Below are 125,883 nucleotides of genomic sequence, written 5' to 3'. Positions count from 1 at the left end.
GATTGGGCGACAGTGAGAGGCATGAAACGTGTTCATCACTGTCAGGGCTGCTTTCCCGCACGACTGCATGCACGGTTTTGCGTGTTGAACGACACACACTGGCAAAGTGTCCAGTTTTGTGACAAGCATTACACTGTTTGCCAAGAGCGGGGCAACTGGAGCGTCCCTCACTATGAGGCCATGATTTTCCGCAGTTGTAGCATGTTGCGTCTGTCCTTTGATGGCGCGGAGGCTCGCGAGGCCGTGATGGCGCTTTCCCGTGGTACTTCGGTTGATGAGGTCGCGAGGTGCGCTTGGAGTTCGCTGCAAGTGTAGACGCTGACGCTGAGTTTTCTTGTACTGCTGACGTTCTTGCTCGATCACAGAGATGTTGTGCTTGACCTCTTCAAACAACCTGCCTTGTTTGAGAATTCCTTGCAAGTCGAGGTCATGCTGCATGGCACACCGGCGTAGACGTGTTGACACTGTAGACAGGAGGATTTGATTCTTGATTTCGGTGTCGGCATCGGCGAATGCACAGTGCTTAACTAGCTGTCGTAGTCTGGCGTAGAACGCGTCGAGTGATTCGTTTTCCATTTGCTTGGCTTGACGGAAGCGGTAAATCTCGAAGGTAGTGTTCACTCGGGGTGCAAAATAGCCATCGAGCTTCTTGCGTGCTGCGGTGTAGAGAGGCGTTGCGTTGCTGGAGCCATCGGTGCTTGAAACGGTAGACGCAGTTGCGGCTGCGGGAGAATCAGGTAGCGAACAGTAAATGTCATAAACTTCTTCACCAACGTAGTGTAGTAGTAGGGCCGTCTTCCGGGCGTCGGCTGTGATGCCGCAGGCTACGATGAAGTTTTCGAAGCGTGTCACCCACTTCAACCATTCGGTGCCGACGTTGTTGGCGTCAGTGGCACGCGCGTCGAAGAAAGGAAACGAGGGAAGCAAAAGTAGAAGTTCGGTCGATGTGTGCTGATATCTTCGTTCCGTTTAAAATAGTTGCTTGGCAGCCTTTACGTAGTTCAGACGCATCCTCGTCGCCATTGTAACGTGCCGTAGCTTTAGTAATACGACTGATTACGACCGATTGTGTCGGGAACGCACACGGGTTTATTTGCGCTACATCGCAGCCATCTTGGAAGCTCCCCTGCTCTCTACCAGGGTTGCCTTCCTACATTACAAAAGGTGCTATGCATGGACACTACAGGCCCTTCTCAACATTAAGCGATGCATTTAAGCGCTCCGCGTAAAGCGTGCAATTTATTATAAGGTTTTAAAGATGTGCATCGCTACCGATCGCAGCGGCGCCGCTTTCCTGAGTTGCCAGCCGTCCCCTCCCAAGAAAAAAAAAAAAGTTGTCGCAGTTTCACCTGAAAGGCGAAGCATCAATTGCGATAGCAAATTTGTAGAGAGCTATACGGAGTAATGATAGTAGCTTTATCAGCTGTATAAACTTGGGCATGCAGCAGCACCGGCAACACGCAGAACTGTTGTCGACGCCGTCGGCGTTTTGCCCGCGTTCGCACAAAATGCGTGCGGCGTTCGTGAGTGTTGCCGGAGCCTCTGATATAAATAGGCACTTGGTGCCGCAGCTAAACGTCGCCTCCCTTCCCTCCCCCTCCCCCCCCACGGCCTTTCGTGCGTCAGAAGAAGGCGCGTTTGCTCTACAGATATGGTGATTGTAAAGGAGGAAAGAGACGCCTACTTCTGCAGCCCTTAAGGGAGCACGGCACAGAACGCCCGTTTGTTCTCCGCCATGCGTTCACTTCCCGTGAAAGCGCGCGTCCCTCGCGCCCTTTCACTCGCACATACAGCGTTCGGCGGCGCGCGGCGACGATTTCATCTCCATTGACGTCATACGGAACCTCACGGCAACGGCGACAGCGACGGCGACGCCGACGGCAGAAATCTGCTTTGGAGTGTCCATATAATTGCTATCGCAATAATACAGTTAGCATGGAGGACGAAAAAAGGTAGGAGGGAGCATGGAGGAAAGAAACAAAACAGGAGAGGCCCTGACGGCCCTGACGTCACGTTTTTGAAGCCAGAAGTGCAGCCATGTTGGTGTGCCATCACCACCCTTTGCGTTCTGCAGCTCGCCGGCACTATCGCCGGAGCAGATGGGCGCGAGCTTTGAACACCACCCTTTGCGCCTCCAATCACGGGGTTCTGCAGCACGCCGGAGCAGATGGGCGCGAGCTTTGAACTTGCATTGTTACGAGCCGCCGGAAGTTTCTGCTGCCGACGCGCGTTAAAACAATGCCTACGAAACTTCTGTAGCAGTTTTAGTGAAGCAGACGCGCTCCTGTGTTCTTCCATGGCACGTTGAAGAAGACGACGAAGACCCGCGCCGTGATTGCTTGAGTGTATCTGTTGCTGGCTGACACTCACACTCACAGATCCAAAACACAACTTTCAAGCTTACGCACCGCACTCCAAAGTCAGCTTTTCTCGCGAACAAAAGGTGCTGCGAGAAAGATACCGGCGGAAAAATCTTATCGCACTTTTCAGAGACCGAGAGCAGCAGCGAAACCTTCAGGAGCGCGGTTGTTATGACAATGTTGACATTTGGGGTACCCGTCCCAGTGCTCCTTTGCGAAAAACAGCACGTGACCTCGGCCACACTTTCTCCAACACGTCCGTGCTGGCCAAGGAAGTAAAAAAAAAAAAGCTTCTGTAGTGGCGGCGCCCGCTAATGTTTACCAGAAGGGGTGAAGCCAGCGCTTGCCCTGACTTCACCTCTGAAAGAGTGCCGCGCAGGCTGCAGTCCGCGCACACTTTAAGTGATTTTGTTGTGCGAATGTAAACGCTAGGGTAATTGTAAAATAAAAGGTCGTTGTTTCTAGCTAAAATATTATATTTGGCTAAGTATTGATATCAAGAACTATAAAAAATGCACCACGGCATTCAAGTTTGCTCCTAAAGCCTGTGAAACAAAGGTGTATATTTAATAGGATCTTTACAGCTAAATGAGCCAGCTGAAACATGAAGGAGGTGAAAAGCGGGCGTTTACTATATTCCTCTGTTCCCTGATGTCTCTTCATGCCCTGAGTAAGATGGCGGCGGCCTGGCTTCACTTTCAAAGCAGCATTGCCGCTCCAGAATTTTTTTTCAACCTCCTTGGTGCTGGCCATGGATATAGTGAACTAAACATTCTAGTACACTGTACCATGGTGGAATTTTTTTTCCCTTCCTCCATGGTGCTGGCCGGGGGCGCGACTTTACAGGAGGTACAGCGGGGGCGTGGCACTGCGGGTCACTTGACTTCCGCTTAACACATGTTGTCATGGCAATCGTGGAGCTCCTAGTTGCCTAGGGACATATAGCTCAGGGACTTTTGAGGCACTGGTCTGCACGGCCGCGCGGCGGCTGCTAGTTATTGAGCGTGGCTCTCTTATCTCCGGGACCGGGCGCAGCGACCTTGCCGAGCGCTGCTCCTATATACGTGCGCAAGGAGCGAATAGTTTAGGGCGCGTTGAATGTCAGGCGGTGTCTGGGCCACGCCGGCCGCGCTTTATTATTGCGATAGCAATTATACGGACACTTCGACCGGATTTCTGCCGTCGGCGTCGCCATCGCCGTGAGGTTCCGTATAAAGTCCAAGGGCGATAAAATCGTCGCCGCGCGCCGTATGCGCGAGTGAAAGCGCGCGGGGGACGCGTGCTATCACGGAGAGCGAACGCGACCGTCGCTCGAAAGGCCGTGGGGGTATGGGAGGGAGGGAGGCGGGGCGACGCTGTGCTGCTTCACCAAATGCTTATCTTGCAACCGGGCGCAAGGGGAACTGGCCACTCAATCTCCCACGCAAAAGCAAGAAAGCGGGAAGGCAGCGCGGGAGGGAGGGTGGGGGCAGCTTCTCCTCTGCCAACAACTTCTCCTCTGCACAACTCCTCTGCACTTTGCCCGGCGGTGGCGGTCGCCCGCACCGTCTCTTATCTCCACACGGCTCTGACCTTTGTATGCGCTGTGCATTCGCCGCTCAGTTTCCGTTGAAGCGATAGACCGCGCGAACCTTCGCCCGCTGCGGCGGCTGCTCTCGCTGCCAGCGTTTTGACAGTCGTTGTCTGCGATCATTCAGTGCGATCAGTGCGATAAATGTTTGCTTGTGCGCGCTGACACCACGCTTGTTAATTCAGTTAGTAAGCGAATGTGTCCAAGTTTATGCAGCCGATAAAACTACTATCCCTACTCCGAATAGCTCTCTACTAATTTGCTATCGCAATTGATGCTTCGTCTTTCAGGTGAAACTGCGACATTTTATTGTAGTGTTCTAGTGGCGGAAATCCTTGCAGTAGTGGTGGTGTGGCATGACGGCTTTTGATCTCGGTGAACTGTGGTGGTGTAAACAAGTGGATACTGCTCGCGTGTGTACCCCGGTGCCGCGGCGGAAGCCGCGGTGCTGGGCGCCGACGCGAAGCGGCGGTCGTTGGGGTGTTGCCGAGCGCAGCGTAGCAACACCCCAAATAATAAAATACTGCTCCAGTCAGGTAGATTGCTCCCTCCCTGATAGTGAGATTATATTTGGATCATCAAAACAGTGATGCGTTTATTTAGGAATAGCATCGAGGCCCTTAAGAGCAGCCACATGCAGTTGCGCCTAGTCACCACCAGCCCAGTGTGTTCTTCGCATGGTTCTCCGTTCCAACGGCCGCGGCTAGAAACATGGTACGCGCGAGCGGTCGAGCGCTGGGCTTGGGCGCAAATAGAAACACGCGGCCGGGGCCTCTCCTGCGCTTTCCTTCCTCCATGGGAGGGAGCATCGCGCAACGCGATTGAAGTCAATCGTGTCGGCCCAACACGTGATAGTCACGTAAATCTCGATTCTTGCTCCGTGATCTCGACCCAAGAAGGCACGTGTTGGGCCGACACTGTGCAAAGGGCTGGCTTCGCAGAGCATTCGCTTGCCAAGGCTGGCTGCGTGACGTAATAATGTTCTCTGCTAACCATGGAGTAGAGTGTACTAGACAATGGTCGAGTAGGCCAAACGGCGCTCTCCCGCAGAGGCGCCGCGTGTGGTAAAATTGGAAGGCGCTGCGAGCGAACTGGATTGGGGCGGAGACGCGCTCCGCAGCATATTCAACGTATTTTGCACATTTATGTTCACACCATTTTGCCAAACATATATATTTGAGGCATGGATTATACAACGCGACGTCTTCAATTTTGCTGTCGTTGTCAAGCGCGTCGTCTGCAAGCGAGCGCGCGGACGCGGGCGGACGCCCAGTTTTTCTCGCAGAACGTCTGTGCAGTACATTTTTTAAATGTTTTAGTTGCTTTAGTGGGCCCATGACTCTTGACGGCCGGTACCAAAAGTTGTTGTAGCCAGGTGAACTGTTCTTTTTACCACTGTCTTCTAAAAGTAACTGGTATCTCTGCAACATGAAGCTACGTAAGAAAAGTTTATTATTGATACCGTGTCATTTTACGCGTGCTTCTTGTTGGTGGATATTGATCAAGGACAATGATCGAAGAAAACAATATTAGAGTGAAATAAACCAGGTAATTAACTGCGTGGCGCGATAGATGACCAATTTATTTGTAGGTAATTAAATCAAAGGGTACATGGACATATATATATTCACGATATATATGTAAGGGAAAGAATAACAAATATTTTAAATGCTCTAATTGAAAAAGTGAGAACTCCCGACCGGAATAAGCGCACGTGTTTGCAGTACCAAATACACTATTAGTGAATACTGCACATAAAAATCTCATTGACAGAAATAATATTCATAGCAGGCAAAACGATCTTATATATATATATATATATATATATATATATATATATAATCAACGACAAGCCACGCGCACTGCGTGGATCACCGTATCAGCATCGATAGGAGCAACTGCGTGCAAACCAACGAAGATTTTGCACCGTCAACTTCTGGTGGCCCTGAGCTCCTGGCGACACGTTTTGGTCAGCGCAGCGTGACGTCATCGACAGCCGCTTCTATAAAAGAGCCCCTCTGCTGCTTCAGCTTCAGTGGGCACGGCGGACCCGGCCCTGCAACAATGCTGACCAGGCACCTGCTCTTCGTTGTGCAGATTTTGCTGGGAACCGCCGCTGTATCAACGACAAGCCACGCGCACTGCGTGGATCACCGTATCAGCATCGATAGGAGCAACTGCGTGCAAACCAACGAAGATTTTGCACCGTCAACTTCTGGTGGCCCTGAGCTCCTGGCGACACGTTTTGGTCAGCGCAGCGTGACGTCATCGACAGCCGCTTCTATAAAAGAACCCCTCTGCTGCTTCAGCTTCAGTGGGCACGGCGAACCCGGCCCTGCAACAATGCTGACCAGGCACCTGCTCTTCGTTGTGCAGGTTGGTCCCTCTGTGACATTTAGCAGAATTAGCAGTGACCATCGTTGCATTGTGGTCCTACCGTGCCCCCAACGCTGTATTAGCCTTGCTTATGAGTGTTTACATGTGTGCAAGTTACTTCTTTGTGGTGATATAGAAACAAACCCTGGACCGACACAAAAGGAACTGTATGAACAACTGCTTGAAGGCCAAAAAGCTATCCTTACAGATGTAACTGAAATGAAAGTGCAATTATGCAACATAAACAGTGTACTTGCCAGCTTACAACGTACTCTGGAGGACGTACAAACTAAACTCCCTGATTCTTCTGCAACCCTGGTTCAGGCCGGTCAAGTGGAGACCACGCTGAAATCTTTAGAGAAAGTGATGACTTTTCAGACAAAAAAATTGACTAGTTTGGAGGACCATAGCAGGCGTTCTAATATGATTATTTACGGGATAAAGGAGTTCGCTGACGAAACCGAATCTATGATGAGGGACAAGATTGTCAAGGAAGTATTCCAAGACAAACTGGGCGTGAAATGTGAGTCTATTGGTCGAATACATAGATTAGGAAAAAACAAAGGAAACCGACTGATCATAATTTACCTCCAGGATTACAGTGAAAAGAAGGCAATTTTTGCAAACTGCAAGAAACTCAAAGGGTCTGACATCTACATTCAGAATGATTATTCCCCATCCACACTGAAAAAAAGAAAACTCCCTGGGGGGGGGGGGGGGGGGGGGGGCAGCTGTAAAGAAGACAGGATGCTGAAAAAAAGAGCTTCATTGATCCATGATAAGCTTAAGATTGGCAGGGATACTTTTTATTGGGATGAATGCCTAAACAGACGCGTACAAATTCTCCAAAGCTCCCTGCGGAATCGCACAGCGAACGAACCAAACACTTCCTCAAACTCACAGGATTGACGTGCGCCCCAAGGGCCACATAAACAGCTCAGACTGATTAATGTTAATGCCCGCAGTATTAAACATAAAACTGATGCGTTAGAAATTTTATTACTGAAGCATGATCCTCATATTACTGTCCTAACTGAGACTTGGCTACATGATGAAATAAGCGACGATATATTTCCTCCTTCCTATACAGTGTTTCGAAAAGACAGGCGCACCAGGGGAGGTGGTGTTGCCATCCTGATCAAAAATGGCATTTCTGCCCATCTCTTGGAAGATATCCCTGATATTGAATGTGTGCGCATCAAGATAAGCTCTTGGAGTCACAGCTTTATTGTTTACGCAATATATAGACCACCAGATACTACTCCCGAATACTTACAAAAATTAGAGGACGAAATGATCAGGCACAAACAGAATAAGATTATATTGGCGGGTGACTTTAATTTACCGAGCATCGATTGGGATCGCCTTAATACTGGAAACGCATACAACAAGCACATCAACATTGTCTTCAATATTATGCTACGTTATAACCTAAAGCAGGTGGTATGCGAGCCGACACGCGTGCAGGGCACTTGCAGTTCCATTCTCGACTTGGTATTTCTAAGCCAGGATTTTTCGGAATGTTTTGTTTGTGTTGAAGAGGGACTTTCCGACCACCGCCTGGTGAGCATTAGCTTGCCAGTAGTACAGATGGCGCAAAGTTATTCGTCAGTACTTAGCTACAAAGATTATTCTCATGCCGATGATGTGTCCATCATAGAGCACATGGAAAACTGCCTTGTTGATTGTACCATGACTGATGCCTGCTCCCTGTGGAATCGCTTCAAAGTTATGTGCCACTACTGCATAAACAGATTCATCCCTACTAAAAATAAGAAAGTTCGCAAACATACACCTTGGATGACACGCGATGTTATTCATATTAAACGCAAGGTAAAAAGGTTAAAGAAAAAACATGGGAATCCACTTAAAATAAAAGAGGCGCAAAACTCTCTCGAACAGAAGGTAATTGCTGCAAAGAATTACTATTATAACACCTCACTTCCTAACTTTATCAAAAATGATCCCACTAAATTCTGGAACCATATGAAGGAAAAAAAGAAACCGATTTCACAGATAATAATTGAGGGCACATCAATAACTAATGACGAAGACATAGCACAGCATTTTAATGAGTACTTTCAAAGTGTCTTTGCAGTGTCAGACGTTTGCATTACTATGCTTCCAGTGAAACAGGTATTTGATGAGTATTCTATTTCTTATGCTGGAATTGTCAACATGTTGGTAAACCTGAAAACCAAAGCTTCTTGTGGCCCTGACGAAATCCCAAACGTCTTTTTAAAACGCTATCCTGAACTTATTGCCGGCTTTCTTGTCAAAATTTTTTCTGCTTCTCTGCTGTCGGGACAGCTTCCCGATGAATGGAGGGTGGCCAGAGTTGTCCCAATATTTAAGAAGGGGGATCGATTAAGATTACAAAATTATCGTCCCATTTCTCTGACTTCACAATGTTGCAAGCTCTTGGAGCACATTGTGGCAAACTACATAAAGGAATACTTAGATGAAAACAATGTGCTCACGGAGTTTCAGCACGGCTTCAGGAAGGGTTATTCGACTGTAACCCAATTGGTATCAGTGATTCACTCGTTTGCTTTATCACTCGACAATAATGGTCAAACGGATGCAATATTTTTAGATTTCACAAAAGCCTTCGATAAGGTTCCGCACGACAAATTAATCTTCAAACTTAGAATTATTGGCATACCTGACATTTTCATAAATTGGATTATTGCTTACTTGACAAAACGCACCCAGTACGTTAAAATTGGTGAACATAGCTCGGCCACTCTTCCATTCACGTCAGGGGTGCCCCAAGGTAGTGTCTTGGGGCCCTTACTGTTTCTAGTGTACATAAACGATATCGTTAAAACCATAACTTCCGGTGTGCAAATTAGACTGTTTGCCGATGACTGTATTTTGTACAGTGACATAACTTGTCAGAATGATCAGATTGTCCTCGAAAGGAATTTAGACAACATATTGAAGTGGTGTAATGAATGGGGTATGATTATTAACGCTGATAAATCCGTATTTCTTCGTATTACTCGTAAAAAAAACCACTAACTTTTTCTTATACGCTAGGTTCCTCAGCTTTGCGTGAGACTAACAACTACAAATACTTAGGTGTTACTTTGACTTCCACATTGTCGTGGAACGTGCACATTAATGATATTTGTTCTTCTGCTTTCCGCAAACTCTGTTTCCTAAGACACAAGCTGAAAAACTCCCCTCCTAATGTAAAATTACTCTGTTATTTTTCATTTATTAGACCAAAGTTAGAGTATGCATGTATATCATGGGATCCTTACACTAAGTCAAATATTGCGCGTCTTGAAAAAATACAAAGAAAGGCAGTTAGATTTATATTTCATAAATTCGCAAGACTGGACTCTCCCTCTAAAATTATGACAGAAAATTCCATACCCACTCTTGAATCACGCCGAAAGCAGCTAAGGTTTGAATTCCTTTCCCTCCTTCTTAACAACAGGCTTCAAATGAAACCATCGACCTACATAACGCCTGCAATAACACGACACACAAGACAGCATCATCCGGACTCACTAACACCCTATTATGCTCGAACTGATACGTTCAAATTTTCCTTTTTCCCCAGAACAATATCAGACTGGAACGACAGTTTACAGACACAGTGTGACTAAACATTGTATAATTTCGTACTTGCTTGTTCCTAATTTGTTCTCTTTTTTGTATGTATTCTGTTGCCCCTCTGCTTGGACCGCAAGGTCTGCAGTATGTACTAAATAAATAATAATAATAATAAATAAATTTATATATATTGTGAGTACATTTTGAGCATATCGTCGTCGTCATCTGTACAAACGACTCATCATCTTGTGTGAGCGCTATTTGTGCATATCGTCGTCGTCATCTGTACATACGACTCATCATCATCTTTTGTCTCGCGCGGTGCTTCGTCTCTGCTTCGGGCGGCTGCTCGGAAATGAAGGCATCGCATCGATCGGTCGACGTCTCATAATATATATATATATATATATATATATATATATATATATATATATATATATATAAGGGTGTCCCAATTAAATGTAGCCAACGTTTTAAAAATGAAGGAGTCTGCTAGGAAGCTCAAACAAACTCAGTTGCGTTGAGGTTCGCGTGTCCTAGTCTGTGGTATTTTTTTCGTCTTGAAAACTAAACAAAAATTAGTATAAACTAATTGCCTAACTTCTTAAATATTGCCTTCACTAAGAAGGTGCCAATACGAAAGTTGTAGATCACATTAATAAATGGCCCACTTAAGTGTTTATAACTAAGTACCACTGATGGAGCTTCTTGTAATTGCCTTTAAAGAAGCCCGCGAAATTCAAAAACAAGTGCATGATAGCGCTAAAACCCCTCAATAAAAAAAAGTAGCGACATCTTTTGAAGATTGCCGCTTTCCTCCTCTCCTGCCCGTTCTCTCGGCGCTCGGCGCTCCGATTGGCCGAATGCTGTCACGCGCTCTCGCGCGCTTTTTTTTTTTTCTTGCTTGTTTTTTGCTCCCGCCGCCATCGCGGTGCCAGACGATTGCGAGCGGTGTATGGAGGCACCACGCATCGCGTCTCCTTTGCTCTTTTAAGGCGTAGTGTTCGCGATGCCGTGTTGCTCGGCATTCGGGTGCAGAACACGCGAAACAGACGGCAAGTGACTCTTCCGGATTCCGTCAGCGAAGCGAGACGCGGCGCAGAGGAAGGTCTGGCTTCAAAGAATCAGCCGCGCTGATTTCAACCCAACACAATGGTCCCGGCTGTGTGAGGTAAGCGAGCGATTCTTCAATGATCCCTAATCTCACATGCTGCCACTTGCTGTGTGAGGCTTCGTTAGTTTTTCTCCCTCCTAAGTGCCGCACTGTTCGCGCTGCACGTTCGCGCTGCATTTGCAACTTTCGTGGCCGGATTTCATCTTGTCCTCAAACGCACGTGGTTTTTGTTGACTCTGTTATACAATGCATGGCGTTGTTTGTGTGGCCTGAATGTACGCGAACGGCACGTTTTGAGTGTATCCCAGTATGTTACGAAGCGGTGACGGTACGTAGGAAAAAATGGGCGCTTACCTGCGGAAAGACGATTAGGGCTATTTAGTTATAGTGACTTTGCGCCTTCAGCAAAAACTCAACTCGGTGGTTGGCGAAGATCAATGTTCTTGTCGCTAAAACTTGTCGCTATCGTCCTAGATGCGCGAGGACCGATAGCTATCTCGAAAATGGTAGAAAGTGCTGCGCGTGAAAAGTGTGCTCAGTATTCTAGTCGTGTATCGCGTAGCAGAACAAGAGATAAGGACCTGTGCTGGCGGCGAGCTGAAAAAGAAAAACGGTATACAAGACTTCCCGGCGATATGTAGCAGAACAAGAGATAAGTACCTGTACTGGCGGCGAGCTAAAAAAGGAACACCGTATACAAGACTTCCCGGTGATAATAACTTGTGCCGGGAATGTTGTGTTACGCCTTATACTTGAAGGAGCGAGGTTTTACGGTGACCTTGTTTTCTGATTTCACGTTTGCGCAGGATCACTTCACGGATGATCAATTTGAGCCGGTGATTCTGCAGAGCTGTGGCACAAAAAAATTGAAGCGTCAAGCCATTCCATCGCTCTTCGTTCATCGGAAGCAGCTGAAGCCGAGGAAGCCGCCTGCCAAACGGAAGAATACACCGTGAACTTCAAAGACATTGCTGGAAGCAATGCTATCCACATTGCAATGCCCTTGATTATAGAGTTAACTCATTCCTGCGTGGCTTTGTCAGTGGCCAGGACAAACCTGGATGTTAACTCATCGTTTCTGCTCTGCATTTGATAAGATAGTAGATACAATACGCAGGGTAGAATTTCTCGGACCCGCGCGCAGCACATGCAAGCGGCAATATGATCCGCAAAAGCAGCCTCGCATACACCTGTAAGATGACCGCTGCCGCGCTACTCAAGTGCGCAAAAAAAGAAGAAAAAATGTGTGGAGTAGTGTAAGGCTTCCTGCAAGCGAGCGAAGCCACTAGCCTCATTATCGACGGACCGCTTCCGCCGAATGATCGGTAGCTCACTAGTCAGTGAAACCTGTAAGACAACTGCATATATACAGCTGGTGGATCATTCACTCCCGAAGCGTAGTCATTGTTAGAGGCCCGCTGTGCACGTTAGCCGCTGGCCAACGAGGGACTGGAGCTACTGAAACGCGGCGATGAACCAACGCCGAGGTCGCGCGTGGCATGGCTCAGTTAAAGCCCGACTTAGAGGCTTTAGGCTCACTGTATCACCACTAATAGTATAGCCATCTAAGCGCAACGGCATTTATGCGTCCTCTCGTTGTTTCGGCAGCCAGTCATAACATAACGCGAAAAATTCCGATCAAAATACGAGTTCAAGAGCGCGAGCGACACGTAGCCACAGCGTTTCATTCGGAGAGCGTCTGCTAGTTCGGCACCGCGTAGGGGGAGCCACGGTCGACAGAAGAGAGAGTGAACGCCGGCGCAGGAGGAGGAGAGAGGAGATGGCGCTACTTTTCTTCATTGAGGGGTTTTAGATAGCGCCCTATTTCAGCGCTCCCAGACGACCGATCAAGAAACGAAATCCGCTTATCTCTACAGTGGTTCCTGGACGGGCTTGGCGTTTCCGGGGGCCGCAAAGTACGCGTCAGTAATTCTCGCTAGTAAGATACGATCGGGAACGAATAGAAGAACATGACAATTGCATTTTCCTTCCCGATTACAGTTCTGCGGTCAGCAGTTACTAAAACCCGAGATTTTTTTCTTTTTTTTCCCTTTTTTTTCCTGCGTGTTCGAGCTTCATTCCACAAGTGGAGCGAATGATATGCTTATGCCACGTCACGTTAAAGCGCGACACACCTTCACCACCGACGCTCACTCTGGGGGCCCGCTTGCTTGTCATGACGCGTCAGCAGTTCGTGGCGCATACCTTGCGGCCACTGGAAACGCCGAGCCCGCCCCGGACAGCACTGCAGAGACAAGCGGATTTCGTTTCTTGATCGGTCGTCTGGGAGCGCTGAAATATTAAGGCGCTATCACGCACTTGTTTTTGAATTTCGCGGGCTTTGTTTAAAGGCAGTTACAAGAAGCATCATCAATGGTATTTAGTTGCAAACAATTCAGTGGGCCATTTTGAAATGTGATCTACAACTTTCGTATTGACATTTTCTTAGTGAAGGCAATATTTAAAAAGTTAGGCAATTAGTTTATACTAATTATTTGAGTTTTCAAAACGAAAAAAAAAAATACCACAGACTTGGACACGCGAACCTCAACACCACTGAGTTGGTTTGAGCTTGCGATGACGTTTTGGTGTGGACAACACTACTCCTGCGTGTAGTGTGTGAAAAGTGCACAACCGCGTATTGGACAACGTGTGTAAATAGTAGCTCATTGTGCGATATCATAATCACCTTCCACCTACTTCTCCCTGTATCTCCCACTTCCCCGTACCCCAGTGAGGAGTAGCAGGCTAGAGACATGCTCTCCAGCCCAATCACTCCTCCCTTCTCTTCATTAAAATCTACTCCTCCTCCTTCTAGCACACTCCGTAGTTTTTAAAACATTGGCTACATTTAGCTGGGGCACCCTATATATATATATATATATATATATATATATATATAGGAATAGCCGAAGGACGGGAAAAGGCAGACCACTGTCACCTGCCAGACTTGTAGGCACAACTGTGGCTGCTGTTACGGGATCGATGCTATTCCTAAATAAACGCATCACTGTTTTGATGATCCAAATATAATCTCACTATCAGGGAGGGAGCAGTCGACCTGACTGGAGCAGTATTTTTTATTTGCGGTGTTGCTACGCTGCGCTCCGCAACACCCCAACGACCGCCGCTTCGCCTCAGCGCCCGGCACCACGGCTTCCGCCGTGGCACCGGGGCACAAACAGATCCAAGGCGCCGCCGTGGTTCACGTTCTTGCGTGCGGCGGCGCCACAGTCCGAGGGCCAAGCTGCCCTGGAAAATGAATTGCGCCTCCGGGAACCGCCGCCGTAACGGCAACATGGCGGACACGGCTAGCGCACGGGAGCTAATTTCCCGCGCAAACCGTGTTTCTCCCTCCTCGGGATTGAGTTACCGCGCGAGACCACGTCACCGTGACGCGCCCTGATTGGCCTCCCGACTGGCGGCCCCCGGGCACCCTCTCCACCCGAACTCTCTTCCGCTGAGCGCCTCATCGCCGCGACAGATGCTCACAGGCAGTGATGCCAATTTAGCTATTTTGTAGCTAGATCTAGCTACTTTTGGACTCAACTAGCTACCATAAATTTAATTTAGGTACGAGTACATGTTTTAGCTCTTTTTTTTCAAAATGTAGCTCCTAATCTATTTATTTTAGCTCAGTAAAGTTTTAGTCTATCAACATTTCGGAAATCCTATTCTGGTGTGAAAAAAATACTTGCTATAGTCGGTTACAACTGAAGTCTGCAGTGAAGCCCCGCCCACGCCCTCATAACCGCCAGTCACTCTTCCTCCACGGGGCTGAAAATAGATCGCACTTCATTTCCTTGTTACCCAAATAAGGCGGTAACCACAAAAATAAAATTATAAGCGCGCAGTTTTATACTTTTTCACTCGTCTATTATAGTGAAACGTACAAGTACTACAAGTACAGTCGTATCAAGTACGACGCCGTTTAGAAAAGGTCTCATGACGACGACCTTGTTTGCTTCTGTGATTGGCTGGCGGAATAACACAACCCCACGTGGTCCATGTGCCTTTCTTGCCAACTGCTGTTTTTTTTTAAAAGTTGTATCCTACTATAGCAGGATATCCATAGGCAGCGAGGCCCCGGCCATACGTTTTCAACGTGACCCGAGGAGTTCTTAAGTTTAAAGCAGATCTTCTGTGCACGTCGAATGAGAGATGACACTACGGAGCGCTTGGGGGAAGTAGGGTGCGCAGAATTAAAATTCAAGGATTGTCCATTGTGCGTACATGACTTGAGAGCTGTGTTTAATCTTTTAAGATAACACAGCTGTAAATACATGCGTTATATAGCCAGAATATGTTTAAAAAGCGCTTGAAAGAAATTTGCATTTTTTAAGCTCCTTGCTGGATTTTTAGCTACTTCTAGCTACTTTCACGTTGCCATCTAGCTAATTTTGCTCGCCGACATTTGGCAACACTGCTCACAGGCCCGCAAAGGGTGGGTTACGTGGGACCTTTGCTCTCGCGACTCCTCGTTATCGCGCTTGGTGGACCGCAACCCGGTTAGCCCCAGTGCCCACTGAACACAAGACGTTTTGTAGCCGTCTTGGACCGGCCAAAATGAACTAGAACGTGTACAACTATTCAAGACGGCTACAAAACGTCTTTTTAGGTACGGCTTGAGGACGTCCTGGAAAAGACGCCTAGAGGCGTCTTGTTAAGCTCTTTTAAGCTATCATCCTGCTAAGACGGCTAGAAAAGGTTTTGTAAAAACGTCTTGCAGATATCTGTGCGGTTCCTTATCCAGATATATGTATAAAATATGCATTTCGATTCTTTCCGCTGCTTTATACGGTTGTTAGATATATAGCAGCCATACTGGCCACACAGCCTGTGCTTAAAAAACACGCACATGTACAGCTTTTCCTTTGGTCTGTCATTTTACCATCCTGTAAGGTGTACATTTCCATTTAGCTACATGTGTGTCATTGCGCTGTATGTCCAGGCGTAGCGTCTATACGTATTTCACAAAAGACATGAAGGAAACGTAAAAAATTGTGCTAGATTGAAGTCAGCATACATAACAGACCTAAGGCCTTTAACCACGTTAATTGAGAAAACAGAAAAATTAAAAAATAAATCCAGGGTTGTACACACCATCAACATGGGGCAGGACTCCCAGCCTCAACACGTCCTCTAGTGTAAGCGTCCAAGCAGCTGGATTACAGCAGTTGTACGTGCCTAAACTATGAAGCAGACCGTAGGTGCAGACTCCGGATTAATTTTGACCACCTGGGATCTTTAATTTAAGATACACACCAATTTAAGTACACGATCGTTGTTGCGTTGCGCGCCTATCGTACCTGCGATCTCGAGCTCAGCAGCGTGATGCTATAGCCACTTAGCTACCGTGGCGAGTAACAGAAAACGTGTGCCTACGCTGAGCAGCTGCGTAAATTTAGTGGACGTTAATTTCATATGGATGAATAGGTGAGTCCAATGATATATTCTGTGGCAGAAGATCGCGCGCAGTAACTCGGGTTTCTACTCGTGCGGTTTTCTGCAGGCTGTCACAATTGTCGTTTTTCGCACGGTGCTAGTTCAACCTCCACGCCAGCGCGTTATTTGGCAGTTTTTCGCTCCTACCAAAATCTGCACATTGAGCTGCATCACAGTTGCGCTGTCAGCTCTTCAATCAAGGAGTAAAAAACTATAGTATCGCAAGTTCATCAATTCCTTATAACGCTTTTCACCGTCGCGTACTCCGAAGTTGTGAGACTGAATCGTTCATTTCATCGCTTTTTCAAATTAAATACCTATATACGCTCAAAAGCTATAGCTATAAATAATGATGTGCACTTTGGGGGGAGAGCAGCATATCATGCATTTCATCTAGGCGTGTTCGTCATGCCCATTTATTTATTTATTTATTTATTTATTTATTTATTTATTTATTTATTTATTTATTTATTTATTATTTCATTATTTATTTATTTAGGTTGTCCATATTGTGAGATACAATCTTATAACAAAACAGTGGCATGCGCAAAAATAATTAATCAATAATTATCTGGCTAACATAGCAATTGCATATAGCACGGTGATTTTAGAAGTGCACCACATATTATAGTAAGCGTTTCCAGAAATGTTAATACTGCTACGTTTATTTGCGACGTATTTGAAATGTTTTGAATGACCTTGCTTTGTATATTCACTTGGAATATTTTTCACAATAGAAGCGCGAACGTAACAAACTCGTAACTCTGCACCAAGACCGATATTGCAGTTACCAGCACTGAGCACGGTTGGTCAGCAGCTCAGTACAGCCATATACAGCCGATGCATGACGGGGGGGGGGGGGGGGGGTATTATGCAAGCGTCTACCTAGATTGGAGCGCTTAAAGCAGGCAAATTTGCTTTAGAAATCAGTTTGCAGTCCACGTGCACTTATCGCAACGTTTCCAAGGGCATTGCAAAAAAAAAAAATCACATTCGATAATTAGCGGTATCTTTCAGAGCCGCGTATACTGAATCTATTTTGTCTGCTTTGGATGTGTTATTGGGTACACATGACAAAATTGCGATATCATTTAGTATTGCTATGTCACAGAGCTGTAAACTTCATACTTTGAAAATTTCGAGACTCTTTCGAAAGACAGCGCCGACATTAAATCAACATCTGCTTCTAGCACATACTTGATTTTACATTTTATTTTAAATGCAAAAAACGTCATCTAAATCGGTGTAGTGATTGCCGAGAATGTCGATTTCACCATTCCTATGTATCCGGAACTAACGCTGCAAGCATTGCACATTTCAGTGCGGGCGCTCTACTGGAGCGCGTTTCCGGAGTTTCCTTTCTCCGTGCTAACGAAAGGCCGTGGCTATGCCACACTTCACTAGTTTAGGGTGCGACGACTCGAATGGTAGAAGTTGTTTCTGGGTACGAGGCGCATACATCCAGCAGACGTGACCATTGTCAGAGAAGGTTAGTTTTAAATCTAAAAACCTAATTGTATTGCCTAATGCCAGTTCTTTCGTAAAATTCAGCGCCTTCGTGCACGCTCTGAATGAGGTAAATATATCACTTGAAACCGATTCTAGTTCCAAAGGGTCCTTCAAGTTTAACAAGATCAAAAAATCATCAAGATACCTGAAGACCTTGACTACCCTATCGTCATTTAAAGAGCTGCTCAAAGCATTGCCAAATTTTGAAAGAAAAATGTGACATAAGACGGGTGCCACACTGGACCCTATGCAAATATCATTCTTTTGCACAAACAATTCATCCTGAAATTCAACAATCGTCGACGATAGGTACATGGTTAAAACTTGTTGCTAGCCCCAGCGTGTGTCCGTCTACTTCTCTCCTGATGTTTGCATCTTAAAGGCTGGATTCCATCGTTTCGACAAGTTATGTAACCCGTAAGAATAGCACCCGAGGAAGTGGGTTCGAAACCAACCACAGGACATGTAATTTTTTGTGTTAGATAAATATACCGGGTGTTCAAAATGAAGCTTTACGGAATTTTTAAAAATCGCCTGTGGCAGGTAGCACAATTCTTATCGTTGAGCTGAGTTATTCGAAGAGGCTGACATTAGTAGCACGATAAATCGAAACACATATTCAACTAATTAACAAAATTGTCTAATGAACTTCTTAGTTAATTACTTTACCACATATATTTCAATGTACGAATTGTAGCCGGATTTCAGCCGCCAGAGGCGCCTGCTGCATTCACGGACACCGCGCGCGTTCGGCGCGAACGCGAGGAAACGGGGAAACGCGAACGGCGTCGGCAGCAGCTCTGCGCGTTGCCTCGTTGGTTCTGCTACGATTTCTTTCTCTCTCTCGCTCTCATTTTCTCTTTTCGCTCCCGAGCATAGCGCGCGCCGCGCACATGCTCTCCTTCCCCTTCCTTAACGTTCCATGTAACAACAGTGTACTAGAAGTACTACCCATGTCAAGGTACCATGTGCACGGCACGGAGGGGAGGCGAAGCACACGCCGCTCCGCGAGGTGGTTGCTAGGCAACGCGTAGTGACGTCATCGTTCAGCGAGGTTTTTTCGATCGACGGGTAGAGTTTTACGGATAGCTTAAACAACTTCGCTGTTAAAACGAATCAACTATCATTGCCCTTCTAAAGTTTAAACTTAATAGATCTTGGGTATATCGGTATATCCTTCAAACAAACACAATTGTCCCATCTAACATTGAATCTAGATATACTATGCACTGCAAGATGATCACCTGATAGAAGTATGTTCAGACCTGCAGCATGCTCTAGATCATGAACATATTGGGTACTTGGTGAATAGTTTTTGGTTTGCCTCGAAATTTGGCTGCCGGCGCTCAATTGAAACGTCGCGCTGGCGCCCTCCAGGACATTTCTGTAAGTGCCTTCAGAGTGAAGGACATTGTTCTCTGCCAAATTATTGCTCCTGCGCAAACTGAAACCACAGAGTGCTTTACGGACACGCTCATCACAAAATAAAATGCACGGTTGCCTTGTGCCTGAACCGAACATGAACCGCCGAACCGGCTTCTTGCGCGAAAGAAGTAATCGGCAAGAAAATATACGATGCGAAATATATTCGTGCTGTATGCTGTTTGTACAACCGAAGCCAATGACAATCGAATGCAGCGGTCGCACATATTTGCAGCGAGCATGTACATCAGTGTGCGATCAGCCTTTCTTTCATTCTTTCTTTCTTTTTGACTGAAAGAATGTTTTTTGCAGGATCGCCTGCGAAAGATAAAAGTAGAATAAATGAAAAGGTAGACATTATACTATCACGACAAATAGGAATTTTCACGTAGCTGATCAAGCTTCACTAATAAACTTTTTTTTTAACCGAGAACTATTGAACTTATATCTGCTTAGCAAAAATTCTGAGACTGTAGCATACTTTTAAATATATGTGTCTTCAATATGGGCTAAAATATGCATTGACGCTGCAGTATTATCCCGGTCTCTTAAAGGGAGACATTGAGAAAATTTCAAACATAAACACTAGTATCTTCGTTCCAAATATTAGGAGATGGATAAGCCAAGTGTCGAAAGCCTTAGAATTTCTATAGTGAGCAGACATGACTTTATTGCTGCTCAATTTCACGATTTCAACACGTAATGTTAAGTGAATAATAAAAGGCTTATTAGGTTATCTTTAATTATAGTTAACTGTACATTACTATTTGTCATGTAAATAATATCCTCATCTTCACATAATTTACATCAACGTACTGAGTAGCGCTTTCACAGACGATTAAAAAAAGTGTTCTATTAAAAAAATATGTAAAGCAAGCTGTAGTGAGAAATCGTCGGAATTTGATGTCGTTTGCAAGGCTGCAGGCCGGAAAAACAATGAGAAAAGCGGGAGAATAAGGAGCCGGCATGAGAAAGCACGGTTGTGTCCGGTGTTGTGCTGTTTGCAGCGCATTTTGTTTTCTTCGTGACGAATGCGCGGTATGCGTATGCGTAACGTACGTATTTACAGAGTGCTGGGAGTTTTAGTGACAGCATATGAGCATTTGACAAGCTCATATGTCAAATGCTTCTGGCTGTCTTTCTGCTAAAAAACGGTTTTACTACCACCACTTGAAATAATAGATTCTTCAAGAAATAAAAAGAAAACGTAATGCCCCGAAAACAACAATATTTTTGCTCAATGTATCAATAACTCATAACCTTGACAAAGTGGAATCGAGTACCATAGTCAATATCTTGTATTTTTTCACCGCCATTGTTCTTATCAGCGATATTTGGCAGTTCCCAAGTGAAGCAAAAGTGTTATACCGGCTATGCCAACCAAATGTCATCAAGAATAAAGAAATAATAATGCTGGGCTTTATGCGAACGCCTAATCTACGTTGATGGGCTTTGTTCGTGATAGTCGTAATCATAAGCCTATTTTATGTTCACTGCAGGACGAAGGCCTCCTACCAGCGATCTCCAATTACTCCCGTCTTGCGCCAGGGTGACACCATCCCGCGCATCCAGGTTTCTTAATTTTATCATACTAGGCGAATCACTCTGTCGTCCTCTACTACGCTTCCATTCCCTTGTCACGCGCTCTGTAACCCATAGGCCGCCGGTTACCTGATCTAAGCATTACACGGCCTGCCAATTCAGTTTTTTCGTCATAATCATAATTAACTCATGCCTCATCGAAAAACTGCCCACTAATCAAGAAGGAGAAGAGAAATTTGAGAGAAATGGTGAAGGACGGCTCGTCACGGAAGGAAGCGATAACGATTGTTAAAAGACAACGTTCCCGTGGACGGCGCGCTTCCAAGAAAAAAAAAAAGAGTAATTTTACCTCCAGTGCGTTCCATTATATATACGCCGCCGCCACCGCCACCACCGTCAAGCACCATACGCCTACATGGAGAGAATAATACCGAGGCTCAGAGAAGAGAATCTGACTCTGCTTGGCCTGCACTACCACAGGCACACTTCTCCGCGGAGCGAGAGCATCGACTACTGCCCAAGCGCTACTTCGACAACAGGCAATCAAGCTGCCCAAGATCTCCAGGTCGTTGCTTTACTACAGTTGCTGGTGAGTGTTATCTGCACGCACTCCTGCATAATCTGCAAACACCATTCACTAAATGCGCACTTCAAGTCCTGGACTCCCTTGAACCAGTACTTGCGGGCGTACAGTGACAGTATGGCTTGCCATCCACAACCACCACGGCCTTTCCGGGAGCAAGCGAAGTGCCTTTCCATACTTCAATGAAACGCCAGAGGTCTGCGGTTACGGATATAAGAATTTTGGCACTTTGTTTTTGAGATCAAGTTCCTCATTATCATTTGTGAACCTCATTTTTAAAATATAATTGAACTATCGGGTTGGGAATCACTTGTTTCTCCATGCATTGAACATAGTCCAGTTTTTGTGTGCATCCGCAATGAGCTCACGTATGTTCACCAAGCAGTGCAACCTCACGACGACAATAAATGCCTGTGTCTCCGAGTAAAGAGGAGCAAGGTGTCATCCACACTGATAGGCCCCTACATATCCCCATCACGTATATTTGATCGACAGAGACTAAATAAAAGATATACTCACAGCAACTCCTGGTCCTTGGATAATTATGGGCGACTTGAACGCCCATTGCACACTCTGAGGTAGCTTCTGGACAAATCAAAGAGGCAAGAGCCTAGTCGATCTTGCATCTGAGCACGGACTGAGAGTTTCGAACGATGGCAGCCCGACTTATCTCCGAGGATTGACTTGCAGCAGCTGTTTAGACTTGATAATTAATATAGCAGGGTTAAAGTTTCAAAATTCAATTGTTCACAGATATTGAAGCTCACGGCAGCAACCTTATTCCTACGTACATGACTATCAGAGGCCTTGACAGTTTTTTTCCCTCTGTGCTCTCAAGACATATTGACTGGCAAGCGTACCGAATTTTGATCGAGGGCAAGTGTAGACATGAACCTCCCGAACCCTGTAAAGACATGATCTTACAAGCGATGGAGACTTTTATGCATGCCGATGTTTACAACTACAAGACGCACAAGTTTCGAAAAAGAATTAATGAGGCTTCGGGCAATCCGCCGGGCGAGTCGAGAGCGGCCCAAACAGTCCAGAGCGACCCATGGGAGCGGCCCAACCATCACTTTTTTTTGTGCTCACTAGGGTTTCGACAGGAATTTAGGGCGCCGGCTCCTTTCCCCCGCGTATCTCCCCTGAAGAAAGCCGAGCGCCAGGCCGGGGTACACTTGTGTCCATTTGAATCAGTGGGTGCCCGGCGGCGCACGAAGTTCATTTATGACCTCGGGCAAGCCCGAAGCATTTATAATAAAGTTCTGCCGTAGTTAAAGAAACTTAAGGACCAACGATAGAAGAACTTCTGCGAATCGCTGGACCGTCACAAGCTGATATTAACAGTATGGAGAACTCTTAAGGGTCTTCGCTCATTTCCACAACAACGTCGTCCCTTCACAGAGCTGGCTCTACATCAAAGGCATCCAGAGCTTGAGGTCGCTGGTGATTTTCGTGTGAAGGCTGCTGGCGACGTCGTTCTACTGACCGACCTCTCGCTGCACGATGTTGTTGTCACGCTAGATCAAAATGTGTAAGTGCCCTTTTCTATGGAAAAACTCCAAGCGGCTTTGGCGACGCGCTGTGGGTCGTCATCACCCGGTCCCGACGGGGTGACCTGTGGTGCCTTAAGGCACCTAGGTACAACAGCGCAATGCCCTGTCTTCTGGCTATCTTCAACCAATCTTAACATGACGGCATGGTCCCCGACGATAGGAAGTGTAGCTGGCTGGTGCCTCTACTGAAACCTGAAACGTCTCCGCTGGACCTTACATCTAAACCGATCGATTGCACTTACGAGTTGAATCGGCAACGTCTTGCAGATGATGTTGCTGACACGTATGAATGGTAGCTAGAATATTATAGTATCTACCCTGATGCAATGGCTGGCTTTCGACGAGTACGTTCTACAATTGATAGCGTCATCGATCTTGTGAGCTCCGTGCAGCAACGAAAATCTACGAAGCGTCTCTCTGTGGTACTGTTCTTAAACGTAAAAGGTGCCTATGACAATGTAACCCCCAAAGCTATTCTCAAAGCTCTTGAGGCAGCAGAACTTGGAGGCCACGTCTTTCGATGGATTAGGAGCTATCTCAAGGAAAAAGATGGCCCGACAAATAGGTATTTCTCTAATCGCGGTGTTACACAAGGCGGAGTGTTGAAGTCCGACTCTTCAATATCGTTCTTGTGGAGCTCGCCGATAGGCTGCTACATACAGCTAATGTCTCGTTCAACGCCGATGATATTTGCATCTGGGCGTTTGGCGTGACATGGCCACAAGTGCGCGCAAGAATACAGAAAGCGGCAACCCTGACAGCGGCGTACCTTCGCCACCAAGGTCTGACGATATGCACAGAAAAAAAAAAACAACAACGTATTAATGGTACTTATGCTCAAACCGATGTATTTATACCCGTTGTGCATCAAACGCCAGTCAATTGCGTATAAGAAGACTCGCAGGCTCTTAAGCGTTATTGTGGATCGTGGTCTCACCTGGAGTTCCCACGTCTCCAACCTGAAGAAAAAACTGCTTCGGATTGAGAATATGTTTAATTTCGTAGGTCGAAAATCGCAGGTTCCATCCGTGCGCTCCATGTTACAGGATTTCTGCGATACAGTCTTCCTGTTTTCTCCAACACATACAAGGCTAAGCTCCATGCACTACATAGCGTACAAGCCCAATAACTTCAGACAAGTCTTGGCCTCCCCAGATGTTCTTCGACAACTGTGCAACGCACGCGATCGCCACACATCACCGCGCCGTTGAGACGCTAAGAGCGCACATTTCACTCCTTTTTCGGCTTCCATCCCACCATATAGCCTTTTTGCCAGCGCGAAAAACCGCGGGCTACATTTGCGGCATTGTAACAAGACACCATGACTCAATACTATCTGGCTTCAAGCCTATCAAACGCCCAACATCGGCATTGCGGTTTCTCCGGCAACCGCACATGTATCTCTCAGTTGCTGCTATTGTTAAGAAGACATACTTGTCACCGCTAGTCTTGAAGCAGTTGTCTCTGCTTCACAATCCACAATTACACGGACGGTTCCACGAATTCCAACAGCTTTACCGGAGCGGTGGTTGTTCCATCGGACACCGTCTTTTGCAGCTTAAATTATTTCACATTACGACGGCGATAGCAGCAGAACTAGCATCTCTTCAAGGTGCAATCGTTTACGTGCTCTAGCATCCACCAAAACGTTGAGCCATTTACTGCGATGCGAAAAGCAGCCCCGCAAACTCTGTAATTTGCCCTAAGTCATGTGTTACAGGAGCAGCTAGTGTACGAAATGAGGCACCAAGCGCTCGAGAAAGGACACGACACCCTATTTCAATTGTTGCCGAGTCATTGCGGAATTGTCGACGACAGCACATATGAAGCTGCGCGCTCGGCTCATCAACATCAGGAGGTGCCTATACCATCCTCGAGAACGGATGCTGCGCGGTAACTTCAATACCTTGCTCACGACATCATACTTCTACGATTGAATTCACCGGGTTTCACACACCCACGCTTGTATTCTCTCGATCCCTAACTTGCGACTTCCGACCTACCACCCGAACTCTCCCGTGGCAAAAAAACTTTATTGTGTCGCATGTCGTTCGACGTCGCATTTACGAATGCCTATTCATTCCCAATAGGAATGGTCAAAAATGCGGCGCGCAATATTTGCGGGTGCGACGAGGCACTAGAGCACTTTCTATGCCACTGACCCTTCTTTGATGCTCGACGATGTGCTCTGCAAGCTAGACTCAGCCGACTGTATGACAGACCGCTCTCGGAGGAAAAACATCCTGGTACCATGGCCTAAAAATTAAAAATTAAATTATGGGGTTTTATGTGCCACAACCACAATCTGATTATGAGGCACGCCGTAGTGGGTTGACTTCCGGAAATTTGGTCCACCTGGGGTTCTTTAACGTGCACCTAAATCTAAGTATTCAAGCAGAACTTTTTGTTGGGCTAGTTGGTGCATGTTACTAAATTATTTAAAGCGCCAAACAGACGACACAAGAAGAGACACGGACGAGCGCTCGTCCGTGTCTCTTCTTGTGTCGTCTGTTTGGCGCTTTAAATAATTTAGTAAATCTAAGTACACGGGTGTTTTTGCATTTCGCCCCCATCGAAATGCGGCCGCCGTGGCCGGGATTCGACCCCGCGACCTCGTGCTCAGCAGCTCAACACCATAGCCACTGAGCAACCACGACGGGTAGGGACCATGGCCTATGCAGTCTTGTATGCACAAGGCCACAAAAGCCCTATTGCACTTGTTGAAGGCGACTGGACTGGTCGAACGCTTGTGATAGCTAGCGAACATTCCTTTGCGAGTGCGTTCAGAATGATTGCCTATTTATTCTTTTTTATATATTTGTTTCTTATCTATTGTTCCCCCTTCCCAAGTGAAGGGTAGCCAACCGGGCACGTCCTTGGTTAACCTTCCTACCTTCCCTTCTTCGTTTTTCTCTTTCTCTCTCTCCTAACCTCAACTAGAATATCGGCTACTCCGCTTGCTCTTCAATCCACAACGCTGTCTTCCTGTTTCTTACCGTTCCGCCCATCATCGTTCGTTGCCTGGTATCAACTCCTTCTCAAGCTTTTTAAACCTCCAAGTGTCTGCTCCATATGTTAGTACCGGCGGAATTCAATGACTGTACACTTTTCGTTTCAAGGATAGCGGCAAGCTTCCGGTCAAGGGCTTGGTAATGCGCCTGCCGTACGCGCTCTAACGTAACTTTATTCGGTAGATTTGCCCCTCATGATCCGGATCCCTTGTGACTAAATGGCCTAGATAAACGTACTCTTGCACAGATTCTAGACGATGATTGCCATTAAGGAATTCTTGTTCGTCTTGCTAGGTGATTGTACATTACCATAGACTTCAAACCAACACTTTGGCGTTTTTCAGCTAAGGTCCTCAATCATTTGTTACATGTCATCTTCACCATTGCAGAACACAGAATCATCTACGTACCGCAGATATCTGCCATTTTCCCCGTTCTCAGACTGAGAAGCTGTTAGCTTAATTCTCAGTCTAACAGCTTGAATACATCTAAGCATGCATTGGAGAGTGTCTCTCCTTGCCTTACCCCCTTGCTAATTAGTATTTTTCTGTTTTTTTTTTGTTAAGAATGAGCTATGTAACCTTTATACATATTCGCTAAGATGCATTCACGTGTGCTTCCTCTACAATTTCACTGTATGCCTTGCCTACATTAATGCTGGTATTTCTGCTGCATTGAAAGCCTTTTCGTTAGTCTACGAACGCCATAAATAGGTTGGTTTATACTTCTCTTTTTCTTTTTTGATGAATCCGTACCAACTCGCCCAGCTGTCAACGCTTTTTATGGTTATACCCCGCAGATTTCTTAGCTGTACCTGAATGACATGAATGCGATCCATTGCTTAATATTCCTTCCTAAAGCCAACCTGTTCCCTCATATTCATGACCCGTGGCTATATAATGAATAACGCCATTAAGTATAGTTTTTTTAACCTACACTTGACGTCGGTCGCGTAAAGCCTATCTATCTATGCTATCTATCTATCTATCTATCTATCTATCTATCTATCTATCTATCTATCTATCTATCTATCTATCTATCTATCTATCTATCTATCTATCTATCTATCTATCTATCTATCTATCTATCTATCTATCTATCTATCTATCTATCTATCTATCTATCTATCTATCTATCTATCTATCTATCTATCTATCCGCCTACGACTTTGTGCAGTCATGGTCGTTTCGTTAACTTGGTATGCACCAAAATTGGCATACTATCACAAGAGTATACGACGAACATAAATGATATGTCATGAAATGAATGTCATGACATGCGCGTCGTGTAGGTCATGAAACAGCCGCCTACGTCTTGGTGCTCTCATGGTCGTTTCGTTAACTAGGTAGGTACTAAAATTGGTATACTATGACAGGAGTGCGTGACGAACATAAGTGATAGATCATGACATAAATGTCATGACTTGCGTGTCATGTAGTTCCTTCCTGACAATGACCCAGTGAAAACGATTAACACTCAAAAACCACTGAAATGGGTTCGGACGTGGGTACTATGTGAAGGAAACACCACAGGGTGCTGCTAGAAGCTATAGTCATGAGCATGACCCAGCAAAAATGACAATGACTCAGCGAAAAAAGATTACACTAAAAAACCACTGGAACGGGTTTGGACGTGGACACTAAGTGAAAGAAACACTCAATGATGATGGTAGAAATCATAGTCATGAGCATGACTGAGCAAAAATGACAATGACTGAGCGAAAAAAATATTAACACTCAAAAACGACTGGAATGGGTTCGGATGGGATACTAGGTGAAGGAAAAGGCCAAGATTGTTGGTCGAAGTCATAGTCATGACCGTGAGTGAGCAAAAATGACAGTGACTCAGCGACAAAAGATTGACACTCAAAAACCACTGAAATGGGTTCGGACGTCGGTACTAAGTGAAGGAAACACTAAAGGATGGTGGTAGAAGTCATAGTCATGAATGCGACTCCGAAAAAACGTCAATGACTTAGCAAAAAAATATCAACACTCAAAAACACTGAAATGGGTTCGGACATGGGTACTAAGTGTTAAACACTAAAGGATGGTACAAGTCATAGTCACGAGTATGACTAAGACTTTCGCCTTTAGGTCTCTTAGGTGTAGCTAAAGGGACTCCTGGGGACTCATGACATGAATGTCATGACATGCGTGTCATGTAGGTCATGAAACAGCCGCCTACGTCTTGGTGCTCTCATGGTCGTTTCGTTAACTTGGTAGGCGGGGACACACTGCTTCGCATAACATCGATTCCCACAGGGCGTGGGATCTGCCATATTTGTTTTTTTTTTTCATTTTCGGCGGTATTTAGTTGGAAAAGCCAGCGTAAAAATATGGCCGAGTAAGATACAGATCTACTTTTTTAAATAATAATAATAGTAATAATAATAATAATAATAATAGCGGCAGTATATTTGCTCTAGTATTGACATTTACATTTAATAACTCTTTGACTAATTCCACTTTCTCTCACATGTGGAAAACTGCTCGTGTTTTTCCTGTATTTAAGTCTGGCTGTAAATCCCACGTCTCGAATTATCACCCAATTTCTCTTCTCTATGCCACGTCTAAGATTTTTGAGCTTACTATTCACAACATATTGTCTTTCACTGTTAAGCAGTCGCTCATTCCGAATCAGCATGGATTTCTCACCGGCCGCTCCACTATCACAAATCTCGTAAGTTTCATGACGCAGATCTCCGCGCCGGTAGTTCAAAGGGCGCAACTTGACAACATTTATTGTGACCTCAGCAAGGCTTTTGATGTAGTCAGCCCCTCACTGCTTCTGATCAAGCTTACGCACTTTGATATTGACTCGTCAGTTGTCAATCTCTTGCGCAGTTATCTTCTTGATAGATCGTGTTATGTTAACGTCAATGGCCAAACGCCTTCTTTTTACATGGCAACTAGCGACGTCCCTGAAGGATCAGTATTAGGACCACTCCTTTTAAATTTTTTTATTAATGACGTTCTTTCTGCTATTCGGAACTCTTCTTTCCTTCTATATGCCGATAACATCAATATTTTAAAGAAAATTCACACTGTTGATGACTGTCGCTCCTTGCAGTCTGACCTGTTTTTTTTTCTTTCTAAATGGTGCAAGGATAATAACCTCACCTTGAATGCTGCTAAGACCAAAGTCAAGACTTTCACACGCAAAACAGCAAGTATTTCTTTTTTTATTCTGTAGATTCTGTGCCGTTGTGTAAGGTCTGCGAGATCAATGATCTCGGTGTACTTTTTGATGCAGCCTTACACTTTTCTGCTCACACTAAACGCGTTGCAATGCGGGGTATGCGCTCTCTTGGCTCTGTCCGCAGACTATCGAGAGAATTCGTCTCCTACACCGTTCCGCAAATTGTACACAACCATCTGTCTTCCTCAACTCGAATATGCGTCGGTCGTCTGGAATGGCTCTTCTAGATCCAACAGTGGCATTATAGATCGTGTCCGGAAAAAAGTTTCTAAGCATATATAATCACCGCTTTAAAAACCTGGACATTGCACCCTGTACTAGCACTGTTGGATTGTTGTCATTGCCCTCACTTTGCGACCGACGTAATCGCGCTGACCTTCTCTGTTTGTCTTCAAAGTCCTTCACGGTAACCTCACGTGTCCCGAACTTCTCAGCTGTGTCATGTTTCGTATCCCACGCAAGATCACCAGAGAAAATAGACCTTTCCATGTGCCTGCCTGTCATCACGAACACTCAACTGTCCACAGAATACAGAGTCTTTATAACGCTTACTTTCGTGATCTTGATATCTTTCATAACTCCTTGTCATCGTTCTTTTCCGAGCTTTGCCTTGTGTTATAATTTCATGCATTGTTCAAGTGCCCTTCTCCCCCTTTTTCTTTTGTATTTACTTTGCGCTTTGTTGTCGGTACACTCTCTTCTTTTCACAATTTTTATTTTTATTCGCTTATTCTTTAATCATATTCCCCTGCAGTGTTTTGTTTTTGGTTTGTAATGTATGCGTGCGCCAGCACTCAGACCTTAGGGTTGTTCCTGGGCACGTTCAGTAAACATGATTGATTGATTGATCGATCGATCGATCGATCGATCGATAATCATCATCATCATCATCATCATCATCAGCAGCAGCAGCAGCAGCAGCAGCAGCAGCTGCTGCTGCTGCTGCTGCTGCTGCTTTAGCTTTAGCTGCTGCTTTAGCTTTAGCTGCTGCTTTAGCTGCTGCTTTAGCTTTAGCTGCTTTAGCTTTAGCTTTAGCTGCTTTAGCTTTAGCTTTAGCTTTAGCTGCTGCTTTAGCTTTAGCTTTAGCTGCTTTAGCTTTAGCTGCTTTAGCTTTAGCTGCTGCTTTAGCTGCTTTAGCTGCTGCTTTAGCTTTAGCTGCTGCTTTAGCTTTAGCTGCTGCTTTAGCTTTAGCTGCTGCTTTAGCTGCTTTAGCTGCTGCTTTAGCTTTAGCTGCTGCTTTAGCTGCTTTAGCTGCTGCTTTAGCTTTAGCTGCTGCTTTAGCTTTAGCTGCTGCTTTAGCTTTAGCTGCTGCTTTAGCTTTAGCTGCTGCTTTAGCTTTAGCTGCTTTAGCTTTAGCTGCTTTAGCTTTAGCTGCTTTAGCTTTAGCTGCAGCTTTAGCAGCTGCAGCTTTAGCTTTAGCAGCAGCTTTAGCTTTAGCAGCTTTAGCTTTAGCAGCAGCTTTAGCTTTAGCAGCTTTAGCTTTAGCAGCTTTAGCTTTAGCAGCAGCTTTAGCAGCTGCTTTAGCAGCAGCTGCTTTAGCTGCAGCAGCTTTAGCAGCAGCAGCTTTAGCAGCAGCAGCAGCAGCAGCTTTAGCAGCAGCAGCTTTAGCAGCAGCAGCTGCAGCAGCTTTAGCAGCAGCAGCAGCAGCAGCTTTAGCAGCAGCAGCAGCAGCAGCAGCAGCAGCTTTAGCAGCAGCAGCAGCAGCAGCAGCAGCAGCAGCAGCAGCAGCAGCAGCAGCAGCAGCAGCAGCAGCAGCAGCAGCAGCAGCAGCAGCAGCAGCAGCAGCAGCAGCAGCAGCAGCAGCAGCTTTAGCAGCAGCTTTAGCAGCAGCAGCAGCAGCAGCAGCAGCAGCAGCTTTAGCAGCAGCAGCAGCAGCAGCAGCAGCAGCAGCAGCAGCAGCAGCAGCAGCAGCAGCAGCAGCAGCAGCAGCAGCAGCAGCAGCAGCAGCAGCAGCAGCAGCAGCAGCAGCAGCAGCAGCAGCAGCAGCAGCAGCAGCAGCAGCAGCAGCAGCAGCAGCAGCAGCAGCAGCAGCAGCAGCAGCAGCAGCAGCAGCAGCAGCAGCAGCAGCAGCAGCAGCAGCAGCAGCAGCAGCAGCAGCAGCAGCAGCAGCAGCAGCAGCAGCAGCAGCAGCAGCAGCAGCAGCAGCAGCAGCAGCAAGCAGCAGCAGCAGCAGCAGCAGCAGCAGCAGCAGCAGCAGCAGCAGCAGCAGCAGCAGCAGCAGCAGCAGCAGCAGCAGCAGCAGCAGCAGCAGCAGCAGCAGCAGCAGCAGCAGCAGCAGCAGCAGCAGCAGCAGCAGCAGCAGCAGCAGCAGCGCAGCAGCAGCAGCAGCAGCAGCAGCAGCAGCAGCAGCAGCAGCAGCAGCAGCAGCAGCAGCAGCAGCAGCAGCAGCAGCAGCAGCAGCAGCAGCAGCAGCAGCAGCAGCAGCAGCAGCAGCAGCAGCAGCAGCAGCAGCAGCAGCAGCAGCATCAGCAGCAGCAGCAGCAGCAGCAGCAGCAGCAGCAGCAGCAGCAGCAGCAGCAGCAGCAGCAGCAGCAGCAGCAGCAGCAGCAGCAGCAGCAGCAGCAGCAGCAGCAGCAGCAGCAGCAGCAGCAGCAGCAGCAGCAGCAGCAGCAGCAGCAGCAGCAGCAGCAGCAGCAGCAGCGCAGCAGCAGCAGCAGCAGAAGCAGCAGCAGCAGCAGCGCAGCAGCAGCGCAGCAGCAGCAGCAAGCAGCTAGCAGCCGCAGTAGCGTATTAGTAGTGTAGTAGCAGTAGCAGTAGCGTAGTAGTAGTAGTAGTAGTAGTAGTAGTAGTAGTAGTATAGTAGTAGTAGTGTAGTTACTACACGCCGTTCGTTCCAGAAGTGTAAGCGCCACTGCTCTTGTCGCCGAGGGGTGCCGGTTACTGTATGCCGAAGCTGCAGTCGTCAGCATCTGTTCACTATCAGGCTTGAACTCCATTCTAGCTTCAAACTAGTGCTGTAGTAGAGCAGAACGCCAATTCACAGGCGCCGACGCGTTCTGACGACGTGAGCAGTGATCTTTATGCGGCGGATTGTACCTGCGCATTCCGACGATGCCCAACGATATACGAGTACCTGTGCACATATGCATAGCAGATCGAACTTACCTAGAACACACGGGTGTGTGGCTCACGCTACGCACAGCACCAGACACGGGTACTAGAAGTCACATTCATCGTGGAAGCACTGTGCATGTGCAGAGAGCGAAGAGAATAACGCGACGCACGCTGCCTCATTTATTGCTTAAACAGTAAGCGCGAAAACAAGTTATCTAGTTCGAATTAAAAAATATATATATTCCGCACACTTTTTAGTTTCAATCCTTGTGAAACATATTTCTGGTTAGTCAAGCTTGCTCACGGTGATTGGCCCGCAACGGATAAGTTGCAAGCGCTCTCCTGACGCAGCGTGGATGAACGAATCGAAATCTCTGCACAGCAAGTCGGCGTCTGCGGCACCATAGTGTAGGCGATTTGGCGGAGGAAGCCGACACAGTCGACATGCGATAATTCGGACTAGTCGGGGTGGACTTCAATTTATGCGAAGTACGAATTAAACGATAAGCCCAAAGGGGGGCGTAGCGAAATAAACTTTTTTTACGCACGTTTTCACTGATTGACAAACAAAAATAAAAGTGAGGGCGATACAACCTACAGTTGAAGTCGATCAAAGATAATGTCTTCTTGAGCGAGATTGCGGTGAGAATGGGGCGGAGTCACTGCGCGCGGAACTAGCGCACGGAACTGCTTCGGACTGCTTCAGTTTTTTTTTTTTTTTTTTTTTTACTGCACAATTTTCGAGATCGGCTCACATTTTTAGACTGCATGATCTTCAGTATCGGCCCATGTCTTAAATAATTTTAAATAATTTCTGGGGTTTTACATGCCAAAACTACGATCTCACTCTGAACGTTATGATTATGGGACGTGGGCCCGAATTCACAAAACCTCCTTACGCTAGATTTCTTCGTAAGATAAATTTTCAGCCAATCCTGACGCTGGACGTATCATTATCAAAGGCGGCCGGCCAATGGCAAGGAGCACTTACGAAAGAAAATCCTCGTGGATTCGGCCCCTGATTACGGACAAGAAGCAAGCTGTCAGTGCCGCTGAGTGAGTGTAATACATACTACGTGTACTGCGAGGAGGAATGACACCTCTCTTGTTTTATTTGAGCATACGATGTTGTATAGGGCACGTGCAGATGGCTTAATATACCCAACATCACCGTGGCGATCCGCCGATGAGGCATACATGCTAGAAGTCCTGTAGAAACAGCGGACGACGATACGAGAGGCGCTGCTAGATGTGCATGATGATGAATACGCCACAGATAAAGCACAGATTGCAGACACAGCTGAGCGCCGGGACTAGAATCCAGCAGGAAATCGTTATTTGGCTGCAGTTTTCTTCACCGTTTTTCCACACACTTCTGAGCTCTGGAGCGCTTTGGTGGTCAGGATTACGACGATTCGCCTTAACGCAGCCGTTCTTGTACCCAGATATATGGCGCTTCAAGCAGTAATACGGGGCAACGCGCAGGGAACTTGTGCGGTCACAGGTGGTTCAGTGTATTTATGCGCGGTAGCAAATGAAAACGCTCTCGCAAGGTAGATTATTTTCTTTTTTACGAAGGAGCATCTTGCGCAGTGTTCGCCCAGAAAAGCACGTGCAGAGTATGCATGCTCCCACTGAAGCAGAAAAACAGTGGGGCGCCTGAAGCAGCGCCTCCTTCATGAGCCTTTTTTCCACACGTCCACGACATAAGTCCTTATGTCCAAGACGTGTCATGAATGCGGCGCCAAGCATGTGAACGTACTCCACAATACAGTACAAGGATACCGGGCAATAGTGGCCTCCTTCGTCTTCAGCGATGCAGCAGAAAACATCGTGGTGCAACAGAAGTGACAAAAAGGTCGCGAGAGGTTGATTCGCGGGACGTGTCCGGCAAGAGCGTCTCAAGGCCTATTTTAGGCGAATAGTAGAGGGGGAAGGGGGGGGGGGGGCACCACGTTCGGCCTCATATGATGTCGGCCTGGGAGGCCACGAGGCCGAGGTCCTACATGCTTGTCATTTCGAAGCGATGGCGCGCCTAGAACAGCGCAGAAGGAAGGGGCGTGAGCAGGCCCCGTCCATCATGTCCAAGACTGTCCACTGCCGTTATCAATTGCGGCGGCGGCGGCTCGGGTTCAGGCTGCGTCCGGCCAGCGGCGGGAACTTGACGTAGCAGACGCAGCACGACGGGAAGGGAAAGTTCTCGGCGTACGCCTTCTTCTCGGTCGGGTGCATGGCGAGCATCTTGCGGTAAGCGTAGTTCTGTCGGCACGCGGACGAGTAGCCCGGCGGGAGGCCTCTGGACACGAAGTCACACGCCGACTCCGGGTCCCTGCGAAAAAACAACAACAACAACAAAAACGGTGTGCTCATGTACATGCGTTTCTTAGTGTAAAAAGAGACCTATACACTAGGATACTTGAACACACTCTACTGCGAGATCATTTTCTACAGTTCGAAAGCCAAACTGCGAGATTACAAAAGATAAGAAGATGATATGAGTATGGCGGAAAAGGAAGAAAAGGGTTAAGAATAAAAAAAAAAAAACAGCAGAAGGGAGACATCCATACGGACACATCAAGTAATCAATAAGTGATAAAATGATAATCCAGCGTAAGCACTTATGCTATACTTACGATTTAGCGAACGTGGCTGCCGTGAAAACTTGTCATATGCAGAATGTTTACTATACGAAGACGTGCAGGCGCTGCCGCGTACGGTGATCTTCATAGTATCACTACACTTGTATAAGTATAAGCAACTTTACCACGTTGTCTGAAAATTGTGCCTTCCGAATACCGCATTAAAAATACTGATTGCGCCCCATCCCTGAAGCTGCAGATGTGGAAGCAGGACTCTGAATGCTCTAAATGTATCTGATTTCGAGCGCCGCTACAGGCCGAATCTTAAGCTTAAGAAGTCTTCCAAATACTTCGCAGAGGACCACAAACGACAGCGCACGGCCCTGCGGGTCAGTTCAGAAAAAATATGAGCGCCCCGACGAAATCGCACACCTTCTCCTTTCTTCGGCTCACTGCGTAGTCAATTTGAATGGGTGCTTACACACAGGTCACACTGCCGCGTTCGTGATTATGCGAGTCCAACTGCACCTCGCTCATCAACAAAGCGTCATTGATCTTCAAGTATATAGCTGTGCTTCGTGGCGAAGATCATGAAGTGAAGGAAAAGAAACGAAGCTATGTGCTCCGAGAGGCTATTTAGACCAGTCAATAGTCTCCCTGTGGCTCTCGTGCCTACCAATGGGGGATCAATACAGATGAAGAACCCGAAAGCGATTCAGGTGGAGCTTCCAAAGGCCAATTTCCAATTCTAGAAGATCACCGAGGCCCGTCAATTTGGTCGCGGTGGTACTTTCGCGACCTACAGAACTGTGCAGAGTTTGCATCGAATCCGGTGAGCCCATTTGTTCCAGCGCACCTTGCTTGCTCTAAAGTATTAGTTCGCGGGGTAGACGCGTGCCTGAACCCCTAAAAAGTACTAGACTTGTTTTCAGTTGGAGGTGATTCCACCCCCCCCCCCCCCCCCCACCCCCAATGGCTCCATTTAAGTCAAAAACTGAAAAGTGTGTAAAAGAGAACCTCTCCAAGAAAGACTTTTTGAATGAGCTAGTTTTTGCTACCGTTCTAGCTTCAACATAGGCTCTCTGAAAATTTTAAGTGGAATTACCGTTCGGTGGTCTCTGCTACTACAGATTTATCACACATTTCTTCTCAGTTTTCCCCAGACATAACTGTTTTGCAAGAAACACGGCTTTCAAATGGTCAAACGTTTTTTCCTAAAACATTATCGATTATTTCGTTTGGATCGACCTGCCAAAGGTGGTGGTGTTTCTTTCTTGGTTTCAACTAAATTCAGTCACGAGGCCATGATACGGTGATATGGTATGGTTCCCTTCGATTTCTTTCAGAAGCAAAATTGGCACATTTGTCAATTAGGACAAATTCAAAAGGACTTGAAGTCGACCATGCTTTCACGTATGAATATGCAAAATAATATTAGGTATATGAGCCTCTGTGAAGTTTTAAAACGTTCCTTGAAGAATGAAGCTTTGAATTTAACCTTCCGATACAGGTGGATCTATCAGTTCTTGGTGGAATTAAGAATGCACGAGGGTTCATCAAAAACGAAAAACTGCTTGGAAGCAACTTTTTCGTAATATATATATATATATATATATATATATATATATATAAATTGGAGTGATTACAAATTTGCTGCTCGATCTTATAAGCGTACGGTATCAAAAGCCAACCACGAGTGTGATATGAACAAGCTCAATTATCATTCTAAATGTAGAAAGAAAAAAAGCTCTTTTCAGGTTTTTCTGGACGCTCTCGAAAGATGATTGCGGTTCCAGCAAACATTGATTCTTTTGTGCTTTCGCAACGTGAATTGTCTGAATTATTAGAAAATATTGAAAAGGTACTACAAGACAAATTTCCTACTCCAATCGTTCCACCGTACCTACTGAATCTGCTGCCACTTGAGGAGTTTAGGAAAGCCACATTACCTGAACTGGCGGGTGTTGTTCGCTCTCTGTCTTCTTCAACGCCAGGTCGAAATGGAGTTACCGCAGCCGTGATTGTCCCCGCAAGAAATTTCGAATATGGTCAATTACTCTTTAAAAAATGCCTGGATACCTTTATAACGTAAACTTTCTAAGGTAATTCCGATACTGAAACAACAGGGAGGTGGATATGATTTATATAATATCAGACTAATCTCTCTCACATACAATCTGGTTAAACTTATACAAAGGATTTTGAATTGCCAAATGATGACCCATATTTGTGACAATTTAACACTTAGCCCCAGTCAAAATGGCTTTAGATCTGGATGCTCGATATGGTGTGCACACGTTGAGTTAGAGAGTCGCATACAACTTGCTCGGCGGCGAAGAGAACATTCGGCATTATTGGCTCTAGACCTAGCTAAAACTTATGGTTCTGTGGAGCACAGCATAATAATAACGCAACAAGAAACTTACATGTTTCCAAAATGCATTACGGCATGGGTTGCAAAATTTTCAAGAAAAAAAAAAGAATTATATTTTTTTTCAAAGCGGATGCTCATCGTCTAGGTATAAGCAGTAACGCGGGGTACCACAAGAAACAGATGCTATCTCCTGTTTTATTTAATATATTTTTAAGCTCCATTCCTCTTCACCAGGACATTCATGTACGCGTATACGTTTATGCAGATGAAATCGCTTATGAAATCACTTCTTTCGCGTCGAATAATGATCGACATTCACTTTATCAATCGTTACAAAATTATTCATGTACTTCTGAATCATGGCTCGAGAACATACATACGTGGCTGAACATCAATAAAAGTGCACTTCTCGCCTTTCCTTTAGATTTTCCCGGTTACATTTCACTAATGTACCACCAAGAGTTCATTACCTAGGTGGGATCTCTTAAATACCTGGGAATAACGTATTATGGGACGCTAAACTGGAGAAGCCATATGGAACTAGTCGATTCTAAGGCAACTCATGCTGTGTAACGGTTGCGTAAGAAAATGAACCGATGATATGGATTGCGAAGACATACATTAATTATAATATATAAAATGTTTGTGCGTCCGATCATGAAATTTGGAAGCGTCTTGTTTTCCGGCAGCCCAGCTTATAATATTCAGCCTCTGATACTATTAGCAAGAGAGGCTCGGGGCTTGTGCCTTGGAGTCCCTAAGTTTGTTGCAATCAATGCTCTGCATATGGAATACCGTGTTTAAAAAATAGATTTCGGATTCTCAAAATCCAAACGTACCTAAAGATTTACGATTTTCCTTAAAGACGATCGGTATGTTTTCATTAATTAACCAAGTATAGTTTTTTAAATAATCATTGGTCGCGACTACAAACCCCTCAGATCGTATTTGTACTGGCAGAGCTAACACCATTGAATGTAAAGATTCAACGTATTCACCCAACAAGTCAATCTAATATAAGCCCTCAGATTGAATTTGGCGATATAATCCTCGCCCCCCTCCAAATTTAAACTAATGGCATTCCAATATTTAAATGGCCAATTACAAGATTAATTTTCTCACCTGGAAACGAGACACCTGGAATCAAGCAAGATGCTTCCCTGTCAGGAAGAGAAGGCCGCCAGCCTTCTTTACGCCAGCGGCGTAGGCATTTTCTCTCCTTCTCTTTTCTAGTCCTTTTTTATTCGCTTTCCGGATTACAAGCCTATTTTCATAGCAGAACTATTGGCGATTGTTGTTGGCTACGCAAACTTCCCGCGAATCAATATTCAGCTGTCGTAGAGACAGATTCTTGACAGATGGTATGTTCTTCGCTTTCCACGACAACAAATAAGCTCTCTTAAGTGAGTTCCAAAATTTAGTCGCTACAAATTTACGAAAAATTAATGAACTAAGGGTATCAGGCCACCACGGCTTACACTTAAACGAAATGGCAGATTTATTAGCCAGCATGTCTCTAAGCAGACCGTTGATTTCTATTTTATCGGATACAGCTTACGTCACTGCATCGAGATACAGAAAAGTTTTCTACAAAATGATTTAAACAAGTTATCGCTGGTAACATCTCGAGACTTCCAACATCTCCGTTTCTTGCTGGAATAAGCAGTGTTGTCCCTTCGCCAATTGGAACACCAGATTACCCTGTAGAATCCCACAACTGAATATTTATTTACATAGAGCCATTCTGATGATGTCCCATCAATAAACGACGTCCTTTTGTCCTGCCGACGATATTCAAACCAGAGAAAGATATTACTCGAAGCTTTACTCTGCAAGATTTAGTTAGGATTAAATATTCCGGTAATACTATGATTTAGGGCCTTGACACTAGGATATAGTCGCAAGAATTTTTGTTGCCCAGTGTTTGGTTTTTAACTGAAACGAAAACCATTACCCTGCTAACTGTTGTAGCTATACTATGTTCTAACTATTTCGGTATTTCCTCTTGTTCTTCCTGTTAAAATTTGCGTTTCTTCTCTTCTGATAAAAATTATTTTAAGCTTCCTCCTGCCGCCCGATTCTTGGTCTATCCCCCCTAGTGGGTACGCGCCATAAAAGAGGAAAATCATCATCATCATCATCATCATCATCATCATCACGAACCAGAGTCAGTTGCGCGTAAGCGGTAATATATGGCTGAGAAACCATTCGTCAAGATCTTTACGCCTTATTTGTTGACGCAGCAGCAGCCATTCGTTTTTCATGTGTCTGAAAAAAAAGGAATGCTAGGGAAGGCGCAATATTTTTGGATAAAGATAATGAAAAAGACGACGGAGGAAAAAGGTTACAGAGCGAATGGAAAGAAAGCGGGCCCGTCACTTTCTCGCACCTAAACTCGCGTGACAGCAATAAACAGTAAAACCTAAAGCTCTTCTTCCGCCCGTACAGCGAAGCAGGGTTACGGCCCCGCTAAACCTAAGCGGTTTCCCAGACAACGAGAAAACTCAGGTGATTGGAATGAATGCGTCGTCTTTATGGCCAAGGGCTGAATGCCCTTCGCTGAAAAAAAAAAGTGCTGCTCATGTTCTGGACCGCTAGATGAAATATTAAAGGAAACACAGAGCTCCCACAAATTTTCGCGAAACATTTTGTTTTGTGTGTGTGTTAGTGTGAGCTTGTTCCCCAAAGAAATGAATAATAGGTTCATCCGAGAGAGATGCGCAGTCGTACTCGCCTGGTCATGCCTCGACTCCAAATAATCAAAATAACGAAAGCCAGCTTCTTGAGTCGAGGCACGACCGGCTTTTGTGTGCACAGAGGAATGGTGCTGATTTTGAACAAATACCCATAGCCCCATGTTTAAAACTGAATATAGCTGACATTTTGTTTTCTATATATGCTGGTATCTTTTATCAGTTTTACATTTTAATGGGTAACAAATTTATCGAGGGGTGAATATTTAAACATCTCTTATCCGATGAACTCTGTTAGAAATGATAGACAAAAATTTAAACAAAATTCCGGTTGCGGATTTCTCTATGTAAAACAAATAGGCTGAAATGCGATAGCACTACAGAACAGAAGGCAGCTATGCGGAGTATTAGAAATAGCTACTTGAGGGTAGGCTCTTACTAAAGCTCCTTTATAAGTGCTTTGACGCCCATGTTTTCGCATCTATAATCGTGTGCTAAAAGGAGTCAAGCGGCAACGTTGTTGCGACTTTATATTATCACAGGTATTCGTTCTGTGTTCACAATGAGGTGACTGAGCTGAGCCAACGCCTCCTAGATAGCGTAAGGCCTGTGCACTTCGATCCATGACGTCATGCTACCTCGCCCGACTGCCAAAGAATCTAATGCGAATGCTCCCGAGTAAGCCGCGGTGATTTCGACGTCACCGCTTTCGTCACGCCGGGCTTGACGGTGGAAATTTCGGTGCAAGTAGCATGACGTCATAAAGCAGAGTGCACAGGCCTGCTATCTAGGAGGCGTTGGCTGAGCCCGCTTCATGCGCTTCGCGCAAAATCCAGACATAAACGACAGGGTACCATACATGTCGCCTCTGTGTACGTCGGTGTTCGCACGCACCGTGCTCGTACACTCATGCACCGCTCAAAGGCCACCAGAGCCCCCCCCCTCGACGTTCGATCGTAATGATAATGAGGAATCTTACGACTAGTGCGAAACGTGCGTAGGCCGATTTGGTTGGCGGATCATGGTTGGCGAGATGGAGCATAGTCACAGAATTGGTACTAAGTGGAATTTCCTTTACGACCGAGAAGCTTCGATTCCGCACATGAAACGTATTCGCTGAAATGATTACCTTCAGATGAGTTTGTAGATATTTAGTAAATTCGAGAGGTCATTGGTGATTATCGCACAGTTTGCGATATCCTGCACAGCCATGACTCCACCTCGCCACGGCGGCTCAGTTACTATTGCGCTTGTTCTGCCTAGCACGAGCTATTCGCGCACGAACACCAGCAGGTACTGGAGGCGCCCGTGTGAATTAAGGCCGGCTGCATTCTCATGCGCGGCAGAGGAATGCAAAAGAGCTCGCGCATACCGCCTGTCTGCATTGGGTGCACCTTAAAGAACCCCAGGTGGTCGAAATTAATTACTTTCGACCGTTCCGAAAGAGCTTAAGACCTTGAAAATATACCGCCTTAACACGTTCTTAAAGAAACGAGCTCCTGCTGCAAAGTAGTTATTAATCTGAAGCTGCGCGTCGTTAAGCTGAAACAATAGATGGTACCTGGCTGTCGAAATTACGTATGCGACACAAGGTTCGTTTTCTTTGTTTATGCTTGTCATCAGATACTTTCAAAATTTTTTGTTAGCTTTTCGCTCCGAGGGCCCTCACTCAGTGTACTTCTTGTGGAAGTAAACTTCTGCATAAAATAAATAAATAAATAAATAAATAAATAAATAAATAAATAAATAAATAAATAAATAAATAAATAAATAAATAAATAAATAAATAAACAAAGGCTGTATATCAAGAGCCGATGAAACTCGAAGCCTGATTCACCTGCGATAAATGCAAGCATTGCGGCCCACCATTGTCTTTAGGCTCATCACCGTGACATTCTTTTTCATTTTCTTTTCATTCGTGAACTTGTGCAGCTACACAGTATTTTAACAAAAGTTGGGATAGCATCTGGAACACACGCACGGCGGGGAGAAAAGCTCCTCACGTATATATATATATATATATATATATATATATATATATATATATATATATATATATATATATATATTGTGTACAGCCTCGAATTGTACGTAGGCGCACAAAGCGAGGCTGTACATCATGTGTCGTTAATCTTCTTTTGGCACTTGGTGTGGCACTCGGGACGAACGTGCAACGCACCGGCCTAGAGGCTTGAGCCTGCAACAGGGCGCACACCTAATGCTGTTCGACAGCGAGCGTTAGCCGTCAGCGCTGCGGCGCATTTCAGCGTAAGTGGGACGAAATTTAAAGTACTTTGCTAGGCGTGCGGGTGCATTAGGGCGAACGCCCGCCTCTCTCTCTACTCCGCTATCAATGCTCGATTAACGTCTCTGAGAAGGTCCGAAAAAAGATTACCGGGGAGAAACGTAACCTGGCGCATTCTTCTCAAAAACTTGAACCGCCGTTGGGTGCGGGGTTTTATTCCGGTGGTCGTGAGTGCTGCGCGGCAGAGCTTTTGAGCCTATATCTGATCGCAGTACTTGATTAAACTTGACGGAAAACAAAAGAAAGAGAGAAAAGAAAACCTTTGCGAGCGCCGCAAGCTGCGAGGCGCGAAAAGGTTATCAAAACTTGTAGGTTTTGGCAACCTTTTAGAAGGAAAAGCCAACAAGAAGGAAAAGTACCATATGCATCCCCCTGATCATGCTTCTCTGTAGGGCTGCGAGGCAGTTTGGCAATTTCGTGGCTTCCGTACTTCTAAAGCTTATGCATGCGGTCGTACGTGCATAATCGCCAGGCTTTGCAAGTATAGCAGTATCACTTCGCGCAGTCTTTGTCTTGGTTGTTTGTTTGTTGCCACCTTGAATGGCTACGTATTGACACTCACGCGCAGAGTTCGATGGTGACGGCCTGGGCGTACTCGACGTCGTTGACCACGTACAGCCATTCGTGGTCGGCACTGCGCGCGGTCTTGGGGTAGATGGTCTTGCGCTTGGTCGGGCACACGCGCTGGTCAATGCTGTCCTCGTGGTTCAGGGGCTGCCGCGCCAGGATCTCCTTGTCGCTCAGATCCACATTCAGGCTCTGCAGCACGTTCCGTATGATCTCCCTGCAATGGAGGCGTGCGTCAGTGTGAGAAAGGGCCTTTGGCGTAACGGAGTTGTCCGTGCACGCGGCTCGGCGTTTGTGAGAAGGCAGCGCACACACGAGCCTGCGCAAGCGAGTCAACTTTCTTTCCTTTTAGAGAGGGAACGGGGGGCGGGGGGGTGTTGCCCCATGTGGGAAGATTTCTTAGGCGGATAGTTCCGGGGACGTTTAAACAAAGCCACCTCCCGCTTCCTCCCTCCCCCTTCACTTCTTCACTGTGTCGCGCAATAGACACGTTGTCCTGCAGCGGGATTATCACAACTATATAGCGTGCCAGCCAGCAATAGCGCACGTGATAGACTATCACTAAGCGATCGCCAAAGTACGGAGAGCTGTACTTTGTGCCATAACCTTGCATTCTGCATAGATAAATGTTCTCTGTCTCTCCGGCTGCGAAAATGCAAACACTAATGTGCCCGTATTTACAAGAAAGTACTTACGCTAGAACTTTTCGTAAAAGCGGATGCCAGACAACCGTGGTGAGCGGACGCGGCCGGCCAATGGGAAACAGCACTTACAAGCTAAACGCTTTGTGAATTCGACTCCTGAAGTGCAAGAACTTGACATTCGTAACCGGGTAACTAATGTCGAAAACGTTTCAACAGCGGAGCTGTTTAAGTCGGCCGTTAGTCCGTCCGTCGCGAACAAAAAATGTGGGCCGATCCTGGCGGCAGTGCAGAAAGGGTCCAAGCGCAATGGCACGTACCCCTGCGAACTAGCGAAGTTGAGCCTGGCTAAGTCTAGCTAAGCATGGCTGGGACTACTTAAGCTTACTCAGTCATCGATAGTCAATCTATAGCCAATCAATAGCTAATCGACAATCGATCAATAATAAATAAATTCCGGAAAATGTTAGGGATGACTTGGCAGTGCTTAGCCTAGCCCAAATACGTGGCCAATACCTTGCGATAGCCAATGGATAACCAATCAAAGCTAATAAATAATCGATCAATAATGAATAAATTTCGGAAAATACTGGGGATGACTTGGTAGTGCTTAGCCTAGCCCAAAAGCCAGGACTAGCTAGGTGCCCATCAGCTCCGCTGTCTCTTTAGCATTGCGCCTCCAGTGCAAGCTACGTAATTTTTTTTCCTGGAAGTGACTCTTGTTTACGTCTGATGTAAGGACAGGAGAAGACAAACGGTCGCACCGATTTCTTCATGACTCTATAGCGGCATAGCTCTAGTGACTGTAGTCACGAAGTCCCCATATGCGACTTAGCATATGGTTGCTATTATGGCACAAGAAAAAATCCACAGAAGTGCCCCGTTAGCAGGGGGTCGTCGGGGCGCACATGGACTTGCGATGGCCTCCATGACCACGCGTCTGCAGCGAGCACGAATGATCGAAAGAAAGGGCTGCCCAGACGGTTAGGCGTCAACAGCAAGCAGTCGCCGCTGAAGCCAAACCTTCGAGCAGCCATAGCGAGAAAAGTCAGCAGTCGTGGTTCACAGCATAAAGTTGGGCGCTCGTATCTCGTTCCTCTGTCCAGAGAGACATTTTAGTGGTACACTAGTCGCCCCGTCACGGTTAACGCGAAAGCCAGGCATATGGACCGATGGATACCAAAGACGCCAGAGTAGGGAGCTTTTTATCTCTTCTCTCAGCCACAAGAAATTTATTATATAGGAACTCTGCCTTCAGCGAAGACATATCTACCACCATAACCATAGTCCCTGAAGCATAAGCAATCCAACACCATTGATACGTATACCATCCGCGAAGACACATGCCACAGCAGAACCCATAATGCTACAGCAGCACACCGCCGACTTCATTACAATTCGCACCGATAGCCAAGACACTATCAGAAACTCGGAGAACGCTATACCGACATAAATCAAGCATGACCTTACGTACTACAGGCAGCCCATCCCCATGTTCACGTCTCTTTCGAGTAGCCTCTCCGTGGACACCCATATATTATAATAGAAAATTAAAGGACAAGCCATGGCTCACGAAAATCAGTACCTCAGCGAGGCTGAAACCTAGTGGGTAATGCGCCATCCATTGTAAGGCTCGACGAAAACACCTAAAGGACCAGACTGCTTATCCTGCTGCATTCCCTCACTTCCCACCGACATGACACGCCGCAAAGGAACAACTTCCGTCGCGAACAAATACACCGCATTACACCGCCGTACTAGTAGGACAACTCCTAGCCTCGTCCTTGCGTCTCACAACCTTCATTTCAAACTTCTTCGTACCACAATACCTTCGCTACCCACGATCCCCTTTTTCACGGGGGATCTCGGTCGCCGGACCTTCAGGCCGTCTTCCAGTTGCGCGTCGCGACACACGTCGGCTATGAGTGCGAGCCTGCGTACTAACGGCGTCCTGCGCAACCCGAGGCCGTCAAATTAGCCTCTAAATTTTCACATTCCAGGCGTGGGTTGTGGTAATAAAATGTTTCCCTTACTCACACGCGCAAAAGGCACGCGCGGTCCCCTGCCGTCCGACACACGCTGCGCGACCTCGGCTCTGCTTTCAATCGCCGCTGGTGCAACTCGACGAGTTGAAAGCGTCGTCGTCTGCTCTGAATGTCTGGTGTACGCGGTCGATCAATAATCGTTGTCGGAGTGTCACTGGCGTCAATCAAGCTGGTCATCGATATGCGTGTCCCTAACGAACTTTAACGACGTCGTAATTGTTACGGCTACAGGGCGATTACATGCAAACGCGTATACTTGAAAGGCAGTCTTGCAATATCACCAAACACGCCAACTTCCTTCAGCGCGCCCCCTGTACGGTAATTATACTGCGGGCATGAAACCTGATTGACAATGTGCACGCGGTGCGAAATAGATATCACGCAAGAATGAAGCGAAGAACTAATTGCGCGTCGAACAGCGGCCGCGGCATCAGACGTAACCTTTCCACAACAATCAGTTGAAAACAAAACAGAGAGTGTCCACCTGGCACAAGCGCTCCGACTTCGACGCGCGCGCAGTTTCTTGTAGCGATGGTTACAAATTCTTACATAATCATGATTTGAATATTGCTACCACTTCTTTTAAACATTTACATTATACATTTTTTTTGTGATTTCCTGTCTCAGACCTCATTACAGGTTTACCGTATTTGTTCCCGCAATGCTGATTCGGACGGCTTTATTATTATTATGTAGTTACAGCACATTATACAGTGACCGCGTTTTCCTCCATCCTCTTTGTACGTACACAAACATGTCGCTCTTCCTTTAATGCGAATCATTCTTTGCGTCTCACCATGCACTTTGCGGTGCTTAGGTAAGTAGGTAGGTTTTCCTCTCATCGTTTGGGGCTTGTTCAATAAGAAATTAACTGTCTTATGTCGTATACAATGTCGTATACAATGGATTCCAGGCCATCAACGATTGCGAGGAAATTTAAGGCCACACGAGCTCTCCCGCACAGAACCTGCGGGTCCTTCTATCCTTTGGCCTGTCGAAGACACTTATACAACCCCAGAAAAGAGTGGAAGGTGCAGCGGAACGAAGGCCTACACATTTTTAGTTCCGCAAGGAAGCATCAACACTTCTCAACGCACCATCCTACACGCATTCGAGAGAGGACGCCACAATTGTACGAAAAGCACAAACACACACATTACACACACCGCACCATAATCATTATATAAACAGCGAGTCAGGCTCTCTCCCCACCCCCACCACCACCACTTGCAAACACTAGCTACGTACGCGGCCTATTCCTCAAATAAACACACCTTGTGGGATTGCCCCGCCAGATCGACCTTCGGAAATACAATTTTTTTTTTAAACGACCACCCAACGAGCGTCCCGGCACCTGGCAGGAGCGGACCGCTGCCTCACGAAATTTTGAAAAAAGAATGGTGGTCGCTTTTGGTGCAGCCCGTCAAGAATGTGCTCGGCCACGAGGCATGAGCCTATCAGGAGGCCCGGACTGGGGGCATAGTTCCTTTGGGACTAATTAATGTTATTTCTCTCTCTCTCTCTCTCTTTAATGCGAATAATTCTTTGCCTTTTACCAGGTATTTTGCGGTGGATAGCAAAGTAGGTAGGTAGGTTTCCTCTGATTGTTTGGGGTTTCTTCAATTACAATGTCTATACAATGTCTTATGGTGGTGTCTTCTGTCTTATGATGGGATTGAACCAGGGTCCCCCAGAGCAGCAGCCCGACGCACTAGCAATTAGGGGACAGACGCATGCATGGTACCCGAGAATAACAACGTTAGCACTCTTTTTTCCGTGTGCAAGCTAGCGCTTTGATATCGTTGGCCGCGTGCGTCACGTCACATCACAACAATGTGCTTACATCGTGACATCGCGAGCCAGTTGCATGCCCCCTCCCTTCCCTATTTTCCTTGCGGCAGCCAGCGCATTGAGACGCTGTGACATCACACCGCATTCAGGATCGGCTCAGGTCGTAACGGAACAGGTTGTAACGTTTCTTCGACCAAGTACAATAATTCAGTCGTCATGCCATCGCCATGCCGCCACCTTGCCGTTGTCGTCACACCCGCTCACTGACCTTACAAAGATTTCTTGCGCCTTCTGGTAACGCCCTGCGGAACTCCCCCCCCCCCCCCCCCCCCCCCCCAAGCGATGCTAGATATCAGTTATCAGCAAAATTCCTTGCATAATATTGATTCCCACAGTGCGTCGGATGTGTAATTTCTCTTTAAAATGATCAAATTTTCTCCGCGCTGTAATCGTATGGTTGTTCGCTCGGCGAACTGACGGTGTCTTCACGCTTTTCTACGTGCTTGAGGGTTTTCTAAGCTCACCGCATTAGGCTGCTTCACGTCGCGAAGGGACAATCAACGATTTATAGCTGCAACGACTAGTTGGCATGAGGAAACACGTTCCTGAACAGAAAATAGCAGGTCTAATAGCTCGCTGTCTCCTCGAGTTCCGGCTGTAGAAGACGCTTAATGATGATCGCGCTCGTTCTCTCGGCTGAACGTATACGCAATCCTCGAGGTGCGTTGCAAAAAGTAGTCTGCTGTACACTATCGTACTCCGCAACACTAAATCAGTGGTAAAGCGTTAGCTTCACACCAAACTCACTGAGGACTAAAGTATCCTCTGCTCGCATTCACCGGTGCGCGTTAAGCAAGTCAAGATTAGCACCTTAGTTTTAAACCTATTTCTTCCAAGCTTCGCTTCTTCTCATTATAGATTATAATAAAGTATTCTTTCACGTTGATTCGTTTTAAATATTTTGTATGCGTTTGATACAGCACCAGGAGTCTTCACTAAGAAACAGAGAAAGGAGACAATGTTTGAGTATAGTTCGCTCCAATGCAGACCATGCATGTTGAAGCGGTCTCAAGGTAATACCTTGCCACTGTCCCTTGTTTTTCATCCATAGTTAACAAAACGGATCAGCCAGTGTCGTATGGATGGCTTATGGATGTCTTATGGCTGCGGATGTCGTGTGGATGGCGTGTGGAAAGGGGGGGGGGGGGGGAGTTGACTGCGTTTACGGCGTCCAACGCACATACACGTTGCTGCACGTGAACGACGTCTAGGCAATTTTTAAAAATTTAAGTCATAAAATTACCAACACTAGAGCAACGCGCAAAAGACGGCTTATAACTCGGAGCGAAAGAACTTGAAATGAGCCAATGCGCAATGAGGACTCACAGTCCTAGTTTCTGTGAATAGTTCCTTCCAGCACGGGCCGTCGTAAACGTAACACTTTAAGGGGGTGTGAGCAATTATATATAGTTACTCATGAGACGTCGGCCGATGCGATGTTTCTATTTCAGAGCAGCTGCGCGAGACTGGGCCGAAGAACAAGGCGAAAAAAAGGATTATGATGGGCATATGCAGATTACGACAAATAAGTGTACACATACATCACTCACAATATACCGTATATATATATATATATATATATATATATATATATATATATATATATATATATATATATATATATATATATATATATATATATATATATATATATATGCGTAGGATGGATAACCGGTGGACCATTAGAGTTACAGAAAGGGTACCAAGAGAAGGGAAGCGCAGTCGTGGACGGCAGAAAACTAGGTGGGGTGATGAAGTTAGGAAATTTGCAGGCGCAAGTTGGAATCAGCTAGCGCTGCTGCAGTGGACCTTCGTGCTGCAGTGGACATGAATATAGGCTGCTGACGATGATAATATATGCTTTACTGGGAGTTGCAACAACCTCGTTTTCGGCTCCCACCACCGGAAAATTTGTCATACATGTGTGCGTCGCAGGCACTTTGCTTCATTTGGACCACCGATCACCCTTCACACGCATTCACTTGAGCTCCAGTCGTCAGAGAAAAAATACGCATGTCGACAATAAGTCGGTCCAGTTTCGCGAGCTTTCCTGCTTTGAGTTCCTACGTACCAGTCTCAGCTTGAATACTGTGTGCAGTGATGTTGTGCTTCGGGTACAAAAGAAAGGAATAACTTCCTTGAAGTGGCGAGAAGGCTTACACGCGGTGAAGCTACTGGTCATTGTTGCCGCAAAAAGAGTGCTTTCCTTTTTTCTTTCTTTTGTCGCCGCTTTGATCAACGTGCAGCCCGCCATTTTTACAACATGTCGAGGAACTACTACGTGATGCCACTTTCTATCTCCCTTTTTCCTTTGCCACACTGTGGAGTAGAAAACTGCGCACTCTGTTCGGACTGACCGAACTGCTTTTCCTCATATTTTATGTCTCTGTGTGGATTACTTTCCTCGGATTGAGAGCCCAAAGAAATGAAGAAAGAGTTTATGTTGCATATGTAATAACACGATGGAAGAAAAGTGAAAAAAAAAAAGCAAGCAGACGTCGAGGTTCGTTCACAGCGTGGAGACGCTGGAATGAGTGCTCAAATCCTGCCCCACTGGCGAAACGGGGGTACTATTTGCATCGATTTCGTTCCGCTGTCGAGGTGCCCTCGCAATACTCGCTGGGTATACATCCAGTTGCGATACTAGAGGATCTGTACAGAATAAAATGATTTAGACCCTTAAACGTAAATAAGAAGCTAAATCTGCCTATAACTAACAGTGTTACACGCTTTTATGTGTAAGGGTGTGAGTTATAGATCTATTTGCACCCTTATTAACTTTGAAGGGTGTAAATGTTTTTTAGAGTGTAGAAGCGCTCGCTTTCTGCTTATTGCAGAATCGAAGACACCGGGTGCAAGACATGCAGGTTTGTTGGAAGGCCACACCCCGAGAGACGTAACTACCTTACACATGAAGTTTGTCGTTGCGAAACTTAGTGCCCACATTTTCATCCTACGGCCATCCTCGCAACTAAAGTCTTAAATACGCTCGAAGGAGGTGCATGCGGGCGGGCCAATGCGGTTCAAGAAGATTTAATTTCGCCGCACAGAAGTTGCTGCCCGCAGAGCGCTTTTGCCCTCGTACACATTCGCAGAGGCGCGTGCTTTGTTTGTAAGAAAGAGCATCAAACAAAAATGAAGCAGACTCTTCATGGAAACTTAATCACGCAGTTGAATAACCGTGAGAACCTTGCGACACGCTGAACAGGTAATCAAGGATTCGTGCCAACGAACTCCACATTTCGTGGTCTGCGATAATTTATTTAGACGTGCAGACGAGTGACCTCGTGGGAGCACCTGTGTTCTATCAACCCCTCCTCTACATCTCCCCAAAAGGAGAGAAGGAGACAAATGATGGATAATAGTCCAGAAACACCATGCATGCCACGAAATTCCACCGAACAAAAACAAACGCGCTTTGGTGAAGGCTAAGTAGCCAACCACAGAGAATTAGATGTGAAACTAGAATAGCGCTTGGTCGTTGGTCACTAATGATGACAGATCTCCACATTGTACAAAAAAGATCCACACCGTACTTGCGCATTAAACCGTTGTTCAACACAAAGTCACTGCCGTGTCTGTATACGTTCGAAAATATTTGTCTCTCATGCAACGTTAACAACTTTTGAATCATGTCTGTGCTGCACATGTGACGTATATGAAAGTGAAGAAAATGCAACCTATAGGAATGCTCTTCTAACGATACTTAAAAAAAAAACAATTACGGTTTCCTCTGTATCTTCAGTGACGATATGCTCGACCTTCACTATTATTTTAATTCGGACAGGTTGCCGCGCGATGTGTGAGGACATCTAAATGAAGGAGTGCTTGCTCTTACGTAAAAACTCTAGAAGTTACCTGGGGCATATTTTGCCTGAAGAAGTCAAGACATTATTAAATTAAGCTGTATTAGCAAATTTGCACTTGGCTATACACATATGGGCGTCAAATTTACGGAACGATTGGGCAGAGAGCGCGCAGAAAGGAAGCAGCGAGCAAGTTATTAAATTATTAAAATTGTGCGGTATAAACGCCCTGAAAATGCACAGTGAGTTATGAGGGCTGTCGAAGGGTTCCGGATTAATTTTGACTTTTGAGTGGAACAAACCACACCGAACGAATATAGACAACGAATCCTCCACTTGCTGCGAAAGCCGTGTGCCGGCGACTGTATCTACACAACCACAGGAAGCCAACAGACAATGAAGCCAAGGAAAGCAGAAGGAAAACGAATTATTCTTTAACTGTAGTCCTAATTTTGGATGATGGTTAAATTTGTGATAAGCTTTGTATTCTTCGCCTGCGATTGAGTTGATGTTTCCTATCCATCGCCATTGTCGTAAGTGGCGCTGGTTAACACTGCCAGGACTATAGGGTATAAGTACGTGGGCACAAATAACCCGAGAAAATGGATGGAGGGAATGCCGTCGCCGTAGCTTCGTTCGTATAAAGCACCGCACGCCTCATGCTGAGGTAGTGGGTTCCAACAATGGCAAGTTGTCTTTCCTACCTCCTTTATTTTCATTTTGCTTTATTACAGGAATAAGAACTTCATGGCAAATTTAATCCTCATCAGTAACAAATTCTAAAATTCAAATAGAAACATCTTAATTTCCCCTATGCTTTCCCTGGCGGCTTCATTGTTTGTTCACTTCATATGGCTTTTACTAAAGATCGAGCTGATCGCATCCCATATATTGGTTATCCCTTACTGTGTCTATATACTGAAGACCGAAATCAACGAAAAGAAACGCTGGTTGGAAGTGCTCCTGTACTCGGTTCTTTGCGCCCACCATACATTTGAACAATGCTTTTGGACTAAGGGAGGCACCGGTCGTTGACGGGAAGATAACCTCTGCAGGCATTCCGGCTTGGGGAAAAAAAAAAAAAAGAAAACAGTCGTGAACTTCCTCCGATCTTTACCGCCAAGCGCTCAAGATGCCCCTGCATTTTAGTAAGCCCAGGACCGGAGTGGAGCAGTGACCCAGTAACACCAACTAACAAAGCAATACACACTTTTGAGCTTTTCAACGACCTTTTTCGTTGCAGAAGCTTCATCCGAGGCGGAGGGCGGGCGCCTCTCGCGCACTACTCACGTCGGGTAAGAGGCGTCCTCGACGCAGTATGCGCTCTCGCCCAGCCCGCGGGCGGTGCAGGCCGGCATGCCGTGCGCGTCGAGCCGCGGCCTCAGCTCTCCGGACGTCGGGTAGACGACGGGCCGGCCCGTGGTCGGCGGCGTGCGACCGCCTGGCGGGGGTCCTCGCGCGCTGCGCATCGTCTTGAAGCCGTGCGGTCGCGTCGGCGATGGCCGGGTCGCCCCGCAGCAGCAGAAGCAGCACGCCAGCGCTGTCAGCCACAGAGCCTGCGCAGACAGTCGACCGGGGGGGCATGGTGCATTGTGCCGTGCCCCATGCATCATTTATACCCCGAGCGGTGCGACCAGCGCGACGGCAGACACTTCCATGACGCGTGTCACACCAGTTAAGCATGCGAGTTTGTTATGAGGCGGCGTTCTTCTTAAGCAGGCGTGCCTTCTTTCGGGCTGACCTTTTTTTTGTTTCCTGGGCACCTTGGTTCACAGTACAAAGTAGGATGCACCAGCATACTTAAACGAAGCACAAAATAGAAATGGACAGGACAAAGACTGGACAAACGATTGACGTTTCTTCATCAGTAGAAATCCAGGGAAAACACGGGGAATACGGGAGATGGAAATTCAAGACGACGAGCAACACGAGAACCAGGTGAGAGCTGGAGCCAACGTTTCGACGAGTGGACTTGTCTTCCTCAAGGCTACATGTGCTCTCCTCGGCACAGTATACATAGGTAGGGTTCTTCTAAAGGGGAGAGAAGGTAAGGCGGGTGGGTGAGGTAACGAGCGAGAGTGTGTTGGCCGCGAGGGTGTAGAATTGAAAAGAAAGTTAATGCTTTACTGATAGATCGGTGGAGGAATTTGAGGCAGCGCCGTGTGTTAGCCGGTTGAGGTGTCATTTCAAATTCCTCCACCGACTATCAGTAATGCATTATCTTTCTTTTCAATACTATACACCCTCGCGGCCAACACACTCTCGCTGGTTACCTCACCCACCCGCCTTACCTTCTCTCCCCTTTAGCAGAACCCTACCTATATATACTGTGCCGAGGAGAGCATATGTCGCCTTGAAGAAGACAAGTCCACTTCTCGAAACGTTGGCTCCTGCTCTCACCTTGTTCTCGTGTTACTCTTCATCAGCAGAAGTAACATAACACAGGAGCGCATGACATCAAACACGAGAATCAGCGTTCCCTCTGAACGGTGCTCGTCAATACGCAAAACGGATTCGCACACTGTTGACACCTCCCACCGTTGCAAAAGGGTTAAAGAGGCCGTGTACACGGCTTCGTGAAGTCTTTAAGCTCCATAAAAAAAGAAAAAAAGAAAGAAAGAAACACAAGACAAATTCACGCAGAAACTCCTCTGGGAATTGTCTAAGTATGCGTAAGCATTCTGCTACTTGCTCATCTCCACGCAGCCCGGTGTCGTTATCAATAGAGAGTTTTAGATTAGGGGGACGCAAGCGTAGGGGCCCCCTAGCGCATGCGGCCGCGGTGCTGCGCACGCGCAGGCCGGTCTACGCGTGCGCAGTACCGCGGCCCCAAGTGCTAGCGGGCCCCTACGCTTGCGTCCCCCCCCCCTCCCCCCCTAATCTAAAACTGTCTAATGTTATGAAACTTGAACTGACCAGTATAAAAGACAGCGCTGCGGCGACACGAACTGCTGCGGACGGCGGCGCAAGGTGAATCGGTGACGCATGCAAACTACTGAAGGTGGCGGAGCCATGTGCGCTGATGACGTTCCGATCATTATAAGCCGTTATCGCTCTTTAGCACCTTATCCATCTGTGTAGAACCATTATGAACGGTGATCAATCGTATACTCCGGCGGCGGCAGCGCAGGCCCTATCTTGAAAGCGATCTGCTATGGGGACAGAGTGCACCGAGTGCTGATCATCTTTGTGTGCGCAGTGTTCTCGCCACTTTGTTCGCGCTGAAGCGAGAGGCAGCACGCGAAGGTGAAATCGCTCGCTGCTGCGGGCCCTATCTTGAAAGCGATTGTCTTACATGACGGACGGACGGACGGACGGACGGACGGAAGGGTTTCCTCGTTGGGTAGGCATAGAAATGCTTACGCATTTAAAACCAACCAGACGACTTGAAAATGATTGCAGTCATTGATTCAGTGACCTTAATATTTCCGACGCCGGGGGTGCGTCAGGTAACGGTACGGATCAGCCGACGAGTCGAGCATGCGTATACGGCAGCGCGTTGACGATGTCCAGAAATTAAACTGCGCCGACGCAAAAGCTCCTCCGGCTAGCACCAACACGCCTGAAGTACAGGAGAACATCAAGCGGAGCACCCCTGTAGAAACGGAGAACATCACCTGTTTAACAAAGCTTCGGTGACACTCTGCAACGTATCTCGAGCCACGGTGAACACGCGCCTCCGTGCGCATGTTCACCGTGGCTCGTGTTGGATATGTGCGCGGAAGGCTTACGGCGGAGATTAGCTAGAGAAAAGGTCTTGAACCGTTTCATCGCAAAGAAGGAGGCACGGCGCGGCCGTACAAACAGCGCATATAGCAACTATAGCGCTGCAGCTGCCGGGCGCTTGGCGTGCTTCCGATTTACATTTATATCGAGAAAGTGATCGGCGACTAGATGGCCCTTTCATCGACTTTTCCTTCGTGATAGCCTCGCCAGTTGACGATTCGGCGACACGCCAGGATCTGGCACTTGTATATACCGCTTCACCGTTGTGCGCCGCACGCGAAGGCGGCGCAAAGAGAAGCAACACAATTGGGAAAGAAGGGAGAAAAAAAAAAAAAGAAGGTCGCACGTGCTAGACGGGCTTGCGATAAGTTGCCGCCAAGTCGCGATGCCATCATTTCTCTCATTCTTTTTTTTTTTTCTCTCCCGATCCACGTGCGGAGTGACGACGACGAATGGAAAGACTTCCAGAGGCTGCTGCCCGAGGCACGCTATACCCGGAGGGCGCCGCCCATAAAGGACCTGCCGCGTGTGAGGATGAGTTGAGGAACGCATTCCGTCGCGCACATGGTGGCGTTCTGCAGGAATGCTGCCGTTCGTCAGTATACCCGCACGCGGCTTGCTTCTTTTAGACAGCTTTGCTCCGCCAATGCAGCCGCCGCTGGCACTGCCGGGGCCGATGACACGCGTATCATTTGAAGCGCGCGTGGAGCTCCGCGCCGTTTTTGCGCAGGTTCCTCGAGTAGAAGCGCAAAATGTGGTACGTTTCGCGCACCGAGGCTCACGAAAGAAGGTGTCAACTGGTAGCGAGTGTGTCGCAACCGCGCCCACTTTTTTTTCTTTAATTTTTTTTTTTAAATCGAAGCTTTCTTTGCTATCATTCCATGGTTTGGCCCGAGTCGGTCGGTCGGTGGTAGGGTTCTCGCCGAGTAGATGCGCAACCTCTAGAAAACAGTAAAAAAAATTAAATGAAAAAGATGAATCGCGTCTGGCGGCGGGACTAGAACCTCGGACTCCAGCTCTGCAGGCCGATGCTCTAACCATTCGGCCACAACCTCTTTTTTTCTTCTTCTTTGTTGCCTGCTTTGGCATTCAAACGCAACATTTCACAAGAACGATAAATAACGCAACAGCCACACTTCGGCTATCACGACAGGTTTAAAATTTCTTCAGATTCACCAGCTCCTCATCCGATAAGGTAATCCAGTCGGGTAGGCCTGGAAGAGCCCCATGAGATTCTCTGAGGAGCACCACACCAGGCGCGTAGCCAGGGGGGGGGGGGGGGGGGGGGGCTGATGGGGCTTCAGCTCCCCCCCCCCCCCCCGAAATTTTTTCGTGCTGGCATGCACCGCCGACCAAAACTACCACCGACGACGGCAATCATGCTGGATTTTGTCTACAATGTCCTTTTCACGCTCGAAAGTACATTTTGGCACGAACATTGCGAACTCGGGCTGGATTTCATGGCAACGCCCTTGCACCTGGAGTCACGTAACGCAAGGAGCCCCATCCGAGCACAACCTTTCAACGGCTTTTCGATAGCGAGCGCGCGCGTTGCGGCATCTCGCAGCGGCCGCGGAATAAACGGAGCGCATGGATTTCAATTACGAAAGTTTATGGGTATAAAGTTCTCATAAACTTTTGACGCGAAAGGTGCGCTGACATTTCCAAAGGCATGCTTTAAAAGATTTTCAATTCTAGGACTTTATGGTGTTAATGTTTTTATAAACTTGGGCCAACATGCGCGCACTGGAACGCTCGTGTCCAAGCCGTTCCATAAATGGAAGCGCACGCTCGCAATCTCCCACACACACTAAAATACTAAATATCACCGTGACTGTCAGCTAGCAGCTGATAATTTTCTCCAAACATTTTAAGGAAGCGTGCCCAATGTGATTGATCAGCAGGACCAGGGCAGGCAAAGTAAAATATGAGAAAACAGAAGAAAGTGAACGGCCTATTATTGAGTTTTTTTTTTTTTTTTTTTTTTTTTTGCGGGCGACAAGGTCTGACTCTCCGTAGCCACAGGGACAGGGGCCCTATGGATTTAAGCAATGCCCCTGCTGAAAATACAGGCATTTTCAGAGTGCTTCTTCGCATGCGAGCTGATTGTGGAGATACATATCTGAATAACCACTTGTAAAGTTGCCCCAGTATTGCCTCGTATTTAAGCCCAGACGCACAAAACCAAATTAAAGAAATTTGTGGTGACATTATCAAAGAAAGCTTAGATTCAAAAGCAGGCTGCTTCTCCATACTTCCTGACAAAACGACGGACATCGCTGGAATCGAACAGCCTACTGCTTCTGCAAGGTACCTAAACAAGTATGCCAACGACATTAAGGGAGTGTTTTAGGTTTTAGCACCGGAATAGATGCCCATCTCTCACTGCGACAGCAGGTTCTATGTAAATGTGTAAATACTGCTGCAGCCTCTAGTCACCCTTCCAGTGACCACTGCCAGCAAAGAGAGAATATTTTGTTAACAATAGTTAACTAAAAAACTACTCGCGCTCTACAATGTCTGTGGAACGCATGGTTAGGCTGGCGCTTCTATACACACACAGAGACGTCGGCATCAGCGTGTCCGAAGTGATTGACCGCTTCGCTCAACTTTCCCACCCTGAGAAGTTTGTCCTTTAGATAGCGAAGCAGCAAAAATCAATGCAAGTAAAAAGCACTGTTCCTTCTGGTCCATAACTTCTTAATTATGAAAACGTATGACCGTTCATTAGCTTTTAAAACAGCAGAAATTTTCGCCGTTTATTCTAGACGTTAACATCATGATCACAATTATCACGCGAATACAAAAATTACGATGATACCAATAACCAATTTTGACCGACCTTGCTCATTGAAAGCCCGGCCCACGCGCCGTTCGCCAAAAACACACTCGGATATTGGGTAGTTCAACTTACCGCATCATCTGTGGCCTTCGTTTGTCCTTTTCTTCCCTTTTCAGCTACCTGCTTTTATTTCTTTTTTGAAACGAAGGAATACCCTCCTTTAATTTTGGGTGCAGAATAATTGTTGGCGTTGTGCAGGCAGTTAAATTACACATTTTCGTACTGATTTATGCATTATTCCTCTATTATTCTACCCACATGGCACTGTCGCGACCGCTACATGGCCCGAGTACATATCACGATTTCTGTGATCATAGCTATGTTCTTGCCTAGATCATCTGTCTTTCTGTGCGCAAAGTTTACTATCTGTGACTGAGCAACATGTTTATTTGTCTTATTTGACGCATTATATACACTGACGTTTGCTTAAATACGTAGATTTATTGGAGACTCATACGTATTCTTAAATATCTTATTGCGAGGTTTTGTGTATACAAGCAGTGAACTTTGTTTCCAGCGACTCTTTTTTTGCCCTTTAGCGAGTTGTATCTTCGCATTTGTATATTCCATTCTATCTTCGCGTTTCTAATATATATTTTGCAGAACTCCCACTTTTTATTTGTACTCACTGCTGCGAGTATTATCTCGGTGTAATTACAATACACGACGAATTACAGCTGCTCCTGCGCATTCGACGGCAACGAGGGATAGCATCATATGAGGTTTCTTCCTGGCCGTTGCATATGTAGAAAAATGTAAACAAGGTTCTTGAATGACAAAGATTCATCAAAATATTTGTCCTCAACTTATTCATTTCATGGCCTTTACGTTTTTCATATAAGCTGCATGCAGTGCTTTGCTGGTTTCGAACTGATATTGGCCCTTTTCGCGGCGATCCCGTGGGCGCTGCCATATTTGATCACGTGATGACGCGTCCATTGCATGCCTCAACTGCCTCCGTTGCCTCCTTGTTTACAATGGAAGTGTATGACGCCGGCGCGGCTTAGAAAACCTATTTTTTCGGAGATATCGTAGACGGTGACTAGGTGGACGACACGAAGCTTTGATCACCTGCAGCTTCAGAGAACATGCAAAAGCGCTTTCGGAGCTGATTAAGCTATGTCCAAACGGCGCAAGCAGTGTATATGGTGCTTCTTCTAAAAGCGGGGCTAAATATGCATTTCAAGCTTTGCGATTATGAATTCAGTCAGGATTAGTGTGTTTTGCTCTTTGTTCTTTATTCGGCAAATATTTTGAAGCAGTGGCTTGTCAGTTTCCGACTCAGCGAAGTTCCTCGGTGCGGCCACTATCTGATTATTTTCTGCCTAATCGCTCGCGGGTGTGCTCAGTTCTGAATCCGATAGATTTGTTCTTGCTGCGCACAAGGCTTGCAACGTAGCTGTTTTGTACATTGTAATACCTTGTAGCAAATATATATTACAGCTAGTAACTTGCTTACTCTTGTGGACCGTCACGAAACATTCAGCTTCGACCATTGGTGCGCCATAGGTGTAGTCCGTCATTTATTGTGTGTATACAGTGCGCATATATTCAAGTGTGCGTCCATTCACTTATTCTTGATACGTCGGCGATAGAGTGGGCGTAAGTTTCCCTGCCATTTTGGACAGATGTGTATAGATAACGTGCGCGAAACTTACTATGACAGGAAGCGGCGCTACTCCCTTTGTCATTGTTTAACGAGTGGTACTCACTCTTGCCGACGTTCTGGGGATGAAGCCCTTTCTTTGAAGGTTAGCGATAGAAGGCTGGCGGATGAGTAAATTTCTGTAACCTCGAGGAAAGCCGTACATCACGAAGTGCCGGTAACACGTTCGGACAATTGCAGCAGCGGTCCGCGAACTTCGCCACACAGATTCATTCTATTCCTTAACATGCCAGTCACTATTTTTGCAGCCAACTACTGCTCACGCCTTCAATCCACATTATTCAATCTAGCATGATTGGAGCACAGTGTGTTACCGAAAACTCAGTTGCATTTCCGACAGCTGATCGCACAGAAGCAAGGTAGAAGCGGTAATGGTTTCGTATTCGTGCGCGGTCGCTGAGGAGAGGTATGGCGCGCCGCCGTGAGCGCCATCTCGTTTCTCTAAAACAAACTGCTCCGCGAAAAGGGTCAATAGTTCTAAAGTTCATGTGATGTTTTCTTTACTAATTAATTAGGCAAAAAACGCGGAAGCATTGATAGCAGTTATTTCTGCCACAATTTTTGGGGCATACGAATATATTATTTTATGAAAACATACATATTTCAATGGACAGTGCATAGCGTTTAATAATTCGTGTGCACCATCTAATATACAATGAAATTGGCAATGCAGTTATTATTCATGGATTTGATCCCACGACAAATTCTATAAGGAGGAGGCCGCGCTGAAACCTGAGCCCCCCCCCCCCGAACAAAATTTCTGGCTACGCCACTGCACCACAGCCTCAATAAGGATTCCACCTACAGTACCATAAATTCACATCAGCATGCCGGACTTGCATCCTCCTTTTCCACAAGCTGTGGAGGTCCAGGAGCGTGATTACATCGAAAGGAATGCCTTCACTTTCCACTGGTAGGAATCGTATGCCGTATGGGTCTAAAGGAAGTTCTTTTTTTAGCGTTCTCTGGAGGTCATCCCAATGAAAGATTGGGTTCCAACAGTGCAAAAAGGGCATGCTCTATTGTTTCGGGCTTCTTGCAAAGGAGGCAGTTTGTTGTCCAGGGAACGAATACACCTTTTTCGTGTAACCAAATTTTAACAGGTAAGGTTAAATTTTTAACATGAATGTTAAAATTCGGCCACAACCGGCATTTCCTTCTTTTTTTCCGGCACGTGCACTTCTCTCGCGCCAACGTCAACGAGCTCTTTGAGATGATTGCTGCGTGTCGATGAGTCCCATACTATATGACACATACCAACAACGAGGGATCGGCCAGTAAGCGTGTCGGCGTGTTGATTACGATGATGATTTCTATACTACGGTACATATACGCAAGAAGCGACCAGCAAATTTAAAATAGATTAAGAAGAAATTGCGAAATACAAGCCTGTATATTCTTTGTCCCATTGATTAGCACGGTATACTCGAGAGCACTTATGCGCGCGCCAGTTTCCTTTTACGCCGAAGACGTAGGAATGAAAAGGGCAAACTTAGAGCATTTTATTAACCGCCTCACAAAAGCTTCGCTTCACATAGATTCCAACATGTATACGTTGGATGTGCATATTCTTTCTCTTCTTTTCATCTACATTACAGCCCCCACGTTTCGAAAATTATTTAACAGCAGGCAAAAAAAAAAAAAAAAAAAAAGCAAGAAAAGTTGAACATTTCTGGTCGTCTCTGCACAGCCAACTGTGAAGTCATGTCTGCTTATAGAAGAAATCCTGCACCCCTTTGGAGATATGAGGCCTTGGAATGTGCCGCAAAATACATTGGCCTTCGAGTTATCCAGGACCCGAATTCACAAAACGCTCTGAGTACGCTAGAATTGTCCGTAAGATCCCATTCCAGCCAATTCTGTTGCTGGGCATATTATTAGCGAAGGCGGCGGATGAATGGCACTTGCGAATGAAATGCTTTGTGAATTCGGCCCCAGTTTCCCCAAATCCTGCCTCTAACAGATCGAAACTATAGTATAACTGGAACGAAGAGGCATTTTTTAAAACAGATTCCGGAGACGGATATCTCGAAAGTGGTGCTATAGCCTTATGATTTCTGACGCAATTACAACATGTGCGCTAGAATTAGCAATGAAAAAATTAATTTTCACCTTTTAGACAACTAACGAAATTATTGTTTAAAAACTCCTTGATGCTAAAGTCCGGCTAGCCGCGTAGTCCATGTGCAAAAATGGCGGGGGTCTAGATGCTGCAGTTAGTTAAAAAAAAGTGTTCCGCATTTACAACCAACTTTCTCTCTCTCTCTATTACACACACATATATATATATATATATATATATATATACAGGGTGTTTCAGCGAACACTTTCAAAAATTCCTAAAGGTTGCCTGTGGCAGACAGCACCATTCTAGTTCGTGAGCTGGTCTACTCGAAGAGGCGGACATTACTTGCACACGAAATTGAAATGCATAATCGAATAATTAACAGAAATTCACTAATTAAGTTTTTAACTAATTATCTGATGGCCCATATTGCAATTTACAAATTGTAGCCGTGGAGTTCGCAAGGCGGATCCACTTGGAACGAATTCTCGCGATGGCACCAGTTTCAAGATATTAATTCCCGAACTTTGCGGAGAAATGCACTGGCGTTCCAGTTAAGTTCTTAACAAAACGTCGCTTTCTGTATTGAAGCACAAAATTAACTGGAACGCCAATGCATTTCTCCGCAAACTTCGGGAATTAATATCTCGAAACTGGTGTCATCCTGCGAATTAATTCTAAGTGGATTCGCCTTGCCAACTCCACGGCTACAATTTGTAAATTGTAATATGGGCCATCGGCTAATTAGTTAAAACGTAATTAGTGACTTTTTGTTAATTAGTCGATTATGCATTTCAGTATTTTGTGCAAGTAATGTCCGCCTCTTCGAGTAGACCAGCTCATTAACTATAATTGGGCTATCTGCCACAGGCAACCTTAAATAAATTTTGAAAGTGTTCGCTGAAACACCCTGTATATATATATATATATATATATATATATATATATATATATATATATATATATATATATATATATGCCACGCAAGGCACACGAGCATGTGGCAATGATGGAGGCTCCTTTAATTGTCAGGAAGTAGTTACGCGAACATTTTCCCTTATCTCGGCTGATTTATTTATTTGAAGCGTGTCCATAACGATTAGCTTCTTTATTTATATCTTAATCAGATGATAGAGTACCTACAGCAACCAGAAAAGTAGAACGCAATAGGACAGGACAGACCAGGATACATAGAATAAATTACACAAAAAGAGGAAAATAAAATATAGACACTTGAAACTAAAGACACGGAAGAAAATATACAAACGGCAGAAGAGAGAGCAAGAAGCCGTCCTGATTTAGCTTGGAGGCGACGTTATCGGTGAGGTAATTGCACAAGCAGCTGGCTGGAAAAAGCGACGATGAACAGAATGTATACGTACGTGCCCAGCTGTATAGTAATGGCGTAATCACCGCGGCATATGTAAGCTGAGACTTGAAAGTATACATAGGCAACGCATAACCGGGAAAAGCCCGACCACATGGCGTTGAAGATAAAGCGGGTGTAAAAAAGAACGATGATCAGGTTCGATACGCAACGCGTGTAGCAAATGGTGGATGTTCGGGAAATTTTTGTCCTGTAACACGAGTGAGTGAGTGAGTGAAATAACGTTTATTAGAGGTCCGGCGAGGACGCGAACTCGTCGCGCACCCGGCTAGTCCCACGTCGGGACCGGCAGGTCTAGCCCACCGGCCCTGTCGCGGGCACGCCGGACAGCCAGGATTCGCTTGTCTAGAGCGGGGCTACGCAGAAGCGAGTCCCACTCATCCTTGCTGAACTTGGGGTATCTCGACCCGCACTCCCAGAGCATGTGTGCTAGAGTGGTATACCACGAGCCTCGTAAAATTAGCCGGTTGGCTTTACTGTCAACTAATCGCGCTGATTAAACACTTGCGATAAGCGGGACAGATAAAAAAGGTAAATGACTGGAAAGGCTTATAAGACAACCTTTATAACGTAGCAGAGCAACCGAGCTTTTTTTTTTTTTTTCTACTGTGTAGCCAGCGTAGTTGAGAATGCCATTTCTGGCAGACTCGCAAAGTTGCGCGACTGTCTTCCGCATGTGAGCTTGCCCAGGTAGCATCCAGGTACGAAATGTCGCAACCCCGATTTGAGGCTATGCGAGTTCTCAGTGTACTATACCCCTGTCAAGCGGGCAAGTTAAGTGCACTTACGGAGAGTGTCACTCGGTTTAAGTGCACTTCGCGCAATCTAAACGTCGCAAGTGGAGTGTCACTCGCTGCAGAGTGTACTCCGGTCGAAGTGCGTTCACGGAACGCACTTTGCTGGCCGAGTGCGTAGCCTCGTCGCCAGCGGTTTCAATGGTATAAAATGTAATGCATAAAAAAAAGGACACAGACGTTCATTTTAGTGGTTGAACAGCTCTTGCGCACAAATAATAGCCTAAAACGCGTTCGTATTCTGTGCGAGCAGGATCAAATGCCGCCTCGTCGCACGCCGCTATGTCGTTCTGGATTGGCTAGGCATTTTTCTTGGCCAGCATTGACTTTCCACTCTTAATAAAAAATATTTTCGTTTTTTGTTGAAAAAACAGATTAAGGGTACTATAACGTAAAATGATTCCAAACTGTTTCGATTCCAATTTCTGCAATCAGCCTCCACGATTGGTCAAAACATTTTCGGCCCACTCCTAACTTCGCCTGTCTGTCACGCGACGTCACGAAAACTACGATAGCTCCCCATCTGATATAACGTGTACACACTGATTATGCATGATTAAACTGCACAAAATAAAAATAATCATTCCTGATTCGACGCCTTTTCACCATTAGGCCTTTGCTATTGGTCCAATGTTTTCTGGCTACGTTCACATCGCCTGTCTGTCACGCGACGTCAAAAAACAGCGAAAACTCACCACGTCAAAGTGACGTGTAAGAGAAAAAAATGCATTAATATGCCGAACAAAACTGACAATTTTTCTGAATAGCCACAGACTGCCCCGTTCCGAAAGGAATAGAAGATGGCTGCCCGCCGATCGCTCAGGCCCTCGCTACTCGCACCTGCCGGTGAGCATGTATTTATTTGCGCCTGATAGACCTTTTCGTGTGGCAGTAAAACGTTATCGAGCCCTTTCGGAATGCATACGACATCGCTCTGCCAACTCTTCCTTGCTGAGGATCCGTTTTAGCGGCATTCTTATCCTTCCGTTGCACGCCGCCGCGATTTTCGACCAGCCATCGCAAGCTAAGTAAGGCGAAGCGGACCAATCGGAGAATCCCGCACCCCCCTCTTCATGCAGTTATCTATTTTCACTGTGCTGGCTCGGCCCCATCAAAACACTCTCCACTAGAGCGTGCTCCTCGCCTCTTGTCAGCCAATTAAATAAGAAAAACCGCCGAGTGTAGACCATGTTATTGGTTTTGAAAGCGAACAAAGGTGACCTCCTGCAAACGAGGAGAGTGTTTGATTGGGCTGTTCAGACAACGCTGCGGGTCACCGCCCGATGCTTGCCTCGGTGGTTACGTAAATTTCACGTCAGGAGTTTGGAATCAAGATAGTTTGGAATCATTTTACGTTATAGCGCCCTAAGTTTTTTTTAATTAATAATACAACGTAAGACAATTACTTTTTAGAAGTACTTTTCTTTTTAATCTACGTTTTCACAAAACGCGCTCGTAGTCTGTCGCCATTTTCTTCTTTTACTGCGAGTGCACTGTTTTCCCGTTTAGAACCGCGTAGCCTAAAGTGTCACTCAAGGTCCCGAAGTGCACTCCCCGTAAGTGCACTTAACTTGCCCGCTTGACAGGTGTATAAGAAAGGAACAAGTTCTCTCTCTCTTTTTATGCAGCGACAATATGTTTGCGGTCTACACAGTACTCGGAAATCTTGATGCTGCTCATCCGTAACTGAATCGACCAGAAATTGGATATTCATCGACCTGCGATCGGGTCACAGATTTCCGGATCACACTGATCGACGTTGTGACACATTCGGTCGCGTACCACGATGTCCCCGTTCATCCTATAGAGCGAGTGGCTGGCAGCGAACAGCGAGCGTTTGCGCTTGGCTTAGTCTAAAATATATTCTGGTGGAGAGAAAACCCGAGGCTCGGTGGCTAAGACGTGCACTGCTGCGAGGTGCACGAGGTCGCGGGTTGGACTCCCGAGCGCGGCAGCCACATGCCTGATACGGAAGCGGAATGCGGAAAATCGCGTTGAAGAACCCCAGATGGTAAAAATTAACCCGGAGCCATCCACTTTATAGCTTCTGCTACGAGTGAAAAATTCTGGCCTTGGCGCTTTTGTAGGATGTATTCCAGATGTACCGACCACACGGCGCATATATATATATATATATATATATATATATATATATATATATATATATATATAGCATATTGTTACACAGTTATCTTTGCAACAATTATGTACGATACGGCGTCCGGTAGGCGGTAGACGCCGCCACACGGAAGCAAACAGGGCCACTATTTTTTTTTTTTGCAGTTCTTTCGCAATTCGCAGTTTCTTTGAAATTTGCAATTTGGAGGAAAAACTGCGAATTTTCAAAATTGAATCTATGTTTAACAGATGTTGCCATCTTGGTGCCAGCTGCTCATTTTCTTTCAGTCATTTTACGAAGATTATCGAACCAAGCAGCAGAAAGCAGGATCACCTGGAGGCAGGGTTCGGATATCTACTCACTATACCGTTCGAGCGCAGTTTCTATGGAGGTCCGCGGATGCTATATTCAGATGCTCGCGCAAACATAACGCTGCGCCTTTTGCGTAATCATTAGACGGCGTAGATATTCTCCTTCTTCGCTGTGTAAAATAAAAGCAGTTTACTCGAAGTCGAGTAAGGATTTTATAATTCATTGGAAATTTAACACAAGAGACTGATCTTCTGGGCACCCTATATATCCACTAACAGAACGACAAGGAAAGAAAGCTTGCTGCCTGTAGGTGGAACCTGTCTTGAAGAAGCAAGAAGACGGCCGGCAACTTCACAGGATGTCTCGTTCTCGGTATTGCACCGTGCGACTGGGTTTCGAAGAGAAGGTAACCCAACAGGACGCAACATTATACTTGGCAACTCAGAGGCTTCATGGAGACAAAAAAAAAAAAAGTGATATACGTGTGGTCACTAAAAACGATCAGCGACGGGGAGTGCCAGGATGAGGAAGAGAAACGTTTACGTCTTTTTATCCATGCATACACCATGCCTGGCGATGGAAAGAACATTGTCATGAATTGCGGACTCTTTTGCAATGTGTTGACCCCGAGGATAACTTAGATGCTCGTCACAGTAACCCCCCCCTCCGGGAACAAGCCGCAACTATAGATCGTATCTCAACCGTGCCCGCTTTTCTATTTCTCGCTCTACGCGCCCGATCAAAGGTCCGATTACATTTGACTACACACACACACACACCGCCAAAGACTGCCTAAAACAGGTTTTACAACACACCCCCACACACGCTTATGGGAGAGAAAGGGTGCAATATTTTTGTGCGCTCCCTTTTATTTTCATTTTTTTTTTTACAGCTCTAAACACGAGATGCGCGCCGAGAAGAGGCAAGTATACCGCCGCTGTTGTGGCTGGGCTGCGGCTGTCCTTGAGCATTGAGGACAGAAACGTGTAGACGGCCGATCGGGAGACGGGCTGTCAGTGACCGTAAACCGGCAGCGGGTCGATCGAATCGCGCGCAAGCCAACAGGGCAAAGGGTCAAGCGTTGCGACCAGCGCGTGCAATTTGTGACGACGGTGCTCTAAAACCAGTCCCGGACGCTCGCGCTCAAGCAGCACGCCGATCACGACGAAGACACGTGGTTCCGTCCGACGGCGCGCTCGCGCTGACCACGCACGCAAGGCAAAAGAAGGTTGAGGGAGGTCAGCGCGGTGGCGTAAGGCGCGTGCTTGCTACGTGGCCGGTCAGAGGTGTTAAAAACGAAAAGAAAGAAAAAAAAAACAAAAAACAAAGAAGAAAGAAAGTGATGTGGGGATAGGGAAGCAGAGTTTCACCAAAGGGCAGGGCTCACGGCAAGGTCGCCTCACAATTGCGTCGACCGTCTATCTCCCTCTGACTCTTTCCTCGTAATGTGGAAGGACGAAATAATGAGCTTGCAAGCTTATTATGAGACCGGATCAATTTCACGCTCGTCCGCCGAGATCCTGGCCAGCTACCACCATGTATACTGGGCAGAAAAATAAAGAAGGCGCTATTCGGAGAGGATACGAAAAGAAATAAATATACATCGACGGCATCTCGATATTGCCGTATATGCCTGTGCGAATCCTCACTGTACTCGGCACGCAATGATGCGCTGTATTTCAATATTACCTCTTGGCGAAACGCGGCCGTGAAAACTCGCGCAGTTACACAACGGGCGTAAACAAACAGGTCTGACGCGCGGCTCTTGCTCGTTTGGCTTTTTTTTTTTTTTTTTTCTTGTAGGCGGAGTCTATTACGCGCGAGAATTCAGTTTATCGTTGTCGCCGTCACCGGGTAAGAACCACCACAAGAGTTCAGTTTTTTTTTTCTTTCTGGTATTATATTCAAGTGGGTTCCGTAAGATACGCTTGCTATCTATATTGTGACTGTATTATACTTTCTCATTGGGGCAACCATTATGCGCACTATGCCGAAGAGTGGATTTAAGTGAGGGACACCGGCGCAGACTTCAGGTGTATTAAGAAAGTCCCGGTTTGTGGTGGTGAGTGTGTGCACCGCATTTCTTTGGAACAAAATTCAAATCCAATGGATTATTCGAAAATGCGAAAGGTATAGTATAAGCCCTTCGTGAAAGGATAATTGGTCATCCAGTTGGTTGTAGAGGAACGCTGTAAGGAAATCCAATATGGGTTCCTCGGAAAGCAAACTTGGTATTTTACAAAAGCATTCGTCGAAATATGCTGGTGAAACCCGGGTCTATTATTATCTTTTTATTGGCTCTGGAAACGGATAGAAAGGAAAAATGCAGGAATGATGATGATGATGAATTTGTTGTGTTGTGGTGCAAGGGCCAAATAGCGCCAACCTATTGTTATTACAGGAAGGAAAAAAAAAAGGAAGCAGCAACAAGACGACTCATCGCAAAGACTATATAAAGTAAAACAACGACGAAGAACAGAGCACACCAGTAGGAAGGAAAAAAAATGTCACAGTAGACCGCATTAATTCAAGAACCAAAGAAATGGAACGTTCGAGGAAAAAGAAAGTAGTCCGATGTTTCGTCATTCACTGCACAAACCGAGTGCGAAAATAAAGAAAAAAAAAACAAAAACAAGTCGATGTCCTTTAGGAAAGGGGAGGACGCGATGAGCCAAAGCGCGTGGAGATGGACGACATCAAGGTTTGTACACAGCAGACCATGCAAGAAGGCGATAGCCTCCCGGAGCGACGTGCGCTGTGCACGTCGTTCCAATATCAAGTGCTCCAACTTTGAGGACACTCCAGTATAGCACTTGATATTGGAGTGAAGACACTCCAATATCGAGTGCTCAAGTGTCTCGCAGGCACCACAGGAAGCGCACGACGAACTGTCCACAAGTCTTTGTCGGTGTACACGCTCGGACACCAGGACACAGCCGACTCTAGTATTAGAGGCCCGAGGCAGGTAAGCCTCGACCACGAAAATGAGGAGGAAACGACACATGTGAGACATGCTGGTATGGGGTCTGCCTAAACAGATAACGACGAATCAGAAGACGAGCATGCATCGTCAAGCAGACACAAACTCACGTCTCAAGGAAAAAAAATGAAATGGGGGAAAAATTAAATTATGGGGTTTTACGTGCCAACAGCACGATATGATTATGAGGCAGGCCCTAGTGGAGGGCTCCGGATTAATTTTGACCACCTGGGGTTCTTTAAGGTGCACCCAATGCACGGCACACGGGCGTTTTTCCATTTCACCCCCATCGAAATGCGGCCGCCGAGGCCGGGATTTGATCCCGCGACCTCGTACTCGTAGCAGCGCAACGCCATAGCCATTAACCAACCACGGCGGGTAAAATTTTTGGGGATTGATTCAAAGACTTTCTATTGTAATAACTGTCTTTCATAGTGCGGTGCGTTCGCTATCGCCTCTTTTGCTACGACGACTGTAGCCGGCACCTCGTTCTATGAGTTTACGGCTGAGTTCGGGTCCTGATGTCGGAAGGAACCGCAGATAAAACCCGTTTCTTACCTCAGAGAATAAAGGGAGTCAACTGCTACCTCGAAGAACATTTGTTGGCGCTCCACGTCCTAAGGAAAACGCGTAATATGCGGCTCCGGCCGTGATGAGCCAGCGCACTCGATAAGAAGGGGATGGTGATGAAAGCTTCAGGCGCAAGATGCATTGGGCGATGCTGCACGACCACAGACAAAACGTGAATACGCAATCGCAACCATATCGTCACGAGGTGAAGCTGACGTTGGGAGTAGCCACGCCTAGTTGTAAAGCACAACGTTCGCGTGCTCCTCATAGCTTTAAACAGCATGTTCCTGCTTCGCTCTTCGGCCCCATCGACGTACTCTTGTGGAACAAAATGCAACAATATCTTCCACGTGAACGTTGTAGAAAGTTTTGAAAAACCATCCCACGCAGCTATCCAAGAATCCGTTTACCATGCTTTGGGAGGCTGTAATTTGTGTCACTATGTTGCATTATGTGTTATGGGTGGCGTTCTCCTTACCACGGTGTCTTACCCGTAGGCGGGATTCAACCGGTACTTCAAGCGCCACTTCCTCAAGGACCATTTTGGAACCCCCGTGCAGCGTCTGCGACCACAAGTGGTCGCAGACGCTTAAGAAGTAGGCGCTGTCGTTTGAGACGCTGCGCCCATATCTGGTGGCCGTGTCTAAAACGACAGCCCCAGCTTCTTCGACCAGAGGCGCGGCGTCTTAACAACAGCATCGCAAAACGCTAACTGTCACGAAGAAAGAATGTGAGAACGCTCCCATTACCATACCACCAAGCCACCGTGCGGTAAATTCGTATACCACCGTCTCGTATACCACCGGTCCCCCCGGTACCACCGTGCGGTTTTTACCGCAGTGTTAGACTGCACAATCTTCGAGATCGGCCCACGAAAACGGTTAGACAGTCACAAGATATCGTGGTTAATTCCCAAATAACGATTGAAGGTACAATGGAAAGGGTGAGTCACTCCAAATGGACCCAGGATCAATAGCAGATAGATCAAATCGGTGTCTGACCTCTTCGAAATTGTCCCGTGCTCACAGATTCAGAAATTAAAACGTCGTACCAAGACATCGATGTCAAAAACCTATGACCTATCGCACAGTGACCCAGTGGCAAAGTACTATACGGTACTATACCTTCAGCAGTACATCAGGTGCTACTTCCGAGTTTAGAGAGAAGGGACGCTGCCGGCTCTTCGAGAGCTGGCACCGCGGGCGTGCTTATCAACAGCTTGAGTGACACGCAAGTTCAATTGCTGCGCGTCGCGTATATAGAGTGGGGCCGCTCTCGAGTGGAGTGATACGGCTATGTTCGGCTTCCTGCCTTCCAGACAGGAGCCGAGTTGTTTCGTGCCGATTCAGGCCTGCTCGCCGATAACTCTTTGACCCGTCTCGCCTATACCGATGAATGCTGCGGCGAGCCTCAATGTACTTCTACTTCCACCGAGGAGTCTTGTGTACGTTCGGGTGGCAGTGCGTGTGAAGAGGAGACTCCTGTCCACCGCGACCGTATAGCTCCGTAAGAAGTCGAGCGCGCGAAATTATTATTCTACAAACCACGCGCAGAGAAAGAGTAGCGGGCTATATAACGATTGTCTCCTGCAAAGGACGCCACGATCACCCGCTTGAAGAGCAGAGAAAAGAAAGATAAAAAAAGGGAGAGAAAGAGACGAGGAAGGGGATAAAAAAAAAAGAGAAAAAGAGGAGGAAGGCGCACCACAACGCATCACATTAGACGCATATTACGAGCATATCACAGACGATAGTGTAGTCCCGTACAGGAAACACGCAGCAAGGCGTGCGAGAAAGTGTCTCGCCCCCTCCCCCCCCCCCCCCTTTTTTTCCAGAAAATAAAAATAAAAAGTCAGTTCTGTAAGTTTCCCGGCGCCGCTTCCCGTTTACCACGCCAACTACGGGAAAAAAGACTCTGCTCGGCTGAAATAAACGCTACAGAACCACACGGCGATTCGGCGCCGACTACCTTCCGCGGTATATGCATATGCGGTCTGTCTGGACTTCTAAGGCGTCCCCCTCTACGCCACCTAGCACAATATCCATTCCACGTGGCCGTTGCATTGGTCTGCATCAGCTTCGCGCAGAGGTAGTGTTTAGCATACGGAACTACGCATACTATGCCGCTACCAGCTGCTACTATGCGCATCGTCAGTGACTATACAAAGCACAGATTAGAGTGCCTTCCAGCTCTGTCCGTGTGTGCTTCTCGGCCACCCCTGTCTTTCTTGACCTTAAAAAAATTTTTTTTTCAAAATGACACACCTGAGTGGGTAAAAAGAGGCATTGAGCTGCTTGCTCACCACAGCAGAGCAGTAGCAGCAGAACACCTTACCGTGCTGCGTCAAAGTTCGATTATGCAAAACGCCGACTCGACCTCCTTGGCGTAGGCAGTGTGTACGGATGGAGGCGGTATGTCACGAAAAAAAAATATTATAAAAGAAGCAGGAGGAGGAAAAAAAAGAATGGAAGTCCACGCGCAGAGGATTTAGGAGCCGCATACAAAATCGCGGTGTAGTGGAAATTTACGTCCAAAAATATACAATCCGCATCCTTCGCAGCCCGTTTGCAGTGCGAAAAACCGTATTGCTGCTATCCAGGGTCTGCCGACCCACACCGGAACTGAACCGAAAACTGGAGCTGAACCAATATTTTCAGATGAACCGGACCCCCACCAAACCGTTACTTTTACCGCCATCTTGGAAGTGAACCCGAACCGGAACTTTTTGGAGGAACCGTTCCGAACCGGTTCGACCACAGGTTCAGCCTAAGGTTGTATTTCTTGGAATTCCACGACAGCAGACTCTCCCGTTATACACTCTCGTCTCTCTCGTCCCAGCAATTTTTTTCCTTAGAAAGTATATCACACATGATGCATTGAAGCATACATTATCAGAATATGTATGCCACTTTAATTTATGCGCAATTCTAACAGCCCGGTTCTTGAATGAGTGAGTACGAACTTTATTTAGGTACCGAGGAGAAAGAATCTTGAAAGCATCTACTGTCAACAAGGTGTGATATCATTTTCATTTTTATAAATGTGGGTAATTGTTACCTTGGAGTAATTTATTTCCATTCCCCAAGTTTGACACCGCAAGTGTAACGCCTGTTAATTTTCACCTGATCATTCCCACTAGCTATTTGGGCGTAAATAGAACATGTATCGTTATGGAATGCCAAAAAAAGAGTTGTATTAGTCCGAGATCTTCACTCATCGACGTTAAACGATGAGTTATGCCGTAATTTCTTTTGGTCAACGCTAAAGAGTTTAAGTGGTTTTCGCACAAATTATTGTTTATTGTATGTATTTATACAATGGCTGTGCACCTAATGTAAATACTATGATGATGCAGGAAGTATTTGCAAAATTGTGTTAGTTATGACTGCTCTCCTTGGTGAAATGTGCTTACGTGTTAGAAGTGAGCGCCTTCTTTACAAAAATGAACACGAAATCCGTTAAATGATGTATATTATACTGCGCTTCCTGTAGGACAATGTGGACAACGAGCGCTCGCAACTATAGATGAGCACTAACACAAAATTTTAGTGTCTTGCTTATTTTGCTCCATTGGATATATGTTGACCTCGCAACTACCGTAAGGTGCCAGAATTTCTCGAATGCGCAAGAAATCACTCATTGTACCCCATTTTAATGTGACCTGTTCAAAACTCGCGATAAATGCAGTGCGGCTTCTTGGCGTAGAGATTGTTTACAAGGGCTTCTCTATATACATGCCACGAAAATCGCAGGTAGTGGTCACGTGGTATCACAAACCACTGAAGCATGCATCAGTAATCCTGGTGTATAGCGGCTGCAAGCCACACGATGAACGTGTATCGCCGAAAGCTGGACGCACGCAGCGTAGGGTCATTCCCTTTCTATTTCACTCCGCGCTTCTATATTCCACACGGAATAATAATTAAGCTTGGTCCTCTGAAGTCGCTCCTCTCAGAACGCGCCGCTCCCCACCCTTCTCATCTTCTCTCCCTTATATCCTGTCATCTATCGATCTTTCAATGCGGCTTTGAACACACCGACCCGTGCATTGCTGATACGACGTTACCACCACGCCACGATTTGCATGACGTCTATAGAGAAACCCTTGCAAGCAAACCGTTGACCAAGAAGCCGCACTCTATGTGGCGTTCTTTGAAGTTCTATACGGTTGGTTGAACGTTCGAGGAATTTAGGTCTCGTAACCATGATCACGGAGCCGGTAGCTCACAAAGCACACACAAAAGAAAGCGGCACGAAGATTTCATATCAGTACTCCTTTAAAGGAACAATAAAGAGAAAACGAATATTTAAGCTGCAGTGGTAAAACACCCTTTTACTATACCAAGGACAACCCACTCTTACCCCGAGAAGGTACTTGGTAAGCCAAGAGACACGCAAAAACCAAAGGCGTTAATGACGTCACAGCGACCAGCTTGCTGTGACGTCATTAATTTTAACGACGTCTGTTCGACTCTAGGTAATTTTGTTATCGGTAGAGATCAAATACAATGCATTAAAAAGAGCACAAGAGTGAACTAAGTTTTAAAAACACTTACTGAGACACAGCGGCCCAAATGTGGAAAAACGTTATTGAAACTTGTGGCGTCACACTAGTGTGCCGGTGCTTTAAAATCACCGTGCGAAATTCAATCTGTGGAACTTTGATCTTTATTGTATTTTTTGTTATTATTCACCCGATTACCACGAAATTAACGAAAATACGGTTTTGAAAGAATACTTTGTCAGTCCAAACTGATTTACTGTTTCTCGTTAGTGTCGCTTTCCGAAAGCAAAGTCGGATGAAATTTGGGGGAGGGTGTACGGGTGTATAGCCACATTAGATAGCCGCACAGGGCGCCAAAAAGTCCATTTATTATTAATTTTTGTTCAAATTAATGCCTGTACAAAAGAAACCGGTTCGCAGTAGTTCTACACAATACCGAAACGAACTTGTCTCTCCAAATATAACGCCCCTTTTCCCAATACACGGAGACACGCCAATGCTTTTTTTCTTTCTTTCTTCGAACCGTTATAATTTTTCGCTCCGGAGTAGAACCTGAGCCGAACCAAAAAGTGTGAACCCAAACCCGAACCGAACCCGAAAAAGTTTCGGTTCCCCTGCTCGTTATCGCTGCTCCCCCTCACAGCAAAGTTCGTCCCAACTGGCAAGCTGCGTCGAGTTTGTTCAGCCATGATTTCGTGCATGTTGTTATAGAACTGTACGGGGGCGCAAGCAGCACCGCATCTGCTGCCAGTGCATTGCGCTTGGCAGAGTACTTCGCACGGAAGATCAATGCGACCCGAACGCTTGTTGCTGGATGGCTGACTGGCTCGCCCCTTCTTTATCCGCCAAAAACACAGCGGGGACCGATCGCAATATACGAGGGATAAAAGCGCGACGTTCAAAGGAAAACGTCAAGCGGCATTTCATTTGCACGAAAGGACATCTGCGCGCGCGGTAATATGCAAAGCAGCGCGAGGGGATTAAGGTCTAAAACTAACTTGGCGGAGTGGCGTATACGCAGAATTCCGTACGCAGTAGTCACGCCGACATGCGTGTTTTTTGTGTGCGCTGTGACTCGGATACATTGTCCCGCGTTGCATAGCTTAATCCGACGTGTTTTCGTTAAACAGACGGGGGATTTCCGACTCGTCTGACTTTAGGCGTGCATCCCGCACCGATGTGCGAAGTGACAAATATGTAACAATTTTTTTTCCGCGTGTACAGATGCCACGGTATGGATTAGCGATGAATAAATTCCGTGCAGGGGGAAGGGGGGAGGGGAGGGGGAGCTTACAGGAGGATTGGGAGAATCGTACAGAGGGTCTGTAGGACGTTTGTTGTAGCTGGCAGCCTGCAACGCATAAATGTGCCCGCTAATAAGTGTTTTCCGGAATTGGGAAGTCGAGCTATACAGGAACAGGTGCGTGCCAGCTTTTGCACCCACATAGGTGACAGAAACTGGCACGACATTAAACTCTATATATAAACCGATAAAAGAAGGGTAAAAAATGCATCGCTTCCCCATTTATAGGTAGAGACTGCAAAGACGAGAATAGCGTGGAAGTTAATTCCTGTCAATCATGATTACACAGACATCTAGCTATCGCTTTGGAGAGGGAGAGTGAAAAAACTTATATTGTCCAAAAGGATTTTGTTGGAGAAGAACATCAATAAGCTGCTTTGTAAACATGCCTACACACGGGCGTTGTCGTAGCGAACAGCCAAGCGTAATTTAGTGACATTTCGTTATCGCTGGTACAACGCTCCGCGCCCTCGAGTTCGGAAGTTGGAAGCAGGTGTTCATTTATTTTTTTTTTCGTGCTTCTTTTTCTGTAATTATGAATATATAAAATAAAATAAAAGAATAAGTATGTTGCGTCAGAGTTTAAAAAATATGTGCACACACGACCTGCATGGATTCCCGCATGTAAGCGTGTAGTTGAATACGGCAGTGAACACTATGCTTTCGTTAAGTACAATATCACAGCCATGTGCGCCACGCTCTGCGGAACGGCGCAGCCAACCGCTATTAAGCTGAAACTGTTGCGTCCCGAATCGGCCGGGCGCATTCTTTGATTGTTTCCCATCGAGGCAGGACCTTTCATGAGCGTCGCGCAGACGGCGACAGTGCCAGACACCGACGAGACGGGCAAACAAGCGCCCCAACTCGGCAGTGCCCATTCTTTGGGTGCTTCCCCCGATGCCACCCCCGTCATCAGCGGCCGCCTACCTGGCGACGCGGCCAGACACCGGCAGTGACGTTCGGACAAAGAAGCTCACTTTGAAGCAACCGATCACAACCGCCACCCCTCGTTAGAAGCGAGGATTAGTGCAAAGGCCATTCTCCCGACCCTGGCAAAATGACCGTCGGAGGGCAAGAAGCTAAGTCCCCGACTTTCGTGGAAGGAGTGTGAACCCCCTGTTTCCGGATTGCCTCGTTCTTGCTTCGAAGGTGCAACAGTAGAGGCGGAGTTCAGCGAGCAAGACGGCCCGTCTGATTGGCCGCATCAAGGTCATCTGATTCCCTAGTCGGGTCAACTAGGGAAGACAAATGTTTTATAAGGAGACACTTTGAGTGCAGTGGTGTGTCCTGACGTGTTCTGATATGTGCTCAGACATGTAGTGAGCTGAGACTTTCAAAGTGCTCCCCCATGGAGTGGGCTTCCATATCTGAAGCCACTGTAAATATGCAGAAGCAACCGTTTTGCCTCTCGCTCTTATTCCCGGACGTACTCATCCCTATGGCTGAAGGATCACCGGCCTAAATGCTACCCGAGTCTCAACAAAACTGAGGTGGGGATCGTGGTCGTAGCGATGAGGAAGCAGCTAATTTCACCGATTGAGCTAACGTAACAAAAAAAAGGTTAACAAAAATTTGCACCCTTTGGTGCTTGTCTTGTCCCCCCCCCCCCCCCCCCCAAAAAAAAAAAATAATAATCATCGTCATCCATTATCCTTTTCTTTCTCTAACGCTACCCGCCGTGGTTGCTTAGTGGTTTTGGCATTCTGCTGCTGAGCACGAGGTCGCGGGATCAAATCCCGGCCGCAGCGGCTAACGTCGGCAGGGGCCGCATTTCGATAGGCGTGAAATGCAAACGCGCCCGTGTACCGTGCATTGGGTGCTCGTTAAGGAACCCCAGGTGGTTAAAATTACTGCGGAGCCCTCCCCACTACGGCGTGCCTCATAATGAGATTGTGGTTTGGGCCCGTAAAACCTCATAGTTCAGTTTATATTCTCTAACGCTGTATGCCCGGTACACTTCAGGTCCCGAACGGTATGCGCGTATCGGCGTGACATGGAGTTCTTGATAGGAAAGTTGCGAGCGCAGATAAGTGCCCACGAGAAATATGGCAATTATTTTCGGGGACATAAGGCCCAACAGGTGTAATTATTATTACTATTTTTTTAGAGTGATCACGCGGCCTATGAGAGACGTCGTGGGGGAGGCCTTCATCTTATCTTTTATGCCCTGCAGGGGTTCTTGAACGTGCACCTAAATTTCGGCGCACGAACGTTCCTCCCATCGCCTCCCATCGGAGTCTGCGGTTGCTGCACTCGAGCATCGAATCGCGGCTTACTCTCGTAAGCAGGTTGTCTAGCGTCTTGGAAAACAAAGTGTCGGAAGCGATGCCGAAACTAGGTCGTAAAAAGGGTTTCAAAGCGAATTTTTAGGTCGAGAAAGAAATTGAAGCCCATACCAAAATAATCTAGAAAGCGAGGGGCGGAGGCAACGTATTAAAATGCCATCACAATGGGTATATCCCCTTTGGACTAAAAGCCCTTTGCGTTGGACAACTTCAATACTACAGCTTTTTGTTATTTTTTATAGACCCCCTCTCGCGCACCGCGTCGTCTAATGACGATTGAATTTATCCATTTTTTTTGGCCACTCAAATGGGAACAAAAACGCAGTATGACGAGCGCTTCTCGCAGTGAAGAAGAAATACGGGGCAATGTGGTTCGATGAAATCATACTGAATGGCGCGTCAACGGAGGATGTGTACCCTATGGAATGTCTTATGCGCCACATTTACTACAATTTATTCTCCAATAGGGGTCTGAACGCTATTTATTCCATCTTATTTTGCTCGTAACGTTTTTGTTTTAGGAAAGCCGAAAATACGACTTCAATAATGCATCCGCGGACAAATTTTCAGCGTTGTTATGGCTCTCCCGCAATAATTGCTTTCTTTGTTAAACTAATAACTTTATTCGACTCCCGCCCTCACTTTGCGGTTTGTATGTTTCTGGCCTTGAGGCATTGAGAGTGACCTTGACACGTGTCTATTTTCCTCCAGCACGGAAGCCACATGCTCTATAAGCATTAGGCCACGGAAAAGAGAGGAACACACACACACCATCATCATCATATTATATCATATAAATGTACATAACGTAAATACATGAATTCATTAGCATCATTCTCTGCTTCTCTGCCAACAACCGCGCTCGTCGCTCGTCCGCACAGTCTCTTATCTCTCCCACGCGCAAGCAAGGAAGCGGGAAGCCAGCGCCGGAGGGAGCGGGGGGGGGGGGGGGCACTGCCAACAACCGCGCTCGTCGCTCGACCGAACCGTCTCTTATCTCCACACGGCTCTGACCTTTATGCACTGTGCATTCGCCGCTAAGTTTCTGTTGAAGCGATAGACCGCACGTACCTTCGCCCGCTGCAGCGTATGGGCTTGCTGCCAGCGTTTTGACAGTCGTTGTCTGCAGTCATTCAGTGTGATCTATTCATGTTTGTTTGTGCGCGCTCACACCACGCTTGTTCATTCAGTTAGTAATAGTCGGGCCACATTTTCCAACGCACGCTACACATGTAATGCTGCCCGGATCGGCAGTGCAGCGCTACAGGTGTGTCCCTTCGCACGGGCTGCCCACGGGAAGCGCTTCTCATCAACACCACCGTTTCACACGCGCCTTCTCGTGGTCATCGAGTCTCTCTTCATGTCGGTCTACTTACGCCGCAGCACACCTGCTTACTTAATCAGCTCATGTTTACTACAATTTATATTGCTACCACAGCCGCTCACCTTACATCGTATGACATCGTTGTGTTGCTATCGCATTCATTGCTTCGCCCTTAGGGCGAAACTGTGACATTTTTTAACGTGCACTACAACGCAAGCACACGGGGATAACGACACTAATTGGAGTATGTACAAGAAGAAATACCCATGTTTGAAGAATCTGTTACGAATGATTCTGTTGTAGGAGAGCGCCGGCTGCTGCGCGGAAGTACCATTTCCTGAGCGAAAGCATAGTACAGCTGACTTTTGTACAATGATTTGCAGTCATTCATTGAGGATGCCTCGCCTTTAGGCAGCCTGTACGAATGTGTTGTCTCGATTTAAGTGAAGTAATTTTTTTTTAATTTGTTGAATATCCCCTACCACGTTTGCATCCCTTTTAACCAATATCCGCGGTGTCTGAAGTTCTTACTATTAAACTTAGCGCCTTCCACAAACAAACAGTCCACGTGCATCTTGTAACGTGTTGTTCCTGGGTTTCATTACTGTCATTCGTAATGATGCAGAAGGAATGATCACATTTCGATTGCTTCTCATTTACGACTTTTTAGTTGAAAGGACGTCCAGTTGCGAATGACACTGGACATATCAAATAATGTGAATAAGGCTTTTTTTCTTTCTCATTTTCTTTATTCCTTTTTTAAATTATTATTAGCGGGATGAATTGACGCAACCTTTCTATTTGTCTGTGTTTAGAAATGAGAAACTATTCGACGTCTGATTCGACTGGGAAATCACGCTATTCGCAGAAAGCACAAACATAATGCGCTCCGCTTCTCTTCGCGTCCTGCTTTGTGCCCAGTGAGAAGCGCATGTCAAGCACCATTACGCCTCTTCATGGTCTATATATAGCATTTCGCTCTTTATCTCGACTGTCTGGAACACATTGTTACGAATCATTTATGCGCACTAACGGCGTTGCAAATCCGGGCCCCGATCATTGCAAACATCAACTAACATCGGGGGGAGAAGAAGAAAAAAAAAGAAATAAAAGCGCAGAAACGACTCGACACATCGTAATGGAACGCCAAGACGCAGCGAGACCCATGGGGAGGGTCTACCTTCCAGAAGCGTTGGGATTCAGAGAAGATGGAATGATTACCTGGTCAGCAGTCAAGATGATTAAGAGACAATTAGAGTATTAGTGAAAAAAAAAGTCGCAGTTTCGCCCGAAAGGCAAAGCGTCGATTGCGATAGCAAATTAGTAGACAGCTATACGAAGTAAGGATAATAGTTTTGTCGGCCGTATAAAGTTGTGAACATTCGCTTACTAACTAAATAAACAGGCATGTGTCACGCGCGCACAGGTAAACATGAACACATCTCGCTCGATGAGCGCGGAAACTCGTCAAAACGCTGGAGTGAGAATGCGCGCCAGCGGCAGCGAGCAAATTGACCTTCACGCTGGCTCTCGCTTTAACGCGAACTAAACGTCGAACGCACAGTGCATACGAAGCTACCGGCACTCGGCGCATGCACTTTGTACCAATCGCAGATCGCTTTGAAGATGAGGCCCCCGCAGGCGCACACTTCCCACTGTCTCCGTCGCCTTCTCCCCGTGCCTAGCGCGCGAACGAAGACCGCGCGCGCTTCCGGCCGCCTTCCTCTCTTGCGTGCGCGAGATTAAGCTGCGGTTGCCGGCTCACCCTCGCACGACATGTCGCCGCGGAAGCACGACATGTCAGCCAGTTACAGACGAGCCGCGCTTTCGCCTAGCCTTTATTGACACATGTGATATCCCTTATAACGAGCAGGAAACGCGACTTGCTATTAGCGGATAAACATACACCATACGGCCCATTTCTTTTAAAAAAATCGGTTTGTACGTGTTAGCGCTTTATTCAGGCTGTCATTTTGCGCTTTTTACGTTTGCTGGTATAGCATAGTTTTGTTCGCACTGTTGTATCGAGAGTTTCCTTGTAATGTTGTGACGTTTGTACTGTTATGTAGAAGAGTGCACGTTCAGCACATATGCAGTGTATATACGCGCGTGATATATATATATATATATATATATATATATATATATATATATATATACAGTGTGTTATATGTATAAGTGCACGGCCGCTGGACCTTTTTTTTTTATCCAGCAACCCAAGACTGCGTACGAGAGCGGGCGTCGCACGCCCTGCGAATGGCCACTACTGAGACAGAGGTAAGAGCTGATGCACCGGCGCCGGACATACACATGCTAAACCTTTGGGATGCGCGCAAGCGAGTACAGTTGACGTACGTAGAGAATGGTCGACGACATCGCGACCGTGTGCGACTTCGACGTCGCACTGCCGTCGCTAGAAGATACGTCAAGCGCCTCTATCGGGAACGTTGGAGCCAGCACTGCTCATCATTCAATGAAAGAACTAGCCTCCATAAGGTGTGGTACACGTTCAAGTCTATGGCAGGTCACCGCAAAACACGCAGTGCTATCTCAAACGTCTTGCTCAAAACTGGCCAGTCAGTCATCCAGCTCCAAGATGATGCCGCGAAGACGTTCTTTCCCCACCCATCGAGGTCCCCGAACGCCGACATTTACCGGAAAACGCAGCCAGTGACCGAAGGGGGCCTCCAGGCCCCATTCTCGCTCTTCGAGCTCGAACAGGCACTTTCTTCTATAAACGCGCGCAGCGCACCAGGCCATGACGGTGTGACGTGGGCGGCTCTGCGGAATCTTGAAGAATACGCAAAGAAGCAACTTCTCGATGAGATTAATGCAGTGTGGGTAAACGGTGAAATCCCAGCAGGATAGAAGCATTCGATCGTCACACCCATACCGAAACCAAACAAACAGCCAGATGTACTGTCGAACATGCGCCCGGTATCGCTCACACTTACAACGTGTAAGCTGGCGGAGCGAATGGCCCTGACGCGCATATCTCACTTTGTAGAAACAGAGGGTCGCTTCCATCCAGCACAGACAGGGTTTCGACCAAACCTTGGCACCCATGACAGTCTCCTGCTTTGTGAAGGAAGGTGTACTGCGTCGAAAGACGGTCGGTCGAGGAAACCGTCATCCGAGCATCCTCGTGGCGGTGGACCTCCGAAAAGCTATTGAAACTGTGACGCATGAGGTCGTCATCGAAGCAGCAGAGAGGCACGGAATCGCAGGCCGCCCACTCAACTTTGTGCGCTCTTTCCTTCAAGATCGCACCTTTTCCGTACGGGTAGACGGAGACGTCGGGAAGGTTTACCCAAACAAGGTGGGAGTCCCGCAAGGCTCCATACTGTCACCCCTGCTCTTTAATTTCACCATGATAGGCCTGGCTCAGCGACTAGAGGCTATTTCCGAACTGGGCTTCACCATTTACGCAGATGACATCACGTTGTGGACTGCGTCACGACCGATTCACAATCAGCAAGAGACCCTGCAGGCGGCACTTGACGTTATGGACCACTACCTTCCACAAACTGGTATGCGGCCATCTCCAGAGAAGACAACGTACGTGGTGATCCGAAGTTCTGCGCAAGATGAAGCTGCCCTCACGCTCGGAGGCGAAACACTGCAGCGATCGGAAAAACCAGTGCGCGTTCTCGGGATACCTATTGACCACACAGGCACAGCGGATGCGTGGCTCGCTGACCTTCGCAGGACGTGGCACAAGACTGTGCACCTCATAAAACGGATCTGCTTCCGCATGGGTGGTGCTGGTACCGACGTATGCCGAAAACTTATGAGTGCTTTGCTGACATCCCGAGCGATATACGGAGCACGCTGTTATGACCTGCTTGCTCGGCACTGGACACAGCTAGAGGTACTCCACAGAGCAGCTCTCCGCATCATCACAGGGCTCCCGAAGCACACACGTGTTGAGGAGCTGCATCTATATGCGTAGTTGCCTACCCTCCGCGCAACCATCGAAGCATCGAAGGCAGGCTACGAGGAGCGCCTGAAGCACACCAGACAAGGCAGGGCACTACTGGTCTACATGAGAAAGGACATATCCACTTTACCCCAACTGCCATCGGAAATTCCACCTTGGGATGACATTGCTGTCGTCGACACTACACCAACGCCTCGAAACATGGGCGCACAACATACGCACCGTCGGGCAGCATTTGCTGCGCGTCATGCGCAGAGTCTGGCAGACGCTCCACCAAGCCAAGAACAAGTGTACACTGACGCAGCTTTCGACCCACGCACCAGTGAGGGAGCAGTCGCCTACCACGTAGTCGGTTCTTGTGCGACACATTCTACGTTCATAACTGCTGATGCCGACGACCCAACAGAACTTGAACTCCGGGCGATAGGCTGGGCAGTAGACCAGGTCTCAAGCAACACGCATGCAAAACACACAGACTCCCAATATGCGCTGCATGCTTGCAAGTCTCGCCACACAGCCTCATCAGAAGTTATTCTCGTCAAGCAGGCCTTCAGGCGTGCAGAGGTCCGCGGGGTCACTGCAACACTTCATTGGATCCCTGGTCACCAGGGCATCGAGGGAAATGAGAGAGCCCATGAGGCGGCGCGCGCCCTTCTTTCCAACCGCGTCATCTCCTGGGATCCTTCACAGACCCTCAGCGCCAGCACAACTAGCACGACAAAGGGACCACCGTATGACCCAGACAGAGCTCTGAGAGTAGCAGCCAACCGACGCAAGAGGGAACTCCGTGCGACTGTCCCGCCAGACCCAAAAACACTTCCCGCGGGTCTTCCCAGGTCGGGGCAGGTGCTGCTGCATAGGCTCCGTTCCGACTTCGTCCTCACACCGGACGTGCTGGAGCGGTGGCGGCGGTACCGACCACGCCGGGAGAGACGCCCTCCTTTCCCTTCTCCTGACTCCCTTCCGTCGCAGGAACCTGGCCCCTCGACAGCCTCTGAGGACGAAGAAGCACCCCAGGAGCCGCACAGGTGTCCTGACTGCGGCGTGGCCACGCGACCATCCGCAGCCCATTTGTTTTGGGAGTGTCAGCGCTACGCTAAGCAGCGGGACCACCACCTGAGGGCGGTGCAAGTGTCGTCCTACGAGGAGTGGATTAGGCCGGCAACTGGATTGGCGGATTCCGACAGGGCCATTCTGGACTCGCTCTTGGGTTTCACCAAGGACACGCAGTTTCTAGGGCGGCTCTAATTTCTCCTTCCCTCTCCCCTTCCTATTACACATAATAGGCCTCCTATTCAACACTAGAACGCCTTCGCAGACTGACAATGCCCACAGAAACAGTTCTGTTGTGTGTGTGTGTGTGTGTGATTTTTTTTCTTTCCTTTTTTTCCCCTTTTTTGTACTTATTTTTTTCTCTCTCTCTCCTGTCGAATCCCTTTACCCCTCCCCCGGTACAGGGTAGCCAACCGGAGATAATGTCTGGTTAACCTCCCTGTCTTTCCTTCACCTTTTTTTCTCTTTCTTTTTTCTTTTTTTCGAGCCATCCTACAATAAATAGATTTTTATCACCATCCTCCAGCGGCCGTGATATGTGTATGTCATGTACTAAGTTGCATGTAAAAAAAGTATAACACAGCGTATACCACTAAATACGAAAAACGCTAAATGTTCATGAGACAACGTCGCAGTTGTGCGCCAAGCATTAATTTTTATCACGGCCACATAGAAACAAAAAGCACGACGCAAGCACCGCCGTTGCATGTATACGGCATTCGCGCCTGCCACTGCCATGGAAGTGCTCCGTCTCCGTCTACCTTGTGCAAGACAGTCATGCCTTGCAATCGAGGTTGAAAGCGCTTGTCGTTGCTGCTCGTATATATATATATATATATATATATATATATATATATATATATATATATATATATATATATATATATATATATATATATATAAAGCGGTGACGCAATGCTTACGGCGAACGCTATACATAGTGAGACAGCGGCTATATCACGCTTGACGGGCGCCACTTGGCCATCACGCGACCAAGATGGGTGTCACGCGTACACGGCTTTCCGCCGAGCGGTGCTGACAGACGTCAAAATAAAGTGAGACTGATGAGAATATATTTGAAAGAAGATAAAAGGCTCCCAATGACAAATTTTGGGACATTTTGCTGGTACAAGCCCTGGTGGCGCAGCGTTCATTATGCTGAGCAACAGTTTCCCGAACTAAGCTTTGAAGGCGTACCGACATGGGCGTATACTGACGCAATATCTTCGACCATTCATTTTTTACGTTACCCGAAGGTCCGGGACCTCTAAACCACCGAAAAAAAGTATTTGCAAGAGCTCAGAGTTATCTAAATAATTTAATACAACAGCTTTCCTGCAGCCAGTTTCGGTTCCATCCGAGCTGTGTTGTGACGTCAGAACGCCGTACGTGGTTACATGGAAGCAGGGCATTGCGACGTTTATAGACAATCGCTTTTTCTAGATCCGGCTGTAGTCTCCGAAATGCATGCACAAACGCCACCGCCTTTTGGCGTCTGTGTCACTGCGTGGCGCACATAATCCTGCTAAAAAATAAAGTAAAATAAAAGAAAATCTTGGGTGTTGCATGCTAAAATCACTATCTGATTACCAAGCACGCTGTAGTGAGGGCCTCCGGATTAATTTTGATCACCCGGGATTGTTTAATGTTTATCCAATGCATGGTACACGGCCGTTTTTGCAGTTGGCCCCCATCGAAATGCCGCCGCGCTGCTTAGAACCCAACCCAGGACCTCGTGCTCAGCAGCAGAACGCAAATTGAGTTTGAAAAGAGGCCAAACTTGTCTCTCAGTTTTAAGAGAGGATAAAGCGAGAGGGACCGCGAACAGAGTGCCTTACTGTCGGATGGGATCATCAAGATGTTGTTTTGCTTTGTACACTGTGATTGCATGTAGAAATGAAATGACGAAAGTGGTCATGACAACTTGCTTCCAGAACTGCTGCAGCCATCAAGTTCAAGACAGTATGCTGACAAAAAAGTCCCTACCACGACGGATAGCACAGTGGACAGAAAATAAAGAAATATAAACAGAACTAAGTGACGGAATTCCAAATCTCACGCCGGCATGCTGCCCAAGTTTAGGACCACAGCAGGCAGGAGGACTGGGGAAATGCTTGAATGCAGAACAGGACTGTTCCAGATTGTTTATCAAACCTCAAGGGAAAAAAAAAGGTACAACTGGACGTTTCTTGCCTTAAGATCAGCATCATTTATTAATTTATTTATACATACTGCAGCCCAATTGGGCTATCGCAGGATTGGGTGCGTACATTGGGTACAACTTCAAAACATTTTTTTGCACAACTCAACTTCAACACCTTGAAAATCAGGATCGTTTCAAAATCAAGGATACATCAAGTAATAATAAATATAGCATGCATCAATTTAACTGATATAAAAATTCCTCTAAAGGCAACGACCTAGTTTCACCTGGTAGTAAGTTCCATTTTGCAATTGTACGAGCAAAGAAGTTGTACTTAAATAAGTTAGTAAGCGTTTGAAATGGTGCAAGGTTAAGTTTGTGGATATTCCTATAGTAGGTTTCAATTTAGCAGGAGACAGATAGTTGTTAGTTAATGAGTAGCGTGTGGTGTTAATGAGATTACGCAACAATTTAAGTCATTCACGATCGCGCCGCTCGGACAGAGGTTGTAGACCTAGTGCAACAAGATGAGGGTGAGAAGTTCCACTCATAACGGCGGTATACGGAACGGATTGCTTGGTTTTGAACTGATTCGAGAGTGTAATGTCAGATACCTTATAAGGGTTCCAGATGGGGCAGCCATATTCGAGAATGGGTCGGATGAGCGATTTATATGTTAGCATGTTTTGTTTCACGAGGAGCTTTTCGCAATGTGCGATTTAAATAGCCTATTTTCTTTAATGCTTTATTTATGTGCATTCAATATGCCTTGACCACGACATGTTAGGTGTGAAGATGAGGCCAAGGTGCTTGTATTCGGACACCCGTGCAAGGCAAGAGCCATTAAACGAATAATTAAACAAAGAAATAGAAGTACGCTTACTGAAAGATAAAGTGACTGTTTTTAAAAAGTTTATATTCATTTGCCATTTGTCGCACCACCTGCAAAATTGGGCAAAAGAATCGTTAAGTGAAATGTGATCAACATTCGTGTTAATTACGTTGTACAGCATGCAGTCGTCAGCATAAAGGCGGATTTTTGCTGACACACAATTTGTCAAATCATTTATATACAATAAGAACAAAAGGGGCCCCAGGACTGAACCCTGGGGAACTCCGGACGACACATTTACTATAGACGAGTTTGAGGAATTAAACAAAACATACTGGGAACGGTTATGTAAAAATCTTGCGATCCGGTCAGCTAAGGATGAGTTATTAAGCATAGCGCGGAGTTTATGGAGAAGCTTTGAGTGTGTAACGGAGTCACAGCCCAAGTTCATGGTAAGTTCGAAGTAAGTTCGTCATCATCGAGTACAGAAATCAACGGATTTCTATAATACACATGTGTGCAATGAGTTTTCAAGATTATTCTTGCACTTGGAGAACATGAAGACTGAACATGTACTGGACTCGGGGGAAAAATCCGGCTTGATGCATTCTGAGAAGTGTGTCGAAATGTAATGAGCATTTAGCGGCTGTTCCATCACTTGTGTTGCGATGGAACGAACGTTGAAACCCCGGAAACCTCGCTAATAAAGCGACTTGCCTATTTTTAATTGTCTCCGCACGCTTTCACGATTAGTCTGTGCCGACGGTTGGTCGATGGCCTCGTTACGAGAGCCGCCGAACTGACGCGGTGGCAATGTCCTTAAAAAATCCGCGATGGGATCCGGGAGCGTGGGAGGAAAGAGTGTTTGAGACGTTAATAAGCTTGTAGCGAGATCGGGCACATTGCGACATCGTGAACTGTGCGTCTTATGGCGTGATATGTTCACTCTCGCCATAAATCAAGTCGGATGCGCTTGGCCTCTGTGAGGTAGGCACTTTCCGCTCCTCAAGGCCCTTGAGGACATTAATAGGCAACGACTCAATGAACTCAGCTTGCCATGGGTGCCTGACGATTTTGCATATTCATATGTAGAAGGTAGGTATCTCTAAATACAGTGGCAAATAGAACACGGCCGAAGTTCAGCTGAGGTGATGTGCAGCTTGCGCAGGGCCAATCTGTAAGCTGTCGAAGAAGGGTTTAAACTTTGAATCATTTCACAAATACAATATTCCTCCAGATCCTGCAGTTGCCAAATGAGATAGATAGATAGATAGATAGATAGATAGATACATAGATAGATAGATAGATAGAAACATAGAAGATAGAAACATAGATAGATAGATAGACAGAAACATAGAAAGATAGATCAGATAGATAGATAGATAGATAGATAGATAGATAGATAGATAGATAGATAGATAGATAGATAGATAGATAGATAGATAGATAGATAGACAGATAGATGAATTTATTGAGGAAACACAGAGAGGGTAGCCTGAGGCAATATCATTTAACCTGCTGCTCTGTTCAGGGGAAAGGAAGGGGAACAGGAGAGAAAGAGGGGCACGAGGAGTGACGCTGAGGTTAGGCAGTAGGATGCGATTATACGAATAGACACGTTCGTGTCCAAAGGGCCCGTTCACAGCCCTAAATCTCGGCCTGTGTTAATTAAAAATTTTAAGAGAGTCTTGATGACGAGATCCGGCGTAACTGCGAGAGCCATTCCTGTAATTACACGCATTGAGATACAACTGCCAGCGGCAGAATTTAGAATTGCGCATCCTGAGATCTGTTCTTTCGACGAGAAGTGAGCAACCGGTTCAAGAGTAAACTTCGGCCTTTGAAAAAGAGGTGCGCGGGCTGGACTGCGGAAACGGCGCGACAGGGTATACCCTTAACCAGCAGGAGTCACTACGCTAATTATATTCTCTCTCTTTGAGTTCTAAACAGCCCGGGTAACCTGCTCTGCTCGCCCTCCACGCACATATGCACGGCGCATTAAAAATAGCTGGAAGGCCTTCGGCACCGCGCGGCAAGAACTGTCCGCAAACCAAGCGTGACACGAACGCAACACCTTAAAGGCGAGTCGGTTCCCGTCGGCAGCCTCAGCGGCGCGGTAATTATCGTCCTCAGTCAAGTCATGCGCGAGTTACAGCCGATGACCAGATCCGGCGTAACGACGAGAATTACTACTATAGGCTGCCAGGCAGGCTGAGCCCCCACAGCTAAACGCGCCGGACCGTCGTGGGCTTCGTGCAGCGCCTGTGTAATAATGTGCGCGGCTATATGTAGGCACATTTTGGGGGTGCCCGGCCGGACAGTGGCCCCCACTACGAGCCGGGAGTGACCGTTTCTCCATACGGAGATCAATGCGACCATGGGCCCGCCGTTCACGGTCGCGGTGCTTGACGGCGCGAAACAAATCCGGGAAGCACTGACGTGGCAGCGCAGCATGCATGAATGCGCCCGGATTCTCGCCCTTCTTCTTCCTCCTCCTCCTCCTCCCCAGCGGGAAACAAAAATAAATAAATAATAGGTAGGCACGCTGCGTGCACCACAAGGGCGCTCGCCCTAGGCGCACACGATATGGCGTTGGCAGCGCCAACGAGGAAGCGGCCGTTTCAAAGAGCGCCCGCGACGGCGGGGCGGCCCAGAACGGGCGAATCGGACGCCACTCGCGCGCCTGTCAAGGCTCAGGGCGCGCGATGGGCTGACACAATGCGCTCGTTTAGACACGGAGCTTGCGCCATCGCCTCGCGTGCGCGAGAAAATTGCCGCGCGGAAGTTGGCACGAGCACTTCGTCGCCGTTCCGCGCTCGCGCGCCCACCCAACCTGCATGTGCACCCCTTTTGTTGTCTCGCTCACGCCATTGACGTCGCGCACGCGTTTCCCAGAACTTCACTGTAATCCCGGTATCGCTCTACGACGGTGAACGCATTTAGGAGTTATTAGAGAGTTTTAGATTAGGGGGACGCAAGCGTAGGGGCCCGCTAGCGCTTGCGTCCCCCTAATCTAAAACTCTCTATTGACTAATTACACGAACGCGGTGCAAGGGCTCAGACTTATAGCTGGCCATCCACGCGCGATTTCATGTTGCGCGCTATTGCCATGGCTCCTTCACCGTTGTTAATGGTCGGGAAACTTGTATACTGAGGTTTCATGCATGAAAAGAAGCTACCACTACCGCAGGGACTACGCCCACAGGAGCGCCTAACCGTTGAACCGCTTAACGGAAACAAATGACAAAAAAGAAGTAAAAAAAGAATGCATGCGGCCTTTGCTAAGTACGGCTCCTATCTGGCATTGGATAACATTACTCACCTGGGTTAAGTAAAGGCGACCCTTTGTACTATCTGGAACAGTACTACTTAACTAGAAGACTTCCTGTAAAACATGAGCAGAACCTATAACTTTATTTTCCTTGGTAGGCGCGTTTTATAATTTATATATATTGCTGTCAATGCGATGCCACCGTATAATGGTGGTCGATCATTCATAGTTACATGTAAAACGTTCACACTGAACAAAAGCCCTTCTCTACCCGCTTTCAATTAAATATACTCCGTAGCATAGAAACAAACTTATATGACCAAAAAAATTTAAAAATAAATATAAAAAATATATAGAATGACTGTTACTGTTTCTGTAAAAATTTCTGCTACATGGAGATTGTAACAAGGCGCGCGGGCCGCGCTATAGCGCTGTCAGTGATTGTCATGCCTTAGCAAAATCAGGTGGCCGAGAAATACTCATTGTATAGTTCAGACACACAGTCAATCGCACCCGCACGTCCACTCATCCACACCGGCACTCGCTCGTATACACATCCCACATTCCACTGACACTCAGCGTCCGTTGTATCAAGTCAAGCGTGGGCTTCGAGTTAAGATGCATTTCTGAATACGGGGGTTATGCATTTACAAGCAAACTCAAAGCTAACCTTCTTCTCTATTAACAGCGAAATACGGAAGCACAAGCTAACCTTTCCAGGGGCCGTAAGAAGCAAACGCTTCGAGAGCATCGGAACAAAGACCAGCGGAGCACAAATAGACGCGAATAGGGGTCTCAGGGTTGTGACGCGATGAAAAAAAATAACAAAAAAAATAATAAACAAGAGACAAAAAATTGGTGTGGTTTAGCTTTGGCTAACCCTGGTTGATAGCGAAAGCTTCACTGCCCTGGCTAGGCAAATTGTCGAGCTGCGGCCGAGGTGTGGATTCGCAATGATATACATACATGTCTTGCAATGAATACAGTGTTTATTGATCATTTTTTATGCCTATGAAGAGACTGCGGTGATCAGTAAAGTAGTGAGACTTGGTTGCAATTCGCAGCCGGGCCCAACTCCACTCGGGCAACGGCGGCAATGTCTCCTTTCAGGGCCCCGTAAAGGCCTAACTATAGTCCAACGTAGCATGAACGCACGCACACGTTCTGTCACGTTGGTGAGAACAACAGCGGCTATAGTTCGACCGATGGTTTGACGTACTGGCGCCGCCAACGTAACCGAACGCGCGGCCAATGCGCTCCGACGCGCCCGGCGTCTGATGACGCTCGCTCGCGTGCCGATAACGTCGGACTATAAACGCGCCTTGGTGGTCCCACTCCGGCGGCACGAGCCCCCCGTTTTCAGTACTTTCGGACTAACCGTGGCGGCTCTTCTACTTAGGATATAAAGTTGTGGTATATACCATAAAAAGCTTAATTCTTGTAGATTCCAACTATATATAATATAAGGAAATTGATAATTGTTATTTAGAAATAAATGTTCAAGAACAAGCATGAGATACATGGTTTTTGCGAACTGTGTCTCAGTTGTGACCATATTTAGAATAAACTACCGCACTTACTGCATTGCGGCTTGCTCTGTAGCTTTAGGACATATTTATCTAGTTCCTAGACGTAGCAAAATAATTTTGAATTTTTATTTTTTGGGTAATTTGTTTTTGAAAATTGCCAAATATCGCAATCTTCTGTTGTAAACAGCCCGGCAACTACATGCTCAAGGAAGCTAAATTTTGGAGAAAGTAGAGTTCAAGGAATTTCCATTTAGGACGCAAAACTTCATTCATGTACCTTTATTAGTTTTAAACCGCAGCTTCGTAGCTTTAGTACCTTCCCGCAAAAATGGGCAAAAATAAAACCAGAGTTCCAAATATTGCTTAATTTCGGCCGAATTATTAGGAAAACTAATAAAGATACACGAATTAAATTTTGAGTTCTAAATGTAAATTCTTTGAACTCTACTTTATCCAAAATTTAGTTTCTTTGAGCATGTAGTTGTCGGGCTCTTTACAACAGAAGATAGCGATATTTGGCAATTTTCAAAAGCAAATTATCCAAAAAGTAAAAATTCTAAATTATTTTGCTACGTCTAGGAACTAGATAAATATGTCCTAAAGCTACAGAGCAATACGCAATGCAGTAAGTGCAGTAGTTTCTTCTAAATATGGTCACAACTGAGACACAGTGCGCAAAAAACATGTATTTCATGCTTGTTCTTGAACATTTATTTCCAAATCACATCAATCAATTTTTTTATATTATATATAGTTAGAATCTACAAGAATTAAGCTTTTTATGGTTTATACGACAACTTCATATCCTAAGTAGAAGAGCCGCCACGGTTGCTCCAAAGGTACTGAAAACGGGGGGCTCGTGCCGCCGGAGTGGGACCGCCACCTTAATGCTCTCTTGTGATTTGACCTCTAGCTCTCAATGTCAAAACTGTTGAGTCGCCGACGGATACCCGAGGTAGCATAATGAAGCTTTCGCTTCAAAACAAACACCGAAAGGTTAATACCGGCACGAGTAACAGGAAAGCAGAAACGGACGTAGCATCGCAACAGAATGAGAAAGCACGTATATAGAAAAGCTTCTAAACTCTTCCAAAAGGCGAACCTCGAGCTATATACTATATAAGCTTCGGATTGCGTGTGTTTGGGTGCGTTGCCTTATGAGAGTTTCCTTCGCCTGACAAGGAGTTGCGTCTGCGTGATCGGTGACTCCCAGTGGCTTTATATGGCTACAGTGACGGGACCTCCGTTTGAACGTAAACGTATACGCAGCGATAAAAACAAAAATTAATGCGCCGAAATGCACAGTTGCACGGTGATGCAACACGAACCTGTCGTACAATCAAATGTTACCATATACTTCAAATGACGAGGTGGGTGATGTAGCTTCCTCCTCGCAATTCGTGATCAGTGGCGCTATCAGACGAAACCAGCTTACCCGAACTTGATATCTTGGAGCACATGCTTATCCATCACATCCACTGCTCAGACAGCCCGAGCTGGTACGACCCCTTTTGCCACATAATGACGAAATGAATAGAAGGAAAATTGATTCGCTACCGCGAAAACGTGGTCGATATGTATGCAGCGCAGCGTTGATGGCGTGATTGCAAGTGCTTGCGATCCTGCAGCCCATGCATACGCGCGTTGTTAGACCTCACCCCCCCCCCCCCCCCCCCTTTATTTTTCTCTAGTGGGCTGAAGGCAAACAACGTTTGGTTGTGTATATTCCGACTACCAATCCAGAAGGGACATCGATATGCGGTAAAATCAAAATTAAAAAAAAAACACGCTTAAGTCAACAGACGAAAGTGCAGCACCGTTGATGAAGATGAAAGAGAATGTGCTATGCGCGCTGAGTACATGTGCTAGGGTGCGGTCAGCTAGGGAAATAAGTAATGCATGAATCACTTTGAGTGAGGCTCATTGCGCTCATCGTTTCCTCGAATCTATGCTCGTTTATAGCTTAGCCTCAGGTAAAGTTCGACATGGCCTCCAGAGAGTCGAAATCTAGCGATTTGTATCGAACGTTGGTGTTTACTGTGCGGCTTCCGTTAAACATTTACTTTTCTGGCAACGGAGCGCGGTGTGTGTACATTCGCAAACTCGGGAACACAGGTACACGTCATTAAGAATTTTTGCGGCCTTGGCATGCAGTCTGGGTTTAAGAATTCACGCAGAAACTCCTCTGGGAGTTGTCTAAGTATGCGTAAGCATTGTGCCACTTGCTCATCTTCACGCAGCCCGGTGTCATTATCAATGTTATGAAACTTGTTCCGACCCGTATTAGCGACAGCGCTGCGGCGACACGAACTGCTGCGTACGGCGGCGCAAAGTGAACTGATGACACAAGCAAGTTACTGCAGGTGGCGGCACCAGGTGCGCTGATGACGTTCCGATCATTATAAGCTGTTATCACTCTTTAGCGCCTTATCCATCCGCGTCGAACCATTATGAACCGTGGACCCGCCGCGGTGGCTTAGCGGCTATCGTGTTGCGCTGCTAAGCACAAGGTCACGGCATCAAATCCCGGCCGCGGTGGCCGCATTACGATGGGGGTTAAATGCGAAAAACGCCCGTGTACCGCGCATTGGGGCCTGTTAAAGATCTTCCTGGTGGTCAAAATTAATTCTGACTCCCCCCCTACAGCGTGTCTCATAATCAAATCGTGGTTTTGGCACGTAAAACCCCAGAATTCATTCATTCATTCATTATGAACTGTGATCAACCGTACTCCGGCGTCGGCTGCGTGTGGCGCGGCCGCGCGGGCCCTATATCTTGAAAGCGATCTGCGATGGGGACAGAGTGCGCATAGTGATAGCATCCTGTGTGCTGTTGCATACGGACCCTTTCCCGAAATCACTCAAGTTTCCCCACCACCTCAAACGGTCACCGAATTCCAATTATGGTGCGCCGAGGCGCATCAACCACGCTACCGGACCCGTCAGAAAGGTTGGAGACCCCCCCCTGACGCGCCTCACGTCAAGCTATTGCCTCTCATCCTGCTTGACTCTTCCTGAAAGTGCAACGGGAGACGGGCACGGTTCCAGGTAGGAGGCCTTGGTCGAGAGCAATGTGGTTTTGCAGCACTGGAGGGCCGTTCCGAGAACATCCCGCCTCCTTCAGCTGAGCGCTTCCAGGCGGGGAGGCAACGCCGGAGGCAAATCAACCATCGGACAATGGAGCCCTCGGAGCGTCCCCATCGGCCGAATATGACGGCACTTGCACGGGCCAATACCAGGGGAGGAAAATGACGACACCTGAGCTGGCTCGACCATTGGCCGAAAATGACGGGACCCCGAGGGATCTCAACAGACTTCGAGGAATTACGAGAGACCCCCGACAGACCAAAGGGGTTAAAAGAGCGACAAATCGAGGAGAGGGAGATTCCTCTTCTTGCCACGGGCCGCAGCGTCTGATTTGCTGCCGGCCGTCGATCACTGTATGACTGTTCAGTACTTTGTATATTAGAACTGTAAATAATGTTAATAAACCTCCATTTCCCAAAGTCCGTCCTCGACGTCCCGCAACTCCCGCACTCAACGGCGAGATATAATAGTGCTGGGTTCTCGCCGCTTAGTTCGTGTTCGAGACGCGCTGGCCTTATCTAGAAAGCGATCTGCGATGGGGACGTCGCTTAGTTCGCGCTGAAGCGAAAGGCAGCATGAAGGTCAATTCGCTCGCTTCTGCGGGCCGTATATCTTGAAAGCAATCGTATTACGTGACGGACAGACGGACGGGTTTACTCGTTCGGTAGGCATAGAAATGCTTACACATTTAAAAGTGGAGTATGAACTTGGCTGCGCCAGTCACGGCACCTGTCAGCTTTAGGCTAGCTGCATGCGCGCATGCCTCGGCCGCGAGGAAATTCTTTTTTGTTATACATACCAGCGACCTTCACACTCTTTCACTTTTTTTTTTCCTGGTGCGTGTGCTTTTGCCAGACATCAGCCCCTGTACCGGCGGCTAAAAGTAAATTGGTGCTCGGTATACCACGTGTAACTATTCAGAATCTTCAGAGTGTACGAAGAATTGTATACCTCAAGGAATTATTCTTAGTGACGGAAAAACAGAAAATTGGTGCTATTTGACTGCAGTATCGGCGTGGGTGAACGCGGAAGCTTTACTGCAACATGCTGAGCATGCTTTAGTACACCTCAAGGTCAATTCGAGTGGCCCGAGCTAAAATAGAGCGGCGAGTCAGCTCTCAAGCTACCAGCGATTACGAAAGTCCTGTTACAGGATGTATGGCTGGAAGTATAGTGGGAAAACCATAAAAAAATGGCACAGTTTCGCCCGACAGGCGAAGCATCAATTGCGATAGCAAATTATTAGAGAGCTATTTGGAGTAGGGATAGTAGTTTTATCGACTGCATAAACTTCGGCATATTCATTTACTAACTGAATTAACAAGCCTGGTGTCAGCGCGCACAAGCACACATGGATAGATCACACTCGATGACCGCAGATAACCACTGTCAAAACGCTGGCAGCAAGCGCAGCCGCCGCAGCGAGCTAAGGTTCGTGCGGTCTATCGCTTCAACGGAAACTGAGCGGCCGAATGCACAGCGCATACAAAGGTCAGAGCCGTGTGGAGATCGCTTGCAAGATACGGCGCGCGCGACAACACCGGCAGCCCGTACCGGCGCAAACATATAAAAAAGAACCAAGCGCAAATCGCAAAGTACATGAACGCATGCATTTGTTGGCAGAGTAGAAGCCCCCCCGCCGCCCCCCCCTCCCGCGCTGCCTTCCCGCTTTGCTCCTTTCGCGTGGGAGATTGCGTCGCCAGTTTCCCTTGCGCGCGGTTGAAAGATACGCATTTGGCGCCGCTCCCCCCCCCCCCTCCCTCCCATACCACCACGGCGTTTCGCCCCACGGAAGTCACGTTTGCTTTCCGCCGTGCGTTCGCTCTCCGTGATAGCGGGCCTCCCACGCGCGCTTTCACTCGCACATACGGCGCGCGGCGACGATTTTATCGCCCTTGGACTTTATACGGAACCTCACGGCGACGACGACGCCGACGGCAGAAATCTGCTTGAAGTGTCCATGTAATTGCTATCGCAATAAAAACCTCTACGCTTCACTCAAAGGCCTCTCCGCGGGAGCTACGGTGGCGGAGGCAGGCGAGAGCCGTAGGTAGAAAGTTGAAAAAACGCAGCTTCGTGAGACGGCGGCTTACGCACGCACTGGCGACGTTATACACAAGTCGCAAGAATACACGCGCTGAGCTCCTTTAGCTATTAGTCGATCGCAAAGAATAAGGCAAAACTCAGGAGGCATAGGCATTGTCTCATACCTTTTGTTTCATGTCTCAGCGTCGCCGCCTGCACTCAAGCTTCCGCCCACTGAAACAGCGGACATTCATAAGGAAGACTTCGGCGCATAAACGCGAGCTCTCACGCCTCTGCGTGGTTCTGACCTCCCAGAAAGGTCTGACCGGCAATATCTCGTCTCTAAGATGAGATATTGCTCCGAAAAGTTAGCGTGAGTGCAACTATCACCCCGTCTATCTGTGCAGAGCCACCTGCACGGTGCAGGTGACTCTGCAACCGTGCAGGCCAGAAGGTGGTGCAGGCTGCACCACCTTCTGCGGACAAGCCCCTGCCCGCAAATGGCCAGTCGACGTCATACTAGCCATGTGGGTCTTCATCCCAACCGACCGCCAGACTTCTGGAGAGCATCACGGGGCAGACGGGGCTTCACAACAATATTTACTCATATTTCGATGCTAAAGGCAAAGCAAAAAAAAAAAAAAAAAAAGAAACTGAAAGTTTCTGAGAATATAGCCAAAGTTTGGAGTTTGAAGCTTGGAAAGCTTTATATAGTTGTCCGCAGACTTTCACACACGAGATTTTCGCGATTTCAAGGAACCATTTTCGCTTGTGAAAACTTCATGATGACATAGTTGTTTCTTTCGGTTTTCCGGGTCGCGTTTCCCTGCATCTCAATCTAGCGCGTTTGAGTGCCTTCGGTGCGGTCGTCGCAGAGCAGGAGCAAACTTTCGTTCACCGTTAGCTAGCCACGGGGCGTCCGTCTCGACGGGCCCCATTATCCTTCCCGCGCCTCAAGGCGCAATCACCTCACGGCATGCTGACGACTCATCACTCATCGCACACCCCTTCATTATTGTCGACAGAATGCTAATGTGGGACGGTTGGTGCTTACTTGGGTGACGAAACAGCGCTAGGAACAGGAAAACAATGTGTGTCGTCTGCTGATGTCCCCATCCTCAGTGCTGTTTTTTTTTTTCGCCCTTCATTATTTTGTGAAAAATAAGCGTCCTCTGCGAGAACCTTTCTGCCTGCGCTGACCAAGAATAAGGACGCCAGGGGTATACCGCGCCCGACCATACATCTTTTGTCTATTTGGCATTTTTGTTAAGTTTTGCGCTCTCATTGGCTTTAAACCTGTTATGCACCTCTTTCAGCTGCAGATTTTATGTTTTTCATCGCTTTTAGTTCTGCCGTTAATGCTAGCGAAAGAGGAAATGAGGTTGACCTGGGCAACTCGTCCTGTCAAGCGGTAACGCTTCGATTTACCTTCCAGTGCAGCCCGCCGTGGTGGCGCATTGTGTCTTTGGCCTTGCGCTGTTAAGCCCGATGCATTGCGCTGTTAATCCGGGCCGCAGTTGCCGCATTTCGATAGGGCCGAAACACAGGAACGCCCGTGTAGCGTGCATTGGGTGCACATTAAAAAAACCCACGTGGTCAAAATTATTCCGGAGTCCCCCACTACACAGCGTGCCTCATAATCATACCCTGTGTTTTGGCACGTAAAACACCAGAATTTATTTCAATTTTCCATTGCAGCCAAACGTTAGAACAGGTTAAAAGCCGCACGTCCTGACGCACATAGTTGCCGTGACTGCTCCGGCTTTGCTGCCGTTTTACATGCTAGATAAATATGAAAGGAAAGGCGTAGAGAATGTCCAAGTTACTGCTGAGGTAAAGCGCTCCAGCAACCTCGGCAGCTGTATGTCGGTTAAGAAGCGGAAAACAAAAAGACTGTCTCTTATAAGTGCCTGATACAGGTGTGCAAACTAGAGCACTGCACGGGCCGATTTTTGCGGCCCGGGCCCGGCCCGGGCCCGTTTTTACATTGGGCGGCCCGCCCGAGCCCGATCAAAGCTTTTATGGTGAGACCCGGGCCCGGCCCGGGCCCGGAAATAATCTACGTTACCCGCCCGGCCCGGCCCGCCACCCCTTTACCTTAAGCCCGAGCCCGGCCCGAGCCCGGCTCGAAGCCGGCCCGAACCCGGCCCGAGACCGAAAAATACATGTTTTTCAGAGTTGAGAAGCCCGAGAATAACTCGCAGAAAGCCCGAGCCCGGCCCGGGCCCGCGTCAAAAAACCCGAGCCCGGCTCGGGCCCGGATCAAAAAGCACACGCCGTGCCCGAGCCCGGCCCGAGCCCGTGAAAAAACTGCTCTACCCGGCCCGGCCCGGCCCACGGGCCGGGCCGGGCCCGGGCTTTCGGGTAAGCCCGAGCCCGTGCAGTGCTCTAGTGCAAACTACTTTCGTTCACATCACTGGCTCTGTAAGTCAATGTTCGCGGACTACTGTGCTGTGGTTCTCACTTTTATTCAGTTGGCTACCTTTCAAAGCTCTGGTGATAGGGACTCATATATATATATATAATTTAAAATGTGAATAATGAAATCAAGGTGACAGGTCATGAGATCGTTTATTCCTTTTTAAATTTATCCTGCCCTTCTAGGGTCGTTCTTACCCTTCGCACCCTCCATTGCAGAATTTAGGCGAATGCTTCTACGCCGACAAACTTCAGTTCAGACAGCGAGCAACAACTACAAGTGATCAGGCAAGCCGAAGATGCCGCTAGGACCCAATTGGGCTACTGGCCACCATATAAGGGAGGGGAGATAAACTCCTCTTACACTTGCCGTTTTTCAATAAAAGTTGTTTCTCTCTCTCTGCGGTAAAAAAGGAGCTTCGCTCTCTCCTATGTACATACTATAGTGAGTAAAACAAACAAACAAACAAACAAACAAACAAACAAACAAACAAACAAACAAACAAACAAACAAACAAACAAACAAGCCAGCGTGCAAACAAACCAACAAACAAACAAACAAACAAACAAACAAACAAACAAACAAACAAACAAACCAACAAACAAACAAACAAGCCAGCGTGCAAACAAACAAGCCAGCGTGCAAACAAACAAACAAACAAACAAACAAACAAACAAACCAACAAACAAACAATCAAACAAGCAAGCAAGAACAAGCAAGCAAGCAAGCAAGCAAGCAAGCAAGCAAGCAAACAAAACAACAAACATACAAAACCAGGATAACGAGTGGGAAGGAACGGTGAGAACAAAAAGAAGTGAACGAGCGAAAGACGTATGACTACAATGAGATGACAAGTATCTTTTCATCGAGTGGTCGCGGAAATGAAGATGAAAAATACAGGGGTCGAACGACTGGCGAACTTTATGTTTGGATGCATCATGGTAACGACACAGAAATTACTGCTGAAAAACGGCGTTCACATCATTTTTTTTCCAGTTTCACCTTACAAATAGTGATCCAACGTTTCGCCAACAACAACGTAAGTGCCATTGTAAATTAGATCCACCTGAAACTGACAGGAAGTTTGAGAGAGCTGTAATCCTAAATGACAAAAAAATATCTGCGTTAAAGAAGGAGAAATGATTGCTTCAGAAAGTTTCTCCCGCCAAAAATGTTTTTTCGAAAATTGAGCGCTAGAAGAAAAACAAAGAGAGAGAGAGAGAGCACGGAAATGCAATTCTACGGCGCTATGGTGAATTTACTCGCAACTTGAAAAGAATGGAATGACAAGAACCGTAAATGAATATTCCAGTAGCATAGTTGCCCTTAGGTACGACTGCAGCTCGGCGCGGGCAAAGCACAACGTCACGTGCACACAGTGAAAATTTCGTGCGTTTGCGATGACTCGTACAATCACATCCCTGAGCGTGAAGGAAGCTCGCACGGGCTCATAATTATCATCGTTCAAATGAAGCCCGCTGGAGGACAAAGACCTCTTACCACGACCTCTAATGTTATGGGTATTTCTTTTCTGTTGACAGCGCGACTTAGGCTGCTGTATTTAATCTAATTTACGTTGCCTGAGCGGAAATGCTGTACGCGAAACTCCTTCAAGTAAAACGGCACAATGTGACTCAAAAACAGCGTCAGAGCTGGACAGAACACGCACACGACGAGGTCGACGCATATGTGAGAAGATTTATTACCCTTCCTGCGAAGCGTGTTCTATCAAGATCTGGCGCTATATAGTCTGTCTAGGGACGTGTGCGGCACAACTTACTGACAAATATTCGTGCTGCCTGGGTTTCAGGCCTGTATTTTGCGTAAAGTGACGCCACCCTTTGCGCGAACGTTAAACGCCGACGCGACCGCGGGGAGCTTTAGTGGCCGACCCTAAACGACGAACCGCCGTGAGCAAAACAATAGCGTCGTAGTTATAACGTATACTGAGCTGAACGACGCATATGTTTCGTGAGTGTGCCACTCCACATCGTCATGACGTGCTTCTATACGCAGCATCGCGCTCATTAACAATGCCGGCCCGTGTAAGGTATACAACTCAATCCCTTGCAAAAAGTTGTTGAAAAAACATGTTGCCTTCTTCTCTGGTCTCCGACAGACATTCTGTCGAGATGCTACAGTATATCATCCTTGATTTTTCGCAAGTCATGGGCTGCATGGCTGTACTTTCATCCATCAGGTGTAGGGAGCGTTTTTTGTCCCGCAAAAAAAGAAAAAGAAGCACTGTCGACCGAAAGTTGCCACATGCAAATGCCGGGACTTGTCCAGAAAGGCAAAATAATATATGTCTAGCAATGTCGAGCGTAGCACGGGAGTCCCCGATAGTGCGACGTACTTTAGCTTCTTTCTTCTATGGTTTGTAAGGTTTGCAACTTCATTTAACGGCAAAAATAACGACAGGTCGAAAATATCATGTCACTACGCCTTTATTTACTCCATATCTCTCTTTTCTTTTCTTTCCTCATCAATGAAAAGTAAGCAAGTACGAAAAAAAAATTTTCTCACTTGGTATCAGAATTGCAGCGTCTTCATTACGTTGACGCTCACGTACCAACTCAGTTAAACATTTTGCACGCTAATTCAACTTAAACTTAGCTTCACTGATAAAACATAGATGGACATCAAGGTGAAACACAAGTAATACATGCAGTGATTGTAAACCCGCCCAGCTGGCACCGGCATCTGTATAATTTTCAGAACGCAACTATATGACAGAACCTGCTGGGTCTGGCGCGAAAAGTAGTTAAACGTAGCAGGAAATGAAGTCAACACATATTACTTCTAGGCTAAGAGAGGGGGAACCGCGCGGGACCGACCTAAAGCCGGCGAGGGCACCGCCCTGTCTTCAAAACATACATAAAAAAAAGAAAAGAACCATCCACGTGTTTTTTTTTTTTTTTTTTTTTTGCCTCTGTGTGAAAGGTGAAGCTTCCCGACACTGTTGTTTAGCCTGGCTGTCTTTCCTGTGCGTGTGCTTCCGGAGGGGGACCGGCATCGGAAGAAAACTGACGCGTGTAACCATAGCCGAGTGTTTAATTATCTACAGGAAGGAAATCTCGTAACGCTTCCCGGGGCCCGAACAGGCGGCCGCGTTCCGCTAGTCTTTCACGCAGGTCACGCTTTAGCATTAAGTGTGGAGGATCCTATAACAAAGAAACGTGAGAAAAAAATAATGATATCTCAAATCGAAAGATTATGCTCTACAAGAATGGGAGACGGAATGACCTGGCGTACCTTGATCCACGTGGGGTACGGTGTCATGGCGAGACGCGCGACTGAGCGACTTAACATCGAAGTGTTACTATTTCTATTTCTTATTCCAAGTACAAACAAAGAACCAACCAACCAAACAGAAAAACAGACAAACAGACAAACAATCAAACAAACAAACAAACTTTGGAAGTTCGGAGTTCACGAGGCCCACACAGAAGAAGCGCTGCACGGACGATAATGACGCATCTATAGAATAGAGTAGCGAATTTGGATATAAGTGCTAACATTTGAGGGGTGATCAGCGTGCACTCACCACGTGCTAACCGCGCGCGATCTATTTTCATTACGATCGTATACAAGATGGCCTCGCTCAATTGGCGAACCCCACGATTACAGATAGGATGGGCTACTTTCGCTGCGTTCACGTGAGGCGCGTTCGAGAGACGCGTGCCCCGTCACAGCAAAGCGACAGACGCCCCTTCTCTCCCTTTACGCCCCACGGCGCAGCCTCAAGTGTTCTCTGCGCAAATACGAGTAGACGCGCGAAGCCGCGCCGCGACGCGTGACACCAGCGCAGGCTGCTGCCAATTTGCGCGGCTACGCTGCTCTGTTTACACGTGGCTTACACGCCCGTTCGTTTCTAAACGTGCAAAGTAAACACGCGCGCCGGTTTCGCACCGGTCTGTGGCTGTCCACGCGGGTCAACAGCCCCCGTTGAAATCATCACGGACTGTCGTAAACTATAGCGTCTGAAACTCCACGTTGAAGAAAGTTGCTTCGCATGCCGTAATTAAACATTCCCTCTGCGCGCTGGGAGCAACGTCTCGAGCATCGCAAGTAGGCCCGAATGGAGACGCATACATTGCGCAGTAGCTGATCGTCATCTCATCGGTGCCAACGACAGGACATTCTAACATGGCGTTATCGCGGTACACCTGTGCACGTCCCTGCAGGGAGAATGAGCAGGCCACTGCGGCGCTGCTCGCGGTAACGGCGGCGGTAAAGATATGGCAATATGTTCTGCTCGCTCCCTCCTAAGCAAATTTTAAAGGAATTTTTGATAAGCAAGTCATTTTTGAGAGAGAGAAAAGGGCTTCGTGGCGAACAGCAGCTTTTTTCCAAAATTGTCAGCCGAACAACACGCTTTGGTGCCATACTTGTTTGCGCTAAATTTTGCCAATTTTTGGCTTCATTCGCGACATGGTGCGGTTGCAGCCTTCCTTTCCTTTTCTCTTTTTATTGTTTCATTAAAAAATTATTGCGTGAATAGCGGGTTCTTCAGCAAGTGCTGACGAAAATTCCTGAATACAGTATGCCAGTAGAAATGACTGACAAGTGAGATCTTCAGCCACACATTATTGCCGGTATAGCGCACGCCGAACATTCCGTGATAATCCCCGACAGCATCATTCGAAAATAAAATGATTAACTTTAACTTGATAACTCTAACGCACCGTTCTACTTTCACAGGATAAACCAGCCAGTGCCCAAGACAATCAATCGCTCGTTTCACTTGAAACTCGTGCGAGCTCTAGCATTCTTATATAGACGTGCCTTGAACACTTGCGTGAGTACAACGCATTTGACATTTGAAGTTTACTGATTAAGGTGCCAGTCTCCTGACTCCTGACTGGGAGCTTACCCCTGTCTTTGAAAAGAAAAGTGTACAATCATTGCATCCTACCCGTGCTAACGTATGGGGCAAAAACGTGGAGTTTAACAAAGAAGCTCGAGAACAAGTTAAGGACTGCGCAAAGAGAGATGGAACGAAAAATGATAGGCGTAACTTTAAGAGACAGGAAGAGAGCGGTGTGGATTAGAGAGCAAACGAGGATAGCCCATATTCTAGTTGACATTAGGAGAAGAAAAAAAAAAAGGGGGGGGGGGGAGCTGGCAGGCCATGTAATCCGTAGGGTAGATAACCGGTGGACCATTAGAGTTACAGAATGGGTGCCAAGAGAAGGGAAGCGCAGTCGAGGACGGCAGAAAACTAGGTGGGGTGATGAAGTTAGGAAATTTGCAGGTGGAAATTGGAATCATCTAGCGCAAGACAGGCGTAATTGGAAATGGCAGGGAGAGTCCTTCGTCCTGCAGTGGACATAAATATAGGCTGATGATGATGATGATGATGATGATGATGATAAAGGTGTAAATATAATATAGTCAGTAAACTGTACTAAAGTAATTAGGTCGCGATGGTGATCATATCGCACAATTCACGACGCCTGCTGCTTCGAAAAATGTGTTGCCAAAAACCCAACTCATTTATCTCTCCTGCATTGTATTGAGTAATCGTTGCCGCTCGAAACACCGGTTATAATACGGGTGTCACAGGCACAGTTTTGACCGCAATCGAGCCCGATGCGAATTGAATTTCTCGGTCGTGATTGGCCCCCTTGCGCAAGCTGCGGGAGGGAGCCAATCGGGGTCGAGAATTTCGATCCGGATCGGGCTCGATCGCGATCGAAAGTGTTCACGTGACAACGGTATAAGAAAAGTCATAGCTGTCTTGTTTAGTGCCCACTAGTCCTCGGAAAATTGAGAAAGAAAAAAAAAAGGCGTTGAAGCAAAATTTTGACAACAGAGACATTGGTTTCAACATGATTCCAGCAAATTAAGCTAACAAAAAGAATAAGCAAGAAGAAAGCGAAAGAAATAGCAGTCTCGACCTGTACACCCCCCCCCCCCCCCCCCCCACACACACACACACACACACGCGCGCGCGCGCGCGCAACAAGAAAAAAGTGTTTAAAGACTGAGCTGAAACAAAGAAATAACAAGGAAAGGCACGATACGACTTTTCTTTTTTTAAGAAAGTAACCAAACAGGTAAAATAGACGAGTTATCTAACCATAACTGTTCCCACAGAGGTTTTGGCAAACACCAAGAGAAACGTCGAAAAGCCCCATTTTCGGCGAAGGCACCGTTTTTGGATATACATACGCGTACTTAATCGCGCGCTGGAGGGAGCAATGAACATGTATAACATGCATAGCGAGCTCGATCTAAGTTCGCGTTTCTCTCGAACGCCGCCCTCACCCTTCTTGATGAACGATTCGAATTTTTCGTAGGTATGCTACTTTATATAGTATAATCTCCATAACACGTACGTCGCTATAATGACCCATCGTTGGCATTAAGATTGCAGCCAGTGCACGTTATACGCCTGTTAATGTCTCTGTTTTCATCTGTTCGCTGCAGGTCACGTTCAGATAAGAAAGAGCCTGGCGGTGCCGCGGTCATCTTTCATCTCTCATATCGAAAATTTGAGATTTTATGAAGCTATTATCACAATGCGAAGGCAACCCTTGCGACCATACAGAAGAGTGGATTCAATAATAAACTTTTATTTTCCGATGGCACAAGCGAAATAACGGGACATGATCATACCTTATCATCCTCATCATCACAACCATCAGCATAACTGGGGTATCATGTATGACTCGTCACACTTCTTGCACGAGTAAAATGCAAATAGCTGTTCGTGTGGCTGAGATGAAATGAAAATAAAATAAAAAGTTAGGCCGGGTATAATGTAGCGATTCCTTCAGCTCGATTCTATATTCCTTTCTTATCATTCACCGCTCACCACCAGCCAATCACGGTGATAACATAGGCTGAGCGCTGCTCGGACCCCTGACGAAGCACGGTAAAGAAAAAAAAAAGAAATCTGAAAGGATTAGTTACTTTATCTCGGCCAAAGACCGTATAATGCCTGACGGCTACACCTTTTCACATATTAGTAGTAAAATATTATAAGAACAAACGTCATAACTCAAGCGATATGGTAATCCTCTTTAATGAGGGTGGCACTTCCATAAAGGGATTATTCGTAAAGATGCCGTTTCATTATTTCTTTGTTGTGGTTATCGTCGTTTCATACATTTACTACACGAATTTCTTGGAAACTTGGGGCGGAGCCTAGAGAAATGAACTCCTTAGGCGACATGCGCCTATCAGCGGAAGCTTTCCGTGCCGCCAATTTTCCTGACCACGTAGAAAAAGCGAGCTCCGATAGTCAGCTTTCCCAGCTCGCTTGCCGGTGACGTAGAAAAAAAAAAAAAAAGGGTCATCGCATTATATCTTAAGACATCCGCGGAATGAAACGCTTGAACACCGCAAATTTTATTTTTGTTTTATTCCACTCCAATCACTTTTCTTCGCGAATATTACATGGTACCTCGATAAAATGAAACTGATATCTTTCTTCAGGCAGCCGTTTCTATCCTACACGAAAATTTTGGTTACAAACAAAGCAAATGCCATTCAAACGCCAGGCCGCTAGGTTCATTCTTATCTGAACACTCCTTCAGTCATTGCCTGAGCTATATTGCAGCTTGAAAGGGCGGCTCTGATCGGGAAATATTCTGATAATTTTTCGTAACCATAGTTCTTGAATACCTAAAAGAAACGATAACTTGGCGAGTTGATAAATTTCCATCCTCGGGATACCACGCAATGCTGGCTAAACATAAGCGCTGATCTAAGACCTATTCTGATTCAGAAAAAAAACAAAAAAACAAAGCCGTATATGTAAGGCTTCCGCTGTACATGCGCAGAAAAACATGCAAACAAACGGACAAAACGGAAAATAGAGCAAAACATTGGACAAGAAAGATATTCTTATTATACTGTGTTTGGCGCTGTTTTCTGTTCTAATACCATCTACCAACTAGCCCAACAGCAAACTCTCTTTACGTTCGAACAATCAATCAATCAATCAATCAATCAATCAATCAATCAATCAACAAACAAACAATTAATAAATGATAAGGCAATTTCTTTCGCACTCTCTTGTAAACCAAATTCAAGTATACAGCCTTTCGGTTCACTCGCACCTCGCGTAGAGCCCACAGACTAATTACTTACACCTCTTTGCGAACCCTATAGCTCTTGCACAGGCACGTATTTACACTGCTCTTTAGAAGAAATTACGGCTAGTGTTGATACACAGCTCGCCACGCTTATCAATAGTTAGGTCCAAAACCATTTTCCCGGAATCGTCTCCTGAAAACGGCTTTTGTACTATATAGTGTCTGCCTTTGCTACACGAAGTTTCTGCACTTCCGTCAATAAGCACATTTTTTTTTTTTTTTACTTGAGAAGCATGGACGCCGGCTCCGCGGTCATCGTCAGTGCTTCGCCGTTTGTCGCAACAACCACGTGCGACCCGCTCCTTCACCCTCCGCTCTGTTGTCTGTTTTGCCTCACTCGTCGTATACGCCCGCGACAGCTGGCTTTTGTTCTCCCGTCTTCATCGCTCTTCGTGAAAGACAGGCTGCGGCGTGCACGCCTGTTTGGGGGAACCAGTGCTGCAGCCAGGAGGCGCTGCGGTAGTTTAAGCGTTAAGATGAAATATGCCGACACCAAGCATCCGACAGGGAGGCCACCAAAATAGTACGACACTTCGGATGACAACTGAGACGCGCGCCTGTACCAACGTTTTTGCTTTGGCTCTATGCCGGCCACCTAGTCAAGCTCTGTCAATACCCATGGAGCGTTTGGAGAAGCGCATGCGCTCATACTTTCTTGCACGCCGGTTACCAGTCAGGCCAGAATCTGGACACATGTAGTACTTCAAGATGAGCGGTGTAATCGATACGGCGAAATCGCAGCATGTGTCACTGAAAACTGTTTCCACCACTCGCTATATAGGCTATGTGTTGCGGCGCTGCTGTTGGGACGGCAAGTATCGGCGCTGGTTGCCCATACACAGCTCGTATCCCTTTCCAAGCCACTTCTCGGCAAGCAAACGATACCGTGGCGGTCGGCGAGCCCTGGATTAACTGAGCACCGGACAAATATATACAACCTGCTGTGCGTGTCAGGCCACTAGATGTTGCCGATATCAACGTTACTAGAATGTTGGCCGTTATAGCATATACCGTCGCAGCGGCGCATGCACGCGAGCTCAACGAAACCTGAGCGCTATAGTATATGGCCGTTGATCCTGTGTCACCGTCCATTTCGCGCTACCTGTTACCACGGAAATCTTACCAACTAGCCCAATCGAATTGCCCATATATTGTCCTCCCCCAGCACATGCTGCCAATAACCAAGCCCTTGTCGCTCACTAGGTGGATGGAGGATAAGTCTCGGAACGACAATGTTTTGAATCCAACTCGGATCGGAGTGACACTGTACCTCTTTATAAATCGGCTGAATGCCCTATAATGCCCATCAAGGCTTCGACACGCCAGCCCGCCATCGCTATTAAAAGGAAAACGCCCCCCCAGCCTCCATCCGGTCGCTCGGCTTCCCCCGTCGACGCCGTACCCACAACGAGCAAACAAGCTGGCTTCAAGTGGCACGTTTCAATACCAGTTGAATCGCGAGAAACGGTGGCGTATCTTCTAGTGCGTAAACACACAGAAGCCGCCATTTGAACTTTGCTTCGCTTGCCATCCGGTTTAGCTGCCCGTTTTCCGAATCTTGGTGCCCTTTGTGCCACTTGGCTTCTTTACATGTGCTGTATTCTGGCCCATTGTTGTGGCGCGGTGGTGCCTGCCAACTGTTTCGTGCGGCGCATTTGTGGGAACGCGCCGGGTGCTGCGCTGCGGTTGTGTTCGTCTAGTGTTCTGTTTCGTGCCCTATGCTTTCGCAGTTAAACGGCACGCACAGATGTACTATAGCCAGATATCGACGACATTCTTTCTGATTACTGTTCCAGTACAAACAAACAAACAAACAAACACAAAGTACAAACAAGAGGGAATATGACGCAATAAATATAACTACCACGCAAAACCATGCAGAACATCATGGAACGGGAGTGCACTATCACTGCAATAACTGCCAGTGCATATTTTGCTTTTCTTTGACCCACCGTAACAAATAGGCCAACAGGAAGAAGCTTTCGGTCCGCCTAATTTGAATCGCAGGACGGCCATGTTTCTGCTGGGACGCGCGCCGATATTCAAAGGGCTCAAAGCACACCGTAAAACTGCTCGCTCGCCGGCGGCGTGGCCACAGAATGGCGCGGTCATCCCGCAAGGAATGCAGATGGGCGAGTGGACCGCACTGCTAGTGCCTCCACGACTTCGCAAGGCACTCGTCGCACGCACAGGACGCGCGCTCTGCACTCGAAACGAAGCTGCAAAGAAGGGCCGGATGGGACGCGCGGTCAGCGTGTGCAGCCCGCTCCGCCGTTATCTGGTGAGCGCCTGTTCCCCTTTCTCTATCTCTTATTTTGCGTTTTGCTCGCGCGTGCACGCCTTGCTTCAGCGGGTCCCATCGAACCAGAAGGAAGTTGAAGCACACGCAGAAAAGGCAGCAAACATGGCACTAAACGTCGGACAAATGGGGACCGGAAAAAGCGCGCGGTCGTCAAGCGGCCAGCCGAAAAAAAAAAAAAGAAAGAAATGAAGACGAAAAAAGAAAAAAAAAAGAAAAGGAATGCAACATCTCAGAGTAGCCCAGGTATCGGAGAGACAGCGGTTTGAAAGCGCGGAGAAAAATCTGCAGAAATTCTGAGAATTGTCTGCTATAATGCGTAAGCCCTCGTTGGCTCGGCTGCTACTTCGCTTTTGCTTACTTATTTAGCTAGCTTATGCATGTCTACCCATCGCGACAGGTCTTCTACTATTACACTATTATAAAGATTACATGTGTTAACTTGATCAATTATGCTTTTATTTTGCAGATAGATGATATCAACTGAGCCAAAATGCCGTCACAACTGTTTTCTTTTTGCCACACCACAGCTTTTTTTTTTATGTTCATTTTTTATTTTCCTTTTTTTGTTACGACCTTGACGCGTCGACGTCACCAGTTTTTCTTTTCTTGTTCATTTTACAACGCTACCAATCACCTATTACTACACAATTATAACGAGTACATGTGTTAACTTCTTTACTCTCCCCCTTTTTTTTTTTGTTAGGACCTTGATGCGGCGAGGGCGACGTAACCAGTTTTCTTTTTATATCTTTTTCTAACGCTATCAATTATTTACTATTACATTATTATAACGATTACATGTGTTAAGTTTATTTTCCTTTTTTCTTACGACCTTGGCGCGGCGACGGCGACGTAACCGGTTTTTTATTTTTCTAACGCTACTAATCACTTACTATTACACTATTGTAACGATTACACGTGTTCTTTATTTTGCTTTTTTGTTACGACCTTGACACGGCGACGGCAATTAACCAGTTTATTTTGCTTTTTCTTATAAAGCTACCAATCATCCACTATTATACTATTATAACGCTAACGTGTGTTAACTTAACCATTTAGGTATTTATTTTGCAGATATAAGTCGTCACGGGGCGGATAGATCTTGCTGGGGATTTTGCTCGCCAAAGAATTCTTACGCATTACTGTAGAACTATAGGAAACCACGGAAACGGAGAGAAACCTCTTAATGTCCTTTTGACTTGAACCGAGTGTGATGTAAACTTAGGTCAAAGCAACTGTCACTACCATGAATGTAATGCTGACTCACACAGGTATCTGCTTGCCACGCTGCGTTCCCTGGTTCGAACCCCGGTCATAAGTACTCTTCTTTCTAACGCTCCCAATCACCTACTATTACACTATTATAACGATTGCATGTGTTAACCAATAATGCATTTATGTTGCAGATATAAGGCGTCACGGGGCAGACATATTTTGCTGGGGTAATCGCCAAATAATGCTTGTATACGCATTACAACAGAAACGCTGACGTCAACAAAACTGGTGATGACAAAACTTAAAACGGAAAAACAACATGAAGGCGCAGCTGTTGCCGCGGTGCTGTTCGCGACATACGCGCGCTTACAATCAATGTGGAGACCCTTTACATGCAGATCATATCCACGATGTCGGATCGCGCATGAATGTGCGATTAAATTCGGTCAATTACGCACGCACAGAGCCACGCCTTATCATATACAGCCTATAACGTATCGCTGCTGAAAAAAAAAAAATCGCAGCAGGTATCATCAAACTTTGTGTATAGAGTAAAGATAGTTCCAAGAAATTTGAACAGATACGTCGCAATCGGGGCACTCGCAAAATCAGATCGTCAGAGCTAACGAAATGTTCAATCCATGCATACAGTACGCTACATGTGATGTTTCCTTCTAATGAGGTTTATTACCAACGAACAGGTGTCAGGAGCGTCGGAAGCGTTCAAGGAGGGGTGGGTGGAGTAGTCGATCGACCCGCCTTTCCTCTCGTTCCAAACTTACGCAAGACAAGTACTATTACACGACCATAGTGTTGGTGTGTAACGTCATACGTCAGGAGTGTCACTCTGTCTCCGGACCAACAGTATTTACGGAAATGCAATTGTTCCATTAGCAATAAAATTACCTATGTGTACTCCGTACTTCGTGATATTCTGCATGTTTACCTCGCATCCTTTATCGCTGTCAGGAGTTGTTTGGAGTCTTTTACTTACGGTAACATTTAATTAGGACTACTCTTACACGTAGCTCGATGCTCGAGGCATCGCCAGTGAGGCCAATAGGCGAAAGACAATAACGCGGCAACTTAACGAACATATCACGGAACGACTTCTACGACGGCGCTCGACAAGTGCATGAATGAGAACACAAGTGTTTTGCGTAGATTGTGGGCTTTACTCTTAAAAAGGTGCTTGCACCGAAACGACGCCTCAAGCGAAGTACGTTTATGGTAAAGAGTCGCAGTTCACGTAACACTATATAGTGATAGACCCGCCGTGGTTGCTCAGTGGCTATGGTGTTGGGCTGCTGAGCACGAGGTCGCGGGATCGAATCCCGGCCACGGCGGCTGCATTTCTATGGGGGCGAAATGCGAAAACACCCGTGTACTTAGATTTAGGTGCACGTTAAAGAACCCCAGGTGGTCCAAATTTCTGGAGTCCCCTACTACGGCGTGCCTCATAATCAGATCGTGGTTTTGGCACGTAAAACCCCATAAATTAATTTTATATAGTGACAGTAATCCGAACATGTGCTGTGAAAAACACCGGCTTGTTATGATTGACGGTGCACCGAATCAAAAGTGAAGCGTACACAGCACTGTATTACAGCACGCAGATCATTCTGCCATATGTCTTTCTTTTTGCCCAAGTGGGGTCACCTGCGCAAATCTGAGACAACTGAGCCCGCCTCATCGTGAACTACTAACTTGGATTCTATGTCTGATTGCATTAAAACTAGGAGTATCATGATTTTCCACACCTTTCAGCTTCATTGATTTGGAACGAGATGATGCCGTCGAAGTTTAGAAACCTGCGTTATCTCAGATGTCATAGTCTTCTACCCTAAACAACTCTCCCTCCCAAAAATGTGAAAAGAAATGAAATGGAAAAAAAGAAAAAAAGGTCTGATTGCTGCACGGCTCACTCAGTGACGATCAGTAGAGCTTCGAACTACAGAACATGGAGAGCGCGCGCGGGCAAGCAGCCCGCCTCTGTAGGCTCCGAGAGAGCGGCAGGCGGCATCTTCATTATCCCTCCAGGTAAGGCCTTTTACAGAGCGTCATAAAAATTGCACAAAACATTTCAGCGGAAAAAAAAGACTGTCCATCTAACGCGGCCACCAAGACCACCGCGTTCCACAGGCGAGCCGCCAAAACGAAAGCTATATTCGTCGCGCCGCAAAACAGCGCTTCAATCAAACCGGCCGCCGCGCGGGCGCACGCGCGAAAACACAACGCGCGCTAACAAAAGGCGCGCGGCACCCAGTTCCCGTGTGGCGCGTCGTGCCTTCCAAAGCGACGTACTGCAGGCGCACTCACCGCGAATGCCGAGCGGCAGGCCATCCGAAAGCGAGGTTCGTCGTCGCCGGGCAGCGGGAAGAGGCGTCGTCGCGACGGCCACGGCGGGTCTGCGCGCCGCTTCACCGGGCGCGTGGGCCAGCTTCAAGGACGGCGGTGCACCCGTGCTTGCGGGTGGCCGGCGGCGGACGATGCTATCGGCTGCCGCCGCCGGTCGCGCCGCCGCTCAGGCTGCTCAGGTCCACGCCTTGTTTATGCACGGTGGCTATTGGTGGTGCACGTGTGTTGGCTGCTGCTGCTGCTGCTGCTGCTGTCGTTCGGTCGCGGAAGTGGCAGCGCCGCCCGGAGAAGAGGCACGCCTGCTATCGCCGCGCGCGCTTCCTGACCGCCGAGACGCTGTGCCGTGCTGCGGGCTGCACTGCGGCGAGGAAGGCGGACGAACGACGACTGCGCGGGGGCTGCCACGGCCACCGCTCGACGACGTCGCGGCCCGACTTTCGGCTACGCCTGGACGGGATGTCGTTACGACAGCTGCTGCAAGCGGTCCTGATTGGGGGCACCGTCCGGCCATCCGTTTTTCGCGAGCCTTGGACCGTTGCTCTCGCTTTCTTTCGCTCTCTCCAGGAACAGGGACGGAGCGCGTGTGGCGAGGAACCCGCGCGCACGCAACGTTTCGTGAGGGAAAGGTGAGGCTTTCGAGGAACCTGGAAGCAGGCGCGGACGACGCACTTTCGTCCGGTTCGTTAAAAGAAACCTGAAGCATATTTTGTGTCTCAGTGGCTGTGCAGCTCAAGTTGCATTGGATAGACGCAACCTGTTGCGACTGTTCGGTGCAAGAACTGCTGTTTTTTTTTTTTTTTTTTTTTTCGACGCGCTCAGGTACCGGCAACACGTAACGAACAGTGCAAAACAAGGAAGACTAATTGCCGCCGGGCTTTGCGTGTTTATGTCAGCGACGTTCGACATCTCTTGTGTTGCCTGGGGCGCGTTCCAGAACCGTCGGGTGGTAAAAGTCGCCTCCAGCATCTGTTCACGTACTTGAAAGTCCGCCCATGCTTCAAATGCCTAAAAAGCGACGCGTAAGTTTCCCGATCGCTGATAGCCGTGTAGTGACAACGCATTAAAGAACTCATGCTGTATGTTTTAATGGTGCAAGGCGTTGGTCAACCACACAGGCTGAAATTAAAGAAAGTAAACGCAGAAAATACTGTTGTTTTCTCTCGGAGCCTGCATTATGTACGTCACGAGTAAATAGCTACGAGACAAAATTTCACGATCTGTGCGTGTGGAATCTATGACGTGGCCACTGACTGAAATGATCAGTCAGCCTATTTTTATATGTCCGCTACAGGACAAATGCCTTTTCTCAGTAAAAGCTGGATGTAAATGCTCGTAGGTAAGCATGCTCGAATATGGAACACAAGCGCACTGTATTAATGATAGCAGTAAAGGTTTTAGTTCTTTTAGCGCAGGGAAGTGCTGTAATACTTTGCATGTATACTTTGTGCGATGCACCCAGCTATACGCCATTATTGCCAGTTTGCCACCTATGTCGCATATAAGTTCTGACTGAGTAATATATTAGAGCGATAGCTTTACTACTCCAGGTACGAACCCAGGAAACGCCTGGTTCCGTAAATCTGACCTTCAAGCCCGGCCAAGGTCAAAATGGGACTTAGTCTGCCACTATCGGCGGCTTCTGCGTACGCCGCGTGGGCGCCCATATCTTGAAAGCGATCTGCGATGTGGACAAAGTATGCCGATCGAGTGCTGGTAGCTTCGTATGCGCTGTGCTTTGGATGCTTAGTTCGCGTTGAAGCCAGACGCAGCATGAAGGTCAATTCGCTCGCTGCTGCTGCCGCGCCGAGCAGCGTCTGTGTGTTCTCTTGTGGTGCAGTTGTAGATGCGGTAGTTGCTGACGGCGCTGAGCAACGTCTCCGTCCTTTCCCAGAGCAAGCAACACGGTGCTATCGCTCGACAAACTTGGTTTACCGCTTTCAACCACGGAAGTTTATTTTTAAAGCGAAGCTTTGTACCTCTACCAGCCAAGGGTTCTGTCGTGTCCGTCGTTGTAATAAAAAAAAATGTGGTTGATCCCTCTTATATAGGAATCGGTATAGAACACGAAAGTGAAACGTGTCTTCACAGAAGTAGTGTAATGTTTATTGCACATTGATATATAATGTCTATTGGTGTTTTGTGGCTAAAGCGCCCTTAGGCGTTGATGCATCCACGCTGACGCCTGGTGGCACGTCTCCTCCATCACGACTACCAACGTCGATGACCATGAGCAACCGTCGTGCATATGGAAGCTGCACTACGCTGCACACGCTAGCACAACGCGAAAGACGAAGCACGTAACTGACACACTAATACAACGCGCAAGACAAAGCACGTAACTGAATCGTCACCGAGTCAAATCAGCGCGTACAGCGCGTCGTAATTGCAGCCTCCGCGATCAACTTCAGAAACATTTTCAGAGCTAATTGCGGAGGCCACGCTCCGCTGTGCTGAGTACGGTGAACGCCACCTAGGTGGCGTTGGTAGTGCTTCTTGATGCCAGCGTCCCTTCGAATGCTGGCATCGAGGCGTCGTAGTACTGAGACCACCGAAGCGTTCACTGTCGGTGCGCGTTAAGGCCGGAATACATGGAGCGAATAACCGGCGTCCGAGCGAAGAACTTCGTCGGGCGGCGAACGTCCGACGGCCGGCGTCAAGAAATTTGCCGTCCGCAGCCGATCTGCCTGTCCAAACATTTTCGTCGGGCGAACGCCGCCGCCGGAAGCGTCTAGCGCGCAGCGGTGGACGACAGCCAATCAGGAGGCACTAGTTCCGGTCGCAATGCATGCTGGTGTTTCGCGCGCGCGCGCCTTTTCGCGTCGTCTGCAATCGCGTTGGTGTTGCCGTGTCTGCATGTCTCTGCACCGATTGAGTAGTTCCTAGTATGATCTCTCAGGAATCGCGTTGTATTTGTACATCCCATATCCGCTGATCTGCGAGGAAACAGACAAGCAGTGCAAGCTCTCTACAACAACCTTCAACAGAAATCTTCTGATCTCAGAGGCCACATGCTGTCGTCATGCCTATCTCCCGACTTCCCCGATAGATGGCGTTGGCATCGGATATTTCTTTCGCTAGGCTTAGACGCGTTCGAAACGAGAAGCGATCTCGAAAACTACTCAAGGTTATCCATAATACTCTGTCGTCGAAGCGGCCTGAGACTAAGCGAAAGCCGTTTACGCAGTCATTTGCTTCCAACTAAGTGAATTCTACAAGGACAACGCCAAATTCAGTTCGAAGCGGGCGGCCGGGACCGCCGCCAACACGGCGGCCAACGCGCGGCGGCGTTCGCCGCATGTATTGCAACACAGCAAACATCCTGCGTCGTGTCGCCGCGTCGTTACTTGACGCGTGAAGTTCGTCGAGAAAGTTCGCTCCATGTATCCCGGGCTTTAGTGTCATAATGCAGTACTTCTCTTTTCTGCTCATAGGCGGCGGCACCGCCCCGAGCAAGAGCGCGGGTACACGGAGGAGTGTTAGATATATAAGGCGCGTCTGTGTAGCTCTCTGCGAATGCGTTTGTGGCGCAATGGGTTAAACGCTCGGCGATCTATCGTCGCGGACCGAGAGGTCGTGGGTTCGATTCCCAAATTTTGCATGTTTGTGGAACTTTTTCTTCTGGTTTCTTTCTTTGTATTATGTTCTATGACGTATTTCCGTGACGGAAATACGTCACGTGACGGAAATACGTCACGTATTTCCGTGACGGAAATACGGTGGCTAGATGGGTAGGTGTGCCGACCGAGCGTAGTTCACCACTTCTCCGCATCATGACGCAAAATTGGCGCTGCGGACAGTAGAAAGGTTCAGCGGCGCGCAACGGTGGCTGCGCTGTGTAGACGAGCTGCGTGTCTGATAGTATCGCTTGCCTCTGATTGTATCTTTGAAGTGCGCGTTATAATACCGTTCTGAGCAGTGTAGGCCAAGCCAGAATGAGGAACTTGTTGTTGTCGTCTAGTCAGAAAAAGCGAAATGCTGAAGTAAATTTTCTAGCTTGGCGATTGGTCACATTTATTGGTACAAATGCGGCGCTCCAGCCCATTGCATTAAATACGTAGATGCATTTTTTTCCATGCATAACACAATACTGCAGTGGTTTTATACGGTATATGGAAACGTGTTTACGTGAAATTTAGTAATTTCTTATGTTTCAATTTCGAGAAATCTAGCTATTATGTTTATTGCTGCCTCAGTTACGGTATTTAAGTTGTTACGAGACGAATTGTGTTGGTAAGTGCACATGGTTCACTGTTTGGTTCCAATAAAATAAAGCAATACGTCTTGGGCTACATTCAAGAATATATTTAAAATACAAGAAACGCTCTCATAACTTTAGTCAGCAGATGCACCAACATAAATAGCCTAGCGCGCCAGCAACGTCTCAACGTTGGTCCACCACATCATAACATTAATTTATTCACAGCACACGCCTCCGCTTCAGGTGATTCCTCTTCTCCCTGTTGCTTTCACGCCCCATGTTCTTGTCCTTGACAAGAAAGTAAAGGAGTATAATTGAATAGAATTTCACAACATCTTTTGTTAGCTCTTTCTTGTGCCGCTCACAGCCGATCATATTCGGAGGATTCAGCTGCAGAAAGGATGCAAAGTCGGCGATACTGTTCCTTCGTAACTCATATTTAAACTGAAGCACAGCTTGAAGGCGTTTTCGAGCGATGCTACCAGTTTTTTAGTGCTTCAGAAGGGAGCAACAGGCCTGACCTACTCATTCTGTTGAATTCAGTAATGTCCCTGAGCAATCGCAGCACTTGGTTCTTTGCAGGAACTTTCTTGCTACATAGCCTGCTATATAGAATATAAGCATCGAGTCACTTTTCTTTTCCCTGTAGCAGCGCAGCGCTGCTCGATGTCGCAGGCGCTGAGCACCTCATGTGCAGCTTGCAAATTTCCAATGTCGAGGAGCTCATCGACGTACGCTTTTCGGTGTACGGCTTGCTCATAAACTTCGCCGATACTGAGCAAGCTACTGAGCAGCCCGGGGCGAACATTTCCGCTGTCAGACAGCGGAACAATTCCGCTGTCTTTCTCACAAATTTAGAGCCCGACTTGCAGTTTGGAACGAAGCAGTAGGTCTCCTTGGTGGTCTTCTTTGGTGGAGCAACGCCGCCGCTAATCTCGCCGGTCATCTTTCCTACCTGGAACATTCCACATCGCTTAGGAACTTACAAACAGTACGAGAGATGCGGAGCTCTTCACCTTTGAAACTGACACGAACAGATGACATACAACTATTCCAATACGGGCTTTATTTTTTTTGCTCGCCGCCAGTCCGCCAGCCCCCTGTAGCAGACGACGCGCGCCGCTGAACCTTTCTACTGTCCGCAGCGCCAATTTTGCGTCATGATGTGGAGAAGCGGTGAACTACGCTCCAGAAGCGGCGGTCGGCACACCTACCCATCTAGCCACCGTAACGGAAATACGTCAGTGAAGTCTTGGTGGACCCCGGAATAAAACACTTTCGTGTTAAAAAAACGATCCCGACGAACCGCTAACAATTGCAGGTATAGCAGTATAGCTTACTTGAATTCAGGCATTCAGCGTACAACTAAGCACTCGTTTTCGCAAGAAAAACCACAAAAACAAGCTTCAAAGTGATGAGCCAACATGATGGATGATAAGGGCTGCGGGCAAACAACGGAAACAGGCTCGGCGCGGTCCGTAAGATTAGATTGCAGCTGTTGCAAAGCTTATGCAGCTGCTTGAAAGAGGGTTGACGTCATTCGAAACCCTTCCAGCCTAGTAACTGGTTTGGTTCATTTTCTAGACTACCCCACTATGGGTAGACCACGGAAAGTAAAGACGACAGAAGAAGAGCGTGAATATAAGGCTCGGCGGAAAGAACAATAATATCAAGTGCGCCGCAGTCACCGTGAGGGTGGCGTAAAAAGCTTCGCTTTCCAACCACCTTCACAGGGTGGATTGGCGGGCAATTTTTTTTATGTATTTCAATGAAAATAAAGCACATACTCTGAACGTTATTCGTCAACTATTCCTTCCTTCGCGCGCTATTCAGGAGATATAGTTCTAAGTTTACCACTCCCAGTGAAACTGTGAAATAGGCGCTTGTGTTAAACAATGGTATAAAAAAATTGCTGGCTGTCCCGTAATCGAGAGTATATAGATGTAGGCATGAAATGGCTACCATAAGGCGTCTTTTGCTGCCTGTGGTGCCGCCGCCGCCTTCAACCGCGTTTCTTCTTGCAACAGTCCAATGCGCTCAGCATCTGACGCCACTTTGTCTTCTTGTCGCATCGAAGTGGTCGGCTGCAAATGTGGGGCCTTGGGTCCCCTGTATCTGCCTTTGGAACGTCGCTATTGGAAATGCCAAATAAAACTTTAGCGTACTAGAAGTTACAGCTTGAGTGATATTGTGAAGAAATATGAGGAAGACCTCGGAAGCAATATTTTTTGTAACTTGTTTGGAGAGTAACTAGTGTATGTAATGCGGTCCTGCACTGTAAACGGAAATAACTCTCAGGTGGGAGTATAATGCTTGTCCTCTAGCGAGCCCCGGTTGGGAGTTTATTATGCTCCGAATGATCGGAGTATAATTTTTACTCCGTGCGGGCGGAATTTTTGCGTGGTGCCTTCGGAGTTTTTTTTTTTTTTTTTTCTGTCATTTTTATTTTTTACTTCGAGCTGGACGGAGTTCGTTCGAGGTGCACCGGGAGTATAAAAAAAGACACGTCAATTTGCGTGGAGAATTTTTATGTAGAGGCTTCGGGTCAAATTCCGAAATATACGCACAAGCATAAGCCAAATTCTGCGAAATAAGTGAACGAGAGCAAACAGACCAAGCAATACATAAACACAAACATTTGAGCAACACCCGACGAAGAGCTGTGAAAGCCATCCAACGCACACTCGACACACAACAAGATGCAACCCTGCCAGTATATATAGCCACGATAATGTGGGCCTCGAAACGGCCTAGCGAGCAGCTGTAGTGTTTTCAGAGTTACGACTCACAGGCTCGCACATATGAGATCGGTCTCTCTGAAAACAACATGAAACATAAATCCACACGGAACTGTTAACTTAGAATATTGAAAAAAAACAACGTTCATGGCATAATTTTTCAAAATTAGAATGCCATTCCGTGAGCGCTGAAGCGACTTCACACACTGCCGGCGTCCGCGGCCAAAAAGTAGTGCGTTAGTTACAGTACGCAAGAAAAATGTACGTGCGCGTGCTTCATGACAAAATTAGCTTCATGCGAAAGAATTGTGGCTGGATAACAATTTATTACATGTGAGAATGACCCGTAGAAGCCTACGTAACACCGAAAATTGCGTAGTCATACATTTTTTGACCGCACTACTTGCTCCGCGTCCAAGCAATGTCTCTCGGCTGTGAAACGGAGCCATATCGCTCATCTAGCAAACGAATCCTCACGCTCGGAGCCAGCAGGTATGCTCCTAAATCAGTATGTTGGATGGAGGTGATGTTAATGCAATATCCGAAGCAACGACGTGATCAAAACAGAACTGCGCGATAACAATTCAATTCACATCGCTCAGTATTAAGAAGCTTTATTCACAGTACGTACTTACGTCCTACCGTATTTCTTGGGCGAGGATATCCGTACACATATTCATAAAAGAGTTGCTTGCACCACGGTCTAACCTACTGGCAGCACAGCACCGTGACGAAGTCGGAATATGGCATTCATGTGCGGCTATCACGGACGTTGTCGCTCGAACCGTGGCTGCTGTTGCCATTGCTACGCAGCACTTTACACCGGACGTTGTCAGAATATACTCAAAAGGACATAAAAGTGGTATTGAACTCACTGAGGAACACAAGTCAAGGTCACGCAACACGGAAGCACAGCCAGAAACCCGAGCCGACATCACGAGTCAACCGGCAGCTTCGTGGTCACAACTAAGCCTTTTTCCGCACTTGAAATCGTTGCTCTTGCATTCATCGTTGCCAGCAGAGTGATCACAGCTAACGCACATGAAGATGAGATGCAGTGAGCTTCAGACAGGCCTATAACACTTTCTGGAAGGAAGTATAGGAAAGAAAATCTGCGAAACGCTGGCACGGAACGACACTTCACAGATGTAAACAAACCGTCAGCCATGAGCACCGCCGACTCCGCCGAACGCGGCCGGTCGCTGGCGCGGCGCACAGCCTTATGGGAAGCACCACGTGACCAACCTGTTCTGGCAGGGGAGTTTTTTAAAACTCCCTGTGCGGAGTTCCCGGGGAGAACAAAATTTTGAAGGCGGAATAAAATCACGTCATGTCCGCCCTTATCCTCCCACAGGTTGTGAGCGGAGTGAAACGAGAGAATGCCGTTGTATTCCTCCCATACATCGGAATAAATATTCAAGGATGGGAGTATATAGGGCACATCACCTCGTTAAAATTCCCATGCGGGGGTATTTTCGTTTACAGTGTGTACAAAGGGTTGGGGGCCAGAGGCCGCATTTTCTTCAGTTTTGACTGGTTGCCCGGATGATCTCGTTTTGTTCTCGAAACTTGCCGGCATGCTCTAGTTTCGAGTACCCGGATAGCGGCTCTGCTTTTGGCTCCAGGCCACTTGAAGGTCGCCAACAACGGGAGCTAAAAGCATTTCATGCTTTAAAATGTCTCTGGCACCAACGTCAGGGGGGTGAATCTTCCTATACCTCCCATTGGTTCTCGTATTGACCCTTTTCGCGGAGCAGTTTGTTTTAGAGAAACGAGATGGCGCTCACGGCGGCGCGCCATACCTCTCCTCCGCGACCGCGCACAAATACGAAACCATTACCGCTTCTACCTTGCTTCTGTGCGATCAGCTGTCGGAAATGCAACCGAGTTTTCGCTAACACACTGTTCTCCAATCATGCTAGATTGAATCATGTGGATTGAAGACGTGTGCAGTAATTGGCTGCAAAAATAGTGACCGACATGTTAAGGAATAAAATGAATCTGTGTGGCCAAGTTCGCGGACCGCTGCTGCAACTGTCCAAACGTGTTACCGGCACTTCGTGATTTACGGCTTTCCCCAGGATACAGATGCGCGCGCTCCTCTCCTGTCAGGCCGTGCCAGGCGTTACACCGTACATTCGTGCTTGTGCGCAGTGGGTTCTTCTTGCGTTTTCATGCACGCAATCCCGTTCACTATTACGATCACGCAAGCATGTGCCCAAATTATATTTAAGAAATAATTCCACTTACAACACAACAGTTCTTTGGACTCATTTTATTGTGTTCGTTTGCGAAAACCAGAATTGAAGCAGACAGTGCAACACACTATACATAGAATGCAACAAAACGCGGATGGTGTTTAATGTACGCACATGTAAAAAAAACATTTATCGTAATTACTGTAACGACCAATGCGCAGAATAGGTTCTCCCGGCCTGCTTGTCGCTCGGTCCATTAAATACATCTCCGTGAAATGCGCCGAGCATATCCTGCGTTTGTTGACCTTATCTCTGGGCAAACATTAGGTCCGTCCTTCCAGCTTAGTTTAAAACCGCTTCCACCCTGAAGAACAGTGAAGATCATAAATTATAACATTGCAGTTGGAACATACAAAACTGAGCTCGTTTCGCGTCGCGGCAGTGTAATACTTGTGATATATCAACCTTAATTCTCAAAAACGCATTTTTAAACAATGGCGACCAATTAGCTAGAAATAAGTACAAAGCGCACACCTACACACGTGTTCCTTGCGATACGCACAGGTGGTACTATATTTATCAGGAGCTTTATGTTCGCTGCTTGTGGCATAACGATTCATCAAGTCAGCTAGCTCCTTCCTCACCACCGGACAGCCATGTACGATTGCGCAAAATTACTATCACAAATAAAAACCGGGAAGTAAACTGCAAAGTGCTCACCTGGTGTCTTTAAGGATGCGGTAAAATTTCACGTCGCATGGCTCACTTCGTCTTCATGTGTTCGTACACCATCGAATCATACACGAACAGCGACAGCTGCGAGACATTGCGGAAGAAAGCCGACAAACGTGCAACGGTAGGCTACCACATGGACCACACTGCTAGCGAAGAAGGCGAAAACCGCAAAACTGACCTCATAATGCCAGAAAAAAAAAAAATATCGCGGCCGTTTCGGCCGTTATCAGCACGGCCGACGGCGAGCGCGGGCCGCCGATAGTTGAAGGCGAGAAAGAAACGACAAAGTTGAGAGAGAGTTGACAAGAAAAAAAAAAGGAATAACGATTTTGGTTTCGCATCCATTTCATGGATGGCGCTGCAATTCGAGCGGACAGAAAACCAGCGGAGTTTCCGAGGCCTGCCAACGTTTCGACAAGAGGACTTGTCTCCATCAGGGCCCTGATGAAGACAAGTTCCTTTATCGAAACACTGGGCACAGCCGACATTCCTTGTTCAACCATTGTTCATCACCTTAAGGCTCTATCTTCCTGTGAAGTTCTGTCTCAATAGCTTTTTGACTGCTGACTTCACTATTTCAGGCGCTGAAGTTTTGTTCGTCAGTCCAATGTCCAATGGCTGAAGTTATCAGTCCAATGGTTCAGAGGTCTAATAACCCAACCGTTTAGTGGTTGGTTTGCACAATGGTACACAATAGCAGGTGTATCTTCCTTACGCTACTTGTCCTCTTGAACACGGAACTTATGAGCGTCGGACATGCTTCCAGCAATGGGTGCGGCTCCACCGGAGCCGCACTCTTCATGCCTCGTTGCACTCAGCCTGGTGTTACGCCAGACAACTTCTGCAGATGCCAGCGGTGGTAACCACGTCGTGATACCACCTGGAGCTGGAGTGCAGTTCCGTACAGCCAAAGGCCACAACTTAACTTCATTTCAGAGTCCCGAATGCGCACAGGTATTCGCCTTTCTTGATACATGGTCGTGCTTTCAATGACTCTAGTGGATACTGGCAGAGTTCTCTTGGCTGTTCGTAATGATCTAACTTTAATGCTCATGCCATACTAGCTATACATCCAACGAGTATGCTGCAGTGACAGTGAAGTGGGGCAGCTTGACCCATTATGGTCATTGGGGAATACAAACCACCCCGGGCTACATTTCATGTGGATAGACTGCAGGACGTTCTAATTTTAAACACCTGGACAACATATGGAGTGATAATTTGTAAGTTTTATGGAATGTTTCAAGGTCGCCTATGGCAGATAGCCTAATTCTTGTCCTTGAGCTGGGTTATTCGAAGAGGCGGACATTACTAGCGCGAGAAATCGAAACACATAGTGAAGTAATTAAAGAAGTCATTAATTAGCTTCTTAATTGATTACTTTATGGCAGATATCGCAATTTATGAATTGTAGCCGGCTAGTTACCGAGACGTATCTGCTTGAAATTAATTTCCAGAAGGACACCAGTTCCGCGATATTATTGCCCAAAGTGTGGGACGAAATACACGGGCGTTCCAGTTACTTTTGTGCTTCAATGCATAAAAGAGCGTTTTGTTAAAACTGTAAGTGGCACAACAGTGCATTTTTACGACAAGTTTGATGGCACATATCTCCAAACTGGCGTCATTCTGGAAATTCTTTCCATTATACGGTTATATTGGTTTCGTCCGATCGGTACGATATTATACCGTAATTTCACAAATATAGCGCTATTTTCTTTTTCATAAGCAAGGGCCCGAGAATGTTCCTCGAGCTATTTCTTGGAACATGTTATATATATATATATATATATATATATATATATATATATATATATATATAAGGAACTGCGGCATTAAAAACATAAATGAGCTACAGAGTGAAGCGGGCTCAGCCACTAGGCGTCTAAGATGCGCAGAAAAGCAAACCTCTTGATTGTAGGAGGTGTGTGCGGAGAGCGAGAGCGTGGATAAACGAATCTCAGTGCAACGAAGGAAGATGGTAGCCATGGCTACAAGGTAAGTTCAACAACAATGAAAAGTTTATCTCGTGACTTTAGATCATGTGTCCCGTTCCACAGCAGCGATGCCTAGAGTTACTGTATAGGCTGTATCCCATCCACGCAGGATGCCCGTCCACGCAGTATCGGTGTTCAAAAGCCCGCAGCGGCCTTGGCACGCGTGCATCTGGTTCTTCGGGGCACTGCATCGCGTGGTTTACCTTAGGGTGGCGGGCATTCCGTTACACGCACTCATGCAGGCCCCTGCGCATGCGCACAAAGTCTCGCGCGGTATCACCATCGCTCATCATGAAATCAAATCAAATTGTGCTGTAAACGCCGTTGCGGAGAATACCGTATCAATTTCGGCCCCCTTAGGTTCTTTAACGTGCACATAAATCTAAGTACGCGAGCTTGTTTGCATTGCGCTCCCATCGAAATGTGGCCGCCGCGGTCGGGAATTGAACCCGCTACCTCGTGCTCAGAAGCAGAACGCCCAAAGCCACTAGGCGACCACCGATTGCGCTTCGTGAAAAGGCCACTATTCTAATGATACTGCTGCTTGTAATGATATTGCAGTAGCATTATTTTAACGATACTGTTAATAATAATGCTGCGCTATGCATGGTTCGTGTTGCAATCATAATATTTTCCACGCCTTCAAAGGTCGACCCTCGCGTTATATTCCTGCAATTACGGTGTAGGC

At 47.0% G+C, this 125,883-nt stretch overlaps 1 protein-coding gene and 1 pseudogene across 1 annotated transcript; one reads left to right on the top strand and one right to left on the bottom strand.

Annotated features, from left to right (window-relative positions):
- Nucleotides 1-21,320: 21,320 nt before the first annotated feature.
- Nucleotides 21,321-31,887, top strand: LOC119437991 (ras-interacting protein RIP3-like; annotated as a pseudogene).
- Nucleotides 31,888-33,403: 1,516 nt separating this feature from the next.
- LOC119436953 (protein spaetzle) lies at nucleotides 33,404-113,761 on the bottom strand. Its single transcript, XM_037703998.2, has 4 exons — nucleotides 113,291-113,761; nucleotides 52,462-52,727; nucleotides 42,824-43,045; nucleotides 33,404-34,639 (listed from the first exon to the last, which is right to left on the bottom strand). Exons 1-4 carry the CDS (start codon nucleotides 113,312-113,314, stop codon nucleotides 34,417-34,419), a joined length of 735 nt encoding a protein of 244 aa, XP_037559926.1. The 5' UTR covers nucleotides 113,315-113,761; the 3' UTR covers nucleotides 33,404-34,416.
- Nucleotides 113,762-125,883: the final 12,122 nt, after the last annotated feature.

This window comes from Dermacentor silvarum, chromosome 1, assembly GCF_013339745.2.
Source record: "Dermacentor silvarum isolate Dsil-2018 chromosome 1, BIME_Dsil_1.4, whole genome shotgun sequence".
Classification (NCBI taxonomy): Eukaryota; Metazoa; Arthropoda; class Arachnida; order Ixodida; family Ixodidae; genus Dermacentor; species Dermacentor silvarum.
The sequence above is the reverse complement of the archived record's forward strand: the minus strand, read 5'-3'. Positions and strand labels throughout refer to the sequence as shown.

Excerpts from the sequence above, each read along its gene's own strand:
- LOC119436953 (XM_037703998.2), bottom strand. The coding sequence starts at position 113,314 with ATGGCCTGCCGCTCGGCATTCGCG. Across the intron at positions 43,046-52,461 it reads GAGGACGCCTCTTACCCGAC|GGAGATCATACGGAACGTGC; the intron begins GTGAGTAGTGCG and ends CCTCCATTGCAG. Across the intron at positions 34,640-42,823 it reads GTCACCATCGAACTCTGCGC|GGACCCGGAGTCGGCGTGTG; the intron begins GTGAGTGTCAAT and ends GTTTTTTCGCAG.